General features: G+C 38.2%; 8 protein-coding genes and 2 pseudogenes across 34 annotated transcripts; 4 read left to right on the top strand and 6 right to left on the bottom strand.

Moving 5' to 3' along the window:
• Positions 1-3656: 3656 nt before the first annotated feature.
• On the bottom strand, positions 3657-6438 carry LOC149768151 (MDIS1-interacting receptor like kinase 2-like; annotated as a pseudogene).
• A 32-nt stretch (positions 6439-6470) lies between these two features.
• Positions 6471-7864, bottom strand: LOC149768150 (uncharacterized). The gene has a single exon (XM_089929844.1). The coding sequence runs from the start codon at positions 7812-7814 to the stop codon at positions 6471-6473; it is 1344 nt and encodes a 447-aa protein (XP_089785970.1). The 5' UTR covers positions 7815-7864.
• A 20958-nt stretch (positions 7865-28822) lies between these two features.
• EBS1 (EMS-MUTAGENIZED BRI1 SUPPRESSOR 1) lies at positions 28823-63273 on the top strand. The gene is made up of 37 exons (XM_039116765.3): positions 28823-29271; positions 30200-30637; positions 30761-30914; positions 31939-32110; positions 33526-33599; positions 33693-33789; positions 33917-34029; positions 34123-34238; positions 35426-35483; positions 37341-37493; positions 37633-37731; positions 37872-38036; positions 40202-40270; positions 41247-41329; positions 41427-41589; positions 46506-46640; positions 46719-46824; positions 46916-47010; positions 47106-47218; positions 47360-47570; positions 49152-49220; positions 49514-49659; positions 50552-50653; positions 54874-55021; positions 57086-57142; positions 57220-57350; positions 57475-57563; positions 57638-57987; positions 58068-58163; positions 58862-58926; positions 60000-60102; positions 60193-60351; positions 60493-60633; positions 60765-60808; positions 60903-61017; positions 62289-62441; positions 62530-63273. Exons 1-37 carry the CDS (start codon positions 29024-29026, stop codon positions 62707-62709), a joined length of 5010 nt encoding a protein of 1669 aa, XP_038972693.3. The 5' UTR covers positions 28823-29023; the 3' UTR covers positions 62710-63273.
• A 5758-nt stretch (positions 63274-69031) lies between these two features.
• On the bottom strand, positions 69032-71463 carry LOC103716277 (subtilisin-like protease 4 pseudogene; annotated as a pseudogene). Its single transcript, XR_015976793.2, has one exon. The product of XR_015976793.2 is annotated as a subtilisin-like protease 4 pseudogene (transcript).
• A 1994-nt stretch (positions 71464-73457) lies between these two features.
• LOC103716276 (subtilisin-like protease 4) lies at positions 73458-77046 on the bottom strand. Its single transcript, XM_089929976.1, has 2 exons — positions 75525-77046; positions 73458-75263 (listed from the first exon to the last, which is right to left on the bottom strand). Exons 1-2 carry the CDS (start codon positions 76296-76298, stop codon positions 73737-73739), a joined length of 2301 nt encoding a protein of 766 aa, XP_089786102.1. The 5' UTR covers positions 76299-77046; the 3' UTR covers positions 73458-73736.
• Positions 77047-79294: 2248 nt separating this feature from the next.
• LOC103716266 (RNA-binding protein) lies at positions 79295-82286 on the bottom strand. The gene is made up of 5 exons (XM_008804199.5): positions 82094-82286; positions 81887-81989; positions 81564-81807; positions 80052-80174; positions 79295-79627 (listed from the first exon to the last, which is right to left on the bottom strand). The coding sequence occupies exons 1-5, from the start codon at positions 82165-82167 to the stop codon at positions 79506-79508; spliced, it is 666 nt and encodes a 221-aa protein (XP_008802421.4). The 5' UTR covers positions 82168-82286; the 3' UTR covers positions 79295-79505.
• A 1801-nt stretch (positions 82287-84087) lies between these two features.
• LOC103716265 (uncharacterized) lies at positions 84088-90173 on the bottom strand. Its single transcript, XM_008804198.6, has 3 exons — positions 89944-90173; positions 86012-86166; positions 84088-84505 (listed from the first exon to the last, which is right to left on the bottom strand). Exons 1-3 carry the CDS (start codon positions 90125-90127, stop codon positions 84326-84328), a joined length of 519 nt encoding a protein of 172 aa, XP_008802420.3. The 5' UTR covers positions 90128-90173; the 3' UTR covers positions 84088-84325.
• A 2457-nt stretch (positions 90174-92630) lies between these two features.
• Positions 92631-105071, top strand: LOC103716264 (uncharacterized). Of its 25 annotated transcripts, none has more exons than XR_003387413.4 (7): positions 92643-92888; positions 93396-95383; positions 97702-97954; positions 98709-98778; positions 99881-100335; positions 100456-100509; positions 101696-105071. XR_003387413.4 is itself a non-coding variant. In XM_008804197.6 (2 exons), exon 2 carries the CDS (start codon positions 93619-93621, stop codon positions 95398-95400), a length of 1782 nt encoding a protein of 593 aa, XP_008802419.4. In that variant the 5' UTR covers positions 92631-92888; positions 93396-93618; the 3' UTR covers positions 95401-95514. The 25 variants fall into 25 exon arrangements, 1 of the variants encoding a protein (XP_008802419.4); XR_015976777.2 differs by having other exon boundaries at positions 101688-105071; XR_015976785.2 differs by having other exon boundaries at positions 99881-100509; positions 101696-101767; positions 102576-105071.
• Positions 105072-112956: 7885 nt separating this feature from the next.
• Positions 112957-120346, top strand: LOC103716275 (cytochrome P450 734A1-like). 2 transcript variants are annotated; one of them, XM_039116932.3, is made up of 5 exons: positions 112957-113345; positions 114955-115172; positions 115784-116025; positions 116674-116914; positions 119743-120346. In XM_039116932.3, exons 1-5 carry the CDS (start codon positions 113054-113056, stop codon positions 120166-120168), a joined length of 1419 nt encoding a protein of 472 aa, XP_038972860.2. In that variant the 5' UTR covers positions 112957-113053; the 3' UTR covers positions 120169-120346. The 2 variants fall into 2 exon arrangements, with proteins under 2 accessions (XP_038972860.2, XP_026663977.3); XM_026808176.4 differs by having other exon boundaries at positions 112960-113345; positions 116578-116914.
• Positions 120347-124849: 4503 nt separating this feature from the next.
• LOC103716263 (uncharacterized) lies at positions 124850-140300 on the top strand. Its single transcript, XM_008804196.5, has 18 exons — positions 124850-125583; positions 125890-126000; positions 126124-126180; positions 126272-126348; positions 126433-126532; positions 129184-129257; positions 130839-130939; positions 131220-131323; positions 134434-134487; positions 134581-134636; positions 134729-134767; positions 135048-135189; positions 135447-135631; positions 136413-136480; positions 136660-136732; positions 137010-137071; positions 137270-138551; positions 139773-140300. Exons 1-18 carry the CDS (start codon positions 125503-125505, stop codon positions 140029-140031), a joined length of 2925 nt encoding a protein of 974 aa, XP_008802418.1. The 5' UTR covers positions 124850-125502; the 3' UTR covers positions 140032-140300.
• Positions 140301-141041: the final 741 nt, after the last annotated feature.

The following is a 141041-nucleotide window of genomic DNA, read 5'->3' as shown; positions in this document are numbered from 1 at the left end:
AGCATTAAAGAGGCATTAAAGACCTAATTTTTATTAATGGCATAATAGGAATTATACATAACTTTCCTAGGAAAGTGGATGGTCAACCAAACATAAGCACTTTGGAAATTAGTCACTTTCCCATGGTTAACCAAACATGTCAAAAGTACTTTCCTAGGTATCCTCTTCCTAGGAATCTGATTTCCAGGAATCATATTCCTAGGAGGGAAAATACTTCCCGCGAACCAAACGAGCCCTACATGGCAATGCCTTTTGCAGTGAAATGGCTATCACATTTTGTCAGTTGCTTTCTCTAAAGCTGTGCTTTCTGCCACCAAGGGCCTAATCTTACTTTCAAATGGTCAAGTCATTAGAGAAAACATTACAGTGCATGAGGAATCTTGAATGAGAACATGGGCATATCAATATTGACTGGCCGAAACGATGAGATGGTCACAGGTCCGATATATAACAATTGGGGCTAAATAGGCTTTTTTTAAGGTAGTATAGTCGCAAAAGAATACTACTCCAGTGGAAAAGCTCTATACGACCCTCTTAGACTCACATGATCATGTATTTTGGATGGCTTCCACATTTGCAAAAGGATATGGTAAGCATCTACTTGCTCCTAAGTAACATCTTTAGCAAATTCTTACGGACTTAGGCCCTGTTTGGGGGAGCTTTTGGAGGGCCAGAAAGCACTTTCTGGCCCTCCAAAAGTACTTTTAGATGAAAAACTATGTTTGGTAAATTTTTCAAAAAGCTGTTTCAGCTTTTGCGGGAAGCTGAAAACAGCTTTTGGGAGGAAGCTCCAATTTGGAGCTTTTGGGAGGAAGCTGTTTCAGCTTTTTCGGAAAGCTATATTTTTGACAAAAATGTCCATATTAAAATAACATAATTACATAGTTTATCCCTGTATAAACCTAAAAATCTGCTGGAGCCAAGAACCCAAGCCGTCAGACTCCCTTCCGTAAGAAAAGGTATTTTTCTTTTCAATTTTTGTATGCATCTCTTGAACCACATTTTAGAAGAAAAAAAATTTTAATCCTTTTCTATACCTTCCAAAATCAATCTATTATTTTTTTTTTATCATCAACCTCGCGGCCCACGCTGAGGTCCTCCTCGAGCGTGGACCATGAAGAAGAGCCCCTGGACCGCGAAAAATTATTTTATGAAAAATTATGGAAAATTATTATGAAAAATTATTTTATACTAATAGTATAATATTTTATATCTTTATTTTTGTATTATACTATAAATATAATATAATATTATATTATATCATAATACATTAATATGTTATGTTAAATAATTTAATATTATATTATATTATGGAAAATTAATGTATACTAATAATTATAATATTTTATACCTTTATTTTTGTATTATACTATAAATATAATATCATATTATATTATATCATAATACATTAATATGTTATGTTAAATAATTTAATATTATGTTATATTATGGAAAATTAATTTATACTAATAATTATAATATTTTATACCTTTATTATTGTATTATACTATAAATATTGTATTATATTACATTACATTATAATACATTAATATGCTATTTTAAATAATTTAATATTATGGTATATTATGGAAAATTAATTTATAATATTAATTATAATATTTTATACCTTTATTTTTGTATTAAACTATAAATATAATATCATATTATATTATATCATAATACATTAATATGTTATGTTAAATAATTTAATATTATGTTATATTATAAAAAATTAATTTATACTAATAATTATAATATTTTATACCTTTATTTTTGTATTATACTATAAATATAATATCATATTATATTATATCATAATACATTAATATGGTATGTTAAATAATTTAATATTATGTTATATTATGGAAAATTAATTTATACTAATAATTATAATATTTTATACCTTTATTATTGTATTATACTATAAATATTGTATTATATTAAATTACATTATAATACATTAATATGTTATTTTAAATAATTTAATATTATGTTATATGATGGAAAATTAATTTATAATATTAATTATAATATTTTATACCTTTATTATTGTATTATACTATAAATATTGTATTATATTACATTACATTATAATACATTAATATGTTATTTTAAATAATTTAATATTATGTTATATTATGAGAAATTAATTTATACTAATAATTATAATATTTTATACTTTTATTATTGTATTATATTATAAATATAATATATATTACATTATATCATAATACATTAATATGTTATGTTAAATAATTTAATATTATGTTATATTATCAAATATTAATTTACTCTAATAATTATATTACTATTATGCTATATTAACATAATATTATTTTATATTACAATAATATTATACTATATCGTATATTTATGTATTTATTTATGTTATGTTTTATTATGTTGTGTTGTATAATACTATGCAATGTCCTTTATGGTAATTTTGTCATATAAAAGTACTTTCTCAGTTTGTTTACCAAACACAAAACAAAGTACCACAGCACTTTACGAATGTAGTTACCAAACAGCAAACTGCTTTTTATAACAGCTCTACTTCAGACAGCTCTACTTCCAACAGCTCTACTTCCAACAGCTCTACTGCCAACAGCTCCCCCAAACAGGACCTTAGATATAGTTGCTGAGCTGTCAGTCTCATTTACTGGCTACTCTATTGGCATTATAGTCTCTTAGTCGTAGTAAAATCTATAGCTGCTGGTGCAAAGTCTATTTTGTTTGAGATCATAACCTAATAAATTTCAGCATTTGTGTTCAATTAATTCGCTCTGGATGGGGAGCTCAAAAATTCACTTTTGATGGCTTCATTTTTATGAAACATTTCATTAGAATATTAGCAGGTAAAAGTAATACGAATTTTTTTATTTATAAATGCATTTCTGCCAAGATGCAAGGGTAATATATCAGTTGGTGATTCTCATGGATTGTGAAGTGCTCAGCTCGGAGAATATGCTTTTACTTTGTTTCTCTTCAAACCATGACAAATTTTAATGTATGTTAGTGAACTGAAAAAGCAGATCCCAATCAGCTACCCTCCAACCAGGACTTCAACTTTCAAGATTCTCCTCCGCCTCAAAAGTGAACGTTTACTGGATTTACCAACGTCTTGAAAGGAAACAAGCTATGAAGTGGCTGAGGTTTTCCTGCACTCATCTTTGGTTACTTTTTTCCCTTCTCCTCCCAGTTATATTGGACCTGCTGCAAGAGCTCTCAGGCTTCGTACTCAAATAATACATACCGACCTGTTCTACCCGGGCTATTTCACTGCGACCCAAAATCTTCACAGAGTGAACGTGAACCAACTAGAAAAAGCTCTCTTAGATTTTGATAACTAGCGTTGGAAAAATGAAATGGGCATCAAAATGGATCACTGCTGGCAACTGGCATCTTAATATTAGTAGATTAGGCTTTGTCCCGCCGAGTCCAAGTAAAGCAAAAGACAAGTTTAAGCAAAATGATCCCTCACAGCCTTTTGTTCCCCCCCCCCCCCCCCCCCCCCCCCCCCACCCCTCTTTTTACTACTTATAGATCCATCAAAAAAATCATTCCACTTGAAACTATCACATGGATCACGGCATCATAGGCCATCTATCAACTGATGACACTACATATAAAAAGAAAGCTAAACAAAACAAACTATGTTGGGAAAATGGAGGAAGTGAGACACTGCCCTTTAAATTTGTTGAAAAGAGTAGTGAATGGGAACAATAGAGTGGAGGTTCATATAATGGTTTTCTAGAAGGTAAAAATAGATGCAACATGAAAGAAATACATAAGAATTTTGTGGCTATTAAGCACTGCATCTATGTTAAAAACTCCACTAATTGACATAATTTAATTGAGTTGAACGGCTCGTGAATAGTTGGAATGTTGCCACTTATGAATAAGTGAGATATCCTTTGCATGGTTGGTCGTGCTTGTGGTACAATACGGATGCATGAAAATGCTATAATAGCCAGCAGCAGCACTTCTTTTACCATATAAGTTGCAGAAGGTGAGATGCGTTGATCTAATACATCACTAAATAGCATATGTTGGACGTCTGATGAAGATAGGGAGGAGACAAGATCACCTGGATGTCTTCCCATTATTACTTCTAATATTATTATGCCAAAGCTGTATACATCACATTTCTCATTCGCTCTTGTCATGTACGAAAGCTCTGCAAAAAAATAGAGAAAGGAATAATCTTTTCATTTCCAATTTAAGTAATTTTTCTCAAACTTAACAAAAATACCAAAATCTTGTCTCCAAATTTAATTTATATATTAATTTTTGGAATACTTTGATTTTTGTAAAATAAATATTATTATTGACTAATTAAAGTTTATGCTTAGTAATAGTTTTTATTTGTTTGCTTTCTTTAAATGATTACCAGTTAAATAATATAATCATCATTTAAAAATATTAATTATCTATAGGCACTAGTTTGCTTTTATTTAAATATCTAAGCTCCGGTATCAAGAGATTCACAAATGAAAGATATAATCATGATCATAGGTTTACTGAAATATCTCTATTTGGCAAATATATACTAATCCTATTTTTCAAATGCATGGTAAGCCCCATAAGACATAGAAATAGAAAAATAAAGAAAAGTATAAGAATATATATATATATATATATATATATATATGACAAATAGAATAACTACAATAATAAGGAGGATAAATTGGAAGAATGACTTACCTGGGGCAGCATATCCAAATGTACCTGCTACTGTGCTCCAATTTGATGAATCAGATTTTAGAATTCTTGCAGTGCCAAAGTCCGAAAGATAAGCCTTAAAATCAGAGTCTAATAATATATTATTACTCGAGATGTCTCGATGCACTACATATGGATTGCAATCATGGTGCATGTATGATAAAGCATGGGTCACATCTTTGATAATATGAACTCTTTTCTCCCAATTTAATTCCTCTGCTATTTCTTGATTACAAAGGATGCTGGCTAAACTTCCCTTCTCAATGTACTCATATATAAGAAATTTACAACCTGAACTGGAGCAAAACCCATGAAGTTTTACAATGTTACGATGTCAAATTCTAGTTAATGCTTGAATCTCATTCTGGAAAATTTTCTCATCAAATACTCCTTCTATTGGATGAAGTTTTTTAACAGCTACCACTTGTTCCATTGGAAGTTCTACTTTGTAAACTTTGCCATATGTTCCACTCCCGATGCAATATTTCTCATCAAAATTTTCAGAGGCATTGATGATATAGTCATAAGCAACTCTTCCATCAAAATTCAATATCGAAAATAGATCGCCAATAACAACATCAGTATCCTTTTTCTCTGTAGGGTTTCCTCTCCTACGAAGAGCGGCAATGATGATAGTAGACAAACCTAAAAGAACCAAGCTACCCAATATAGGAGTGATAACAAAGAGTATAATGTGGTTTTTAGTTGAATGATGAGTGCTTACAGTGGTTGACCCACAAGTAGGCAAACTTGGCACCTCATCACATAATCCCTTGTTATGGATAAACCACTCTGCCAGAGCATTTTGAAACAATTTGCTTCTCGGAAGTGGGCCCTCCAAATTGTTGTATGATACATCTATTGATGACAAACTCAACATGCTTCCAAAAGATGAAGGAATGGCACCTGATAGATTATTGTGGGACAAGTTTAAAGATCTTAAATTTGTCAAACTTGCCAGTTGTGATGGTATCTGTCCTCCAAAAAAATTATGGCTCAGATCAAGTAAATCTTGCAATCCTTTTAACTCTCCAAGTTGAGACGAAATGATCCCATCAAAGTTATTTTTGCTCAAATTCAAGATGCGCAGTTTAATACAACCCTCTAATTGTGGTGGTATTGGGCTGCTGATGTTGTTGTTAGATAAATCAAGAATTTTCAGATCAGACAATTTTCCAAACTTCGATGGAATTATTCCAGATATTTTGTTATCACTCAAATTCAAGTTGAACAATAAGCTCATGGAACCTAACTCTCTTGGTATTTCTCCTGCAAGTTGATTTGAAGAAAGGTCCAGGACTTCTAACTGAAGCAACTTCCGAAATTCAAGGGGTATGTTCCCAGTAAGTAGGTTTCCTGAAATCTTGAAGCTTGTCAATTTTCACAATGTGCCCAACTTGGTGAGATCTGGCCATATAATTGGTTGTAGCTCATGTCAATGTAGATTAGATTCGGGTATGTCCCAAAGTCTTCAAAGATATTTCCTTGAAAATTGTTTCCTTCAAGGCAAACTCTAAATAAGCTAGAGCAATTTTTTAAACTTCTTGGGATGGGGCCCTCAAAGTAGTTGTTTGCCACAGCAAGATTTTGAAGCTCACCTCCTTTACAGATCTCTGAAAGTAAGTAACCAGAGAAATTGTTGTCATATACCCCTAGGTCAATCATGGTGAGGTTTCCTAAAGTGGAAGGGATGGAGCCTGATAGTTGATTTTCCATGATTCCTAGATGACGTAAGTTCACTAGGTTGCCTAATCATGAGGGATGGTGCCAGATAAATTATTGTAATAGAGGTACAAGGTGTTAAGCATGGTGAGGTTTCCTAAAGTGCAAGGGATGGAACCTGTTAAATAATTAGATGAGATTCGTAGACCCAAGAGGTTAACTAAATTGCCTAGTTCACGGGGAATATTACCAGAGAACCGATTTATGTTTAGGCGAAGCATTGTTAGGTTGGTCAAGTTACCAAGGATCAAAGGCATGGAGCCTGATAGTTGATTGTCTAAGATAAATAGAACACGTAAGTTTACTAGGTTGCCTAATTCATGAGGGTTGGTGCCTGATAAATAATTGTTGTTGAGGTATAAAGTGTCAAGCATTGTGAGATTTCCTAAAGTGGAAGGGATGGAGCCAAATAGTTGATTTTCTGGGATTTCTAGATCACGTAAGTTCACTAGGTTGCCTAATTCATGAGGGATGGTTCCAGATAGATTATTGGTGAAGAGGCACAAGGTCTTGAGTTTGATGAGATTTCCTAAAGTGGAGGGGATGGAACCTGTTAAATTATTGTTTGAGATATGTAGAATCAAGAGATTAACTAGATTGCCGAAATCCTGGGGAATATTACCATAGAACTGATTTTCGTAAAGGATAAGGAGTCTTAGGTTGGTCAAGTTACCAAGGGTCGAAGGGATGGGACCAGCGAGATTGTTTCCGTATAAATAAAGTGCACGTAAACTCTTGAGCTGGCCAATCTTTGGAGGCAGTGTGCCCCCAAGTAAATTTTGTTGGAATTTGGGGGAGGTTAGCTCGGTCCAGTTGGCAAAGAAACAAGGAGGAATCTCGCCATTGAATTTGTTTGAAGAAAGGTCGATTTCAGTCAGATTAGAGGGGTTGGCGAGAGCGCGGGGCAGATTGCCGGAAAGGCGATTATGCGAGAGATCGAGGGAGGTGAGAGTGAGAAGCGTGCGTATGCTAGGCGGGATTGTTCCAAACAAGTAGTTGCGTCGGAGGTGGAGGCGAGTGAGAGATGGGAGGGCGGAGAAGTTGAGGCCGTCGAGCTTACCTACCAAGCCCGCACGAGGTAGGCTGATGCCTGCGATCACAGCTCGGCCTCGATTCTCCATGCAGGTGATGCCATGCCACATGCAAGCGTTGTTGGAGAGGGACCAAGAACCGAGTTGTTGGGCATGTGAATTTTGAAGGATGGATTTCCAATGGAGCAGAACTCTGGCTTGGGATTCAACGATTGAAGAAGCAGCAGTCGCAGCAACTGTCGTTGCTGATGAGCAGTGAAGAAGGAAGAAGGATAGCAGGAGAAGGCTAATTAATAGATGATTCAGAGGAAGAAGGATTTGCCTACAAGTAGGATCCATAATTAATATGGCTCTCTAGGTGTTCCTTATGTGGCTTTTTAGTTCTGCCGGTTGGTACCGAAATGGGGATTTGAGAGCCCTATTTATAGACCCGGAAGAGCGGGCTTTTGGATTGGAACGGAAGAAGGCCAATTCGATCCTTCTAATCCTGTTTCTATATGGTCATTAGTTATTGTTTAATTTTTCGAGTCTGTGTCGCGATGACTCTTGGGCTGTTCGCAAGTGCCGTTCGTTTTTTGAGCACTAGTGCTGTTTTTTATTTGATTACAGAGCGCTAGTGCCGTGTGAACCAAGAAAAAGGGCTCACCCAAGTTAGTGCTGCATCTTGACTTCGACTTTCAGGATTCTCCTCTGCCTCAAAAGTGAATGCAGTGAGCCTACGCGACGTTCCAAGCCTTCCTATCTAACGGCTTGATTTTCTTTAGGTTGTTCGGAGCGCATGAAGATTAGAAGGCCAGCCATTGAGATTTAGACTGGTGGTTAGAGAAGAGCATATGCCAAGCGTCGATGACAACTCAGTCTGGCTTGGGTGAGCTCTGGGTTTGAGCACTAGTGCTGTTTTTTATTTGATTACAGAACACTAGTGCCGTGTGCACCAAGAAAAAGGGTTTACCCAAGTCAATGCGGCACAACCCAATCGGTTCCCCTCCAACCCAAGTCAAGTGCCCTGTGCATCATGACTTCAACTTTGAGGGTCCTCCTCTGCCTCAAAAGTGAATGTTTACTAGATTTATCCAGGCCGTGCAAAGAAACAACCTATGAAGTGGATGAAATTTTTTTTTTTTTTTTTTGTAAATAATAAGAGGGAGGGGGGAGGGACTAGCCTACCCGCGTAGCAGCCCCACTACGGGTCCTCCTTCCACCAAGGAATGTTCGATACAGGTCGCAGATTTTTGCATGCTTTTTCCGACCCGTGAGCTCACCCCACTGGGCTCACTGCCTCACGTGTGGGTACGTCACCCCAGCGCCACCTCGGTACATATGGAAGGAAAGCATATCCGCCAACAAGCCGTCCGTGCGTGGGGCATCCAGTCCCCTAATTTAATCGACGTCCGTGCATTTCGAACTCGAACAACTCGGATGGAATTATCGCCCCCTTACCACCAGGCTACCACCTTGGTGGCTGGATGAGGTTTTTCTGCCCTCATCTTTTTCCCATTCTCCTCCTGGATGCAGTGAGCCTACGCCAGGTGCACCACATGGCGGTGCACGATGCTAATCACAGCCCGCTCGTTCCTATCTAATGGCTTGATTTTCTTTAGGTTTCCAGAGTGCACGAAGATTAGAAGGCCAGATATTGAGATTTAGACTAGTGGTTAGATGATTTTCTTTAGATGATTAGCCAGTGTGTAATGTCGACACTTTTAACTTTCTCCGATATATTTGAGATGCAAAGAGTAATGGTTGGGACCCCTACCCAAGTTGGTGCCACTGTTCAGTGAGGTAGGCGCTTCAGAAGCCAAAAAAAGCTTTAGATTCCTAGGGATGATGGAAGGATTAAAGTCCCGCATAGGAGTTTCCATAACGATGGCCGGTTAACTTGTGTGGCTGTGAGGGTATGATGTTCCAAAAAAGTGGAAGGAAGGGATAAAGCCTAAAAGACTTCGCAATGTCTCAACGATGCATTGAGAGAAAACCTGCACTTAGAAAGTGAGAGGCTAACCTCCTTCCCCACTTCTTAAAAAACTTAACCTTTCATTGGTGCCTACCCCATTTTTAGATGCTTTAGCCCCATTTGGAGGAGCTTTTGGAGGGCCAAAAAGCACTTTCTAGCCTTCCAAAAGCATTTTTAGATTAAAAAGGATGTTTGGTAAAAATTTTGAAAAGCTGTTTTAGCTTTTTCAGAAAGCTAAAAACAACTTTTTGGAAGAAGCTCCATTTTGAAGCTTTCCGAAAAAGTTGTTTTGAGCTTTGTCGGAAAACTATTTTTTTGATCAAAATACTCATAATAAATATAACAATTACATACTTTGTTCCTTTATAAATCTAAAATTCTGCTGAAGCCCTAACAAAAAACTTTAGCCGTGGGATCAGAATCACTTTCGTGCAAGAAAAAGTATTCTTGTTTTTTATTTTTGTATGCAACTTTTGAATCACATTTCAAGAGAAAAAATTTTAATTACTTTTTCCATTCCTTCTGAAATTCATCCCTTTTTTTTTCATGGACATCACGGTCCACGCTGAGATCCTTCTCGAGCATAGCATAGACCGCGAAGAAGAGCATATGGACCGCGATATCGCGGTCCAGGCTTAGGTGGTCCTCCTAGCCATAGATTTTTTTGTTCCAGAAATCACTCCGTCCCCGGTTTTCCACGTACTTGCTTTTTCGCTTTCATGGAAGCGTCTTCTAAATCGATCTCCTGGCCCGGAGCGGCGTTTACGTGGCGTCCTCCCTCACGACAAAAGAGAAGGAGAGGACGCAACCATGTGCATGCTCTTGGATCGGTTTGCGCCCAGCTGAGACTCAGGATTGGGTCTGACGCGGTGTACGGAGAGGCTCACACGTATAACATGTTCTGAGGTTATCCTGTCCATGCAAACGAGGTTAACTACTCAGTTGTTAACACCGTTTTGATTGGATGTCGATTTGTATTTATGTAGCTAAAGTTGTTCATGATATCAATTCAACTGTGGTTCCTATCCTTTTGTCAGTCAATCTGCGGCTTTATTTTTCAGAGAATTTATTGTGAGTGTGTTTTCCCCTGTATGATGCGATTGAACATTATAATTAAGAAGTTATATCAGCCTGTTTTGGAGAATCTAGTACTTGAAGACAGACAAAATCATTTGATTGATTAGTTTCTGTCTCAATTATCAAGAATTAGATAGCCGTGACTTGTAGCTCCTACTGGTACATGGTAATTAATAAAATATAGTACCGCGATATGTCCTGCACTCATGTGATGATTCTTCTTACAGATTTTTCATATTTTATGGAGTTAAATGCAATGGTTAATAGTTATTTCCTTTCTTTTACTACTATATTTCTTCTCCTTCTTTCCCTTTTTGTTTCTACCTTTTTCTTTTAATACTATATTTCTTCTACTTCTTTTCCTTTTTGTTTCTACCTTCTTTTTCCTTTTTCTTTTTGTTCTCCCGCCTTGCTCCATTTCTTGTGTATTTGCTTGTGGCATTCTGAAATAGTTCTGAAATCCAATTGCATGGAACAAAAATATCTATAGCTCGTTGGCTTATTTTCTTTATAAAATTATTGAGGAACTAGTTATTTTATTTTATATTTGAGCAAACATGAATGTTGCTTTTTGTATTTTTTTTTTTGCTAGTATATCAACAATGTAAAAGTATGAACAAAGTAAAGTTTAGGTAGGATATTAACTGTTGTGCAAGTTTTGATCAACTGTGTGCCAAGATATATTTTGTGTGTACCAGGCTAAATTAACTGTGTTCAATCCTTATTTAACTGTGAACCAAGCTTAACTATGTACCAGAAATACTTAACTATATACCGGGCTATATGAAGTGTATTCCAAGCCTTATTAAACTGTGTACATAGAACATGCTAAACAGTTTCTCATATGTGTGATTCTCATCTGAAAATTTAGTAATTGTTTAATTAATTTTATCACCTAGCTAGATAATTTGTTGGAGAGATAAATGGTTATTAGAAGAATAAAAAATTAATTTACACTAATAATTATAATATTTTATACCTTTATTATTGTATTATACTATAAATATAATATTATATTACATTATATCATAATACATTAATATGTTATGTTAAATAATTTAATATTATGTTATATTATGAAAAATTAATATCGCTAATAATTATAATATTTTGTACCTTTATTATTGTATTATACTATAAATATAATATTATATTACATTATATCATAATACATTAATATGTTATATTAAATAATTTAATATTATAGTAAATTATTATGCTATAGCCTATAATATACAATGTTATATTACTATATTATAATAAAATTATATTACATTACAGTAATATTATACTATATCATATATTTATGTATTAATATATGTTATATTTTATTATGCTTTGTTGTATAATACTATGCAATGTCCTTTATGATAATTTTATCATACAAAAGTACTTTCTTAGTTTGTTTACTAAACACATATTAAAGTGCCACAATACTTTAGAAATGTAGTTACGAAACAACAAACAGCTTTTTTTAAAAGCTCTACTTCAGAAAGTTCTACTTCCAACTGCTCTATTTCTAAAAGCTCTACTGCAACCGCTCTTCCAAACATAGCCTAAGTATCTTCTCTATAGAAATGTTATCATGCATTCATCTCTCTCTCCCGGCCCCTGTCTAATTTCTCCTCTATGGAATCATCTGGGCCTATGGACCTCGGGTAAACATCGGCATGAGGATATCTGGGTCTGGTCCCAGTGGTCCTAAACAACTTTGGAGATCCAATGGATCCCACAAAGTGGATTGTTTGGCCCTCCAACTGTGAAAAGGAGACCATCGTTGTTGATGAATTTATATTAAGAATCAACCGTGAAGCTACCATTCTTTGTACGCTTTCGCACCACTAAATCTGCAATCTTAGAGGGTTTGCTTGGAACAGGAAAGGCCTTGAGGGTTTCAAGACTTCGGTCCAATGCATTTCAGGGCCCAATGCATTTAGATAGGATGCTTGTATTATTTTTTTGTTCCTGATTTGAAGTTTTCTACAAAGTAAAATACATATCATTCTCCATTTAGTGTTTGCTTGTTGTTTTTGCCTAACTCATAATTGGTTTTCACATGCAGAGTTGTAGCTGTTGCAACTCAATTCCAACGGTCTTTTATGAAACTTCTATGTGATGCTCAATTTGAAGAAGTATCAGCACAAGATTTGCTGTTGACATATGCATTGAACAATGACTATCTCTTGACATTGCCAATCTATGTTGATTGGAAAAAGGCTTCGGAGTCCAATGCAATAATATTCAGGTAAAGTCATTGGGCTTAATTCTAACCTATGTTTTGGTTGAACAAGGAAATCACTTAATTGTGACATTGTTGTTGAACATATTGGTTGTGTACATAATTCATTGTTTCGTCCTACTGTTTTGGAAGTATCAATATCATTAAAAGGTTAAATGCAGCATGTATCATTTCCTTTGTACCATTCACATATTCAGATTAAGATACAGGTTTCTTTGCTTATTTCCTGCTATGTCGATGTTACTTTTGTTATTGCTTTTAGTTATCACCCGGTGTATGTTTGTTTCTTTTTCTGGTGAAGCTTCCTAATAAACATCCATTATAAAGAACTACTTAGTAATTGTAGCATACATTGAACATCTCAGTCTAGTTTGCAATATATTTATAAACACAGTTTTAAGTTCCATCCAGGGCTCTGAATCTGAAAAGTTGAACTTCTTGGTTTTGCTTGGAGCCAATCCAAAACCTAGGTTGGCTTTGGAGTTTTGGCTTGTAAGATCATATTTAGTTGTATATATGGGCTATTTGTATTTTTCCCCTTACTCTTCATTTGTTTAAATTCTGAAAAGTACTTCATTATTTTATGAATCTTTAAAGCATTTTACACTTATTAAAATATTTTATCATTTTTTTTAAAAAAAATCTCTCTTAGTGAGTTCGCCTTAGGCCTCCAAATGCATTGGGCCGCCTCTGTTTCAAGTTGACTTGGTTCGAGAGCGGCCCATGCAGTCTGCATCCTAGGTTTCTCCAACTCCAATGTGAGGCAAGCAAAGAATTAGGCTTAACAGCTCGATAGCAAAGATTCTCAAGGAGAGTAGACAGTGGTGCGGACCCCACCCAAGAGCCTTCCTAAAATTGTATGCTATATCCATTACCAGTTTGAAGGAATATAGTTCTATCCATACAATATTCCTCCTCTGCTTGGTTTACATGCATCTCATATGCTAAGTTCCCGCCTCTTAGTTTAAGTTGAAAAGTTTAGCTCATGATTGCATATCTTATAATAGATTCCACATAACTTCTCCAAGGACAAATACTGGATAGAATGAAGTAACACAAGAATTAATATCATTTATACATGCGGCATTGAAGAGCTACATAAGTTTTTTGTAGTTCTTGAATGCTAGATCTATATTCAAAAATCCACCAACATAATCTAATTGAATTGAACGGCTTGTGAATAGTTGAAATGTCGCCACTTATGAATAAGTAAGATATCTGTGGAGTGATTGACTAAAACCCCATTTGATTTTGATGAGCTCAAAGCATTTGAGTATATCTTTTAATTACTAATGAATTCAATTGAGTGTTTCAGTGAAAATCCTGTCTAAGTGTCCCAAGACTTGGTTCATAATTGTTGGATAAGTTAAGGAGTCTGTTTGAACCAATGTCTGAGACTCGAGTCGACTCCCGAGTATCACGAGTCGACTCCAAGCGTATCAAGTTCACTGGCACGAGCTCGAGTCGACTCCAGATGAGTACGAGTCGACTCCGACTGAGAACAGACAGAAGAACAGAAAGGATCAACTCAGAACCTGTCAACGAGTCGACTCCTGAAGTGCGCGAGTCGACTCCAATGTTCACCAAGTCGACTCCAGGGAAGTAAGAGTCGACTCCAAGCAGTCACAGGCAGAAAAGTCAGAGAGCAGTTTTCGGGTCTGAGATTCGAGTCGACTCCAGTGGAACGCGAGTCGACTCCGATGGTTGACAGGTCGACTCCAAAGAAAGCAAGAGTCGACTCTCAGCGGTACACAAAGAAAGTCAGAGACCATTTTATGAACTCTGAGATTCGAGTCGACTCCCGCAATACGCGAGTCGACTCCAAGACACCGCGACCCCAAGACAGACAGAAAACCAAGTTACTGCCTCTGAGATTCGAGTCGACTCCCAGACAGCTCGAGTCGACTCCAAGACAGCTTCACGTCAAAAGGCAGAAGACCATCTTTCGGAAACTGAGAGCCGAGTCGACTCCAAGGAAGTTCGAGTCGACTCCAAGACTGGACGAGCCAAAAGACAGAGGATCGAGAGTTCGGGCTCTGAGATTCGAGTCGACTCCCAGGACAGTCGAGTCGACTCGAGTGGACAAAATTCAAAATTGGATCCACGGACTTCAGTGGATGAGCCGACTCCAAAATTGCCAAGTCAGCTCCAGAAAGTTGACGAGTCGACTCCAGGTCAAGACGAGTCGACTCCCAGTCGTGAAGGCAACTTTAATTCAAATTTGGAACAGTTGCCGAGTCGACTCCGGAAAAGCTTGAGTCGACTCCTGCTACAGCCGAGTCGACTCCTGATCGCGCGAGTCGACTCCAACCCACCAACGGTCATATTGTCAGGCTGCGCAGAGTGTTCAGAACGGGCAGAAAAAGCACTCTAACGGCTAGTTTCCGTGGGGGTTGGCTTAAATAGCCACAGAGGACTGTAGCAAGAGAGAGAACAACTATTTTCACTCCAACTAAGCAAGCATTCAAGCTCCGCAACGTGCTCTTCAACGAAAAAGAGGAAGATCTGCATTTACTGCTTCCAACTACATCTTCCCAGCAATTAAAGCCTCCTTCTCCTGCATTCAAGTCGACTACTCTTTCAAGAGGAGACCAGAAGTTTAAGAAGCCATTCCTCATCTCCAATCTAAAAGCGTTTGAGGCTTCTTAACTTCATTTATTGTTCATATTGTTTTCATCTGCTTTTTGAGAAGCTCATTTTCTGTTTTCTTTTTACAACTTGTATTTACTTGGTTCAATCGGGGATTGAATCAAGGGGATTGAGGTTGGTTGGTGAGCCGAGTTAAAACCAACGTGTGTAAGGGTTCGATTGTGATCCCGGAAAAACAATCGGGGGTGGTTCTAGTCGGTGAGCCTGGAAAAACCGACCGAGTTCGTTGTGAGCTCGTAAAACAACAAGTTTGGTTGTGAGCTTGGAAAACAACCGGCTGTAATCCAAGGGGATTATAGTGAATTCCCAAGTGAGACTTGGGGAGTGGACGTAGGAGCAAGGGTTAGCTCCGAACCACTATAAAACTTGTGTTTGTGATTGATTGTCTCTCCTTCTTCTCATTTCATATTACTCACAGCACATAGTAATTAATTAAATAACTTGCAATAGTTTTTAATTAATCATCCATAACGTCTTAAATTATCTAAATTATTTTAAAACCCAATTCACCCCCCCCCTCTTGGGTTGTCTATCTGGGCAACAAGTGGTATCAGAGCCTAAACTCTTCCACCCAAGAGTAAAAGATCGAAATGACAACCCCATTTGGATCTTCCCACATTGAGGGTCAGTCCACCCAAAGACCCCCATTCTTTAATGGGTCTGACTACTCATATTGGAAGGCTAGGATGAGAATATTCATCCAAGCCCAAGACTATGAGATGTGGACTATTGTAGTAAATGGGCCATACATCCCATCCATATATGTAGATGGTGTCAAGGTACCCAAACTAGAAACGGATTGGGATGAACATGACATGAGGAAGGCACAACTAAACTCTAAAGCTATGAATGTGTTTTATTGTGCCTTAGATAGAAATGAATTCAATAGGGTCTCTACTTGCAACTCTGCAAAAGAGATTTGGGATAGACTTGAAGTGACCCATGAGGGCACAAATCAAGTTAAAGAATCCAAAATAAATATACTGGTTCATAAGTATGAACTATTTAGAATGGATTCTAATGAGACAATCACTAGCATGTTCACTAGGTTTACAGACATTGTCAATGGCCTAAAAAGCCTTGGCAAGAGCTATACTAACAGTGATCTTGTCAGGAAAATCCTTCGGTGTCTACCTAGGTCGTGGGAAGCTAAAGTGACGGCAATCCAAGAAGCCAAGGACTTGAACAAGTTACCACTAGAGGAGCTTCTTGGATCCCTAATGACGCACGAGCTAACCATGAAGCAACACAACGAGGAAGAGTCCTCCCATAAGAAAAAGGTAATAGCTCTAAAATCTACTTCATCTAACAAGGACTTATCTTGCAGTAGCAGCAGTGACGAAGAAGAGGATGAGGAAGATGATGGTGAGGCTCTTCTTGTGCGCAAGTTCAAGAGATTCATCAACCACAAGAAGTCCTATCATCAAAGGAGAGGCCCCTCAAATTTCTACCGCAAGGACAAAGGTAAGGAAAGGGAAAACGAGAGGATTGGGTGTTACGAGTGCAAGAAGCCGGGTCACATAAGAGCTGAATGCCCTTTACTGAAAAAGGGGAGCAAGTACAAAAAGAAGAAGGCTCTTGTCACGACTCTATCCGACTCCGACTCATCATCCTCTTCATCGGATGAGGAACAAGAGGAACATCCGAATCATGGCCAATGAAAGTGAGGTAACATCCGAATCACCTTTAGATTTTACTTTTGATGAGCTTTATGATGCTTTTAATGAATTAATGATAGAATATAAGGCAATAAATCTGAAGAATAAAGAACTAAAAATAGCTAATCAATCATACATACTTAAGTACGATAAATTAGTTAAGGATAAGGACTTAATCACCAAAGAAAATATGGAACTTAAGACAAGCAATAAACTTTTAACTCAAAAGACTAATACCTTAACTAAAGAAAATGAAAGGCTAAATAAAGAAACATTAGAACCCAAAAACCATAAACAAATCCTAAACAAGGATCTCACAAAAGAACTTAATGATCTAAAAGCAGAAAATCAAACACTAACTAAAGAACTTAACAAATACAAACCCTTAGTTGAAAAATTTACCTATAGTTCTGAAAAGTTAAACATGATACTTAATAGTCAACGAGCCGTATTTAATAAAGCGGGGTTAGGATATAAACCAAGAAATAAACAAAAACTTCTTAGTAACTTCTTTGTTAAAGCTGGAAAAACTAAAACTAAGAAAATAACCTGTTTTTGTTGTGGAACTATTGGACATAAGGTAAATGTATGTGACTATAGGAAAAGTAAAACAAAAAGAAAAATAAAAAGGGTATGGGTTCCAAAAGGAACCAACTTGACTAACCATGAAGGACCCAAGAAAACTTGGGTACCTAAGATGACATGATTTGCTTGTGTAGGAGTGTCTTGCAGCCAAGGTCAACAAAAACTGCTGGTATTTGGATAGTGGCTGCTCAAGGCACATGACGGGTGATAAAGATCAATTCTTCACTCTCGAAGCTAAGAAGGGAGGTGCTGTGACTTTTGGAGACAACAACCAAGGTCACATCATTGGTATTGGTAAAGTTCAAATCACCCCTTCTACTTTTATAGATAATGTTAGATATGTTGATGGTCTTAAGCATAACTTGTTAAGCATTAGTCAATTATGTGATAAAGGATATGATGTTATGTTTAAACCATCACTATGCATTATAACAAATCCTAATGATAATAGTTTAGTTTTTAAAGGGATTAGGCGTGGAAATGTATATGTTGTAGACCTAGAAGATCTTGCAAAACATAACCAATGTTTAGTTGTTAATGAAACTAAAGAAAATGATGCTAGTTGGTTATGGCACCGTAAGTTAGGTCATGCAAGCATGGACACAATAACTAAACTAGTTAAAAGAGACTCCGTGATAGGTTTGCCAAAATTAAAATTTGAAAAGAACAAAATATGTGAAGCATGTCAATTTGGCAAACAATCTAGGAACTCATTTAAATTCATAAAATGTGTCTCTACTTCTAGACCTCTAGAATTATTACACATGGATCTATTCGGTCCAACTAGAACAACAAGCCTAGGTGGAAATAAATATGGTCTAGTCATTGTAGATGATTATTCTAGGTACACATGGGTCATGTTCCTAGCACATAAGGATCAAGCATTTTCTGTCTTTAAGAAATTCTATAAAGAAGTAACCAATGCTAGAGATAACTCAGTAATAGCTATTAGAAGTGACCATGGTACCGAATTCGAAAATCAGTCATTTGAGGAGTTTTGTAGTAAAAAGGGGATAACCCATAATTTTTCAGCACCTAGGACACCACACAAAATGGAGTTGTGGAAAGAAAAAATAGAACACTAGAAGAAATGGCTAGAACTATGTTATGTGAAAGTAACCTCCCTAAGTACTTTTGGGGAGAAGCCATTAATACTTCTTGCCATATATTAAATAGAGTTTTGTTAAGACCCATTATAAAGAAAACACCTTATGAACTTTGGAAAAACAGAAAACCAAAAGTTAATTACTTTCATGTTTTTGGATGTAGGTGTTTTGTTCATAATAATGGGAAAGATAATCTAGGTAAATTTGACTCTAAATCGGATGAAGGAATATTCTTAGGTTATTCTACAACTAGTAAAGCCTATAGAGTCTTTAATAAAAGAACCTTAGTTATAGAAGAATCTATACATGTTGTTTTTGATGACTCTAGTGACATCTCGTCTAGTAAGAAGATTAATTTTGATGATGATGTTGAAATACTTGAAGAAAAGATAGATGAGATGGGATTTCAAGATAATAATCAAAAGTTGATTGAAGGAGAATCATCAAGCCAAGAGGATATTGTGGATCATGGGCTAACTAAAGCTTGGAGGTATGCTCATGGGCATCCTAAGGAACTAATTCTAGATGATCCATCTCAACCCGTTAGGACTAGAGCATCCCTTAGGAATTTGAATAACCATCTAGATTTTGTTTCACACTTTGAGCCCAAACATATAGAAGAAGCCGAAAATGATGTAAATTGGATAAATGCAATGCAAGAAGAACTAAACCAATTCACTAGAAACAAAGTGTGGAATCTAGTAGAGAGACCTTCTGAATATCCAATTATAGGTACTAAATGGATATATAAAAATAAGCTAGATGAAAATGGAATTGTTATAAGGAATAAGGCTAGACTAGTAGCAAAGGGTTATAATCAAGAAGAAGGCATAGATTTTGATGAAACCTTTGCTCCCGTAGCTAGACTTGAGGCTATTAGATTATTATTAGCATATGCATGCTCTAAGGACTTCAAACTATATCAAATGGATGTAAAAAGTGCTTTTTTAAATGGGTATATTAATGAGGAGGTATATGTAGAACAACCTCCTGGTTTTGAAAATCATCAATATCCCAATCATGTATATAAACTAAACAAAGCACTTTATGGTTTAAAACAAGCACCTAGAGCATGGTATGAGAGGCTTAGCAAATTCCTATTAGAACATGAATTCTCTAGGGGAAATGCAGATACAACATTATTTCTGAAAAAGCAAAATAAGGATATGTTATTAGTACAGATTTATGTTGATGATATCATTTTCGGTGCTACTAACAATCGCCTCTGCGAAGAGTTTGCTGATTTGATGCAGAGTGAGTTTGAGATGAGCATGATGGGAGAGCTGAACTACTTCCTCGGGCTTCAAATCAAACAGTCTGAAGGAGGCATCTTCATCAATCAAGCTAAATATATCAAGGAGATGCTCAAGAAGTTTGATATGGAGGGAAACAAATCAATCAGCACCCCCATGAGCTCATCATGCAAATTAGACCAAGATGAATCAGGTAAATCTGTAGATCAAAAACTTTATAGAGGTATGATAGGATCTTTACTGTATCTTACTGCAAGTAGACCTGATATTATGTTTAGTGTGTGCATGTATGCTAGATATCAGGCTAATCCTAAAGAAACACACCTAGCTGCAGTTAAGAGAATTTTTAAATACTTAATAGGAACTAAGAACATAGGGCTATGGTACTCTAAAGAATCTAGCCTAAACTTAATAGGATACACAGATTCAGACTTCGCTGGATGTAAGCTTGATAGAAAAAGTACCAGCGGGTCGTGTCAATTTCTAGGAGAAAACCTTATCTCATGGTTTAGCAAGAAACAAAACTCGGTTGCATTATCCACTGCAGAAGCTGAATATGTTGCAGCCGGGAGTTGTTGTGCTCAAATCTTATGGATTAAACAACAGTTAGAAGATTATGGCATTAAACAAGATAAAATTCCCATTAATTGTGATAATACAAGTGCCATAAATCTAACTAAAAATCCAATTCAACATTCAAGAACTAAACACATTGAGATAAGACATCACTTCATAAGAGATCATGTATTGAATGGTGATGTGACACTCCAATTTGTTTGTACTGATAATCAATTAGCAGATATTTTTACAAAACCCCTAAGTGAAGAGAGGTTTAGTGTGCTTAGGAGGGGATTAGGAGTGATTGATCCATCCTAGTGGTAGTTTCCACTAGATTCATTGATTTTGATGATTACAATATGGTTGAAATAGAGTTCCTTTTCAATGATCATCAAATCAGATCTTAATTAGGTGATTTTCCCTCATTTGGCACGATTATAACATGATTTTTATGTGCGTGCCAAGGTTAGAGACGACTCGAGTAAGTTACAGAGCCGGCTCCTAAGGGGGAGTCGACTCGCGCATTGGCGGGAGTCGACTCGCAAAGATGGCAGCAGAGGGGGAGTCGACTCGCATATTGTCGGGAGTCGACTCGAGGCCTACAGGCGCATAAGGAGAGTCGACTCGCGCATATTCTGGAGTCGACTCGAGGTAGAGTCGACTCGCGACTCAGTGGAGTCGACTCGCAGTCGGGATCCGACTTTTTAACCCTAGATTTGTCGTTTCGAAAACACTTTTCTCTCAAGCCGCCACTGTTCAAAAAGCCCTAGAGCCGACTCCTAGGTCGTCCCCGATCGTCTCCAACCCTTTTTCCGTCGATTTTTCACCGGTTCTTAGGGTTTCCGTCCGTTCCTAGGTCGTCTCCGGTCCGTCCCAAGCTTCCTCCGTCGACCCTTCTCCGTCCTTTAGGTTCTTCATTCCATTTTAGGTCAAAATGCCACGTAAGACCGTGGTTAGGAAGAGGTCCCGTCCCGAGGCCGGTCCCGAGCGGCGCTCCAAGGCGCGGCACGATCCCGCGAGGCAACCACCTCCGGCTCGTTCTCCGCCTAGGGCGGTTCCCGCGAGGCCATTGGCCGGGAAGGTCGTCTCCACCGGGAGGTATGTCGATTTCGACTTCCTCTCCTGAGAAGGTTTCACCATAGGTGAAAGACTTAGGGTCCAGGGCTTAGAGTTCTTCCTTACATTGGACCTCCCCACATATCCAGGGCTCGTTAGAGAGTTTTACGGTACCGTCCATCGGGGAGATGGGGGTATCGAGGGCACAGTAGCCGGTGTCCCTGTGTTTGTCACGGAGGATCTTATTGGCCACATCCTCCACCTTCCACTAGTAGGGGTGGCTCCCACACATCCCGAGGACAGAGTTGAGGCCCTTACGGCCGTTCTCGGGCATCCACCCCAGTCACCCGTAGACGAGGTATCCGCCAGCTCACTACCGATTGAGATGCGGATCCTCTTGAGTATACTGTCTAGGTCCATCTTCCCTAAGACAGGGAGATTTGTTTTGTAAATGAGAGGGACCTAGCTCTTATGTTCTATATGCTTCACGACACCCCAATCAACTTCCCTAAACTCATATATCGATACATGTGTGAGCCCCTAGATAGACCTAGGCTCACCCTCCCATATGGCATGATATTCACCCTTCTGTTTAGGGAGTACGAGGTTCCCATTCCTGAGGGGGAGCCCTTTCGCGCTTTGCGATGGACTGATCGCACGCGTGCGGGGACCCTACACAGGATGGGGTTTCGAAAGAGAGAGGGGGTATGGGTTAGGAAGTCTACCCTCACCGCTCAGACCACCAGACCTTCACCCAGTCCTGAGCCCGATTCAGACTACCCAGACCTTCCAGACCATCCAGACCTTCCATCCACTCCTCCTGCTCCTACCACCTCCGCCGGACCTTCCTCCTCGGCACCACCCTCTATGGCGGTCCGGATTGATCCTGAGCAGCTCCGGGAGCTGCGACAGAAGATAGTCAGAGAGGTGAGGGATGAGCTGCTTCGGGAGCTCCGAGGTGCGGTGCCTGCTCCCACTCCTGCACCCGTATCTTCTCAGTTGGTCCCTTCCTTGACAGCCGTGACTGACATGACGGCTCATGTACGGGAAGAGATCTACAATGTCCGGAGTTTGGTCCAGGCCCAGTTCCAGAGCATGAGTGAGGTCACGAGCACCACTCGACAGATGCGAGAGGACATAGGTCGTGACATGCACACCACCACCGAGGGGGCCGAGCGCTTGTCGAATGTACTCATCGACAAGCTGGACGCACTTCAGACGTCAGTGACTGGGCTTCAGACGTCGGTGACTGAGCTCTCCACTACACATAGCAGAGCCACTACGTCTATTATCACGCAGCTCGGACATGTTACAGATGCAGTCACCCTCCTCATGGAGCAGAGCCGATTGAGAGGAGGAGCACCATCCTCGAGAGGAGGAGCCACATCCTCGAGAGGAGGAGCCACCTCATCGAGAGGGGGAGATACATCCTCGAGGGGGGGATCTTCATCCTCGAGGAGACCATAGATGTTCTTTTTGTTTTGTTTTGTATTGTTTTGCTTTACTTATTGTATGCTCAAATGTATTCACATTCATATCAATACAATGAGTAGACATCTTATCTTCATTTCTGTGCCATTTGATGATTGGTTGTGCCATTTGTGCCATTGATTGTGTGTGATTACCTCCTTTTTGATATGATGACAAAAAGGGGAAGAAATATGTATAAAATATGTAAAAGGGGAGAAACATGGATAAAATATGTAAAAGAAATCAATAAAAAGATAAACTCTTAAAAACACACACAAATTTGTTCTAAGTGGATTCGGTACCTCGAGGCTCATTATCTCTCTTTTGGGGCTCCTAATGGAGTAATATCCAGAATCTATTCAAGGGATATTCGGAGATTAGCTGAATCTTACTCATGAACAAATTGACAAATTTTTCCCTCTAAAAACCAAAAAATTCAGTTCAAAAACTTCAAAGCATTAAAAGAAAATTCAGAGAATCAAAACATAGTTGAATGCATATGTTGAGGGGGAGAATCTGAATTTTAATCAAACTAAATCATTAATGACATATAAGCCAAACAATTGATTGCATAATATGAAGGCTTATATAATTCCAAATGCAAGGGGGAGCTTTAACTCCGAAATTTAATGTTTCACTCCTTTCAAGCTTCGATAAATTGAATTACCAGACATTTGAATTCATTTATGGATTTTATTTCATTATTTATTGAGCAATTCATTTTACATATACTCAATGTTTTGTCATCATCAAAAAGGGGGAGATTGTGGAGTGATTGACTAAAACCCCATTTGATTTTGATGAGCTCAAAGCATTTGAGTATATCTTTTAATTACTAATGAATTCAATTGAGTGTTTCAGTGAAAATCCTGTCTAAGTGTCCCAAGACTTGGTTCATAATTGTTGGATAAGTTAAGGAGTCTGTTTGAACCAATGTCTGAGACTCGAGTCGACTCTCGAGTATCACGAGTCGACTCCAAGCGTATCAAGTTCACTGGCACGAGCTCGAGTCGACTCCAGATGAGTACGAGTCGACTCCGACTGAGAACAGACAGAAGAACAGAAAGGATCAACTCAGAACCTGTCAACGAGTCGACTCCTGAAGTGCGCGAGTCGACTCCAATGTTCACCAAGTCGACTCAAGGGAAGTAAGAGTCGACTCCAAGCAGTCACAGGCAGAAAAGTCAGAGAGCAGTTTTCGGGTCTGAGATTCGAGTCGACTCCAGTGGAACGCGAGTCGACTCCGATGGTTGACAGGTCGACTCCAAAGAAAGCAAGAGTCGACTCTCAGCGGTACACAAAGAAAGTCAGAGACCATTTTATGGACTCTGAGATTCGAGTCGACTCCCGCAATACGCGAGTCGACTCCAAGACACCGCGACCCCAAGACAGACAGAAAACCAAGTTACTGCCTCTGAGATTCGAGTCGACTCCCAGACAGCTCGAGTCGACTCCAAGACAGCTTCACGTCAAAAGGCAGAAGACCATCTTTCGGAAACTGAGAGCCGAGTCGACTCCAAGGAAGTTCGAGTCGACTCCAAGACTGGACGAGCCAAAAGACAGAGGATCGGGAGTTCGGGCTCTGAGATTCGAGTCGACTCCCAGGACAGTCGAGTCGACTCGAGTGGACAAAATTCAAAATTGGATCCACGGACTTCAGTGGATGAGCCGACTCCAAAATTGCCAAGTCAGCTCCAGAAAGTTGACGAGTCGACTCCAGGTCAAGACGAGTCGACTCCCAGTCGTGAAGGCAACTTTAATTCAAATTTGGAACAGTTGCCGAGTCGACTCCGGAAAAGCTTGAGTCGACTTCCGCTACAGCCGAGTCGACTCCTGATCGCGCGAGTCGACTCCAACCCACCAACGGTCATATTGTCAGGCTGCGCAGAGTGTTCAGAACGGGCAGAAAAAGCACTCTAACGGCTAGTTTCCATGGGGGTTGGCTTAAATAGCCACAGAGGACTGTAGCAAGAGAGAGAACAACTATTTTCACTCCAACTAAGCAAGCATTCAAGCTCCGCAACGTGCTCTTCAACGAAAAAGAGGAAGATCTGCATTTACTGCTTCCAACTACATCTTCCCAGCAATTAAAGCCTCCTTCTCCTGCATTCAAGTCGACTACTCTTTCAAGAGGAGACCAGAAGTTTAAGAAGCCATTCCTCATCTCCAATCTAAAAGCGTTTGAGGCTTCTTAACTTCATTTATTGTTCATATTGTTTTCATCTGCTTTTTGAGAAGCTCATTTTCTGTTTTCTTTTTACAACTTGTATTTACTTGGTTCAATCGGGGATTGAATCAAGGGGATTGAGGTTGGTTGGTGAGCCGAGTTAAAACCAACGTGTGTAAGGGTTCGATTGTGATCCCGGGAAAACAATCGGGGGTGGTTCTAGTCGGTGAGCCTGGGAAAACCGACCGAGTTCGTTGTGAGCTCGTAAAACAACAAGTTTGGTTGTGAGCTTGGAAAACAACCGGCTGTAATCCAAGGAGATTATAGTGAATTTCCAAGTGAGACTTGGGGAGTGGATGTAGGAGCAAGGGTTAGCTCCGAACCACTATAAAACTTGTGTTTGTGATTGATTATCTCTCCTTCTTCTCATTTCATATTACTCACAGCACATAGTAATTAATTAAATAACTTGCAATAGTTTTTAATTAATCATCCATAACGTCTTAAATTATCTAAATTATTTTAAAACCCAATTCACCCCCCCCCCCCCTCTTGGGTTGTCTATCTGGCAACAATATCCTTTGTATAGTTGGTTGTGCTTATGGTAGAATACTTATGCATGCAAATGCTATCATAGCTAGCAATAATGCATCTTTTATCATAGAAGCTGCGATAGATGGGATACGTTGGTCTAACACATTTCTAAATAACATCTAGTAGACATTTATTGATAGTAAGAAGACAAAATCACCCGAATGCCTTCCTTTTATGACTTCTAATATTACAGTTAAAGCTGCAAATGGGTCGGGTTGACCTATGACCTGACCCGATCCATTTTGGAGGACCCGTAGGGCCGGGTCGGATCCAAAAATTAGACCCGTTCCATTTTCGAGTTAGGTCTAGGTTTACTGAATTCAGACTCGACCCAACCTGACTCACTTAGACCCGACCCAATCCATTTTGGAGGACCAGTGGGGGCGGGTCGGGTCCTAAATTTGGACCCGTTGCATTTTTTGGATTAGGTCTGGATTTACTGAATTCAAACCTGACCCAACCCAGCTCGATCCATTTGAAATTTGGATAATTTTAGATTTTCAATCCTATGACTCGACCCGACCCGTATCTGTAAGATTATTTGAGCCCACAAGCTGCAGTATGTGGGGGTGCAAACACAAGTTCAGAAGCCATGGATGAATTGACCTAAATCGGACCCGACTTGAACCTGAACTGAATCCGAATTTTTTGGGTTGGGTCCGGGTTATACATGGACCTGATCGAATCTGTCCCAAATGACCCATTGGATCAAAAATTATAGTGGTGGACCCGACCCGACCTAATCTTCTATTGGGTCAGGTCTAGGTTCAAAATTAGGATCTAAGTAAGGAACCGAGTTGGGTCGAGGTCACTCATGATCCGACCCGGCCCATTTGCACCTCTAATTACAATGCCAAAGCTAATCGAAGCTATTGTGGCTCGATGCGTTAATTTCGGCCACAAACAAAAAATAAGGGAGAGGAAAAAAAGAGGAGGGTCGGCCTTATATCAACCATTAAGGAGAGAGAGAAAGAGGGAGGCCAATCACACCTTACCATAGGGGAGAAAGGAGAGATAGGCAATAATGATGCTCAATGGTGAGGGAGAAATCAAAGGAGGAGAGAGACACTTTGGCGAGATCTCAAAATAGGATAGAAAGAGGTTGGCGAGGGGCCTCAATGCTAGTTATGCAGTTGTGCCCAAATGTGGCCATGATGCATGCACAGTGACCACATGGCAAGGTACTGAAGGGAGGCAGTCACCATGACACTCAATAGTGAGAGGAAGCTAAGGAAAGGGGTGGGTCAGTGGCTTCAAACTAGAGGAGAAATAGAGGTGCTTCGCCCCTTGTTTACATTGATGCCCAGGTGACAAATCCGTCGGGATGCCATCTCGAAGCCATGGGACTATCAGGGTAGAGTGGTGCCTCAGTTTACACTGTTTGCCTCATTATTGCACGATAGAGCCGATTTGGTTGGACCGGCTTAGACTGGTTTTTTTAGTGCAATATTGTAACAACCCAGGATCTCAATCAAAAAGCTAGTTGGAAGGTATTATTTGAATTTATTGGTGATATATAAATACCCAAAATTTCTTTAGCACATAATCGATGTAGAACTAAGCACATACTTATGCTGTTGCAAGAATCCTCATATACTCTCTTTATTTAGGCTCTAATGTCCTTGCCAGTGTAGGGTCCAAATTCAGTTAAATTCAATCACAAATATCATGATCAACATGTGATCAGTTCTAAAAGGGTCGATGTTGTAGTGTTCATAGTTCATATAGGCTATAGCTTAGTTCCATGCGTATACCGTTTATAACGATCCAGAATCTCATCCAAAAAGTAGCTAAAAAGTGTGATTTGACTTTTTTGGTTCTATGTAAATACTTAAGATCTCTCCAACACATAATCAATGTGGAACTAATCAAATGCTTGCATGGGTCATCATTGGTGCATAATGTAGAGCTTGTACGTACTATGATCTCATCCATGCCAAAGTCTTGTAGGAACCAACAGGAATACTAATTTAGAATACATCAACAATTAGTGAGCAACGAGGTCGGTTTCTCTTTATGGACTAGATATTGGATTTATTTGAAACAAAATTATCCCCATCCATAGTGACTAACTTCTTATAGTTTTATTCAAAAAATAATTATAACTTTAATTTTGTTTTCATTATAAAAAAATCTGGAGTAAACACTTCACTTTCCGCTCCTCTTTCATATAAAAGAGGTTGTATTACATTAATGAAAAGATTGTTGTTGAACAAAAGATGGTCATAAAATTTAGTCATATTTAAGGGCAAAAATTGAGTGAACAAAAGGGGATTGCAGATTGAAGGATAATGACCGACTACACTACTTCATGTGCATCTCATGTGCCAAAGACGGTTATCTAGATATAATCACTGGTTTGATAAAATAATAAGAGGCATGCACATAATCTTGATTTTTTTAGAAAGAATAATTAGAAATATTTATACACACTTAATTGTGCAACTCTGCTCTTGTATTCATAAATTATCATCATCAAACTACATGGCTTCTCCCAGTCATCGCATCTCACTCGTGGCATCGTTTAAACTTCAAAATATTGGCTGTAATTGTTTTAATTTTATAGTGACTGCCTAGCAATTTTGGATTCCTTTTATTACCTCACGTGCCTAATAATAGAAATATAGAAAATAATGACCGTTATGATGGATTATCTAGAAATGGGACGTGTTTGAATGCCGTGGTAAAGAACTCTGCGCTGTTCACCAGGACACGATGCGGTGCCATTCTACGTGCCAACGAGCTACCGTGGCTTTCCATGTATTGTCATGCGACCTTGACCGTTCAGGAAGCATGCGAACCATGTCAACCTTCCGATTGGCTTAAAAGCAAGAAAAGAAAGAGAACCCGAATCGAGGTATCAACATCCAACGGCTCAGATAAACCGGATTGTCTTATCCCGCACCGAATATTCCCTCCAGCGATTAGGGACATGATGAAGCGCATTACCTAAAGCACAGGGTCCGCCGATTGGACGGTCTCGAATTTGTGAAAATAACTTGATTGGTTATATACCCTCGCTGCCCGTACACCGTTCACCTTCGCTGAGGCCGGTCACCGAGTCCACGGCCAAGTCCACCAGAGCGTTGGATCCCCTCTCTCTCACCCTCCGCTCGGTGGAGACGGAAGGATATAAAATCTCTAACCCTAGATTTCGATTGTTTTCTCGCGAAGAAACCTCGATGAGATCTACCTTAAATCGAAGCTGGGGTCGGATTTCTCCACGCGTGTGTGAGCTTTTCTTTCCCAAGATTCATCCGGCCATGGAGCTCCGTCGCCGATCTAGGGTTTCTGTGGCGTTCTTGATCTCTCTCCTCCTCGTCCTGAGCTTCGCCGGAGACTTGTGTTTCGCCGAGAACCGTCGGCCGAAGAACGTCCAGGTTTCGCTCCGGGCTAAGTGGACCGGCACTCCGTTGCTGCTGGAAGCCGGGTAGCCTTCTTCTTGAATCTTTTTTACATTGATGCGTTACTTTTCTGAATTCCTTTTGGATATAATATGCACAATGAAATTTTGTAATTTGGAAAGTGAGGTATGATGTGTAAATCTTGAATGTTACTTTGATCTATTCTTTGTTCCTTTTTCGCTAAATAATTGAATTCATGACATTGTCAAGATCTTGTTGATTTTTTATTTGGAAGAAAGAATTGGAGCTCGCTGGATATGAAGATACTTGATCTTCTTTTATTATTAGGGAGCGATTGACCTGCCCTCCATTATTTAGTTATAAAATTCATATGCTACTTTTATTTGATCCTCTATTGACGTTCCCCCCTCTTAACTGTAAGTTGTGTCGCCAACGGTAAACTCCATCTTGCCTACAAGATGGAGTTTTTTTGATTTTGTAAAGAAATTCAAGGAGTTGGAACTGAACTTATGTATCTCTGCATTGCAAATGGTTTTAGTGAGAAGCTTGCATCAAGAATATGCTGGTACGAGTACAATAGTTAATTTATGAAAAAGACTTGGAAAATCTGCTGGTACGAGTACAATAGTTAACTTATGAAAACGTAGGGACTAAGATTTTCTTTCCCCTTCTTGAACAAATGAAATTCCAAAGAAATTCAAAAGTATGCTTCTCTGATGGAATCTGGATGCTTGCCCTAGCCAAGAACTGTCTGTTGGTGGCGAGTAAAGGTATGAGTAACTGAGAAATCAGCAACTTTGTTGTTCCCTTGCATGATAATTTTTGTGTTTGCTTTCAGTTTATAGTTGCATTGTTGGCACTGGTGTATGACGCAATGTTGGCATTGATGTATTATTTTGCTTATTATTTGTTTTTTAAGTTTATACCTTCTTTGGTTAAGGAGCACTTCAGTTTGATAGGTTACTAAAGAATTGTTACAACATATATCAACAGAGAATTGCTCTCTAAAGAATGGAAAAACCTGTTTTGGGAGTTTACTGATCTCTGGCTAGAACCAGATAAAGGCTCAGATTGCTTGACAGCCAAATGTTGCATTCACCAAGTTGTCCATGATGGGCGCTCGCTTCTAAGTGAACCCTTGGGATCAGTTTTTGAATTTTCTCTTATGCTTCGGTCAGCATCTCCCAGACTAGTGCTCTACCGGCAGTTGGCGGAGGATTCTTTATCTTCTTATCCTTCTGACGACGAAACCAACTCAGAACATGTTATGGGAGACTTGTCTGAGCCAATTTCAAGAGTCAAGGCAGAGCCTTTTCTCATAAACAAAAACCCGAGAAGTCCTGGAGGAAGTTGTTGCTGGGTCGATACTGGTAGTGCACTACTGTTCAATGTTACTGAACTTCTTTCATGGCTCGACACTTCAGCCAAACTGTAAGTCATATCCACCTTTTCTGTGGCTTTGTTGTATTTCTATTTCTGTCATTGCAACTCTTGTTGATCTTTTCTGCTTCCTTGTTATATAGTGAGGTTATATGTTTATTTGAATTTTGCCAGAGATGTGGGATCTGCTGAGCAGCCTGAGCTTTTTGATTTTGATCACATATATTTTGGTTCAAGTATTGCCAGTCCAGTTGCTATTCTATATGGAGCTCTTGGAACAGAATGCTTTAAAAAGTTTCATGTTACCTTGGTGGAAGCATCCAAAAAGGTAATAATTAATGAGCCATTATTTATTTTATATGAGGAACAGTGAACACATTCCTGTCTCTCGGTTAGAATAGCATGGCATATTGCAATTAAATGTTGGCACATAGCCACATAGATATTGTTGAGAAAAAACTGCAAAACCAATCTCTTTCCTTGCATGAGATGTGATTACTCAATAAAATTTAAACTCACTGCTTGTTCCATTTGATGTGTCCTTAACAAGCTCATTAGTTTTTCTGCTTCAAATTTTAATGAAATGTAGCACACCTAGTGTTATCATGGAAGATTTACAATTACTTGATTGATGAAACTTTTGATGTTTGTTTGGTTGGAGTGACTGCATAGGATGACTAACTCACAGAAATTTATGGGAAATAGAGAGGGAAAGAAGTACTGACGAGGAAGAGATAGGGGTGGAGGGAAGCTTTTGTTGCATGTTTGATCAAGGACATGAAATCAATGTTTGAGCTGAAATGGGTAGTCAAAGCCTGGACCAAGGAAGCAAGCCAGGATTCCTGGATTGGACCAGTGAGGTACCAGTACCCCTGGGATGCCCTTGGTACCTGGGTCTTTGCGAACAAGTTGCAACCTGGTTGGTACGATTCTATGCTGACCAATACTAACCAGGACAGGACCAGCACCTGCTGGTTCTGCCCGTTACTGGGCTGTACTGACTCGAAATGCTCTTTTTTGCTTTCGATTGATCTCCTTTTGTTTACTCATAGACATCATATATCATGTCTTGCAATGACTTTTTAGTATAATAATTACGACATTCTTATCTATTAATTTGAGGCCCGACCTTCAGATTTGCCATTATGTGGACTTGAAACTTATTTTTTATTAGTCATTTCATTCTTACTAAATGAAAACAACTCAAGATACAGTATCCTTTATTATGTTGGTAACTTTTTTCAGTTTTCTGCTCTTAGCCATTATATTCACTCTCTTTCTAGATTCACTGTCAGAACTTTGCTGCCCTGTTCTTTTTATTTTTTGTTTAAAGTGTTTTCTGTTGTTCTTAGGGAAAAATTAAATACGTAGTGAGACCTGTGTTGCCTTCTGGATGTCAAGCAGCGAGCAGCTATTGTAGTGCTGTTGGTTCTTCAGATGTAGTAAATTTGGGTGGCTATGGTGTGGAACTTGCTTTGAAGAACATGGAGTACAAAGCTATGGATGATAGCACAGTAAAGAAAGGTCATTGCAGGACTTTCACTAAAATGCTATATGCGTAATTTTCAAATGTTGTCTTTTTTCCTTCCTTATCAGTGTTATCCAAAATTCGCAACAACTGATATGGCATTGAAGTTTCATAGGTGTTTTCTTGTACATTTGTTTGCTCACTTGATGATAGATATACTTTAATTTGTACTCTTTTATGCACCAGTTCAACCTGCTACTCCAACTGATTTGCCACTTTAGACCAATTATTTTTTTGGTTAGGCTTTCATTTGGATTGCATTTTAGCTGATATTGTTGGATTGCTCACCTCTTGTATATGTTGTGCTTAAGTTTTTGTAAAACTCTCCAGAAACAGTGCCTTGACCTTGTTGCTTATCACATTTGTACTCTATCATTTCTTTACTCTATTTAGAATGGTTTTGTTACTTTTGTTAAATATACTTTTCAATTCACCCGCAAGTTACAGTAGAATTTTGATTTTTACAAACTAGCCAAAATGCTGTACTTCCATTGAAGTCATAATATATATATTGTCAATATGAATTAGTGTATGTGAAGCTTTAATTTGACAAACTGATGACAATTTCAGAGATATCACTAGAAATTTAAATTCTGTAGCACCTTTTAGTAAAATCTGCTCATTGTCTATGTTAAATTGTTATTGTTTAAGCCTAAAACTGCCATTAACAAAGCTACAGAATAAACAGTCTCTAATCAAATGGTTTCCCCTAGCTGTTTAAGTCTGTTTTAGTTTGCTTAAATATGCTGAAATGATCTAATAGCCTAGAAGTTGCAGGTGTGTGGTAGGTGATTAACTTTTGAGATTTATTTTTCAAAAAGTTAATTTTATCTTATAGAATGAAGAAAATATATTTAGAAGAATTCAGGAATGCCACTTTTACTCTTCAGTTTATTACTTAAAAATTGTTAGCAGTCTTGATTTTTGGTCAGCCAAACACCATTGACAGCTCACTGTAACCCACTGTCTTGCAGTGAGAATTAGGCAAAGCTCTGTCCAGTGGGAAGTGGTGTCTTCATCACCAGACTGATCAGCTTGAGACTATGAATCCTGTGCCATGCAACTAATGCATTTGAAAGAGCTCCATGCATGAATGTATTATTTGATACATGTGCTTATACCTGTGTACGCAGATATGTACATACATAAGTGTGTATGTATGTATATATGTACATATATATGTATTTGTCTGTATGTACGTATTGTGTATATTCCATATAGACAACATGCACAGACACGTGCCTTAGCGCATGCATGCACACTCGTCTGTATGTGTGTATGGACAACCCTGACTATTATCATGCCAGCCATTGAGAAATGGAGCCTTTTCTTGTGTATTTTTATTATTTTTGAAAATATTTATTCCTTTATGTATCAAGAAAAGATTCATATAATTATATCTGTATTGCAGGTGTTACTCTAGAAGATCCTAGGACTGAGGATCTGAGTCAAGAAGTTAGAGGATTTATATTTTCCAAACTCTTGGTTTGTTCCCAAAGCTTCGCGCGTAGATGAGATCTTAACCAAGTAATTTAATGTATTCTTACATTCTGTTTTGCTTTATCTTTGCAACTGCAGGAACGCAAGCCAGAGCTGACTACTGAGGTAATGGCTTTCAGGGATTATTTATTATCATCAACAATATCAGACACACTGGAAGTTTGGGAATTGAAGGGTATTGGTTGTCATGATTGGTGCATGATGATAGCTGTATACAGCATCTCATCTGTGCTTGGTTGATTTTATTTTATTTGAAGATCTTTTATGCGCACTTTTGACCCGTTTGGTTATCTTTTCTGCAGATTTAGGACATCAAACAGCACAAAGGATAGTGCATGCATCAGACCCTCTACAGTCAATGCAAGAAATCAATCAAAATTTTCCTAGTATAGTTTCTTCATTATCTCGAATGAAGGTACAAGCTTCTGTTAGACACTCGTTAAATTTATAGGCATATATGATATCTTTGTTATTTATGTCAGCTAACATATGCTTAAGCTATATGCAGCTTAATGATTCTGTTAAGGATGAAATACTTGCAAATCAGCGAATGGTTCCTCCTGGCAAGTCTTTAATGGCTTTGAATGGTGCTTTAATCAATATTGAAGATATTGATCTTTACCTGTAATGTTTTCTTCCTCCACCATTAGCTCTGATATCTCATCTTATTCTTAGAGAACAACTGGGTTATATTAACTGTTGGATTTGAGTGGTTGTACCTTATACCTTGGTTTCTCATTTCTACAACCTTTCTTGCTTTTTGTTGTGCCTTTATTTGACACTCTTTTGCATTAAACACCGATGATCAAAGCTTAGCAAAATAAATAATATTTTAGTTCTTTACCTATTGGTCCTAACTGTTCTTTTTTGGAGTACCACTTCTACTTCGTGATTCTAGACTTATAAGATGTCATATGACAAATAATCAGTCAAAACATGCTGTCTTTTTGTTTTTGAGGTCATCATAGTCACTTGCACATGTGCATAGTACATAAGTTCTTACTCAAACACAATCTTTGAATCTGACGTGGAAAAACATGTTTAGCCTTATTGATTTACTTGCATGTATAATTCATGTTTTTTGGCAGCCAATGGTCTTCCCAATTTATATTGGGATGCAAATGAGCCAAGTAGCTCGTGAACTGCTCGAGCTCGACTCAAGTCCAAGCTCGACTCGACTTGACTATTACCGATCTCGAGTCGAGCTCGAGTAGCAAAATACTCGACTTGAAGGCTCGCGAGCCTAATCGAGTATATATATATATATATATATATATATATATATATTTTAATAATATTATATTTTATTTATAATATATATTATTAATTTAATATTTTAAAGTATAATATTTATATATTTTTAATCTGACCTAACTCCTAACTTTTAACAATATTTTTTTAATTATGGCTAAGGCTTAAATTTGAGCCCGAACTCAAGCTCGAGTATGGCTCGGTTGATATTCGAGTCAAGTCGATCTCAACTACTTTTTTTTTTTGATCGAGTTGATTTCGAGCTTTGGATATTAAGGCTCGATCGATGTCGAGTTGAGTTTCGAGCCCGAGTATTTTAAATCTAGTCGAGCTTGATTCTCTAGCTACTCGACTTAGCTTAGCTCGATTGCGCCCCTAATTTATGTTTTGTTTTTACCTTTATCTAGACTGATATGGTGCTAGATATCACATTTGGCAATTATTTCAGTAATATATGTTTGATTATATTATGCTATGTGGACCATATGTTCTGGTATCTGATGCTATGGTACAGTATTACTGTTTTTAAATGTTTTAACCATCTATTTTGGGTCTTATAGGTTGATGGATCTGGTTAGTGAAGAGTTATCCTTGGCCGATCAATTTTCAGAACTTAAGGTGATTTATGCTTATTGACATCTTTCTTTATGGCATATGCATCATAGCCAATTTCCTGGTAAATTGTTTGCTGGTTAATTGATTGTGCACCCTTCTTCTTATTTCTTTTTCACTTTCTTTCTTTTCCTTTCCCTTTTCCTTGCAAGTCTGTTAAGTTTCAGTAATCTGTCCCAAAATTGTAACACCCAAGGAGAAATAAGGTAATAGACTAACAAATAGCAGGGTTAAGGCATTCAAGTTTCAACTATGTAAATAAATGTAGGATTGAACATGATCTAACTGCTATTCTGCCGTAACCTAAAGCCATATGAGTGTGGTAGATCTTGAGAAGACTAGGTCTGTAATAATTTAAGCAGAGCTTTATGAAATTGTCTTCTATGAACATTTTGGCTAAATAAATTATAAAATTGAATTATTGCTATCAACGATGCTTCCACCATTCAGTTTTTTTTTTTTGTTTCTTATCGCATTTTTAAGAGACTGCTTTTAGTGCTTCTCTGCTTCATCTTAAATTATTTGAAATTATTTTTTTCAAGATCTCTCTCTGGAGAACCCTGACATGATCATCCAGTTCTACTGACTCTTTATATAAACAACACCTCTCTATTTCAATTTTTCCTTTCTATGATAATTATTTGTTATGGGTTGTAATGCTGCCTTTCCTTTTGTATGTCCTGGAATTTTTGTAATATTTTTATTTCATCCATCCATTTATGTAGCTATGTAATGTACTTGGTAATGTTTATCATGATGTTTTTTTTTCCTTCTTGTATAATATACCTTTATAAATTCTTTTGTATATTGGCTAAGGCCTATTCATGATGTTTTTTATTCAGTATGATTAAGATAAGACTAGAAATGCCAAAATGTACATTTCCTTGATTACAATCATTTAGCAGTCATATCAGTTTATTTAGAAATATAACCGGACATGAGCTGCTCGAACTTTGATCAAGATTTTCACCTCTAGATGGTAAGAATAGTTTTGTTTTGGATCCTATAAATCCAACAGATCAAACTTCAATTTGGACACGGAACTTGTTATTGAAGGTTACACATTTAAAAGAACACTCTACTATCAATCTTAAAGAACTTTCCTTTGTGTTTGATGATTCTTTAACTCCTTATTGTTAGTCTTGGCTGGGTATTTTTTCCCCACTATAACAAGTATAGGCTAAACACTGATGCTAATTCTTCTTAGTATTTTGAACATTTTGTTTGCATTCTTTGCTTGCCAAACAGCATCTAAAACTGAGCCCTGTATAGTGCTTACTTCTGTCCTTCTTTACAGAGGCGTCTCAATGCATTTGTTTTTGTAAATTCATTTTGCCTTCTTTCTCATCTGAGCCTTCAGATGACCTATATAAATAATTTTAGCTTCAGTTTTACTGTCAAAGAGGCACCCTAATGCCTGTTCCAGTCTCTGTCATCCACCAGGTCCACCGAAGTTGCTTAATCCCCTACCCTCATGTTTAACCATAGCCATCCACCCAACCAACCGTCCCTTTTCCGGATTCAGAAACTGCTATACAGTCCCCTGCATCTCATGCAAAGTTGCAGCTCTCTGCTCAACGTGCTATCACTGCCTTGGCTTAAATTATCTTACAAATTTGCTGCATGTTAGCTCGAATTCATGTTTAAGGTTAGACATGTCAGAATCTTGCTCTGTACTAGTCAATTATTAAATTTATATATGACTCAGGCTGCTAAACTAACCCTAATTGTGTTCTTTAAGTTGAACTTCCAAGTTCTTCTGACTTCTTATCAAGTGACGCATGTGCATTCTACTTTTTCCTTATATATTCAGTTTTCTTGAAACAATGTCTTTGCAATTGATCAATGCTAAAACTGTTTCAGCTTCCTCAAAATGCAATTAGGAAGCTGTTGACAGCACCACCACCTTTGGAAATTAATGCCTTTCGTGTTGACTTCCGTTCTGCTCATGTTCATTATCTGAATGACTTGGAGAAAGATGTCATGTACAGACGATGGCGAAGCAATATCAATGAGGTATCCTTTTCATTCTTTTCCTTGAGTTTGTGAACACAAAAGCAAAAGGTCAAATGTTTGTATCAAGTTTTTTTGTACACGAATAGAATTTCTCTTATATGATTTATTTATTTGACATTACCTATTTCTGTTTCTGTAGATATTAATGCCGGTCTTCCCCGGTCAGCTTCGCTACATACGTAAAAATTTGTTTTATGCTGTTTATGTACTTGACCCTGCTACAGCTTGTGGAGCCGAGGCATGTTCCTTTGTTTAGTTTGTCAGTCATTCCTGAATTTAACTTCTCTAACTTTCTCTTTGTTTGGTTTCTTAATGTGAAATTTTGCTCTCTCTGATATATCTGACATGAATATTTTTTGATTTCCTGGGGCTTTACAGACCATCGACATGATTCTCTCTCTCTATCAGAATAGCGTCCCAATGAGATTCGGGGTGATACTATATTCTTCAAAACTTATTAAGAGTCTTAAAGAAAAGGACAGCAGTCTTCCCATGTCTTCAGTTGACAATGACACAAAAAATGGGGAAGATATTTCAAGTTTGGTAATTTGTTCTTTCCTATTGTAGTCTTCTACACTGAAGATGGAACTCCTGCTCGATATTTATTAGAAGTTAAATACATGTTGGATGCTAGCAGTATTTGCATTCAAATATGATGACATTTATTGTGCTTTGTCCTTATTCAGTCTTAGAAAATCTTAGGGAAATCCTATAGTCCTGTAATATATTACCTTAATGTACTGATTATTTGCTATAATGTATTTGGAATTTTTTAAATGCTTAATTAAATTAACTAGGTTTTCATTTTTCCATGGCTGGTAATCTACTTGGTGATTACCTTCATTATTTGATGTTATATTGTTTGTCAAATATTCGTATTAACTTCATTCAAGGATATAGAATGGGCTCGTATTTTGTGCTTTTGCTTTTTTTTTTTTGATGGTTTCTAGTTAATGAACAGCATCTTTATACTTGTCAAGTAACCAATTGAACCTAAAAGTCTAAGCTGATAAGAAAAGGTTTAACAATGAATAGCATGCATAACACCCCACTTCATGCCCAGTCTGGAGCACACATGTGGAGATGATCGAGGGCAAGATAACAGCCAGGGGAATTAAGTAAATAATTGGCATGGAGGTGATTCGAACTTGTCACCTCTTGCATATCTAAGCTCTGATACCATATTAGCTCACAAATTGACCCAAAAGCTGCGAGGGAAAGGGTCAACAATGTATAGCAGGCCTAAGTCCTACCAATACTATCTGTTTTTTATTTCAGTGAACTAGTCAGATCATCCACTCGATACCCCAGCCTTCCAACCACCCCAAAAGATAGTTCAAACCTGACCTATCTGGGCTCCTTAGGCCTAGGTAGGCTTTTCAGGTGCCTATTGTTACCGCTGTGCTGCCTAGACCTGCTTGGTTGGGGCAGTATGGAGCAACATTGCTTCCACTTATTCATTTATGCCTGTTATTAAGCTTTTGTGGTAGTGAAAATGTAATAGGAGACCATCTCAGAACACAGTAAAAACTAGATCCTTGATCTTCTTGTTATGCATGACCACTGTATCATCCGCATATTAAAGATGCGACACAGTTGCCAAGACCACCTTTTATAAATTTTGGACCCCCCCCTCTCTATGAATAGCATGACTTGTGCCAAATGTAAATTATGTTGTCAGCTAATTCGCATTCTCATTGCCTCATTGCCCACTTGTTGATAATTAGAATTGGAAATGCATTTTGAGTAAAAATATGTTAAGAGTTACCTTCTCATATGCCTTCCAGAAAGCCCGAGTTTTTGAGTTTTCCATCTTTTGCATGCGATCATCATTTCGAAAAAGGTAAATTGCTGTCGATGAAAGTATCCTAAATATCTCCTTTTGGGATGTTCATTGCAGGAGTTCCAGTTTGACCAGAAGACGGTACTCTATTTTCTTATACTATTTCTTTGTGTTATGACTATTTCATCTGTATTATCTTGTAAGAGTTGAAATTCTTAACATGTAATCATTTCTATTGAGGGATGCCTTTCTTCCTTATGTTTTTTAAGCTAACGTTTTCATGAAACATCTGAGCTTTAAGACAAGCTTTTATCTTGTCATCCCTACCTAGTCAGGTCCTAGCTCTTCTGAGTGATTCTTATATTAAATTCATGAGCAGTTTGATGTGTAGTCTGGCTCATTTGATGTCTTTCGATGGATTTTATTTCCTGCAAGTGAGCCCCTCTTCTTTGTTGACTAATAATATGGTGTTCCATAGTCATTAACTCTCCTTAACCATCATACAAAGCTTACTGCCATTGGTTGCATGGATGTCATGCATATTTGTCTCTGGAATATTTGAAAATCTGATAGTCAATGATGTTTACCGTGATGATTGAGCCATGCTAAACTTATTACAAACTTAAGAGTTTTAACAGATGGCAGCTTTTCACCATAATGAAGCTCTAGCACAATTGTTAGTGAATTTCTATGATTTCAGCTATTTTGGTTCCAGATTTTGTTATGGCTTCTGTATCTTTCTTATTGACTTTGATACGGCTTATTGATCATATGCTCTGCTCTTTTTTGCATGATGTCATAGTATAACTTACAGCTGTTTATTTCTATGTACAGGCAACTTCTTTCTCTCTCCCCCTCCCTCTGCTTGTTTCCATCTCTCCTCTTCTGCTGCTGCTGATTAATCATATTCTTGTTTTTTCTGCAGATTATACAACTTTTCCTATACATTGAGGAGAACTACAGCCCTCAATTGGCCTTCCAGTTTCTCAGCAATGTATGCAATATTAGTGCTTTAAACAATTTTGATCCCGCTGTTATTGTTGAAATAACACCCAGATGGACTTTTTCCTTACATTTTTGATAGTCTTTGAACTGACACTTATCTTGTAATTCATTATAGTTCAGTACTTGTACCTTAATTTACATAATGCACTGGTGACTAGCTCGAATGATTTGGCTTGCATGTGACAGATACCAAAAGGACGTTTTAGCATGTGTGAGTCCTGCACAATGTAGCATTAGTGTCTTATCATCTTTTAGATATTTTATTTTAAAATTAACATATTCGCATCATCTGAACATATCAACATGTGGGCCGTTTCAGGACTGACGTGCTAGTGCTGATAGCCTGGTATACAACACAGTAGTATACATGTAATACTAAGATGTTTATGGACAAATAGAATATTACTATTGTATAATCATGTTGCATGAGAAGTTTATTGCAAATTGGAGATGGGCCAGCATCATTGTCATCTAAAATGAATTTGAGTATGATATGCAGCATGTTGTTCACGGTGGATCACATTTTCTTTGAAGCAATATTCACTCGCTTTTTTCCAATAATACATGTAGTACCAAGTTTTGTTTGTCCAGGACAGTCTCTAGCAGAGCATGCTTGACAAACTGTTGTCCTCCTTTATGGATTCCATACATTTGTCAAGGACTTAGGTAGTCACATACATGAAGGCACAATTGTTGATGCTAATCATTGTCTTCCTTTCCTCTGAAAATTTCAGAGGAAAACACACACACATGTCAGTGTGCATATAAAATGCAGATACATACCTATACATATACTGATAAACATACATACAATATATGTGGGGTATGGTATGGGTGCTATGCTCTAACATTGTACCATGTGTCGGTACAGGAGCGTACCATACCATACTGGTATAGTGACAATTGGGGGCTTGGTGTTGACGGTCAAGTCTTAGAACACTGATTTCACCTTTAATTTGTGACAGGTAAGGAGGAGTGGTGCAGACGATCTTAGTGAAGAGACCCTTGAGGCACATCACATTGAAGGGGCATTTGTTGATTCTATATTGTACGTTTGCTTAATAATTTGACTTTATTGTTCAGAAAAAAAGTATTGCTTTCATAACAGATCAAGCAATTCCTTTATTCCCTTCATTATTTCACAGATCCAAGTCTAAATCTCCTCCTCAAGAAGTGTTATTAAAACTCGAAAAAGAATCAAAATTTAAGGAGGCGGCTTGGGAAAGCTCTATTTTTGTGTTTAAACTAGGGCTATCGAACCTTCGGTGTTCTCTGTTAATGAATGGCCTTGTTTATGAATCAAGTGAGGTAAGTAGTTGGTAACCTACATAACTCTTTTTCCTATAAATTGGGAAATATGCAAAAGTTAAGTTCTTATGCTGCTTCTAAAATTTTTAATTGTTTTGTCTCTTGTATTAAGGGTTCATAGACTTTAGAAGTTGGGCATTCAGATTCAAAGTTTTGGGTACAACCATAGTAGGGTGGAGGAAGATAAAGTGAGATGGATGAGTGATAAGTCAGGCATCTTCTATTCTCCATGTACATGTGAGCAAGGATGTGACTGATAAAGTAGGAAGTTGGTTAGAAGGGTATGATGCAAGGGCTATGTGATTAGGTACCATTTATTTGCAATGTTGGAGTGGTGTACATAAACAGTACATCAAAATTATCGAGGAAATGTATGCAGGAGAAATGGCAAGTGTTAAAAATAATTAAGATACAGTAAATTTATTTTTGGTTATGGTGCCTTGGACCAAGGGTCAAAACTAAACCCGTATCTTTTATGGTAAGCATAAGCATATCAATTGCTTGAGAAGAGATGCCATTGCTTGTGATACCTATAGATGATGTAGCATTAATGATGAGAAAAGTACATGGGTAAATGCTAAGCTATATTTTAACAGGAACACCTTAGAAAATCAGAAAAAAAAAAACAGAATATCTAGATTGCAACTTCATCAAAATCAGAAATAAAAATGAGGTGTTATTTAAAGATTGATAGAATTTGTTGTCTAGGATAACTATAAAAAAGAAAGGAGCAATTTATTAAATATGAAGACATGTAAGAGGATTCGACTTGGATGTATGAAGCAAAGAGGCCCTTCTGGGATGCTGTTCTACAGAAACATATCTTGGTGACTCGATAGAAGACACTACAAAATGGCAGCAAGACCCACAATGTTGTGTGCCCATAATCATGGGCAATAAAGAAGGTTCAAGAAAACAACATGAATGAAATATAAATGATAATGTTGAAATAGATGTGAGATGTTGCCCATTTTAGGTGGATGAATGATATAGTCTTGAATATATGGAAAAATATGAGTTAGTTCACTTATTTATGTCCATTTTATGTTGTCAAATCATTTACCTGGTGAGAGCCTTTGTTACTTAAATATATTTATTTTCTTGAAGAGAAAGTCGGTTAGAAAGAGAGCATGACCATTTTCTTGTTGTATCTCAGTGGAGTCTGTTCAGATGCCTTTACGAGTGTCTGGAGTCTGTTATCATCCATTCTTGCAACATATAGCTTTCAGTAAGTGGTATATGTAAACAATGAAAGTTGGTAAACTGCATCATTAGTTGATAAGATGGTGGAATGATGAGCATAAGAGAAGCAAGAATTTAACACATGCATTGTTTGTCTACTTATAGAGTATTGGATATTTTGATAGATCATAGATGTACCTGGTAGTTCAGTTCTTATTCTAGTAGTAATCATATAAATAAACCGTACTAAATTAATTAAATTGCTTCATGAAAATACATAACTAGCTGTTGATTTCAAAAATTAGCAATAAATACTAGCTCAGACACTCTTGCTAATTTTCATTATTGATTTTTTATGTCATATTACCACTCTTTTATGGGTTACTGACCAATCAGTATATGGAATGAAACTTTTGCCTTATAAAAACAAATGAATATATAATCTTTTCTTTTTGAAACTTCTCAAATACCAATCATGAGCATCAAAGGAGTTGCAAAAATTTAGTTAACTGGAAATTTAAGGAAAATTGTGATCATAAACATTTTAGAAAGGGAGGATGTTAGAGTTATATGTAAATTCAGCGTTGAGCTTGACTTAAAAGTCTTTTCTTTGAAAAGTGTGATTTTCCTGTATGTTACTAAATATTTTGATACACACACATGCATGCATGCATACATACATACATCGCTGAGAAATATGTAGCTATGTAATTAGATTCTGTAACTTTGATCCTATTGTTCCTATACAAGGAAAACATTTTAGGAATAACACAAGATTGAGGATTTTACACGAACTTGTCCAAACATGAGGACACATCATGTGATCTAGGGATCCTGTTAAGGAGTTTGGTGGAGTGGTATATGAGGAAGAAAATGTTAGAATGAAGAGATTTGGATCTATAATGGTTTACCACAAACTTGTACTCATATGTGAAGGTTGCAATGAATTTCAGGAAACTATCTAAATGCTCATTAGAGGAGTGAACTTATAAAGCAAAATCTATGAGCCAAGATACGTTGTCTTGGCACCGGGCCCCGTATCGGTACCACCCTGTTACTGTATCGGTACATCCGGTATAGGGATTGGTTCGAAGTACCAAGTGTTGGTACGCCCTCCGTACTATGTACTAGTACTGAACCAGTATTGCACGTCCTGTACCATCCAGTTCGGTATTTTTTGGCGTACCTTGCTATGAGCTATGCTGCAAAAAAATGGTGTGGCATTGGACATGCCCACTAGTGGATTGAATGCTTGTGCCATTGGTTTCAAATGATGGTTCATTCTGAATGTGGATGCTTGTGAGGCCACAGATCGTCACAATTCTGTTGTTGCATTTTCGGGAAACTATGCAATAAATCTTAGCATCAGTATGTTGCTATTTTCTCTCTACCTATCAGGTGGAAGAATCTAACAATCATAGTATTCATGCATTATCTGTCAACTGCAAGTTATGTTGCTATTTTCTCTCTACCTATTTGATGCAATGAAATAATGAATCAACAGGTGACGTCTAATATCTGATAGAGTGAGGAATCATGTTATATGGGGCAACTCACTGCAAGAAGCAACTATTAAAAAATTCTGTGCACACTATTAGCTGCTCAAATAGTTTTATTTTTATTCTTTTTTCTATGAAGTTTTACTAAACCAGCAATTCTTAAGAAAAGAAAGGTGTTATATAGATGCGACAGTTTTGAGGAAACCTAAGTTATGCAAACTTCTTGAGAGAATCAAATCATGCAAAATTATTGCTGAGGATAGAAGGATAATAGGGAAACATGTACATTGCAAATATCTAGAGAAGTAGAGACTGTTTTAGAAAGTTCTATTTCCTTTTCCAATTTTCTGTATTTTGTGATGCGCCTGTATATTTTAATTAGCTAAAATTGATCATGACTTGCAAACTCTTAGGCATGTACTTTAATACATGTTCAATGTTTTTGCGAGTAATATGACTATATGTTGGTTTTACTATTCCTTTTTAATTCAATTTAAAAGAATCTAAGATAATTCTTCCAGAATTACTCATATATTTTAATCTTTAGAAAACACAAACCCGCTTTCCCACCATGGGCTTTTAAAATTGGGCTGTCCTAAATGATTGACCATGAAAACTCATGGTTATTACCCAAATATTGTTGCTTATACTGGAGCCTGCACCTAGGCACATGGCGCTTCACACCTGATATTGGTTCCAAGGCATATATCTGTATCATAAGAGATTTGACCATGTAACTCAATTTACCCCAAAATGATGAGATGGATTTGGATAAAGTAGTCCTATGAAACCCTATGAAACAAGGTTTAGAGTCTTTAGACTTGAGTCTTGGTATTGGTATTCATAATGGTGCCTTGCGATATTAACACATAGTACACTTGTTGTTGCAGGCATAACAAAAGTGAGAATACAAGATGTGATACCATGTGTTGGTATAGTATGGTAATGAAGGCTGTATATGTACTGCTACCTGAACATATGGTATCATACTTGCATGCTCTGAAATGCTAAACATGTGAGAATGTTGATTGAATTATATGTGGGTTGTCCTAGGTATGGAGGTTGTTTGCTGATTTTATGTTATGTACTTGAAAGAGGGGTATGCTATAGGATCTGTCATGTTGACATTTTCCATTGCCTTCCTTATTTGGTGACAGTGCTTCTACCCTTTCAAACTCAACACAATGTTCCAACTTGCTCAAAACAAGGAATGCGGAACTGTCTCGAACCAGATGGTTCCATCTGTACCGAACTGTACCAGTGATCTACCGGTAGGTTCCGGCTTTGAAACCGGTTTGCTACCGGAGCCGGAGAAGACGAAGAGAAAGAGAGAGCGAGCGGGGGAGGGAGGGAGGGAGAAGGCAAGCAATTTGCCGACTTCATTTAAAAATTTTTAAATTTTTTCCGCGGCCGCGGCCTCGGCGTCTGCTGTCCCCCCGCGGCCCTCCGCTGTCGTCCGCGGCCTATCCTTTTCCCTCCCTCCCCTACTCGCTCTCTCTTTCTCTTCTCCGTCTCCGACTGCGGCTGAATTTCTCTCGTTACGGGCCCGATACGGAACCGGTACCGAACCGGACTGGGCGCCGACCGGTATGGCACCTGGTACTAGTTCGGCAATCCTTGGTTCAAAATCTTGTAGATGGATTCTAGTAAGGCTATAGTATGAAACACTGATATGCTGAATATGACATTAAATAAATTGTAATGTCTAGGGCGACATGGTTTCGAGAGTTACATTTACATGCTTATTACATGGTTAAATCCTCCAATAGGGATAAACAATGAAGTTTCCTCTCTGCTTGTGCTGGTATCTCAGTGTAAAAGTATCTAATAGGCATGGTATCCAGCATGCCCATTGAAGTTCGTGTTAATATGGTCTATACTCTGTACTAAGAAAGCAAGAACCAACTAGTTAACAATATACCGAGTTGGTCAAGATAAACCGGAGGGAGAAAGAATAAAAGATGAGGGGGCCATATAGAATGCCTAACTAGGAGCGGGAGAGGCATTATATTTGGAAACTCCACTAACGGTAGAATAAACATCTGTCCTGCATGTGCATTAGAAGTTCCTTGTTAGTTTGAGGAGCAAAAATGAAGCTAACCCTCTTAACTCTCTTGTAGAGAAGTGGTTGGGTATTATGATAATTGCAATCTATAGTTTTGCATTCTGGGTGGATACTTTTGCTCTTAACTGATGTATTTATATTGTATATTTGCTGTTTAATGAACTGTTCAGGAAACCACTATAAATGCTATGAATGCAGAGCTCCCCAGAATTCAAGAACAAGTATATTATGGGCATATACACTCAAATACAGATGTTTTAGATAAGTTTCTTTCAGAGAGTGGTTATCACCGCTATAACCCACAGGTAAGTTAGTATTTTTTCCTGCAAACCTTTGTACCTTATTTTTTTTTAAGTCAATAACATAACCATTTGATCGCACAGATTATTGGTGATGGAAAGGGAAAGAATAAGTTCACCTCACTGTTCACATCATATCTAGGGATGGAATCCATACTTCATGATATTAGCTACTTACATTCTAGAGGAAGTAAGCTTTGTTGATGAAGAAATTGCTGTGCTGCCGGTGGTATTAGCTTCTTTAATGAAATTTGACCTTTTTGTATACGATCTATTTTCAGGTGTAGATGATCTAAAGCCAGTGACTCATCTTCTTGCTGTTAACGCTACTTCAAGGATAGTAATAAAATTGCTGCGTGAAGGAATACATTACCTGGTTTTTACTTGTCACTATAATAAACGTTTATTTAAATTGATGTTAACAGCCCTAGAGTAGTGCATTATTTTTATTAGTTGCCTTTTTTGATGCAGATGGAAGGGTCTAAAAGAGCCCGTGTTGGTATACTGTTTTATGCTAGTGGTGGGGCTTCTTCACCTGCTTTACTTTTAGCAAAGATTTTTGAAAGAACTGCATCCTCATTCAGGTTAGCTAGGACTCCATCTTGCCCCCCTGACCAGGGTATCAAGCATTCAGCTGCTTGTTTTATAGTTTAACGTTCATACTGATTGAAAATGTACTTGGATTTTTTTTTCTTTGTTCTGATCACTCTTTTTATTGTATTAAGTAACAAGGAGAAGGTCTTGGACTTCTTGGATGAACTGTGCTCACTCTATGAAAGCCAATATATGACTTCATCTTTGTTGGATTCCGAAAGCTTACACACATTTACTGAGCAAGTTTGCGAACTAGCCGGGGCAAATGACTTGCCATCTGATGATTATAGAGCATTGCTTTCGAGCTTTTCTGTGGATATGATTAAGAAACAAATGGATAAGGTATGCATATCATTTTTTGCATGGACAAATAATGACTGATGTAAAACCATTTCTTTGTTTACTAAATGAAGATGAAGATTTGATGCTATGCAGTTGGTATTTAACAAAAAACTGAAATTTACATGGCAGGGTGTTAAATTAAGTGATCACTTGTGTGTAAACCCTATGCAATGATGCATATCCAATAGAAACAAGTGCCATAATAAATTGGCAGAGAATATGATAGTAACTTATACAAAGTTAATGCAAATAGTAACTTATACAAAGTTAATGCAAAAAGGTTTCGAAGCAATCTATACCACATGCAACCAGGTCAGCTAAGTTGGTACTTGACTGTGCATCTCATCTACATCCCACGACCTGCTATCCTTTTAGTGTTGATATAAGCTCTTAAATTTCGTGGAGTAGAGCACATTTATCCTGTTTTCATACAGATTCTTCTCCTTAAGCTCAATTTTAGATTTTTGAACTTGAAACTAATGACTTGTGAGGATAATCTTGGGGAACCAGTGAGCTGAATTCAGCCTCTCACCAAGTTTCTCCATCAGAGCTACAGAGAAATCACTCCACCTACCAATAGAATTCTTTAAGGACAATGAAAATTAACCTATCTTTCACTCTATTTCCCAACTTGTTGTAAGAATAAATAGCTGTTTCTTAGACTTCGCTAAAGACAGAGTACTCTTAAGTCCAAACCAAGTCATTTTCATACCTTTGCTAGATCCTAAAAGAAATATACCTGAAGGATTTCGAAAAATACATAATTTGAATTCCTGTGGAAACTATATCAGAATATTAACAGAAACTATTTCAAATTACAATTATAACATTTTGAAAACACTTGTAGTCCAACGTATACCTCAAATAAGACATAGACAATAATTCTACTCACAACAGGACTTTTAGAACCCATCGAATAATACAGCAAAGCATACATGAAATATGCGATAATATATCCAACCACTTAGTTTCTCAATGTTAGGGCCCTCTTACTTGAACTTAACCCTCCATTGGGTGGTCCATTTGTAGTACCACGTTCGATCTTTATTAATATATCAACTTGTGGTCTTTAAATAAGAATTTTCCCTTTGTTAGGTGAGTTACTGCCTCCTTGGATATCAGCATTGCATTATCCCTCAATCTTCGTAGAAGTTTAATGCGAATGAGGGAATAGTTGAGCAAATTTTTTGCAATTTGCTGCTCTCTGGTTGCAGAGCTCACAGTGACTCCAATATTTAGTGTTGGACTATATAGTAATATTTTTTTATACTAACTTGAACTTAATTAGCAATAGTATCCCAGTTTATAGCGGGAACAGTGGATGGAATGAAGACATACAACAGAGATCCTAAAAAAGAAATATGAGGTGGACGATGTTTGCATGAGAAATTTATTTTGACTTCATCGTCTTAGTTCCACCCAATTTGCTTGTGTTGGAAATCTTAAATTAACTGACCATTTAAACCAACTTAAAAATACAAATGACTATGGATGCTGGTATAAGTAATTCAGTATTGACAATGACTTTTTTTTCTCTATCAATAGAAACATGACATCTTCATTTTCGTTCTTATCTTGCAGGTTGCAAATTTTCTGTACAGACAACTTGGACATGACTTTGGTTCCAATGCTGTCATTACCAATGGAAGGGTGAGTTGTGTGGTTAACTGCATCCCCCTCTTCCTTTTTGTGAGTGCACATGGTGTTTTTTAATGTTGGCTCTTAACTATTGCCATCCTTTTCTTTTGTGCTGAGGCGTATATGCACATTTCTCATAGAAATGGACCAATACTCTCTATATCTATCTATCTATCTGCACACACACATATATATAATGTATACGCAATCAGATATATAAGATATGCATGTTCATACGTATGCATGCATGCATGCATGTGTGTATAATTTCTAGCTCATGTCCTTCTAAGTTGTTTTCTTTGCAGGTCTTTATCTTGAATGATGAGAACTCTTTTCTAAGTGATGATTTCAGTCTTCTGGAGTCTTTGGAGTATGAGATGAGAATTAAACATATTTTAGAAATTATTGAAGGAGTGGAATGGCAAGATGTGGACCCTGATGATCGAACAAGGTAATCTCATCATTGTTCTTATGTATAATTTAATCTATTTCAACACATTCATTGCTAAGAGCTTGTTAGGTCATTAGTTTCTTTGTGTCCTTTGCAAATTCGTGTCTTAAGTAAGTGTTATCTTTGTATGAATGCACATCATCACTTTTTAAGCACATCATCACTTTTTAAGCACATGACAAGCTGCATTTTATGGGAAGAAAGATCAAACTTATTAATACAAGATATTGGAGTTGTTGGTACGGATGCTGAAATTACTCTTGATCCTTATTTTTCAATACTTTCATAAGTTCTTGTATGTTACACGCCATGGTCGATTGTCAATGGTGCAATGCAACCATAACTGTAACCCTCCACCTTTATCCCAGCTATTAGGGGTTGGCTTTCTGGATCCTTACTCGCCAATTATTCCAATTTAGGGTTATGGATCCTTACTTGCCAAGTATTCCAATTTAGGGTCTTGTACCATAGAGAAACTATACTGTTAGAGTTAGAACTAAATTGTTCTGATAGATAAACTGCTGTCTTATTCCATAGGTACCACAAAACATTAAATATCACTAAGGATCTCATTAATTCTATTTTTATCAGGTAACAATTTAAACAGGATTGTATGTCAAAAGCATAATTGATATTAAAGAACATGGCTTCCTAAAGGTCTGATGGGGTTCTAAGGTTGCAATATTTAAAAATGTGCTGGAGCATCTGTTTTGATCTGCAACTTTCAGGGATTAAATCTGTAGCGACAAAAAAAATCAAAAGAATGTAATCTTGATAATCGATTTGGTTATTGTATCATTTCTTTACAACTAAATATCTTTGACATTTAATGTTACATTTATGACTACTATATAGACTTGTTTTTGACCTTCTCACTGTATTTTGTTTGCAGCAAATTTTATAGTGACATCATAATGCTGGTTACTTCATCACTGTCTACCCGTGAAAGGAGTTCTGATCAAGCCCATTTTGAAATTTTGAATGCAAAATACAGGTGTTTGTCCATTCTTTACTGCAAAAGAACTAACTATTCGTACCAAAATCATGCTCTTTGCTTTGCTATGTTACTAGTTTCTGGTATGATGATGAATTTTATAAAGTGCTTGCTTGTTTTAGTCTGTTGTTGCAATGATAAATAGAAGCTTAGATTTATTTCACGATTGTTTGTCCATGAAAAAAGTAGTTCATGAGACCTCGAATTCCCATGTTCCAGCATGCATTATGCCAGCTGGTCCCAGCCCTAATTGATTGGCCCGAAAATCCCACCTCCGCCCCGCCGGCTAGAAGAAATGAAGTGCCGTATAGAAAGGGTCATATGATGTGGCTCATTCCAAAGGAATTCTAGCTCATATATCACTACTCCAATCATCGCCTTTTCCAAGTCTTGTTTCGGAGCTATGATCTGTTGAGTCTGCTGAGCCAAGACCTGACTTGCTAAGCTAGGTTTTTCTTTGCTCTATCTATTTGTTCGTACTCTCTTACGAGTTCTTCTCCTTATGATCTAACCTATTTGCACTCCTTATTTAAACACACGATGTTGTCAAGTTAATTAATCATGCCTTCCATAAGTATATTTAGATATTGTGCTTGCTTATTTATTTGCTTTATAGTTTATATAGATATGATTCAGAATGTTTTGAATATAAGGATTCAAGAAGCTAATGTTGCTGTCTATAGGGGTTGGCAAGAATTTGATTGTTCTTTAGAATAGGCTTGAAAATAGATAGCTGGGGTGGATTCCTCCTGCGCCAGAATTGGAAATTTCTATACCATATAGTCCTTTAAGTCCAAGATAAGTGGTCAAAGGAATTTCAAGGTGAATCCTAAGTGAGCAGTTCAATGCGAGCTCCTCCTATTACTTCTTTTGGTTGGAAGGACAATATCTAAGAGTGTACAAAGGAATGATTATTATCATTAAGAACTTACAATATTTAAGAGTGCATAAAGAAAAAATAATTGTGTTTAATGAATCTAGTTCCACTACATTAACACTCCAAAATCAGAATTGCATGTAAAGGTTAAATTGAAAGAGAGCTAAACCATTATACCATCAATTGATAATCACACAATTATAATTGAAACCAAAACTAATTATCAATATCATTTAATGCATTAAGCAACTTGATTTGTAGGTCATAGTAAGCAATTTTACCAGAACATTGTGCAATAGAGAGAGTTGAATAAAACAAATTAATTGTTGTAGGAACAAGAATAAGGTTCGTAATCTTGGTACGTACCCCATACCAAGTGGATATAGTGTCGGTACACCCCTGCATACTAAGTCTCGGTTTAATACCAGTATGATACAATACGTCCGGTATTGTGGCAAAATTTTGAGGTGAGTCCGGCAAAATTTGAGAGGATAGAATCCAGAAATGAGTATATGATAGGGTTGAAAAATTGAGAGATGAGAGTTTTTTTTTTTTTTAAAAAAGAAAACCATTAGTTACTGGCATCAATTAGCTAGTGGATGTGTAGACCGCCACTTGAAAAACCTTGGTTGCCTGCTCTTTGATTTTGAACCTAGTTATGGTCCACTTAGGTAATCGGCCATTTATAGGAGCTCTAAATGGTTCAGCCGAACAGCCTAGATGTCTTGGTGATTGATTGTGATTCTGCGAGAACATTGCTTTACAACTATTTGCATGTTGAAGCAGATTTTTGTTAAGCATTCTTTGTTGAGTATGATGTCAATCCTCGTTGATAGAAGATGATGAAGTTCAAATCTTGCGGTTGGATCTGATGATCTAAGAGTAGATAATCGGATTAAATTGGATGTAAAGATGAGAAAAACAGGCGGTGAATTTGAAACAATTGATTTGACCATTGAACAAGCCAGACAAGTCTTGGAGGGTAGGTATAATGCTTGGCAGCCACCATGCATTAGAAAAGAGGACACATCTTTCTATGTCTCAACAGTGTCATTAGCGGCGTGAAAAGTTGAATCTGAAGACCTTCAAAACCCCAATGGCCTACATTTTCCTTATAATTATTGAAGTAGATTTTATATAGTTGAACATTTCCTCCCTAAAAATTGCCATGAGGCATGATTTCCTCTCAAATTTTACCTCCATATCCTCTTTCTTTTTTGCAATGGCCATGTCCTTTCTTGCCCACATGTTCGATTATTATCTCTAGCTGTAGCCTTGCTCTCTTGTTTCTGCAAAAAAAAAAACTTTTTTTAAAAAAATAAAACTTAAGAAAGGTATCTAATGCCTCTGACTAATGTCAAAAGAAATTAGTGTATGCTCTTTTCTAATACATAAAAAATAAGTATATCAAGGCATTTCTTCCAGAACAGATATTTCTCCCTATGATACAAGAAAGTCCTTGCATTCTAGAGATTGTAAGTTGGCAATGTTTTTCATGTAGGGAGCAAGGTTCAAACAAGGGTTTCAACACTGGCACCAAGCTCCATAAAAGTTGTATCTTGGAATGGTTGGGATTGGTACAGTCGGTATGGATTGAAACAATTAGGATCAACAAGAATAGAAAGGAACAAGTGCGGTCGGTACAAGCTTGTCGGTACACAACTGGTAGACCGATAAAGAGAACTGGTGTCCCGCACCTATAACAGTACCCTTTTTCTGTTGGAATGGTACAACACCGCTGATGATGTTTAAGTTCTTGGTTCAGATTGCCTAGGCAAGGCCAAGTTGTGGACCCCCTGTGTGGCCTAAGTGGGCAGCGAAATACCTCAGTGTTTGCTTAGGGAAGAAAGGCCTCCAATCCTCAAATATGCGTGCCTTTTATGATATTACATAAATAAGCATGTGCATATCATATATATACTCTTTTTCACCACATATGGCATCATTAAAATTATTTTCACATACAAAAAAGTCCAAAGGTCGAAATTCACAAGGAGAGCAACCATAACAGTGCCACCATTGCAATAGCCAGCAGGAAATAGGAGGACCAGGGAGGCAGCAACCAACAGGCTATAATGTTGCAGCCATAATTCATTGGCAAGTAGTATAGATGCTAACAAGCCAAACAAAGAGGAAGAAATATAAAAACAAGGGAAGCATAACCATATGAAACAGTAGCAGAAGAAAAAGAGGGGAAATAAAAACAGAGGATGAAGATGGCAGAGATTGGACTGATCTGAAGAAGGGGGGAGGGTTGGGTAAAAAATAATTTATGGATACCTGGCACCAGCGCTAGCTACTGCTTCTTCTCATCGCCACCAGTGGATCCATCGCCAACTGTTGATCACCCAACCGGCCACCAAATTAGGTAGGTACGAGTTGCTGGTTCCAAAATACTGGTGGTAGTTTCTGCTGCCCTCCCGATGTCCTTCCATATGAGGCTCCAGAAAGGGGAAGAGAACCTCGAAGAGGTAGGGTTTAGGCAGGCTTGGCCTAGGCAGTCTGACCCAAGTGCCGCCTTCAATAACACGGCCATACATATATTGATCTCCCTATAATATGCATATCCATCTTGCAGTATCATATGTTAACGGCATGGCTATGCACGCATTAACTCAGAAATGTAGACTCTGTACATGCCAGGTTTCTAGTTCGAGATAAATGTAAAGGTGCTATTTAAAGACTCTTAAGTTTTCTCTTCTAAAATTGTTCCTTTAAACAAGTAATATTTGACTCGTTCAGATTCAGCATACACTTATGTCATTATACCCTGTATATTGAGCTAATCTTACCCCTTCAAATAAACTATATGCAATATAGAACTTTTAGAGTTAGCCCGGATTTTTGTACTCCAAAATCTTTGGATTGGTTACACTACAGCTCTTGTATGTGTTAGATTATTTGAGGAAATAACTGGCTGAAAGCTGTCATTTAAACATTTTCTGTTTATTCACTAAATGGAGCAGTGTTCTCCAACATATGATTTAATGCTGATGCTGATGAGTGACCAAAATGCTGATATGTTTTGCGTTGCATTTACCTGCTTCTTTACTTACATAAATACATAATAGCATGCAAATGTATGCCATGTATATGTTTGCACGCATGTATATCTGTGCATGTATGTGTGGATGCATGATGCATATTTACACACATATCTATATATACACACAAACAGAGATGTTTGTATGCCATGTGTTCATGTATATGCTATTCATATATTTGCTTAATGCATTGTTTGGAGCTTGGGTTATTTAGTTTGATTGGTTTCTGCATTTGAATACTGTTACAAGATCTGGATTACTGCTTTTCTGATATCTCTTTTACTTATATCTCTTTTCAGTGCTGTTATTCTGAATAATCAGAATTCAAGTATACATATTGATGCTGTAGTCGATCCACTAAGTCCCTCAGGGCAAAAGCTTGCTCCACTCCTTCGTATACTCTGGAAATGCATTCAGCCCAGCATGAGAATTGTACTTAACCCAATTGTGAGTTCTGACTGTGATCTTAATGCAATGGTTTGTCTCATCTATAATTTATAAAAAAAGGGTCCATCTAAGCTTGGAATTACCTAGTTTTAAAATGTTGTTTCACATGCTTGATAGAGTCTCACGACCCATTTATTTGCTTTTGGCACAGTTTAAACCTTATAACCGACATTTCCATTTTTTTCTTACGCTCATATTTCTTCTTGCAATTCACATGCAAAGATTATCTGAAACACTAGCCTAGATTTTTTCCCCTTTCTGACACTTTATGAAAGTCTCCTCCTACAATTGTGATTCTACATGATAGGGAAGTTGCCACTCATGGTCATTTTAATTGGCACCCGAATGAATCTTAGTTGACCATGTTCTTGTAATTAAAAGCAAATATCTGAATCAATTCACATCTTAAAAAGTTTCAGATTGATGCTTTTTCTGCTTTCCTAATCAGGCCTATGTGGATTGCTGCCAAAACTCAAAACTAATAAATATTAGCATAATTTATTTCGTTTCATCCACGATCTGCATTCAGCATGCTTTGTCTGATAAAAAGGCTTTCTGTATGTCAACTATGCTTTTGTGATGTCTGATCATTTTTCCAATGCCAGGACTAGAATTAGATAGGACTAGTGAAAAAGGATTGTGGTTTCTTTTGTTTTGGAAGATTTGACATTTTATCAGACTGAGAGAAACGACTACATAAATTAGAGAGCAAATGTATGTGATAAAACTTGTTTATAATCGTTATGTCTATATTGACACTAATTATGTACTTGAAGACCTTATTGACATTGTTTTCCCCTGGATGGAAAATAATGATACATAACTTGTTTAACAAACAAATAGGTAAGCATCTATACATAAGGATTCTTAAAAACTTGAAATTCGTTCTACTCCATTGGTCATGAAATGATGGCAAGGATCTAGCTGATTCGAAAAGGGCTGGTCATTGGAGAAATAATGGTGGTATAGTTGGTGGAAGACAGAGAAGGAGAGGGTTTCAGAGTAGGCAAAGTCCTTTCTTCTACCACCATAGTGAAGGCGTTGGCAGGAGCTGGGAAGATGTAGTTAAGGAGAGCAGGGGGGTATACAAGAAAGTGTCATTCCTTCTTCTTCCCAAAAAAGCTTTCTCCATGTTCCTAAACCATTTCCTAGTGGTTCCTGCTATCAATGTGGTGAAGCTGGCCATTTTAGGTGAGAGTGCAGAAACTCTGTTGTCTGCGTTGTTTGTGGAGGGTTAGGCTATTCTGTTAGGAGATGTAAGAAGGCATCTTTCAACAAGGAAGGTATGGATCTGGGTGGAGGAATTGAGAAGCTCCATACCTTTATTCTAGTTAATGTGGAAGTTAGAAATAACAATCCTCATTGGCATTTGGAGGCGATGATTAGGGTGGAGGCCATGCAGGCAGTGCCCAGGTCACGGACTTGATGCTCAAATATGCTTTGGAGAAAACTTTGGGTTTTATCTACATAACTGGATTATAGTTTTCTTTTAGAAAATCACATCCAGTAAGATAGTGCAATAGCCTCATATAGTTGTGGGGAATATCTGAATGATAAAAGTATGTGCAAATTACATCTTAGCGCTGCATTTGGAAGGAAAAAGTTGAAATTCAACTATATAACCGATTATGAAACAGTTTTAAGACAGAAAGACTATCAAAACTATGGAAATATAAATTTCATTCCATTACATTATTTGTAATCACTCTCATTCTTGAAGATTTGGTATTATGGTTTACCTTTTAGCTAAACATTATTCAAAGTTTTATAATTAGTAGATGTTTTCCAGTATGAGTTCATATATTCATCTTTTGAATGCTGTCAGCTTAGATCTTTCTCACATTTGTTTGAATAAGGCTTTTGTATTATTCAATTGTTGTACGTCTGTCAACAGAATTGCTATAGCTTCTGAATTTTAAATTTAAATATCTTTAATGAGCATATTAGTTACCAATGATTGAAGAGCAGCTTATATTTATGTAGTTATTTTTCATAAATTTCACTCTATATATTTATGGTCTTATAGGAACTGACATGTTTCTTTTTTTTTCAAAAAAATTGCAGAGTTCTCTTGTGGATCTCCCTTTGAAAAACTACTATAGATTTGTGGTCCCTACAATGGTATTGTCAAAGTACCTGCATCAATTATTGTTCTCCACTTTCTATATTTTTATTCTTACACTAACATGCATATGTAGGATGACTTCAGTGCTGTTGATTATTCTGTAAATGGCCCTAAAGCATTTTTTTCAAATATGCCGTTGTCAAAAACCCTCACTATGAACCTTGATGTCCCTGAGCCATGGCTTGTTGAGCCAGTTGTTGCCATGTATGTTGTTCGCTGGACCTAATATATAGTATTTAATTTTACTTATTTTTGTGCTGTTTTTGGCATCAAACTAGTTGCCGCTTCGCATTCTAATATTTGATATGGTGATTTTCCATTTCCTCAGCCATGACTTGGACAATATTCTGCTAGAGCACTTGGGTGATGTGAAGACTTTGCAAGCGGTGTTTGAACTTGAAGCGCTTCTCTTGACAGGTAAACAGTTATATTCTAAATCATACTTTGATTGTATTGGGGGGTTTATATTGAATGAAAATTCTGTCTTGCAGGTCATTGTTCTGAAAAGAATCATGATCCACCTCGAGGACTTCAGTTGATCCTTGGTTCCAGGCACATTCCTCACTTGGTTGATACACTTGTCATGGCTAACTTGGGTTACTGGCAAATGAAAGTTTCCCCTGGGGTATGGTACCTACAGCTTGCTCCTGGTCGAAGTGCAGATCTTTATGTACTGAAAGAAAGCGAAGACGGAAGGCCGTTCCACCCATCTTCCAAACTCATAACAATAAATGATTTGAGGGGCAAACTTGTACGCTTAGAAGTAGCAAAGAAAAGGGGAAAGGAACATGAAGATTTACTGAATGCTTCTGATGATATCCAACTGCAGGAAAAGAAGAAAGTATGCCATTTTCTATATCCCATTTCAATCTAATTTTATTATTTGGAGTGCATATTTTTTCATGGTAATTCTCTCTGCAGGGAAATCAAAATATTTGGAATACAAATATATTGAAATGGGCAAGTGGATTGATCAGTGGTAATGAGCTGTCGAGAAAGGGAGATGAGTCTCCACTGGTAAATATCAGTTTTGTTTGCCTTTTCTAATTCTCAATTTCTGTTGATTATTGAAAATCTGCCGGTACTGATGTGTTAATATCATTTTGTCTTGTACCATCTGTCTGGCATGCCACATCATGTGTGATCGCTATTTTAAATGCTCCTACAGCCATTAGATGCCTGAGTGGATTCATGGTGAAACAACTTTATGAAAGGCTTCATTTAATCTCAGTCTGATAATCTGATCTGTAATGGGGATACAGTTCTCTCATAAATCTTGAAACATTCCATGTTTCAACAACATTTTTTTGTTCTACCCATCTTGACCATGTGTCATGTAGTAATCAGCAACTCTCTCCCTCCCTTTCTCTGTGTCTATTTCTTGTCTATATGCACTTTGCTAAAATTCATATGTTCAGAGTGTGATTTCATTATTGCATAGAGTTATACATGTAATAGCAACAATAGAACTGAGAGTTCATGATAGCAAAGAAATCAATCGAACTCATAGTGTATATATAATGTCCTATCACTTTATTATCAAATTACACAACATACTGTTATGCAAAAGGGAAAATTCAGATATAGGATTGAAGCCTCGAAGGGTTTCACTCATAAGCCACTTTCAGTTACACTGTTACAATACATAATTCATTATTTCTGATTACGAGTTATCTATATGGCATTGCTATTGATGTTATGGATTTGCATCCTAGGGCCATGAGAAGGGTGGAAGACATGGAGAAACAATAAACATATTTTCAATTGCTTCTGGACACTTGTAAGTACATGATCTTGTTTCTCTTGTTTTCAAATGAATGGTAAATAGGAAAGCATCTTTTTATTGGGTTTTCCCTATTTCGAGCTTATATCAAGTGTGTTTTATTGTGAATGTTAAAACTCAAGTATCTGACTTCACATGTTATTTACAAGGGCAATCAAATGAAGGATTGCCTAGCTTGGAGAGCTTGCAAGTTAGAATGCTGAGTTTTGATCTACTAACTTCCCTGGGGATTGTGATGCAAAGCTTCAGTTGTAAGTGGACGGGGCTTGCCCCCTCTTGGCTACCAAACAGAAAACAAACATCTGGCTTCACTAGTGGAACATATTGTAACTTATGAAATAATTACATTATATGCATCATAGCGGTGTGTAATTACATTCTTTGTGATTTTGCACAAGCTTTATAAGCCAATCATAAGTTTGTGGTATCCTAAAAGAAATCATCAATAAACAAGCTTTGTCCCATCAAGATAAGGTTGCCCCATCAAGATAAGGTTGCTGTAAGTCTTTTGACCCGCCCCACATTCTTGCTGTCATTTTTCCTGAACCTTATCCTGAATGCAAGACCATGAGAGTATGAATGTTATATGAATACATCTAGGCTCTGGGAATTGGAAGACTCATTTTAGATGATCTATGTCAGCGAATGAGAGTATGAATGTTATATGAATGCAAGCATTTCGGTCGTAAACTGTTTGGTGCTGACGCCATAAACTAAAAGGCTTATACTTGATATTTGAAGACAAATGTTAATTTTATTTTTCTGCCTGCTTTATTGACGCTTTTGAACGAAACTAACATATACAATCCTAGTGATAGAATTCTATTCTTCTCCTTCAGATTATTGTTGCCAAATTTTGTTTTTTCTGGATATCTAGCCAAAAATATGTTGCTGGGGTTCATACATTTGACAAACTACCTTATAAAGTTGTTTCAATTACCACTTCAGCAAAGAAATATGAAAACACTACTAATCAGCCATTGGCATTTTATACTCTTTCAATGATTTAAATGGAAGAATGTTGACAATTTTGGTTTCTTCTCTTTCTTTGTTTTTTTCCCTTTATGCAGGTATGAGCGCTTCCTCAAAATCATGATTCTGAGTGTTCTTAAGAACACTCAGAGACCAGCAAAATTTTGGTTCATAAAAAACTATCTTTCACCTCAGTTTAAAGTATGCTTGTTATTTTTCTATATGTAGACTTACTGTGACGTCTAAAATTTTCTGTCATGTTGACATACCATCTTTCAATTCTTTGTGCAGGATGTTATACCTTACATGGCACAAGAATATGGATTCGAGTATGAGCTCATCACCTACAAATGGCCTACATGGTTGCATAAGCAGAAAGAGAAGCAGCGGATCATCTGGGCTTATAAAATCTTATTTCTTGATGTTATTTTCCCTCTCTCCCTTAAAAAGGTATCTTGAAAGTTTTCATTTCTAGAACACAAAAGTTGGTTTTTCCTTGCTAATCCTTTCATCTTGTTAGTTTCACAATCCTCAGGTCAGGACTTAAAAAGTTCTGAGTTCTTCACATCCTACTATGGCATTCCTATGCAGGTAATTTTCGTTGATGCAGATCAAGTTGTAAGGGCAGACATGGGGGAGCTTTATGACATGGATCTAAAAGGAAGGCCACTTGCATACACGCCTTTTTGTGATAACAATAAGGAGATGGATGGCTATCGATTTTGGAGACAAGTTAGTGATCTTTATTATTCATTGTCCTTGTTAATTTTTGCCTGAGAAGTGATTTGAGGAAACTATATTTTCTCTACATCTCTGCCATAACTTCATACTTAATATTTTTTTGCTTTCTTGTTACGGAAAAGGGATTCTGGAAGGACCATTTACGAGGGAAGCCATATCATATAAGGTATGTGACTACTGCATCCATCTTATGTTTGATGTCAATCTCTTAGGAAATGCAATGATAAAATTTCTGATATATTTATGAAACATTTATACAGTGCTTTGTATGTTGTTGATTTGGTGAAATTTCGGCAAACCGCATCTGGCGATACACTAAGAGTGTTTTATGAGACTCTTAGCAAAGACCCTAATAGTCTTTCCAATCTTGATCAGGTAATATTCCTAAGACCACATCATTATTTTTGTTGTTGTAAAAGAGACCTGTTTAATCTCTTTTGAGGCTCTAGTTGAGGGTTAAAATAAATGAATAGATTATTGATAGAACTACATTGGTCCTGGCAATACTTGTTAGTAGGCCAAGATTTGACCTGAACGCAACCCAATTTGGTCACGTTTGTGTTGCATATTTCATATGATTTTGCAATTATGAATCAACCCAATTAACCAGTTCAATAGTTGGGTTGGCTCATGTTTGGGTAGATTTGACCTGCATCATTTTATATAATAATGTTATATATAATGCATCTGCTATCTGTACATTCTTGCGATTGTGGAAACCCTCGGTCTCCTAAAGCTCTCCTCTCCCACAACCAATCCCTCTATAGTCTACCTATAGTCCTCATTATCTGCTGGTAGCTCCTGAAGGCACCAACTGCGATGGCCATGGGCAGCCATGAAGGTCAAATGCACACCTGCCTAGCCCCCTCCCCCAACACATACGCAAATCCTTTCCTCCCTCTTCCTTTATGTGGCTAAACCCTCTCTCTCTCTCTCTCTCTCTCTCTCTCTCTCTCTCGCGCGCGCGCGCGCGCGCGCGCGCGCGCGCGCGCGCGCGCGCGCTCTGTGTGTGTGTGTATGCGCATATTTGTCTATTGGTGTGCTAGCCCACCAACCCATCCCCTCACTCTCCACCTATCATTGGCCTCATTCCACACTCTTGTAGCCCCTATGTCCACCCAACTCCAACTGGCAATCCTTGTTGCCCCATGTTTAACCACTTGACCTCTCTAGCCCTTAATCCTAACCCAAACCTATAAATTAAGGCCATGTTTGGTTCCCAGGAATAGAAATATTGAGTTTCTTTGCGCCAAACCGACTGGGGTGTATCAATACTATACTAGCATGGTACCGGTATAGGATCCAGTACCAAGATTATGAATCTTGTCAAAATCCTTTGCAATCCTTTTTGCTGCTTCTTTCCTCCATTCACCTAAATCGAAGGCTTCAGGCACCTCCTTTCTCAAATAGGTTGAAGCAATCATAACAAATGTAACATCGGAATAAAAAATGGAAGCAAGTCACACAACTATGTAAAATTGCTAAAGTTGAATGCACAGATATTTGTTTTTATAAGAAAGATTCCTGAAATGGCAGACATATAGACTGCATATTGCATGTAAGTTTTCCACATTTTCAGGTATACTAATTTTTCAAATTAACAATATTTTCAATGTTAACTGAGACAATACCTATGTTATCCCCAGGATCTTCCAAATTATGCTCAACATACAGTACCTATATTCTCTCTTCCCCAAGAATGGCTCTGGTGTGAGTCATGGTGTGGGAATATGACAAAGTCGAAGGCAAAAACTATTGATCTCTGTAACAATCCCATGACCAAGGAGCCCAAACTTCAGGTAATTTACTACAACAAACTTCGATTTTTTTTTCATTTTTTTGATATTATAAAAAGTTGTCTCTTAGCATTTCATTCTTTTCATTTAGGGTGCTAGAAGAATAGTACCTGAGTGGGTTGATCTTGATGCGGAGGCAAGAAAGGTGACTGCAAGAATCTTAGGGGAGGAGATTGAATCCAAAGAACCAACCCCTTCCACATTACCACAGCCTACTAGTTCAAACAGTAAAGGTCAGGAAGAAGATGCAGAATCTCGGTCAGAGTTGTAACTCTTGCTATACTTTTGTTCAAGTTTTATAGTCTTGATTGAAATTCCACCCCTTAGCACATTCAAGATCGAAACAACTTGGTGCGTCAGCTGGCTAAGGGGACCCAAAGAGCCAAACTGCAGGTTTATTCAATAGGCCCCGAGTATTACTTGCCATGCGTGCATGACACATTCCTTTGGCAGAATGTGCTCATCTTCATCATTTTCACTTGTGAAGTAGCTGTATAAGAAAATTGCCTGTGGTTTATCAAGAAAAATTTTGATTTGCTACATGAAGTTGACATCCCAAGATTGAGGAACTGCGGGAAGTTATTATTTGATGCAAGAAATACAGGTAGAGAAGTTGTTGGCAGAATTTTGTGAAAGAGTTAGTTTTGGTACAATGATAAATATATCATTTGCATTTTAGGTAAATCTTCTTAGCCTTAATTAATTATTAAGGGCTTCAGAATTCAGATGGTTTATTTTGAAGCAGTAAGGTATCATTTCAAATTAAAATGTTGATCCTAATTTGTTGGATGAAGCCTTTCTATGATTAATTCTATAGTACAGCCTATTGGTTAAATCTTTGGATGGCTAGGTTTTTATATCAAAAGGCCTGCCTTGTTGATTGGAGAGGCCTTAATGAACATTATTCCGTTCTGGATGTTGCGGATCTTGTCTCTGATCTTTCGAGCTGTCACAGTTTTTAGAAGTATGCTGTCATATTCTGTCATCTGTTAAACAAGGGGATTCAACCATTAACAGTTCGTTGTGTACAGGGGCGGCTCAATACATTCTGAGGCTTAAGGCGAATCCAATGGACGGGGCCTCTTTTTTTAATAATAATTTTTTTAATAAATATAAAATACGTAAAAATATATATAAAAATAGATAGTTATCAAGTACATTATTTTAACAAAGATACATGAATCTAACAAAGATAGACAATAAGCTTTTTCAATTTAATATAATTCTTGAATGGAAGCCCATAAAAGTAATTATTCTAAATGAAGAGCCATGAAACTAATTAAATAACTGACATAATGCTTGGCAATATTGTTTACCATGTCAAGCAAGAGTCGAATAGGAAAAGGTCATCCCATGGCACTTCATGGTCAAGATAAAGAAAAGAATTTGTCCATAAAGAAACCTTTCTATAAGAGAAAGTAGGGTCATTATGGGAAATTCACTCCATCTAATTGATAAAAGTTCCATCCCACCATCTCCCCTTCAAATGAGTACCCAAGCGGCAACTGCAACACAGCAGCCATTCAACCCCCTCCCTCCTTTTCTCTCTCTACCACCCAAGAGGGGAGAAGAAACCGAGAGGAGAAAACTAAAAGAATCTCCACCCTCCAAGAAGTCCATCTCCAATCCCCCTATCTTTCTTCCGGATGGCCCAGCTGGATCAAGAGTAATGTGAGGGAAGGAAAACCAAGACCAAAACCAAAAAAGAGAAGGGATGAAAAGATAAGAGTGGCTTCAGGCGTCTATCAAGCCAACCAAATCCTTCCTCTCTCTCTCTCTCCCCACCCAAAACAAAACTATTGTCCCCAACTTTCCAAATTGCCCCTCTGCAGGCCAGGAAACTCTCCACCTCCCTTCCATCAAGGGGGAAGACTCGTAGCCAGCTCCAGATCCCGTTTTATATGGGGCCTTTGCTTCCTTTTGGTCAGCCTCCCGGGGGCTATCCATTGGCCCGGGGCCTTAGGCAACCGCCTCGGTCGCTTAGGGCTCGGGCTGGCCCTGGTTGTGTACTTCAAGGTTTAATTCTTTATGAGCCGGCTTGATAGACATTTCTGGGATCCTATGTTGCAGGTTGCTTCCAATTCTCTAATCTTGCTGACTGGTGTCAGAGTATCTAGCTTATGTCAATTTCTAGTCACCGCCTATTTATAAAGAGAGCTGGTGATGGTAATCTGAATCATCTGTTTTCGACTCTTAGAACTAGTATCAAGCCCAAATTACGTGACCCGTCCGCTTTTTGCTCTAGATATAGAACAATTTTTTCTGCATTTATAATGTAGAGCACATGTAAGCTACAAATGGATTAGGTTGGATTGGAGCAATGCTTGACCTTGCTCTTATACGATTCTATAATCTGGTGATGATTTTGGGCTGAATATAACAAATTAGCTAATCAATTGGGTCCATGAAAGGGATTTGAGATCCAATGGGGTTAGTACGATCTGAACTTGCTTGAAATGTTTTGGTTGTTGTGATTGGATTAGGTCGAGTTTGCAATTTGAGTCAAATATTTAATTATTTTTTATAACTAAAATATAACTATAAAATACTAAAAAATGAATAAAATTAAAAAGATCTGATTGGATCTTGAATTTTTATTCAAATACTTTGATTTCATCCAACTAAATGATTGTTCTAAAATTTATAGACAATGAAATGTAAATGGAGAGGTGATGGTCGTCCACTGTTTAGAAATATTTGTAGGATAATGAAAGATTGTGACTTATTTCATGCTGCTCATGTATATCGGAAAATGAATAAAGCTGTAGATTGAGTCGCCTCTTTCGTCGCTCATCACTCAGGAGATGTCTTTTAGATGTGTTTTGTAGCCGCCTCCTCACTCTTACATCATCTTTTTTCCATCGACTCTGTTGGTTGCACTCATTCTATAGCAGAGTGAGCAGCCGTTGTACAAAAAAAAAAAAAAGTAAATGGTTAAGTATAATAAAAAGAAATAAATGAGAGGTGTAGTTGTTGAGATGAAAAGAAAAAATTAGTTTAAATAAGAGCTCATTTAAATGAAGTCGTCAGTGAAGGTGGAGGTTTATATGATTCGAATTTATAAGTTGGATTGGATTGAGTTAGGGATGGGTCAAGCTTATTTTTACCGATCCAAACTATTTTTATCAATCCAAACTAGACCTATATGATACATTGACCATGCTGTGTTGAAAAATGCAAGAGCTTAATCTAAAATGTAGATTAGGTCCAATTTTTTAACCTGACTCGGTCTATGAATCTTCGGGTACGGATCAGAACCAGGTACGGTTAGTTGCATAATGAAGTCGGTTTGACCCATTTGCAGCCCTGGGCTCGTAGCTTCGTGGCCCTTAAAAACGTCCCCACGGGGGGGCCTATTGGCGGTATACGACAACAGTTTTCACCATCAAAATTCGTGCAACCGAACTTGCAACCATCATTATGCAACTATGCGCGGGCCATAAGCCTTTCAACAATGATAGGCACCTCTATGTGGTTGCCAATTATCCTACTGCTGATTAGTAACAGTCACCGAGTTGGCTGCAAGGATTTTCTTAAGGTACAAATCGGGCATTAAAAAAAAAAGAATTAGGGATTTTGTTGTTTTGCTCTCTCCAACGCCAAGCTAGCCCCTCTTCTAAAAATAGAGATAGCTTAGTATTGAAAACATACCAAACCTGAATTTTTTTTTGGATACCCACGTCGACAAGACAAAAGGCTTACAAAATTTTTAAGCCTTCATCCAAAAAAATTCTATACAAGCCATGATGTTACATTTTTTTGAATAATATTTTCCATTTCATAATCAAAACTTGCTCCATCATCCCAATCATACTACCATTCCATTTGCAATACCCGATCTCGAAATTTCATATCCACCATCTCCTCCTTTATGACCTTTCACTCCCTCCACATTAGACTTAAATTCTCCCTCTTTGGCACCTTCCCCACCAACACAAGATAATGCTCTTTTCTATAGTGCTTCAAATACATTTTGGGTATTGAAGTCTCTCTCTCTCTCTCTCTCTCTCTCTCTCTCTCTCTCTCTCTCTCCACAAAGCGTTTATTTGAGTCGGAAATATATTGTGGACATTCTTGAAGACACTGGCTAGACCACTGTAACTTGCCCATCCTTCTTTCTCGTGGAATAAAAACTTAAACTCACGAATCAAGATGATGATCTCCTTACAAAGCCCTCTACCTATAGATGCCTGATTGGAAAGATATGGCACAAATCCTAACAAAATTCATATCTCAAGTTAGTTTATGCGCCAACTGTGGAAGCCTCATAAGGATGATGCTATTTGACTACTACATTATTTAAAGGCCACTCCTTGTCAAAGTATCCGTCTCTCAGCTACCCGGGACTTAAATCTCACAAATTATTGTGACAGGGCTAGTTGTCCAATGACTCGCGGCTCTACCTTCGGCTATTGCATATTTCTTGGCTCTAATTCCATAACTTGGAAGACAAAGAAGTAGAACACTATATTTCGTTCATCATCAGAAGTAATATATCGTGACATAGCTATTGCTACTTCTGAGATCACATGGCTAAACTATTTGCTCTATGACCTTGGTTGTAAGACTTTTCTACCTATCATATTATTTTTTGGCAATCAAACGTGGTTAAACTATTGCGGCCAACCCTATTTTTCATGAATGCACCAAGCATATCGAAATCAGCTACCATGTTGTCCGTGAGAAAATTCAAAAAATGGTCTTATTCATACATCTTATGTGTCTACCTCTAAGCAGTTGGCCGATCTCTTTACTAAGTCATTGGGCAAGAAATAATTTTATTTTATTCATACATCTTAGGTGTTTGAAACTTCCACGTACCAACTTGAGGAGGGGTGTTAAAAATTTACCAAACTTGGGCATAAGTTCTTTTCATTAGATCGTATGCCCAAATTTGATAATTTCGAATGAAATCATGTGCCCGCATTTGGTAAGTTTTTAATAGTTAGGATGCTATTTAGTGAGAAGGACAAGACTTGTATTGGCCCTTTGCTAGCCATAAACACCGTTGGCCTCCTTTCTTTAAAGTGGCGATCGTCCCCTTCAATCATGGACTCTAATGGACTTTAGCCTCCTTCCTCAGGCGGGTTCGGGTTGTATCTTTCGCGGTAACCGTACTGCTCTCAAAACACTTCGAACTCTTTCGGTCATCCACCTGCACAGCTCTGGAGGTAACCGTAGCGCAATCCAACAGTGCACCATTCTTTCGTGCGAAAGGTACAACCCTTGTCCTCTCCAGGCTTCTCACTCGACTTCTCTCTCGCTCGCTTTTGTTCTCTCTGTTCTTTTCACTCCATCGATCGCCTACCATCCATCCGCCCTCACGGATTTCTACCATGCCAGAATCAAGAACACCTGCCCTCACCCCCATACCATCCTTCTTGAGGGCCGCAATGCATCCATTATCCTCAAGCGACATCTTGTAGGACTGCAGAACCCGTATGTCAGGATTCTTATAACCTTCCACTTTAGCCAGACCCACTTCTGACGACAAATGGTTATGAACTATGTGAGACTGTCATGTATCCAGCGAAAGTATCTATACATGATGCAGTTAGTGATTTGTAGCCTTAAATTAGTAGCAGTTACGAGAGATTTTAAGAATGGAGGCTCCAAATGTGCATCTAAAGACTGTCCTTCCCATGGGAAAGGTCTGATATGTGCTCATGGTGTCATGCAAAGAAGTGCGGTAGTGGAAGATTTATTACCTTCTTGACAATTGCCGATCGTTGTTTGGGCACTTGAACATTTGATGCCATCTTTTGGATGGGAAAATAGCTAAAATATGTTCCAGAATACTCATAAAAAACATCAATATTGAACTGACTGAAATGGTGCATATCAAACCAAAACTTAATATAAATCTCACCCCATATCAAGCTACATATCAAGAATTCCTGATTCTAGAAATTTTAAATTTTGAATTTCAAATAGCATAAATTTAGAATTGATTTTAGAGATCATTTATTATTTTTTCCTTTTTTTGTATCATTCTAGCTTCAATCTTTCGTACATTTTTAACTACAAATATACATGATGACTAACTCACAGGAAGAGGTGGGAAAAATTTCTCACAATATTCTTTGCTATATATTCTTCTCTCCACAATAATAAATGAGGGAAAATAGCAGTTGATTAGAAGAACATGGATACTCTATTGCAATCAACGCAAGGCAAACCTTCAAACCGGAACGGATGGGGGTTGTGGTGGATTTTCTTAATTCCCGGCACGGCGGAGCGGGCGTGAGGGCAAACAGAGTGGAGAGAAGGAAACAAGATGGAGTAAAAGGACTCTCATGTCACGATTGAATGGAATTAGGCTTTTAAAAAGGATCAATAAATCAAAAGAGTTAAAAGAAAGAAACATGTAAAGAACCAAAACTTTCTCTAATTACACTAAAAAACGCACGCTGAAAAGGTCAGTGATGCAACTAATTCAGGATAATTCTTATTTTTTCTTTGGCCGACTAAATATCAGAAAGTTCTTGATTTTTCTTTTTCTTTATTTATTTTCTTTTTTTCATCTCCCATACAAATCCCAAATGTTGGCCAGAAAGCTTCACTCGAAACTGCATATATCTTTATAACTCATATTTATTTTCACATAGCTAAGACCATACATTCTGCCGCCAAAAAAACCAAATGGCTGTTGATAAGTGTATCAGCCAATCAATAAGCCCAGCCCAAGAATAGGCTATATATGTTCAAGCGAACATAACAGTGATAGGACTCCTTACCACATACTTGTTAGATACCCACTTCAGATGTCCTTCAGAGATGTGGCCTTGTCTTCCACTTGTGTCCCTAGTGCTAAAATACACATTGAAACTCTTGTTTTGATTCAGCTCCATGAAGCTTAGCTTCTCAGGATAAACCTTCACCTCCACCCCTTCTGGTGCACTCACTCGCACTGCATAAACCGATTCGTCATCTCCTACATTCCTCACCGTCCGCGTGATGGTCTTCTCCGCGTTCGATCCCATGGACACCAACATGGAAGGGTAGTTCAACTCCACAGCTGTTACAGTGTCAGTGAGAGAACACTCCGTTCGTCGGCGGGTGACCGTCGAAACTTGCTTGTCGGTGTATCCCAAGCCACAGAGGTAGGGGATGTAATCGCTAGGTTGGAGGTCGTAGATTAACCCCGGATCATTGGCCTTCAATGGATTCACATGTCCTGCTCCCATGGCGAAGAACCTGGCGGCATTCAGTGTCTCATCGGTTATCGGCCTGCCGTCGCGGTCGAGCATGTCGGAGGATGTCATCATTGCCGATTTGATCGCTGCAGGAGACCAATCGGGATGCGAGAGTTTGAGCAGGGTGGCGATCCCGGCTAGCAGAGGAGCCGACATGGACGTGCCGGAGATCATGTTGAATGATGCAGTGAAATTGTTGGCAGGGTCGAGAGACGGCGGACCGACGGAAAATGGCCATGCAGCGAGGATGTTCACGCCTGGTCCGATGATATCAGGCTTCAGGATGCCTTCGTTGACTAGGCTCGGGCCTCTCGAAGAGAATGATGCAACTGCGGGAGATGGAGAAGCTCCATACAATGTGCCTTTGAAATCGATCGTCGCGGTTGGATTCGATGATGACTTGATGTAGGCCATGATCTTCAATCCATCGGAGTAGCTTACGTGGGATGTCGGAAGGACGTGAGCTCTGGCCTCGGTCGTGAAGCTCTGTTTCTCATTGTTCGTCAGTATCATCGCGACGCCGCCGGCCTTCTTGACGACCACGCCCTTCTCGATGCTGGTATTGGTGCCGCCGGTGTGGCAGAGCACCACCTTCCCCTTGACGTTGATGCGGTTCAAGGATCCGTCGCTGCAAGTCTTGGCTCGAAAGCCGCCACTCATGCCAGGGTATACCACAGGCAACAGGATGGATGTGAATCCAGTGGGTTGGTACGCCGACTCGCCGTCGAGCTCCTCTCCATTCCCGAGCTTGACGACCGCCCTTATAGCTCTATCCATGGTGCTTGCTCCGACCGTCAGGACCCAGGGGGCGTCATTCTCTACGGTGCCTTTAGATGGCCCAGAGTTGCCGGCAGAGCAGCTGACGAAGATCCCCTTCTCGATCGCAGCCAGTGCGCCGATTGCTATGCTATCATCGTAGAAAGGCGCTGCTTGCCCACCTAGGGAGATCGAGAGCACGTCGACTCCGTCGCCAATGGCTTGGTCTATGCCCGCCAATACATCGCTCGCGAGGCAACCACCGCTGTGGCAAACCTTGTAGATGGCCAAGTGAGCATTCGGCGCCACCCCAGAGGCAGTTCCCCTTGCGTTGCCGAGAACGTCGGCATTCTTGACGAAGTTTCCGGCTGCGATGCTGGCGGTGTGAGTCCCATGCCCAACCGCATCAAATGGAAGGTCCTTGCACCCGTTCCTGAATGACCTCGCACCAACTATCTTGTTATTGCACAGCGTTGGCTTGAAGTCGCAGTGCCCCTTCCACTTGGTTGGCGCATGAAGCATGCCTTCATCCTTGAATGAAGGATGGGCAGGGAAAATGCCGGTGTCGAGGAGGCCAATGACCATCCCCTTCCCCAAGTTGGTGTCCCTCAAGAAGCAATTCCCTTGGTTCATCCACAGGAAGTCCGATACGTGCGTCGTGTGGAGACTGAGCATTCGGTCAGGGTGGGCATGCACAAAGCCATGGATCCTCTCCATGACTACTACTTCTTCATGCGATAGTTTCGCGGCGAATCCGCTGATAGCATTTTGGTATGAGTAGACCATCCGTGGCTCGCCCGATGCCAGGGTCTTGGATGGCAGGAAGGATTGATACCACTTCTGACGTTCTGCAGCACTGAGGAGCTTCGTGCTGTTGGGTCTCTGTACATGAACAATGTAGGTCTGCTGGTCCTTCGCATGGCCATCTTGAATAGGTATGGGCAAGAGCTGGCAATGAGTTAGTAGAAAGGAGGAATAAAAGAAGACCAGAAAACCAAAGAGCAATAGAAATGTCTTGTGGCTCCTCATTGGGAATCAATGGAGAGAGAGAGGAGAAGGAATGGAAGGAGTGGTGGGGTGGTGGCTGGAGCCAGGAGTCGAAGATATATATAGATGAATTTTGAGAGGAGCAAAGAATGTTGAAATGCTGAAATCGTGCACATAGACACCTAAAATATTCTCTCTAAGGACATGACCTCTAATATTAGTAGGAAACTTCCATTCTAACCCAATGAGCACATGCAGTAGTCTTCACTACTCAGATAGCATCCAATTTTCCGGAATGTTGATCATTCTAATTTTGTCCTCGGAACAAGCTGAATTCTTAGCTGTTACCAAGGACGAGAACCAAGTGATACCTGTCATCCAGTAAAATTGTCCTTCCACCTACATCAACCTATACTAAGTGATTGTTTTGCTAGCAAAATCATTGTAAGTGTTAGATGAAACAGCTCCATATATATTAGCATATTTGCGGTTGATTAAATAAGAAGCCGCCTAGCAACTGAAGGAATTGATGGAAGGTTTGCTCTGCAACAGCAGTGCCGCAGATCGGAAATTAGCTTGTTTTAGAGACTGGTATCTGTAGCAGGTACTGGGTGGAGATGGTAATAGGACGCAGATATTAAGGGTTTCTCTGCAATGGATTTTGGTTTCATATCTAGGATACTAGGGTTACAAAATGTACATAATTTGTGACCCTGGAATATACAAATAAGGTAGAATGTGGCTTGGTTGCAGCCATCTGATGCCTGAGATATGTAAGCAGTACAACAATTTTAAAGACTCCCAACCTCTCTCTCCCCAGATGCCAGAGCTATGTAACTGGTACAGCAGTTCTAGCAATATCAGAGATTTTCATATTTAATGATTCTGAAGTTCGTTATAAAATAGTTAAAAAAGAAGAAGAAGAAGAAGTTTGGTACAAATTGATCAAAGGCAACATATGGAAGTCAAAAGGAGTGGAATCTCATCAGACAAACCTTTTAAATGGTCATACATGCTAAAATTCAATACCTACGGTATTATATATATTAAGTTAGCACCATTAAAGCAGAAAAATTTTGGAAGAGTGCCCTCAAACTTTCAGGAAACTATTGTTCAGAATTGTTAATTAATTTGCATACCCTGTACAGGGTAATATTTATAGGGTTGCGAGGCCTAAATAGACTAAAGATGCATATCAAACATTTTGGAATTGCACAGAACTGAAAGACGTCAAGAAAGTCTGCAGTAATCTACTGAATGTCAATCTTAGGCAACTTGGCCAGATGCTCCAAATAATAGTGTCATAAGAGAAGTTTTACTTTGCAGTCTGATACATTAGTGACCAACTTTTCTAATTTCAATTATTGAATTAGATAGGTATTCATGAATCTGACACCATGACCCATTGTGAGAGATCCTACAAATTGCATTCCGATTAGCATTAAGAACTGATTAAGACCAGCTTTTGATGACCGCCTATCTAATGAAGGTGAAAAATCTGAAATGGTGTCAGAAATCCATATGGACAAGATGTTGAATTGACTACTTTGGAAGCTATTTAGATCGACGATCAATAGTATCAAATTTCGTTTTATGCCTTCCCAACTATTTCAGTTGTTTCTTGGTCTTCCAGGCCTTGTCTTGATTCACTTTGATTGTTATTGGACAGAGGTAATGTTCCTACTCCTGCGTTACTCTATTCATTTTCACATAATATGCATCAGACCATTCATTCTTTTGAAGATTATGCATTAATCTATTCACAAAACATACATTTATAGAACACTGAAAAAGTTAAATCTGCATCACTAATCCTCTTAATGTACATACTCAAGAATGATTCAGTTGCATAGATCGACACTGATAAAATCATCCGCGATCACACTTTACCTCAGAGATTGTCTGAACTCTATTTTAAGACCAATTTTTATTTCACATTTTTGTGTTCTGGATAATTATAGGTATATATCAAGTGACATCAATCATCATACTAATCTTTTATTGAGTTAATATTCTTAAATAAAGAAAAACATATGTCTGATAATAGACATAGGACCAGCCATACGGACAAATATCAGACTGATTGAACACCATCATGATTGGGTATTATTGATTTTTAATTATATTATAAAACAAGATGCTCTCTCTCTTTTCCCAATCTTTTCTTAAGAAAAACAGGGCAGGCTTTCTTGATATGAATTTATTTCCACCTTGATAAGATGGTGATATTACAAAATGCCCCAAAAGTTGACCATATCAACAACAATTTTGAAACATTCATCATGGAGAAGGACCCTGAATATATACAGGGTCCTAATCCAAGGTGAATTAACAAACCCCAAAGCATAACTCTAGTAGCTCAACTAAGAAATCTCAGATGAAGGTGGCCGAGATAGGACTTCTCACAACATGCTTGCTTGAAATCCACCGTAGTTGCCCCTGACACCATGCCTACATTGTCATTGGTGTCGCCGGTGGTGAAGTACACAGCATAGACCGCCGTCTGATTGATCGCCGAGAACACTAGCTCATCAGGATACACGATCACCTCCACCCCCTCCAACGCATCGACCTGCACCGAGTACGCTTCATTGGCCTCTTCGACATTCCTCACCGTCCGAGTGACGGTCTTCTGCGAGTCCGGCCCGATTGACACCATGAACGTCGGGTAGTTCAGCTCCTCTGCTGTGATTGGCATCAAGCTTAAACAATCTATCTGGCTGCGAGCAATCGCCGACACTTGTCGGTCGGCGTACCCCAGGCCGCAGAGGTATGCGTTGTAGTCGTCGGCGGTGAGGTCGTAGATGAGGCCCGGGTCGTTAGCCTTAGATGGGTTGACGTGCCCTGCGCCTGTTGCAAAGTAGTTTGTCGGATTCAAGGTCTCGTCGGCGATGAGCTTCCCGTCGCTGTTAAGAGTGCCGGAAGATGTCATGATGGCGGATTTGATCGCCGTAGGGGACCAGTCGGGGTGCGAGGCCTTCAACAGCGCGGCGATGCCGGCGAGATGCGGAGCCGCCATCGATGTGCCGGAGAGGATGTTGAACGTGGAAATGGAGTCGTTTCTGGGGTTGGGCCCGACGGCCGAAGGCCATGCAGCAACGATGTTCACACCAGGCCCGATGATGTCCGGCTTCAAGATGCCGTTGTTGATCGTGCTTGGGCCTCGTCCGGAGAAGGCCGCGACGGTGGGTGACGGGGGAGTCCCGTACCATGTGCCCTTGAAGAGGATCGCCGCCGTGGGGGTTCGCGAGGACTTGACGTAGGATTTGATCTTGGTGGCGGCGGCGTAGCTCACATGGGCCGCCGGGATGACATGGGCACTCGCCCCCGGGGTGAACATCTCCCGCGCCCGGTTCATGAGGATCATCGCGACCCCGCCAGCCTTCTTGACGACCGCACCCTTCTCGATGCTGGTGTTCGATCCGCCGGTCTCGCACAAAACTATCTTTCCCCGGACGTTGATCCCATCCAGCGAGCCTTCGCTGCACGTCTTAGCCCGAGATATCCCCCTCTCCCCAGGGTACACCAGCGGCAATTGGATTGCCGGAAAATTTTCCGGCTGATACATGGTTTCTCCGTTGATTTCTACTCCACTTCCGAGCTTGACCGTCGCTCGGACTGTCCGATCCATGGTGCTTGCCCCGACGGTGAGCACCCACGGTGCATCGTTCTCCACGGAGCTCTCGCGAGGCCCTTCGTTGCCTGCCGAGGAGCTCACGAAGATTCCCTTCGCTACCGCAGCCAACGTGCCGATGGCCATGCTGTCGTCATAGAAGGGCTCCGGTGGGGATCCAATGGAGATGCAGAGCACATCAACTCCGTCGGCGATGGCTTGGTCGATTCCGGCCAATATATTGCTCCCCAGGCATATCAGAGCCGAGGACGGCTCTTGTCCGATGGTGGGAAAGGTGTGAGGCCCAATAGTCCCACATCGGAAAGACTCGTTCCAGAGCCTGGGCATATGAGGCGGGTGACTCCAAATCCTGCAGACGCGTTTTGGGTGGAAAACAAAACCGGGGAGGGGTGAAGGACGCTTGCGTGAAGCCCCAGAACCGGACAATATCTGGCAGGGGAGCCCCGTGTTCCCCTCTCATGTGGCCCCCACGTAGGCACTAGGTACCTCACGTGCCAGAGGCGGGGGCGTGACAAGGCACGTGTTGTAGCACACCTTGTAGATGGCCAGGTGAGATTTCGGCGCCATCCCGGCCGAAGTGCCCTCGGCATGGCCAAGGACAGCAGCACCGTGGACGAAGCTCCCCGCAGCTATGCTGGCCGTGTGCGTGCCGTGCCCGTCATGGTCCGCCGGAGAGGCCCGGCACCCCGTGCTGAACCCCCTCGCGCCGATCAGCTTGTTGTTGCAGACGTTCACGTCGAAGTCGCAGACCCCCTTCCACTTGTACGGCGGGAGCGGCATGCCGGAGTCCATGAAGGAAGGATGGGACGGGATGATGCCGGTGTCGAGCACACCGATGATAACCCCTTGGCCTAAGTTTGAGTCCTTCCAAAAGCAGCGGTCTGGGTGGAGCCCAAGGAAGTCCGGCGAGTGTGTCGTGTGGAGGCCGAACTCCCGATCGCGGTACGCATGCACGAACCCTTCCATCGATTCCATGGCCTTCACTTCGTCTTCGGAGAGCCTGGCGGCGAAGCCGCTAATGGCATGGTTGTATGAGTACACAAGCCGGTGCTGGCCAGGGGCAGTGGGGGGTGGCAGTAAGGATTTGTAGTACTTCTCTCGGGCTTTGGGGCCGAGCAATCTGCTGTTATCGGGCATTTTGACATGAACGATGTAGATATCACGGTCGCCAGAATTTGTGCAGCGACTGACGACGGGAAGGAGCTGGCCGTGGGTGACGAGAAGAGATGGGTGGGAGAAGATCAGGAAGAGAGCGGAGAGGAGGAGGAGGAGGCGCCTATCCTCCATTGGGAAAAAGAGAGAGGGAAGGATAATTCGGGTTAGGGGTTAGGCTTTGCGGCTTGAAGTGTTGAAGAGCGCGTATAAATATACGTGCATGGGACTTAAAAACAGGACAAGGGAAAAGGACCCATGCACACCTCGTTGCCCCCAACACAACAGGTTTAACTAAATTCACATAATTCAAGTTAGGCTTTCAACAGGGTCTTTCCATGTCAGCCAATGCAACAAATGACAGGTACGCATTTCTGGTGGGACCCATACGATTAACCATCGTTTTGATGCACTGATAAGAAATTTGCTATCAAGAGCTTAAGAGAGAGCATTTCAAGCATACATGTGGCTGGGCCTCAGGAAGTTATTCAAATACTAGAGTATACCAATACGAAGCCAGAGCTCGCTCAACTCTTAGGTGGTTGAGACGGTCGCCTAAAGACTTCGACTCCCAAATGTATTTATTATAGTGAGTTGCAAGGTGAGCGTCCAAATGCATTGAGAGTCCCCAATATACTTAGAGGCCTCAAATGTTACGTATCTTTATAGCTATAAATGTATTGAGGCCTCTAAATGCATTTATGTTAGAACGTATCTATTACCTAAAGAAATGTATTATCTCTTTGCTTATTTATGCATTAAGGCCCCCAAATGCATTTATATTGGCGCCTTTGAGTTTGCCTTAAGCCCCCAAACGCATTGAGCCGCTCCTGTATATATGAAGCCCTTACATGGTGCCTGGAGTCATCAAAGATCGGCTTGCACCCTATGCTGCTATTTACTATCCTTGCTATATATCCTTCATGATAAAGATGCAAAGTTTAGGAACTACTTGCTGTTTTTACTGATAAAAGTGGTCAAGAAAAGGAAGACATGGTATCTTGAGTACTTGGAAGATAAAAGACGTATGGAAGGTGGCAATATGCTCAAGTGGCCGGCAGGCTAGCTAATCATCATGGCCATTGCAAGATATAATCATACTGATGATGGTTGTCTCACAGTGTCTACACAGAGAAGTGCAATTAAGCTGGATGTACTGCAAGATGTAGCTCAATTATCTCATCTCACATGGCAAACCAACCTTCCATGTGAACTTGTGGAGCTGTAATTGGTACACAAGTTGGATCATGCATTCTCAAATTGTTATTTAATGTGTTCCATCAACATGATAGAGTTAGGGATTGTACGGTATCGTTCAACCAGGCTAGATACATCAACATATAATATCGGTTGCTAATCTGAATGAGATAGCTAAATAGCATCCAAAATAATTGTATGAAAGCATAGAATTGTTTTCGTACGTTGAAATAATGTATATAATATATCATAATCTTTTTGAGAAAAAATATCATAAAAAGTTGTGGAGCAAAGAGGATAACCCCCTTCTGCATCCTTGATTAACAACGGTCATAAAATCCAATCCCAATATTTGTGTCACCTAATTTATTTCGACATACGCCAACCCCCTTCTCTCTTTTCTTTTTCTTTCCCTTTTTTTTTGTAGAACCCCTTTCTCCTTTTCAGCCAAAAACTTTGCATTTCCTAATTATTCACAAATTAATTTTTCTTCTTTAAAATATGAAAATGAGAAATTAATGGGAGTTTGCACATGCCCACGGACTAGTTTGATGGAAAGAATATTTAGTGGGTGGAAGAACACTCAGTTTACTTGCTCTCCTCTCTCTTAAGAGTATGTAATAGCAAATGGAGACCCAATATTGACAACATCGTTGCACCCTAGATCCGTACGGTTAGCTACTCACTTGACCTTTGGCTTAGAACCCTCATAGTAACAGAATTCGTATATTAGGGTGCAGGAGAATGTTAGATGCTCAATAGAGTCACGTATACAAAATCCTTTTCCGTACCATTATCAGGTTGTTTTGTTTAGTACTACCGTAAGCAGGCAAAATGAAATGTTCAAATCCATTAATATAGCTACCATGACACATGGAGCGCTTGGCAATGACAAAAAGCCAGATCATAGACCTTATCTTGAAGGGATACACAGCCAATGATAGTTCATGAATCCAAGGAAAATCAAGCAATGCAGGTAAGAATGCAGTATCCTCTAAGATGCGTGGTTTACACTACAGAATACTGTGTAGCGCTCGATAGCTACTACAAGAAAATATACGGCTATCAACAGCAATAACAACAATGCACCATGTCTGATATATAAAACTACATTATTTGATAGCCATCCATCTTTTGATAGGCCTAAATACTCGATAGATGTCCCTTTTGCATTATTGAATAGGTTCAAGAAATGCTTGTAGACCTGTTGCCCATTCCACTACTTCAAAGAAACTACCCAATTATTGGTCTGGATCAAGAAGCCTCCATTGCTGCCAATCTGTCTCCAAGAGGAGATAGCTGACCGTCCATCAACATTGTCACTGCTCTCAGCTCCATTTTGCTCCTCTCTCTCTCTCTCTCTTGATGAAATGATACTATCTCTTTTTTATTTAAAAAAAAGAAGAAAAAGAAATGAACAGTGCAGGCATGTTTTTATTTATGTTTTAATTGAATGTGCTCAAATATTCAGTTCGTATTATTTGGTTGCTTATTTCATCCACTTAAATCTCTATGTGATGGGCTTCTTCCTAAACCTATGAGCTCCATTTAGATGGCTTCCAATATCCAACACAGGGGATCTCAAGGACCACCATAATCAAGGAAGGCAATTCAATGTTGGCTTGAGGGGTCTTAGAGGCTCTCGTATTTGGTGTTCTGTAAGAAGGCCATTTGTGAGATGGAGTGACAACACTAATGAGATAGTATGTAAACAGTGTAGATCACAGCAGAACTCGTATTCTTCACAATCTTGTTTCACTTAACAAATTAACAAATTACTGGACATATAACAAATTACAAGAAATGAGTGTGTAAAGAAACTGAACAAAGTTAGAGCTGTTTATGATAGCGAACTATTTCTGCTTGAATTAGTGCTTAAGAAAAATAGTTTCTCTGTAATTTGAAACAATAAAAATCTTCAAAAGATATAGGGGTGATATGCATCCAAATGGTGAGAAAAGCATAGATAGTAACGTCTTGTTCTTTCAATATCAACATTCCTAGAAAAAAGTATGTTGTTGATAGAAAAGATCAAAATACCGCGTATTCCTGTGACAGCAGGTAAGATATTTATAGAATACAATTTCTAACTCAGAAATCAAGGCGACTTGTATGAATTAGCTTTGAGCATAGCTTCAAATTCAGTTAATGCCATTGCAGGCCCCCCAAGGTGGTAGATCCCATTGCTTCCCATACTTCATTGCAGCCAACCTCTTCACTGTCTACTCCTTCCTTGTCACCATCCCACCATCCACATCCATTTGCATCTGAAAACACAAACGCACAAATTAAGGAAATATTTATTCCAAAAGTAAATAATATATAACACACTGGCCTCAGTGAAAGCACAAATTAGGCACAGGCACTAGATAGTCACGCAGGCATAGCCTCTCAAATTAAGATGATACCAGGTCCACAAGATGTGGACTCAAAAGGAGTCCAAACAAACAAATTTAATAAGCTGTGCCTCAGCCAAATCTTCTAGTTGTTTCATCTCCACACCAAAGTTCATCCAGGAATCTGTAGAAATTTCTGTTCCAAGTAAATGCATTCGATGCTATTTCATTTGATACACCAACAAAAGTGGTGGGCACAATTTTCTCTGTCAATGTGTTTTGGGGACAGTCACAGAACATGCAGGTGTTTGCTCGCAAGCACTTAACCTAATTGATTAAAATTAGCACTACTCACAGTGATTATAAAGGGGTTTGGATCCCTGGTCTATGAACCTCTTCTCTCTTTTCTTTGGTCGGGGCTTTGGATCATCTCCAAGAATGACTAAATACTTTGGGGTAGAATCCCTCTCATCATCACCTGACAAACCAAAGATGACAGATTAAGCTTCATGTTGTCAGCTTCTAAAACAGGTCGGCGAAAACTGATAAGCCAATTTATTAAGTGAACTATCTGATAATTTAAAGAGTACATGTCTGCATCATCTTAAGGGCAAAGTCAATGAGTTAACCTATCTTTGCATAATGAAGAAAGAACTTGGACGACTATTGAGCCAAAGATTTTTTGAGAGAATTTATCAAGCTGATGATAAGTGCATAAGCATGAAATCAAATTTATAGCTTATTTGGCACCATGTAGAAATAATAAGAGAAATGTCCTAAATTTCTTGCTTTACCGTCTCTAGCTTTCATATTTGATTTCTATAATTGGACTATAACAACAATTTTTGTCCATTTATATTAGTCTATCAGATCATCAAGGTTCAATAAATCAATGTTTTCAATTGCTTCTTCTCCGAGAAAAAAAGTTCACGACCCGTGGGTCTTGTACCTCCACACGGCATTGCTCCGTCAGGCTTTCGCCCATTGCAGAAAATATCCTACTGCTGCCTCCCGTAGGAGTCTGAGCCGTGTCTTAGTTCCAGTGTGGCTGATCATCCTCTCGGACCAGCTACTAGGACTAGTTCAAAAAAATATAATAATAACATAGCAAATGATGATGATTCATTGCAAAGGAGGATAACACGATCTAGTTCTCGATACCAACAAGAAATATTTACTATTTAAAATGGTACAACGACATAAAAAAAGAGCCCTACTTTAGTTGATACATACATGCACAAATACAAATGTACATGTATGTGTGTGTGCACGTGCGTGTAGGAAATTTTTTGATCTACCTTCTGAAACCAAAATAAATAGCTATAAGCAGGTCTTCAACGGGGAAAAAGAAAAAGGGATAGCAGAAGTTCATTTCCTTGGTGAAATAGTGATGAGTTGCCCACCATTTGGCTCAAGGGTGGGAAAGACCAGAACTCTTAATTCCAGAAGGAACTTGGTGAGAGTAATAGCAATATGCTCAATATTAGTAAGCATATTGTTCTTAAGAAGTCCAAAACCCCATTTCAATTAATTTAATTCTCACAATGCTAACAATTGTGAGAAGAAAATAGTTCAATAAGCTAAACCATGAAATTCTAACCTTTATATTTAGGATAGACTTTAACATTAGATTATAAAGAAGAAAAGGATGCAGAAAGGCCCCCAGCTATTAGCATAGTTGGTTGGTATCTCACTCCCATGGGCTTGCCCCAAAAAGGGGGCGCCATGATCCCAGAAATCCCTTCATCCAATGATGCACCAAAATGATTAAAAAAAATCACAAACTTTTTTTAAAAAAAGCCAGCAATTTTTAACTAATAAATCAAAATTGGGAACATATAGGTCACATCCAAAATCCAGCACAAACCTGAAGGAACTCCACATGGGTCCTTTCTTTTCCTTGAATCCTGGTTAACTCCAGTAGATTCCGACTCAAATCCTCCAACTCCACTAACCCCGCTTGTTCCAATGCTGCATTCATCTTTTGCCGGCCGATTGAATCGCCGGAAACTAGCTTCATCAAGAACTAAACCCCCACCGGCCGCATCATCTCTTTGACGCCCCAAATCCTTGTTGCCGGACCCAATTGATGCAAAGGTGCTCTGCTTCACCTGCGATGGAAGGAATCATCCCATTCAGCAAGCTTTTCAGGACGGAAAGCCATAAAAAAGATTCAATCCATGGCGATACCTTAATCGATCTGCTGGTAGTTTTTGCGATCTTTCGATTCAAAAACTCGGATAGCGACACCGATTGCTTCGATGGCTTTGATCGTGCGTCTTCATTGGGATGCCTGGAAATCATAGAAACAAAACCCTAATAAAATTTATCCGATGGGACAGATAGAATAGAAAAATATAACAGCAATCGAGAAACTGGAGGGGAAAAAGTTAGCACCTTGATGCGGAGACGAAAGAGGAGAGAAGGGTAGTCTGGCCAAACGGCCTCACACCTGACCGATTTGCCTTCATTTTTTTCCCCACTTCCTTTTTACCTTCTTCTATTCCTCAAGAAATCGCGTTGGTTTTTTTAGCGACCTCCGGCTTCTTCTCGCCTTCTCCGAGGGGAGTTTGGGATTCTCTCGGCGCCAGATTTGAAACTTTTTGGCCTCCCCCTCTCTTCCCGCCCGTCGCCAGAATCTGCGAGACGAAAAGGTTGCACTTGGATCTGGGCTAACAAACCGGTCAATTGATCGGGTCAGATCCAAGCTAGAGCTGTTTTGTGATCAGGACCATAACTCTGGACTGATTGCTGCAGGAGGCGATGCACTTTCAAAGTATTAGCTTTTGGTGCGGAGCTTAGGGCAGCATGGGAGGAAATCTTCTATGCGAGACGGGTGTTAGAGGCTGGGAGCATTATCCTCGAGAGGACTCGGCCATGGTGATCGAGTGGATACGAAAGAAGAGACGAAGGGAGGTAGAACACGCACTGCTATGCAACATCTATTGACTAGCGAGGGAGTGTAGTGCCTTCCCGATCGTGCATATGTACCGAGAGGTAAATAAGGCAGTTGACTGGGTCTCCCCTTTTGTTGCCCAACACTTCAGAGAGGTCCTCCAGACTTGCCATGTATTTGTTCCCCTACTTCTGAGTCGTTTTCTTTCTCTTGACTTTGTTGGCTGTGTTCATGCGGGATGTGCGTGAGCAGCCAGTGTACCCAAAAAAGAAAGAAAGAAAAAAAGCCAATTCAGAAAGAATCCGGGCCAAGGAAGCACTCAGAACCCCCACTACTGAGTTCAGAACTTCAGATCCTCTCCTGCTTGCGCTTCTATCGATCCAGACCTGTCCTGCTATGGGTTCCACTCTATTCTACTGAAAAAAAAGAATGGCACCCTGGCATCTTAATAGATTTACCCACCTCAAGATTTGGCAAGAGATTGGAGATCTAAGGAGGAGTTTCTTCCATGCTAACTTGAACACTCTCAGGGCTCGTTTGGTTCGCAGGAAAAGGAGGGGGGAAAGTGTGGTCAACGGAAAAGTAATAAAATGCCTCTTGTTTGGTTGGAGTTTTCAAAGGAGAGAGATGGGAAAGTTGTATTCCCATGGGAATATGATTCCCACATTTTATGGGAAAGTCTTTCCCATGAGAAACATGGGAAAGTTACTTTCCCATGAGGTGGGAATCACTCCTTTTTTATTTTTTTCCCAAAAAGACCCTTCAGCATTAAAAAAGCATTAAAGAGGCATTAAAGACCTAATTTTTATTAAGGGCATAATAGGAATTATACATAACTTTCCTAGGAAAGTGAATGGTCAACCAAACATAAGCACTTTGGAAATTTGTCACTTTCCCATGGTTAACCAAACATGCCAAAAGTACTTTCCTAGGTATCCTTTTCCTAGGAATTTGATTCCCAGGAACCATATTCCTAGGAGGGAAAATACTTCCCGTGAACCAAACGAGCCCTCAGTAGCATCAATTGAGATTCAGAAAGGTTAGGAGTTGAGTCGAGCTTATTAAGTCGATGCTAAAAGCTTGACTGATATTGACGATAACAGAGGATAGAGCACTCCATTTGAAGGCAAATAGTCTCTTAAAATTATTAAATTTTGAACTGAGATATGTCAAAAATATTTTCTCAAAGAAGAGATAATGTTAAAAATAATTAGGCAGCATCCGAGCTCATCATCTATGCAAACTGACTTCCCACTATATACATACAAATGAATTCTGGCTCTGCAAGCTGCACAATACTTTATAACCTTTGTTTTTCTAGAAAAAAAATTCTTGAACCTTCAGTCGAGTTACTTAAAATAAGTCGGCAACATCTAAGCTCTTCTGTCATGTTGACCTACCAATGTGTATATAACATCTTGCACAGCCCTATGTTTCAACATCCCTCAGCGGAACTACGACTAACTATTACAAAATAGCTAGAGATTCAGCTTGATTTGGATAACAATGCATGTGCTGCTGTATTCCATATTCATGCCACAAAAAAGTTAGCCATCAATAGTCTAAGAATCAAGCACAACCGCATGGTTTGCTGGCTTAAGGCAAGCTTTTGCTCCGAAACACCTGTTTCATGGATCACTGTATGCTGAAGACAGCCTAGATTCTAATACAGCATCAAGATGTTAAAAAAATATTAGTTTTCTGTATCGCAAGCCAAAGAGGGCAAGAGCAAGCTAATCCTTCAACATCTCTTGGAAAGGATCCTCTGTTTTAGGACCAGGAGATGGAGATGAATCAGCTGGAGTTGCAGTATCTGAAGGTGCTCTCAGAGACTTTGAGATGACACCTTGTTCTTCCATCACCTCCAGTGAAGCTTTCTCCTTGGCTTTTTTCGCTCTCTCTATTACTTCTTCCTGCATTGATTAGCCTTGTCAAAGCAATCTTATAATGTGCAAAATGGAATTCACAGAATACTTAATCATAGATTAGCAATTAAAAGAGTGCAGGTAGTTAAAAAAATATCAGGAATATTGAATATTTCGTAATAAACACTACGGCATAAAAGAAGTGCTGACTGGTCTTGTCAACCTTTACTTCAATCAGCGGAAGGCAGCATGGAGTAACAGCATCTAGAGGAATGATATATTGACAGCTTTCTTGGAGTCATAGGCCCTATTTGGAACATTCTACAAGTTGAAGTCAAACATGCCTACTAGGCTTCTTCCGTCATTGTTCAACTCTTATTAACATGTTCCCATGTTCTTGAAATTCCAGGATAAGTCCCCAACTTATTCTATTGCTTTATAATCGCCACTGATCATGGAGATTTACGATTTATATTTTAGTTCAATATATCTGCTTAATCTGTTGTTCTGATACAGTATGTTTTTGCGTACCCTCAGTTATCGAAGCTGAAGGCAATAAATATCTCTGGATTATCTACACTATCTCTTTGACTATCATGAATTCATTTATTTTGTCTCTAATTATTTTAAATTCTTCATTACAAGTTTAGAATAGTTGAAGACAGGCCTTGGTGCAATAGTAAGATGGCTCCACTATGAGCTGAGTATCACAGATTCGGAACATAAAAATAGCCTCTTCACACCCAAAGATAAGGCTATGTACCTTTGATCCTCCCTAAACCCCAAAGTGGCAGTAGCTTTGTGCACTAGAACACCCTTTTTTGTAAGTTTAAAATAATTAAGCTCTTTAAATTTTCAGAATTATAAAATACTTGAATCCCTCTTTAGTTTGTCTCATGCTATAAAGCTTCTCTACTATTTGGCCATGTCAATTTCAACCCTCTTACTTTTCTCATGCACAATGCAGTGTTCCTTAGTTCTATCATAAAGATAATTATATAAAGGACTTATACCTAGAGCAGGTACAGGATGAAGCTGTATACAGAATATACATAACATAAACCAGATTGAAATACGAAAGAATGTCCATGCCACAAAAAGACTGTGCAATAAAACATGTAAATGCTGTTTTATATACACTATTATCCTACTAATGCACTTAGTGGTAGCAATCTTTGCTCATAGACGTCTCACATAGCAAAAAAAATTCATAGTATTTAATTTGGCGTTATCAAAAAAATGGAAATCTAGACACAAACTATCAAGCATAATACATATAGCTTTAGAGCATGTGAGCAATTCCCAGCCAAATTGTTAGAGAAGCTACTCAAGTTTATTCCCAAAGTAAGCACATATGGTTTCAATTTCTAACAACAAACAAGACTGTTACTTTCCAATGTATCGATATTGAGTGAGCCCGATCAGACTTGCAATTTCCCTAGTACCGAAATATCACATAAGCAATAGGTAATTTGACCATCAAAAGTAGAAACCTTCAAAAATATAAAACTCACATATGATTACTTCATTAACTACAAAATCTTGGACTCTCACCTGGAAATCTTGGACTTGCTTTTGTTGCTCAGCTTGCCATTGACCAATTACACTCAAGATCTCCCCCACTGAAGATTCTATTCTTTCATTTAGTGCTTCTGCGAAAGCTTTTCCCAAGAAAAATGCATCAAGAATAACTTTGCTATCATTTTCACCTATCCAATAGTCAGAACTCATTAGCCAAAAGAAATATGTTGATAGATATGTAACTTTGTACAGGGCCATTTGTTCTAGTAAATCTGGAATCACATCACTTGAGACGATCATGCACATGCTAACTTGATTTACAGTTTACAGCAATTTAAGTAAACAGTATGTTGTCTGGTGCTCGAAAGTTGCAAGATCTTTTTTTTAAAAAAAGGAAATTCATTAAAGTTCATAAACTGAATGTAGCAACAAAAGAAAAGTGCATAAACTGAATCACTCAAACCAAATGCTTCCAACATAAGATGGTTAAGATAATGGTTTCAACAAGTTGAGTGGATGACAATTGAAAAAATAACTTTCTGAAGCCCATATTAGCAATTTGGGTACCAGGAACCCACATGTTTCCTTCACAGAGAACTGCAAAAATCCCCTGGATAGCTTGCAAAAACATGGTCCTCTGGCTAACCTATATATCTATCCCATTCACACCAAACATTCCTGAAAGTATAGGGTGCACTTTCCCAATGAAAAGTTCAGATTTGCATCAAAGCACCTGCATAAGTTGAATGAGCAAAAATGGCATAATCAAGCTTATTCTGCAAAAAGCTAAGATACCTGGATAGATTTTCCAAATTATCCATAAGAAACCTATTTAAGATTATATATGGCCCCATAAAGAGAGCAGAGATAATTTATGGAACGACAAAGGGCACATTATGTTAGATTCATGCTGTCTAGTGCCAACCCTAAGTATGAGAAAGTCATGAAAGAAATCACTTTCCAATACTGGCACATTTTTTTGGGGTGCATGTATGTGTGTGGAATCAAGCATCATCAGAAGAAATCAAGCTGAAAAGCTGAAAATTGCACCCACAGACCTCACAATAAGCAAGGTAAAACATAAAGTAGGATTCAAACCACTAGCCAAGAAGAGCTACTTAGGCTTTCTACTTGAAGACATCCCCCCCCCCCTTCCCCTCTTCCTTCAGGTATACAAACAGCCAAAGACTTTGTATCATGTGTTCGCTAAAACACTTCAACTGTAAAATCAGTTAAAACTCCAAAAATATAAGGCTCAATGTGCATTAGCAAAGCTCTACTCGTAATTCATTTAAGGATCTATTGGGCACACTTCTTGATACCGATCTAAGAGATAATATCTATCTCAAAACCACCAAAACGAAATAGAAGCCCATCTCACTTCCTCTTCTCATTCTCCTCTGCTTTCTCTTGACTGGAAGGGAAATGCAAATGTCGGTGTAGAAGAATGAGTACCCCTGACATTGCAAGAGGACTTTGAATGAGTACCCCTGACATTGCAAGAGGACTTTTGTGTACCCTGCTGCCACTCTGCTACTTCCTCTAAATCAACAATGACTCATAAATTCCGGTGTTAGTTTGATTTGTATTATGATCAATGGGCCATTTAGATATTATGTTTTTTTATTTTTCTAGTAAAATTCCTACTAAAGGTAGCATTCCTACTAAACTCAGTAAATCCTACTAAAAGGAGTCCTAGGTGAGCTGAAAGTGAAAGGAATTTCCATTAATTCTAGATAACTTCGAGCTGACATGAAATTTAACATCCTTGAAATTTTCATATTAATTCTGAAAGCTAATTTAAAGGTAGATCTATAGTCCTAGTTTGAGATATATCAAAGCCAAGGAATCATATGTGACATACAAGCTGCGTTAGAATAGTTTATCTTACTAGGACTGTTTCAGATGCCAAATGTTTATGAGCTTTATGCAAACAGATAATCAGAAAACCCTTTTTTCAAAAAAAAAAAAGACAGCAAAAGTGAGGATTCCAGGTTTTAAGAATTATCACTTTAACAAAAAGTGATATCCAAATAAATCTGAACACTGCAAACAAATATAAAACATCATTGTTCTGAAAGTACTCTTAACTTTAGGAGGAAAAAATAGAATGAAAGTGTGCTGAAGTTTAATACTATTAGCACATATCCTCCTGGATAAAATGTCAAAAAAGATGTATATTCCACAGGTACAAGTTTATACATGAAGTCAATGGTCAAAGTGCTATTGGCACTGAGCATGCGCTATGGCTGGCATGGCAGTTGCCATGCTGATGCACATGCCATACCATGGCAAAACAAAATAAATACAACTATATGAAAACATCATAGACATTACTTCAATTAAAAGAAATTTTTTAAAAAAAGACTTAATAGGTGCCATGACAACCCAGTGCTAGGTGCCGATACTGGCCGAGCACAGTGCGTGCCAACCGACATGGACTGATACAAGACAGCACTTGAAATATGCATCAAATAGACGTTCTTGTTATATGAAAAAAAAGAATAATTTGAATTTGAGAATTTGACCATCAAGCAATCTAAGTTGTTTAATTGTTTGCTTGATCTCAATACTCATTCATGTGATTCTCTGAATCTGAAATCCAATCTTGTGTACCTTTCATTCAATCCTATAATCCATATTTATTCTACAACAGTGGAAGAAAGCATGTTTTGTACTAATTTGCTTGATGCAACTTTTACTGAAAATTAGGCTCTACTTTACACAATGATTCTTCAATCAACATCCATGTGTAGTTCTTGCGGGACAACATCATCATGAAAATCGCAGGTCTTTCTCTTCTTTAATCTAGCACCGCTATAGGATCCCTGACGTTGATGGTATCTTCCTTTATTTCCTTTCAAAAAATTAAATTCCAATAAAACCTGGTATCTAAACACATATGAATAACCCTGAAGTGCAAACCAAAAAAACTGTAGGACTTTCCCAGCCCAAACCTGGAACCAAAATGTCGCTTCCAGAACCTGAACTAGATTCATTTAAAAGATCGATCATAATATATATTCACATAATATTGTAAATGGCACATTTAGATATTACAAACTACCCTTGAATACTGTAAAGAACTTTGTTTTATTCATTGGAAAATAGCACGATTTCACCTTGATCAGACAGCATGGAGAGTCTCTATATGATCAAATACTCAATATGTCAAGCTGATGCACCCTTGATTGAATTACAAAAAAAAATCCCATTCCTAATCATCAAATTGAAATTGTAACCGGAATGGCCATGGAAATCATAAGCTGCAACATCAAGGAGGAACCTTGTTACTCTAACAATCTCCTTTTGAGGACACTGGGACTTCAGAAAGCCTATACTACCATCTTAATCAATCTCATTGAGATAATTCAATCAAAATGAAGTCTGGTGAAAAGTGAGCATCAATTGCAAGATGGACCCCCAAACACAAAGATTGATTTGGGGACTTACTGTGGCAGCTACCAGAGTCAGGCCTCTATTTCCCTTACCTAGAGTCGAGGGCAGCTCGCGAAGGGGATAAAGATGGCCATCAGGAATTCTGATGCTTCTATTTGTGAATAGAAATTTACCATTCTTCCTATATATGTCTTAGACCTACTTGTTGCCCTATATATTTCTTTGATGCCTGATACCATATTCTCGCCGAAAACTAGACTGATATTTCGAAATAATTTGTTCAGATCCTTAAACTTCCTCAGATGTCCATCGTCCTGGGAACATCGGATACCAAATCTTTATATTGGGATTACGAATTATGCCGCTTGAAATAACCTTGGCACGGAATCAATTTCTCAAAACCCTTAACGAAGGAGAAAAAGAAACCCATCACCGACAAGCAAAAGCATATGAGATTCGATAAACATGATAAAACAACACATCAGCTGCTAAAATTAGTAAAAGAGAGGGCACTGAGACGGAGATGGAGGAGGAGGAGAGTGAAAAGGAAGTAGTTTGCGCATTACCTGAACCGGGGCTTGGTGGTCCGCTGCTGCTGCACCGTACGCCTCGTCTCCCACCGGATCCCGCGAGGCTCGTCCTGAGCTTTAGGTTCGGAGGGGGTCGAGTTCTGGGAGATGGGAGGGGGAGGAGAAGAGCGGAATGACAACGGCTAGTTTCTACCGTCGGAGAAGCGGAGATCCCTATCATTATTCACGAAGGTCTCCGTGCGACCGAAACCCAACTTGGATCCTCTACCTTTTTCGCATTTTATAATCTCTTTCTTTTCACCAAAATTTCAGCATGATGTGGAAGTAATTGGGCCGTCAAATAGGAAGCTGTGCTCCATCGTTTGGGCGATGGTGATTAGAGATGATGGTCGACCTGAAGCAAGATTTGCTATTATGTTCATCACTCAATCAGCACAAGATTTGATGATCTCTATTTATCTATTTTTTATTACAAATCCTTGATCATGTCCGTAACTCTAACAATCTCTCTCCCTTACCTAGAATGATCATGGCCGGAGGTCGACGCACTTTTGATGAATCTATTCCTGTAGCGGAGCTGCACGCGGCATGGAAGGATCTTAGATATGCTAGAGTATACCTTGGTATTTGACGGATACTCCTAGAGGGCGTCTCATCCATAATGGTTGACTGGATTCGGTGCCGGCGGGCTAGGCCGGACCTACACCTGCTACTCTAAAACATTTGGAGTATAGGGGAGGAATTGAATGTATCTCAGGCTTCGCATGTATTTCGGAAGGCGAACAGTGCTGCGGATTGGATCGCCTCTTATGCAGCCCATCATTCTGAGTCTGTATTTTGGGGTACTTATGATCATATACTGCAGGCATTAAATCGTGTTTTGTCTTGTGATTGCTTTGGGCTCTCTCACCGATGAGTGTAGTGAGAAGCTGGTTCACCAAAAAAAAACTCTCTTATAAATATCTTTAAATAATTATATCCTAACAAATTAGAAGACAATGTTATTTCTGCTATTTATGTAAGAACTCATACGGACATGCGTTTAGTCTCATATTGGTTATTTACTGGATAGATTTTAAATATTTATATAGGATCAAAAAATCTAAATAATACATTCCAGCTAGCTTTTTGGATGAGATCTGATTGTTACAAATAGTATCAGAACCGATCCGGCCCATAATCTATGCGAACTAGACTACATTATAGCACGAATTTATTGAGTTGACCACGGATCGATTGTGAATAAAAAAAGAAAAAAAAGATATTTTAGGACTGATAATCAGAAAAACGACATGATTTGTTCTCAGAGAAAAGTATTTTTAGGACGGTGGAATGTATTAAATGATATTTTAGGACTGATAATCAGAAAAAGGATAAAACATGGTTTGTTCCCAAAGGAAAGTATTTTTAGGACAGTGTAATGTATTATAAAATTAACTTAATGGTATTTTGGTTTGAAATGTTGACAAATTAAAATCTTACAGAAAAATTATTTCCAAACTCAAAACTCCCTTTCATTAATATAGCATAAAACAAGATTAAATGAATTTCTTCCGATTTTTACAAATATGATATTATATTATAATATAATTATAGATTATATTATAATAAATTATTATATTATCATTGATAGCGTGTGTGAGAACGTGGATAAAGAAGACATGGACATCTTTAAGAGCATTGTCGGCTCCAAAGTTCAGCGTGAGAAGAACTTTGGTCACGTGCCCAATCCTAATTCGGCAACGTAAATATATGCTGCTCACAAGGGTATTTTCGCGAACCAACTACGCAGTACGAATCCATGCCCCATCTCTGCCGCTTGGGTGGTTCTATATACACCCCCCCTATTGCTCAGGACACCCCCCAAAAATTAAAAAAAAATTAAATACTCTCTACACCCCCCCCATTTGCTAAGGACACCCCTAAAAAATTAAAAATTCCTAAATTACCCCCCACCCTCCCCACCCCCTCACCTAAATTGCTCTCTACACCCCCCAAACCCCCCCCACCCCGCTCTTCCCCTCCAAAACACCTGCCGGCTTCTCCCTTCCGCCCAAAAAACCTCGCCTCAAGCACCTCGCCGGCGGCCAAACCCCCTCCGTCTCCCTTTGAACTGTTCCGCCCAAAGCACCTCGCCAACGCCCAAAACCCCCCCGTTCCCCCTTCTCCCTCTCGTCGCCGGCATTCTGTTCGGCTGCACAGAGCCGGACAGAACCCTTCTGTTCGGCTGCACAGTGCCGGACAGAAGCCTTCTGTTCGGCACTGTGCAGCCGAACAGAAGAGTTCAGTTGAGGGTTGCCGAACAGAAGGCTTCTGTTCGGCACAGTTCAGCCGAACAGAAGCCTTTTGTTCGGCGATCCAGTGCCGAACGGAGCACGAACCGTGAAAAAAAAAAATCGAAACAAGGTGGAACACGTACCTTTGCGTCCGATTCTTCGTCCCAAATCACTAGTTGCTTGTCCATGCTTCGAATGGGGCTTAAATCTCCTTCAAAGATCGCCTAAACGATGTAAATGGATCGAGGGGTTTAAGGGGGGTTTTTTTTTTCTTTTCAAAACGAAACGGAGGGGGGGGGGTGTATGAGAAAATTTCAAGGGTAATATGGTAATTACACTAAAGGTTAGTTTGGGTATTTTTTTTTTGGTTTTTTTTTTTGGGGGGGGGGGGGGGGGGGGGGGTGTCCTGAGCAATAGGGGGGGTGTATATAGAACTACCCCTGCCGCTTCCCCCTTTTTTTCCCCTTCACCCCCCTTCTTCCCCAAAACACCCCCCGGCCGGCCCCCTCTGCTTCGCTCGTCGACAGCCCTGAAACCCCCCAAGAATCGAAGTAGATCGAAGATTCTCTCGTCGATTCCATCGCCAATTCGGTCCTCGTAGGGTTTTAATCCATCGATCTCACTCTATTGCGGTTTACCAATCCTTCTTGCACTTCTTGGAGCTCGATCTTGGATCTTCTCTCCTTGGGTGCTCTTGCCCCATCGGTATGGATTCGTTCTTCTTCTCAGCGCTATAATTTGTTGTCATTTTCTGACAGGATGATGTTATTGTCCTGGTTGGGGGAGTGGATCGTAGCTGCAAGCTAGGGTCCATGCTTGCCTGAAAGATTTGCTGGGATTTCCGGTCCTAAATTTCTGGATTTGTCCGGATTTGAGCTGGATTAGGTAGTGCCTTGTAGGAAAATGGAAGTTTGCTCTCGTAATGTATTTTGTGAGACCGGGCTTGCTGGAATTTACACTCAGTTAGGGCCTGTTTTTCGCCTTTCTTTTCGTTCTGGCTGTGTTTCTTGCTGCAGAGCCCTGATTTTTCAGATAATTATTTTGGATTTCGTGTTTCTTTTACCCACCCACTTCGCTGCTAGCTCAGTCTAGCATAGGCAATTGCATGGACAAGGAATATATTTAGATCTGATCGTAAATTTTCAACATAAAAATTATAATTGTATTTTTTGATGGGTAGATTAAAAGGCTATTTTTCCCCATTATGTTCAGGTCTAACTTGCTATCAGTTGTTAGATACCAGATGATTGCCACTAATGGGTCCAAGTGTGGTAATGTTCTGATATAAGATGCCTTGGATGAATTGGGTTAGCTGTCATTATGCAATTACTGTTGAGATAATGCGGTGATATGGCAGTTGTGCAATCTATTTTAGTGCACTTAATTGCTTGATTAGTTCATTCTGAGGAAAAAAAAGGATAGCTATAGTTGTTTCATGGCTGGCCACTCATTAGCCCATCAGGATCATAATCTAGTTGTTCCAGACCATTCTCTTGTCATTGGCCAAGAGTTCCCAGATGTGGAAACCTGCAGAAGGACACTTAAAGATATTGCTATTGCTTTACATTTTGATCTTCGGATAGTGAAATCTGATAGGAGCCGATTCATAGCCAAGTGCTCCAAGGAAGGATGCCCCTGGCGAGTTCATGTAGCAAAGTGTCCTGGTGTCCCTACTTTCTCAATCAGGACCTTGCATGGGGAGCATACATGTGAAGGAGTTCGCGGTCTTCATCACCAGCAAGCCACTGTGGGTTGGGTTGCCAGATCCGTGGAGGCCCGACTAAGAGATAATCCACAATACAAACCAAAGGAGATATTGCAAGATATCCGTGAACAGCATGGGGTTGCTGTGTCTTATATGCAAGCTTGGCGTGGGAAAGAGCGAAGCATGGCTGCAGTCCATGGCACTCTTGAGGATGGATATCGCCTTCTTCCAGCATACTGTGAACAAATAAAGAGAACAAATCCTGGGAGCATTGCATTAGTTTATGCAACCGGTCCAGAAAACTGCTTCCATCGTGTGTTTATTTCCTACCGTGCATCAATATATGGTTTTCTGCATGCTTGCCGGCCACTATTGGAACTTGATAGGGTACAACTTAAAGGAAAATACCTTGGAGGTTTGCTTTGTGCCTCAGCTGTTGATGCTGATGACACACTATATCCGCTGGCATTTGCTATTGTGGACACAGAGAGCGACGAAAATTGGATGTGGTTTCTATCAGAATTGCGAAAGCTCCTTGGAGTTAATACAGACAAGATGCCTGTATTAACAATTTTGTCCGAGAGACAGAATGGCATCGTAGAAGCAGTTGAAACCCATTTCCCCACTGCTTTTCATGGATTCTGCCTGCGTTATGTAAGCGAGAGCTTCCGTGATGAGTTCAAAAATTCAAAATTAGTCAACCTCTTTTGGAATGCTGTGTATGCTCTCACTGCAGCTGAATTTGAGGCAAAGGTAACTGAGATGATGGAAGTTCAAGATGTTATGCCTTGGTTCCGTCTTTTTCCACCTAACCTCTGGGCTGTTGCATACTTTGAGGGGGTACGTTATGGTCACTTCACTCTGGGAATCACGGAGATATTGTATACTTGGGCCCTTGATGGCCATGAGCTTCCTATCGTGCAAATGATGGAACACATACGCCATCAATTAACTGCTTGGTTTAATGATCGTCGCAATATGGGAATGTCATGTTCCTCAGTTCTTGTTCCCTCTGCTGAGAAGCTTATTTCAGAAGCTATTGCTGATTCACGTTGTTATCAAGTCCTCCGTGCAAATAAAGTGGAGTTTGAGATTGTATCATCTGAGAGAACAAATATTGTTGATATACAGAGCTGGTGTTGCTCATGTCGTCGGTGGCAAATCTATGGTATCCCATGTGCACACGCGGCTGCTGCACTTCTATCTTGTGGTGAAGATGTCCGGCTCTATGCTCAAGAGTGTTTCAGCATTAGGAAATACAGAGAAGCCTATTCACAAATGATATATCCCATTCCAGATAGAAATCTTTGGAAGGAATCAGGTGAGGGAACAGAAGGTGGAGGTAACAAAGCAGATATTATTGTACGCCCTCCTAAGACTCGTCGGCCACCTGGCCGCCCCAAAAAGAAGGTTCTTCGGATAGAAAGTTTAAAGCGCCCAAAGCGAGTTGTTCAATGCGGCCGATGTCATCTATTAGGGCATTCTCAAAAGAAATGTACATTGCAAATCTGACACTTTTGGACATTTTCTTCTTCAATTAAAATCTTTGTTATATTCTTATATGTGCAAGGAAGTAGAATTAGTGTTGTATCATGCAATAGAAGTTTGTTCTAATTTTTCTTTTCATCGCTATATGCTCTTTATTTGATTAAAGCTGAGGATGCTGCTCTTTTATGAAAGCCTGTTATGGATTTGCTTTATAAAGATTCATTGAAAGCTCAAATCCATGCTTTCTTGTATTTCTTTATGTTACAATTCCTTTTGCTAAACTAGAGTCAAAGAAGTATGCGATCAGAGGCATGGACAAGAAAGCAGGTCATATGCGCTCTTTAGGTGCAGGCTGAGGCTTGGCAAATTTTGGTGGCGGTTAGTTTCTTCAGTGTTCCTGTATAATTTTATATTTCTTTATTCAGTAAACTTTGTCTAATTAAAATGAATTATTTACTTTAAATGCTGAATACTTTCTTCTTTCTATGTGACTAATAATAGTATATTTACCAAAAAAATACTTTTATATGAGGCCATATATATACTTATGTTATAAGGAGTATCAAAGAAAATCACACAACTAGGATGATCTGCAAGGATTTTGAGGAGAACTTCGTCCTGAAACTTTATATAAGAGAGGTCATTAATTGTTGAATGTTGGACATTCTTGGTTCCATGTTACAAGGGAAAGGATATTGGAATTTGCAATAGATGATGGTGTGAGAACCTGTGCAGGCGTGTGTTTAGTCCCACATCGGTTATTCGCTGGGTAGATCTTGGGTACATATACAGGATCAAGGAACCCAAATAATAACTTCCGGCCAGCCATTTTGGGTGAGGTCCTGGGTTGTTACTAATGGTATCAGAGCGGACCCGGCCCATAACTTACGTGGACTAGGGGACACTGCAGCATGGATCCATTGGGGCTGACCACGAGCCAATCGTGGTGTTTGTGATTAGATTTGAATAGATATAAACCCTTAGCTTGACGAGGACGTCAGGGCTTGAATGGGGGGAGTATGTGAGAACCTGTGCAAGCGTGTGTTTAGTCCCACATCGGTTATTCGCTGGGTAGATCTTGGGTACTTATACAGGATCAAGGAACCCAAATAATAACTTCCGGCTAGCCATTTTGGGTGAGATCCTGAGTTGTTACAGATGGTTCTGGCAAATGATGGCTATCACAGTAGCAAAATACTACCTAATAAGCTTTATAGTTTCTTGGATTATAACTTTTCAGTTCCTGGGATTGGGAGGATTTGCAGTTCTGTGATGCCCTCAATCAAATAAGTGTATTCTTCTGTCTAATTATTGAACTGATTTAGATGACTATTTGCATCAGTCAGCTGTCCTTGATGTGAACTGTAGGTTGGGTCATTGATGAGGACAAAGTTCTTTGAAATATGAAGTGAAAATCTCATCCCAAGTTTCAGATCTTTAGAATAATTGGGTTGATCACTTTCTGAGAGTGATGGCAGAGTGAAAAGGCATCCTTATCCCAAAAGAAAGAGCTTTTGAGTATCCTTTGATTGCCTGTGCACTGGCTTTTCATTATCCAATTCCACCCTACTTTATAGGCAAGAGTATTGTCTTCCATCAAGGAAGTCAGAGTAAGGTCTAGAGGTGGCAGGTCTAGAGAATTTGAATGGAAACCAACTTCTATGCATGTCTTTGCTCAAATACTCCTAAGTATGCTTGCTCCAAGTCTTTAAAATCACCTTTAAATGCTTCACCTTGAATAGAAGGACGGTTAAATGTTCAGTTAGCATTCCAAATATGATGAGGAATTATGGTAGGATGTGCGACCTAATTAATGCAGAGTCTGAAAGGTGAGGCTGGAAGTCATTGATATTGAATGGCCCCAACAGGAAGAAGTTAAATTGCTGGCAGGCATGCAGTGAAAATACAAATTAAGGAAATATTGCAATGTTTGTAGATTTACAAGGTCCCATCCAGGTTAGCCCGTGATTTTCTACCTAGGATACTTTTTTCTGCATGTCAAGAATGAAGAAGGTGGTGTGACACACACACTGCTTTTTGCTGCATTTTAAGAATGATAATGGCGGTACTGACACACACAGAGATACTATTCATGAAAGCACATATTTGAAAGGGTAAAAAAAACATTTTTATTTTTCTGTTTCATCATGGAAATCATATCGTTATGATCCAAAAACTTTGCAGAATCACCTTTTCACTGTTTTTCTTATTTCTTGCTTTTTCTCAAGATTATCTTAGAAATTGAGCTGAGATCCAAAAAACTTTGTCGAACACCTTTCTCACTGTATTTTCTCTTTTTGCATTTTCTCTTAATTATCAACCAAGGGACTGGCTTGTTTGTGGTCATTGTATGAGAGAAGAGAGAGTGACTGATGGAGATAAGGGAGAAACCCATCTTAACTGGAATTTGATTCCCTGAGCAGTATATATCTATCTGGACTGACAAAGCACATAAGATGATTTATGGCTATGGGCTCCAAAACAGTTATTTTGATTACCTTCTGGCGTATCCAAGGCAAAATGAGTCCACTTTCCTTCAAGGAACATGATCTTACTTGAAACCAAACAGACTTGAAAGGTATGTACAACACCAAAACCCAGTTATGAACTTATGTCAAACTGATCTAAAGTGATAGGATGTTAGTTGTCATACATAATTCCAAGTTTTTGCAGATATTGTTGCTTAATTTATTTCATACTTTTGTGATGTAACAAGCATCACAAGATCATAAAAAATCTTTATCATTAATTTGTTGTATGATCACTTTCCATAATGTACATATTGATAAAAGTATATCGAGAAGTTTGTTGCATGCGATTGTATTTAAACTCATGTTAGACATTGTTTGATTATTTTTTATGTTTTCTCATTTGCACTTTAAAGGTGAATTACTACGGCTGCTAATTTCAATCCACTTTAACCATCAATAGCTTACAAAGTGGACTAATAACTTACCTTAGCCTAAGCCAGAGTGTGTTTATAGCCAAAACTTTATGGTGTCTGTTTGGCTGTCTGGGTGCTCTGCTTTAGGTTGTCATTGCTTAGGACCCATTGGTGGTTGGACAACCTTGACATCAGCATTATCATGCAACATCACTGTCTTGCTGGAATTTTATTTATATGCATGGAGAAAAAGAAGATATAATGAAGAGGTTTATGAGTTTATATGTCAATAAGAAAGAGAATTTTGAAGTTGATGGTGTTGGACCACCGAGAAAGTTCTTAAGTTTCAAAATAATTAGTAATGGTGAAAGCAATTAATGAATTTGATAAATTTTAGCCTTATTGATATTTTATTTTTAAGATGATGTCTACAAGTATTATTTTTTAGGTGAGAGGGAAAGAAGCTGAACCATGGGTATGACATCTGGAGAGCTTTATACCTGAGTAAAGCAATTCAGGTGAGTTCTCGAGATTGGGCAAGTCCGTGACTCTTTTTATTTATTTTTCATTCTCTTTTTATTAACAAATCAACTTCTTTTTCTGTCTGTATTTTCTTCTTTGTTCTCTTTTCTCTTTCTTGTCGATTTCTTGCTGCATCACTCTATTCTGAATTTTGAATTTAATTTTATTATTGACGTTGTTGGCTTGTTGCTTGCATGATAATAACAAGAAATTTTGCCATGCATATGTTAAACATGTCTGTGTCTAAGGCTTTTTTTTTGGTGTTTGTGCACGTGCGCCAGGGAAAGTAGTCACAGCCTTCTTTTTCATATTGAGTCTGGGTAAAATATCCTGAATCTTGTAGCAACATGGGATTACTTGAAAGTACCTCAGAACTGGGAACTCTGTCCAACTGCATGTTCTTAAATGATTGGCATGGTGGTCTATCCTTTTGCTGGGATTTGAGTATAAAGATGAGAACTAGAGGAATATAAGGGAAAATGAGACTCTAATTACTTGTTAATTGGGTCAGGTGAAGGGAAACCTAAAAGATTGGTATGCTATACAGTATTCTTAATTTTGGTTTTGTTGATGTTTGAGTTGGTCGATGGTGTAACTTCAGTCATAGGGTTTGGCATGAGTGCTTTTTTAATTGAACTTGGATGGTTTGTTGTCATTCCTGCAATATTTTTTCCATTTTGCTTTATCCACTAGAGCTCATTTTAAATATCAGCAAAGTAACTTCATTGGCAGAGAAAACCTCCACCCAAGTTTCTTCAAAACATTCTTATGGAAGATAACAAACAATTTTATATTCTATGAGAATGAATTAGACCTTCTTAGAATCTTTTTCAAAACATGCATTTCACATATCTTAAGCTTATAAAGAATGAGAATGCCTTCATATTTTTTATGGTTAGATTTAAAGGTTTAAGGAAAAAACTTGCCTCCATACATCTGATGTATCTGCGGCTATTGTTGGGGGAAGTTGAAACCATTAGTCTTTATGAAGTAGTGGTTGTTGGCATGGAAGAAATTGTCTGCAGTCATACTTGAATTGGTCAGTGTTCCTAGTTTGATGCTTCAAACCGTAAGATGATTTTATTGTTTCTCCTGCAGGATGCACTTTCCCATGTTTATGTGTTCCTGCTTGCATAGGTGCGGGTGTTGGGATTAGCGGTTCTGGTGTCCCACAGCTATTAAGGATGTGTGATATTTCACATATAGCATATCAATGAAAGTTTATTTGGATTCTGATAAAGTAGCATATTTTTATTTTCACTATGCAATGGTTCTTTCCTATTATCTTTTAATAATGATTCCCTCTCTATTACTGCATACTACAAGCTCTCCTTTATCATTCGCCAGATTTTCTTAGTCAATGAATGATGGTGAACATGCTTGTTATTGGTTAGTCTTGCATCTCCTCAGAATTCTGCAACCAGATGTTACTGTCATGTTTCATGAACCAAATGAACTGAGCTTCCACTTTCTTGAAGTCACCATCGATGATTATCAGGAACCGTTGAGCTCTCAATTTATTTTATTTAAATAATGCTTTGATTTAGAAAGAGGTACTCTATATTTTGGGTTTTTTCAATTGCAAAATTGTAGGCTGCCTTTCTGTTGTTCTGTAAGTTAAATTTCAGGATGAGCTAGCTGTAGTTAAATCTCTTTGTCTCTGTTTCTTTCAGTTATTAATCGTGTCATCTCAAACATCCAAACTGGTGACAGGCTTTGGCGCAAAGGTAAGATTGGTCCATTATAACCTGAGTGTGATAGGCTCAAAGCCACACCGGATCTCATAGTGGCTGGAGTCTCGATGCCCCTGTTTATTTCAGACATCCAAACTCTATTTTACGTGATAGGAATTGTAAGCTTTTTGTGAGTAATTTTTAGAATATGTATCACAAATTTACCTTAAGTATCCTATTTTATAAAATCAAAAATGTTTTGACACATCTGGATCCGATGTAGTCTAATATTGTGGAAGGACTTACTTAATTTATTATATACTTATGTTTGCTAATATTTTAATGGTAAATGTTTTTTTTATTAAAAAAAAAGATGGTCTCTCATCAGCTTCATTAAAAAAACTAAATTGTTACATCTAGTCCCAGATAGGGATGAAAACACAAAATAAAAATACAATAAGAGATGAAGAAGGGAGTGAAGAGGGGATAGATATAAGAGTGACTAGAGCTGTCAAATTCCTTATCTGAAAGGTTATTAGAACCTGGAGTTTCACCTCTTCTCTTACTTGGCTACATAGATCCAGTTCGAAATAAATGCCCATCACCATACCCTTCCATGTTGCACTTATCCTGTCTAAAAACCAAGCTTTTCCCGTGAAATTAATGGTAAATAGTCAATTCTTGGAATTTATAATGTTGATATTACTATATGACTATAAGTTGTGGTCTATAATTTATGATTAAATGCTAGAACTTTTAGATATTGATGCTCTTTTGTATAGTATGGCTCATGTGGTAACCTGATATGCTTAGTGTTTTTTTTTTTTTTTTAACATATACTAGCGAACAAAACAAGTAGAATTTTTGAATAAGTAGATAAAAATTATGTGTAAACTTTTCTAAATTTTAAAAATTTATATTAAGAATCATATTATACACAAATGGAAATTTTTAAAAAAAAAGGAACAAGATTGAACAAGATTGCATTTTAAGTTTTTGATTTCAAAATGACAATATTATTCCTTGATGCAGAACTTATGCATTTCCAAAGTTAAGATATTTTAGAAGAATGTAAAAAGTGGACAAAAGCACTAAGAGATCTTGGTGGGTGTACGTGGAAGGCTTTACATAATTAGTAGCTTGTTTCATCTTTCATATGTAATTAGGAATTCAGGAGAAATTGTTTATGACTTGAAAAATGCTTTTGGGAACTCATTTGTATATATGAAAAGTTTTGCAGGCCCGCATATTGGTGGACTGGGCACTTGGCATTCAAACATCTATCGCATTGCACCAATTTCCTTGCGTTATGGTAATACCTTCGTGCCATGGGGTATAAGAAGCTTTTCATATGGTTATGGTAATACCTTGTTTTATGGTAACATCTATTGACATTAGAGAATTCTAGGATTGTCACGCTTTTATGTAAAAGAAAAACAATCGGAAAAGTTATTATACGCTTTGGAATTAAAGGAAAAGGAACTGAAATACGACTGAATAGGATAAAGAGTTAGGGAAAAAATTGGATAAAAATGTTATAAAGTTTTAAATAAATATATCAAAAATTAAAAATTCTTATTTTAATATAGATATGAATAATGTATTTGTAACGTATCCTATTTGTAAGATTCACTGTCTTGGTGTATCTTTATTGCATTATGTTAAAAGTTCATATTTAAAAATTCATGTTAACAAATAGGGTGGGTAATTTAAAGATTCATATTATAATTTATCAGACAAGAGGTTGATGGGTGAGTTGATGGGAAAAAAGAATCTCTGTATCAATTGGACGTTCTAACTAGATAATGAAGAGGCTCCCATTATGTGCATATGAATTTATCCCTCGTGCATATGATTTATAGAATTTGTTACCAAATATAAAAGATTAGTCGATTATAGAATTGTCGAATCAGTGGTAATAAGCTTTATGAATTTTTCATGTCCGCATAACAGGTGCTTAGAAGTATTTTCTTTTCATTGTACTGTAGATGCTAGAAACTAGTGATAAATTTAGCATTACAAAGATATAAAAAATATTTAATTTCATAGTTACTGAGAAAATTAAATTTTGGAGCGACTGATCTTATGACTTCCCACTCACGCAATCCGTTCTTATCTAGACGCTTTGGTGTTGAATATGTCTGGAGTGCGAACACTACTGAATTCTTGGAGACGGCAAGACTCAACACAATACTATTGGACACCCCAAGAATGGGCAAGTTTCTTGATGAGCCTTCCATGTGATGAATCAACATTGTAAGTTTTAAAACCTTAAACTCTCGACCAATTCAAGTTAAAATGTTAGCCTAAAAGTTAGACACTTCTATTATACTTTCTAGAATTTAAGTGTAGAGCACTTCAAGAAACTTATGATGCTTGGACATATGAAAGTCATTGAGATCTAAAAACAAGCCTGACAAGTTGGAAGTAGGTAAGTTTATTGGAGATAACTAGTTTTATAACAATGCTCTGAAAATAGCAACCCCAGCTTCCACTTGCTTCAACAGGATATAGGGTTAGGAGGGTAGGCACAAGCCTCTTTGATTTGCCGTTAAGTGCTGGATCCATTGAATGAGTTTAGTAGAGAATTCTGCCTCCAAAAAAGAAAGCCAAATGAGGTATGGGGACGTAGATGATCAAAAAGAAAAAAAAATCTTAATTGAAAACATTGTAGATTAGATTTTCCTCGATGCTTCAAACAAAAGATTGTCCTCTGGTATAGCGCGGGTCCTTTAAGTTCCGACCGCAATAGAATTATGGCTGCAATCTACAATAAAAGCATTCAAGTTTATTAGCTGTTCATAAAAGCAATGACATTCGATTTCGTGTTGGATTCATGGAATGAACGGTTTATTTGGATTAGCTTGTATTAACCCAATACTGCTACAACCCAAATCCTGTTGGAGAGAGAAAAAATTTATTCATGAACCTTTGTTTCTTTCTATAGACCAAGAAGCCCACAAATAAAATTTACGCTGAGACTAGAACAGGTCTCTAGAAAAATACCATAGAAAATTCAGTCCAATTCTACTGAATTACTTAAAATTATAATTTTCTATTTTAACTAGACATCCCAATAGAAACAAACATATAAGATTAGTTGCTCCATCTAGAAGAGGCATTGGAAAGAGAGAGTTCAAGGCTCCCAGGAGACTTGGGTTGGCCCCTTTCTACATCAGCTTCAGGAGCATCATGGCCATGGAGCGAGAGGAGCTTGTCAAGCTCGCTCTGGTATCGCCTCATCGACAGCAGTCATTGATTCCTATGGGTCGTGCGGCTAAAAGGGAGCGGAGAGGAGGGGAGGGGAGGAGAGGACCGATGGTGGTGGGGTGCTCATGTGGCATCCAAAATTAAAAAATATAGGATTCTCTGCAGTGTGACTTCTGCATCCATAGTGCAGTTCCGTCGTATCATCCATCTACAAGACGGACAGTTCACAGTTCTTCGTCACTGCGACAAGCTGTGTAGTGTACTAATGGTGCCTTGTTGTATTCGAAGAATGAGAACCATCCATCTTCAAAATGGATGATATGGTAGCTATCTATAATGGTACTGCACTCATCAATCCAAGAGCTCAAAATCAAAAAGTAGGCTGGTAGCCTGATTTCAGCCTTGGCTTTAGTTGCATATATAATCCCATCCACCATTTAGCATCCAAGGAAAGAAACTTGCGTGGCAGTGTTTTTTTTATCTGCGGGACATACCAAACCAGCGAGATACGCGCTATCAAGTTGCAAGGACAAGAAAGGCTCGTTTGGTTCGCGGAAAAAGGAGGAAAAGTGTGGTCAACGAGAAAGTAATGAGATGCCTTTTGTTTGGTTGGAGTTTTCAAAGAAGAGAGATGAGAAAGTTGTATTCCCATGGGAATATTATTCCCACATTTCATGGGAAAGTCTTTTCCATGAGAAACATAGGAAAGTTACTTTCCCATGAGGCGGGAATCACTCTTTTTTATTTTTTTCCAAAAAAGCCTTTCAGTATTAAAGAAGCATTAAAGATGCATTAAAGATCTAATTTTTATTAAGGGCATAATAGGAATTATACATAACTTTTCCAGGAAAGTGAATGGCCAACCAAACATAAGCACTTTGAAAATTTATCACTTTCTCATGGTCAACCAAACATGCCAAAAGTACTTTTCTAGGCATCCTTTTTCTAGGAATTTGTTTTCCAAAAATCATATTTCTAGGAGGAAAAATGCTTCCCGCGAACCAAATGAGCCCGAAGTGCCCATTGACGTGTCATTGCAACCAAGATTAATCCACAAGTGACATGCTTTCCGGCTCGTCAATACTTGGTCCAAAATGCAATTAATCCTTTTAACCTTTAAACTTTTTAGTCCATTCAGCAAAAGAAGGGACAAAGGAGGGGGCGAAAGGCACAATATAACTTTAAGGACGTCCTCGGTCGTGCTATCCACGTACACCATGCCGGGGGATCTTGCATGTTCGAGACCATTACCTTTGGGAAGCCAATGTTTGTTATTGCTTGATTAGCTACAAAGCCCGACTAGTTTCTCAGGTGGTTGAAATTGATTGGCTTCCTGATAGGTCGATGCATGGCATGTCAGTTTTGATCATCTTTGGGTAGGAGAGAAAACAGTATAAAATGTTTAATCATGCAAAATTTCTTCCATAAAAGGTGACTAAGAACATATGAGATGTATGCTATGACTGAGTTCATGTCCTCCCTAATGGCCCTCATGATGCACCGCCACCTTGCTACCATGGGATCTGGTGGACTGCACATAGATTTTGCCTACCCTGTGGAAACCATTTCCCCTCACATTTTCATTTATTTAGTTTTTATATGAAAAGGTTAAAACTAAAACCAATCGTAACATTGAGGTTTGAAGGCCATGAATTTTGATGAATTTTGATGGCGGTATGGCGATGGATAGAGCTTCTGGAGGAGTTGGATTTGTTATAAGGGAGCAATATAGCAGATTGATTGCAGCTGGAGGTCGGAGCACTTCAGGATTGACTGTTGTTGGGGCGGAGCTACGAGCTGCTTGGGAGGGCATCCGGTATGCGAGATATGTGCTGGGTGTCGATAGATTGTGCATTGAGGGAGACTCTGCCACGGTGATTGACTGGATATGGGAAGTGGATAGATATGGTGACGGCCACCTATTGATTCGGGATACCCGCAGATTGGTTCAGGAAATGCTAGTTGTCCAGATTGGTCATATGTATCGTGAGGTGAATAGAGCTGCGGATTGGGTCGCCTCATATGTGGCTTATCACTCTGGGGACGTCATTTGGACGAGTCTAGCTAGTGTTTCCCACTTGTTACACTGCTTATTTTCCTTTGACCTGGCAGGATGTACTTGCTTTTGATTTAGTGAAAATGAATTCCGTTTTAACCAAAAAAAAAAAAAAAAAAGGCCATGACCTCTTGGACCCACTTGTTTTTTTTTTAGTGCCGTCCAAGCGGTGAATGATTGGTCTAATAATGCATGCCAAAGTGAATGCCCCGCTGAGAAAAGGTTGTCCAAGTATTTAACGCTAATTGGGCAATCAGTTTATGAATGCTAAACGTACATATTTCAACTAACGCCAAGAATAAAGAAAAACAACAGCAACAACGACGACTTATACACCGATGATACAAAAGATTTATCCATATCAAAAAATTGCATGTTTCTGCTTGATGAACCAATTTTAATAGCAGTGCAAGCATAACAATTGGTAAGCATCACATCAAGGCATTACTCTAATATATATATATATTTTTAAATAGAGAGAAACTATATACTCATCTTGAAAGTGATAAAAAGAGTAAATTTGATTCTTTCATGAATTATTTAGAGCAAAATTAGCATGCTGTCATTGGAAAACTCCCCGAACCCACTAATAAATTGCTCAAAAAACTGGGTTTGCTTCATAACAAGTATTTTGTCACCGTTCTTATGCCGATACAGGGATAAATAGGGTAATCCAATATATATGGGCCTTCTCAAGGGATTAAGTGCGATATAGCAAGTTTAACAGCTAAAGATTAATATTTTTTTTTAAAAAAAAGGATCTTCTCGACCCTCTCTCCCCATAAAATAGATAGATTTATAAAAACATAGCATACATAGCTATACATATTATACTCATTTTATGTTTACAAGAAAAGTTATTCATTCATTTTTTGTACTCATTCATTTTTTCTATAACTAAATTCAAACTACTTGCTTGGGAAAAAAAAAAAGAAAGAAAGAAAGAGAGAAAGCTTAGTCCAGCAGTCAAAGCAGCATGTCGGCCATTTTTCCGGTGCACGAGAATTTTGAGAACATTTTCCTTTGCCAACGTCCGCGTAGTCTTCTCTCTACTATTAATTTCTAAAAAGTTTTTCGGTGAGTAATCCCAATGATTGATAATGCTGCGATGCACATTGGGCATAGCTCGAATACAACCAGTCATGAACTCACGTTTTAAAAGCTTACATTGTTAGGTGGCCAACCGGCCTTTTTATTTGTGGATGTGGGACTATGTTTCCATCAATCTCTATTCTAGATCACTCAAAGAGATAGTGTCATTAATGTCTATTCCAGACCACCTTTATCACCATCTTTGACATCTTCGTCACTGCACCCTTGGCCATCTACCTCGTCGTCAAATACGTTTTCACTCAACTTGAATCTCGAAGATACTACCATAAGTATTGGTGAGAAGATGGTCGAGTCCCACCTGAACCATTTATGGAGCATGGGAAGGGTGATGATCTATGGAGTTGGAGGGCCATCCTTTCAACCACTTGGCTTTGACCGGTGTCTCCCTACCTCCATAGCTGAGCCACACTTCAGGAAGGCCTGTAGAGGTTCCTACGCTTGTGTTCTCTTTTCAAGCTCTCTTTTTTTTGATTATTCTTCGAGGAGGTGCAGCTTCCTTGGTAGATGAAAGGACAAGTTAAATATCCCAGCAGATGAGGAAAGTGGAGGCGATGTTGGGATGTCATCAAAATAAAAGATTGCAAGTGATCAAGTGCCCTTCCTGCATGAGAAGGTTGAGCAAAGAGATTCTTGTCTTACAAAGCAAAAAAAAAAAAAATATATTTTCTGATTTACTAATATTTATACTTAGAATTGTTTTTATGTGTTCAAATATTTGAAGAAGAAGAAAAAATTAAAAAAAAAGAGAAAAAAATATTTCTCTATTCCATCATATTCAGTACACTTCAGAGTTCAGAAGTCAAATATACTCGTATATAGGCTTCCTGCAAAAAAAATAATATAGAATGATATAAAATTATGCTAATAAATAAAAAAAATATAATTTTTTTAATTTACTGTTATTTATACTTTGAATTATCTTTATGAAATCCATGTGTTTTTTTGTTTATTAATATGATTAAGAACTGCTTAATTGTTCTATGCCTCTGGTATAGCATGGACCGTTTAAGTTCAGACAGAAGTAGATTTATGACTGCAATCTACAATAAAAGCATTCAAGTTTATTGGCAAGTTCATAAAAGCAAAGATTTTCGAAGGTGGAATCCAGCTCCTGCTGATATAGACCACGTCAAAAGATGGAGAAGTCAAATGGTAGATCAACCTATAATTAAAGCTTCCAATTGACTAATCAATGAGGAGATTAATAGGTACTTGACATTGATAAATACTTTAATAATTTAGGACCATGTTCATTGTTGAATAAATAATTCTTTCGAGAAAAAATTTAATGAATAAACAGCTTACTAAATAGTGCAAAACTAATGCAGGTTCTATCTCGAGAAGAAAAAGAAAAAGTTTATGCAGATTAGACATTGTTGGCATTTGTTAAGTGTGCAAAAAAAAAAGAAAAGCATGCCAAGCCTAAGTGGTTGTATCTTTCCCACCAAAGAAGTATTTTCTTCTTTCACGTGAATTCATCATTGGATCATCCACTCATTACTTCGAAATCTATGCAAGTAGATGAATGTAGTCCGGATTGCTTCGAGATTTGTGTGACTAGTGATCCAATGATGGACTCGAGTGGATGAAAGGAGCTTCTTTTGCGCAAAAGATGCAAACCTCTTCCAGGAGGCTCATAAATGTTGATTTGGTGGTCAGAAGTTCTATCTTTCACGCGAAAGAAGAATTCACCTTCGCAGAAATCCACGGATTGTACTATAGGCCTTTCGAGATCTATGCAAACGAATAAACAAAAAATTTAGAGTGCTTTGAAATCTGTGCATAGTTTGAACCAAAAAGTCCTAAAATAACATCGACAGTTCACAACATAAAACAACATAGACTATTTCTTTGCGCGGAAGATGCAACCCGAACTCTAATTTGGTATTATACTAATCAAACAAACTTCTGTGCAGGACACCAAATCCCTAACAGCTGTAATAGAAATTATTTTCTTTTTAATCTGTGCTTTCAACTTTTTTTTGACATTAAAATAATAATCATCATAGCTGCCATTGTACATTATAAGTATAAAATAGGAAACAATATCAGAAAAATAACATTACTTTCCGCATTTCTATCCATTTAATTAAAATATTATATTCTTCAGACTGTTTGATAATTTTTGAAAGAAAACTGATAGACAAGAAATAATATTTTATTCAGAGAAATGGTACAAACAAAAATGATAGTTGCTAATTGTAGCATGATGGGCTTATATAATATAAACAACTTGTTATAATGTTTTTGTTTTCTTTTTATGTTTCAGACCAGTTATTTTCTATCCATTATAATATATATAGCTTTCCGTTGTATGATAAGGGAGACTCAGAACTGTTATAATGATGATTATAATATTATAACAGCTTTCATTTAAACCTTGCTCAGCGACCTCACCAACTCTCGAGACCACGTTGTCCAAGTCTCCATCCGGGCTGCTGTCGTTGTGCCGCCCAAATTGTGACTGTGATGGGTGATTGGAAGGGGAACGGAAGAAATACTTGGCCTGAAAAGCCTTTTCATCCTTCATCCTTATCTAGATATTTCGGAGCAAAGGATGGATGCAACCGTTGCTCCTTGAACTCTTCGGATCCAGCTGATGACCGTGGCCGAATCTCTCTTCAGAAAATGAAATCCCTTTTAAAGGGATGGCTAATCATACTAAGCATATTTTTAGAGGAATAAATGAAGTTATAAATTGGATTGTTTTGTATGTTGCTAATTATCTCGGAGACATTCTCCATATTGGAGAAGAAGAGTTACGAGCGCTAAATTTATTATTTTCTAATTTTATTAAATATATTTATATTAAAATTATATAAATTATTTATTTTAATTAAAAATGGCTAATTGGACAGCATCGTGACGGCCGTGATGAAAAAAGTAGAGAGAGAATGTCGTGGCAACCGTTGATCCAAAATCACCCATAGATTTCACGAAATAAATATGTCATAACTTTCAGCAAGTACTTCACCCGTTGATATCCAAAGTCACTTCATTAGGCAAATAAATGATTAGAATCATTAGATTAAAGTGACTGAAAAATTAAAACAAATCTTTAGCTCACACTTTCATTTCTTGCTTGGCTCCCCACCAATATTGCTATTAGAATAGTTCTTGATGGTTGCAATCCATATCCATCGACAATTAATGATTTCTCTTAAAACTCCTTGGTCCCATCATTCCTAGCATTGGGTGATCTTTCTTTTTGGTTTACTCGGTCACCTAAAACTCCGGCCTCCAAATACATTTATTATAGTAAGTTTCAAGATGAGTGTCCAAATGCATTGAGGCCCCAATACATTTGGAGGACTCAAATTATCTTTATAGCATTGGGATGTATCTTTACTATTTTTTTACTTATGTATGCATTGAGGCCCCCAAATATATTTATGTTGGGGCCTTTGAGTTTACCTTAGGCCCCTAAATACATTGAAACGCTCTTGGATATTAGTGAACAAGAATACCAACATTTCCAATGAAACTGTTTTATCAAAAAAAATTGGCCAGTGAAACTCCCCAGAAAAAATAATATATATATCAAAAAGCTTTGCAGGTTGGTGCTTAAAAGGAATTCATACTCATTCATCTAAATAAATTCACTAATTGATTTCTAATTCTATGCAGTATTACTTCTCTGATGCCAAACTCTTCTCAAAAAAAAAATGTTGAGAAATAGTTGGAGATCAATACCCTTAAAACAATCATGGACCTATAGTTAGACAAAAGGATGAGCATGAAGGGAGATTTTTTTTCTTCTAAATAATAGAAATAAAAAAGGTGACGTAGTTCAGGTCATGATTCTTTTTGCTGGTTTCATTACAAACTCCTGCAGCAGCTTTAGCCATCTTTCTTCTCGAAGGCTGTTCTAAAACACTTGAACATGGAAGGGTGAAATACTTAATTACCCTCGTCGACATTACTTGGGAGGTTCTGAAATTGAGCTACTACTTTTGGTGCTCTAAAATTTCCGAGAGATCTTTAAGATTCAAAGTCGAAAGCTTCCTCAAAACATATTTTAGAGGAAATAAGAAGTGATAAGAGCTTTTTACAGGAAAAGCACCTTGCCAGAATGCAAGAAAATGAATTCACTGAAAGTGTAATGAAACTACCCTAAAGCCACAAGAACTCCGGAATATTAACTAATAATTTGGTTATACCGCGAATTTGACAAAGTTTAGTCTTGGTAAAGGTCATCAATGAGTTGAGCAATGTCATTACCTCCCCTCGAAAGAAAAAAGCTAAGAGTTACCTAATTCATATATAGGACCCGGCAATATATTCTGTATTAGGTTTCTTGGTGAAAAGTCGATGTAAACTGACCTGATATTGCTTGCAATTAAATATTTTGGTTATGGTATGTGATTCCAAGAGGAACCACTGTCTTTGCTATCCTTGCAGCAGTCTCACTTTCTTCAAAGATCCTAAGCATTTTGATCCCTGGAGATATTTTGGCGATCGAGTTTCTCCATCGTGCATTTGTTGCATGCAATAAAATGCATGCAATGATTATTATAGCAAATGCTAATTCAGATATCAAAACAAGGAGATTTTGCCTATCCACGCTGCAAGAAGGCGGTCATGATTGGGTGTGTAGCTACTTCATTTTTCTGATATCCTGGTTCGTAATATAAAGTTGAAACATCCAATCTAGAAGCCAACAGGACTATAGCCTTGTGGTTGCAGCATCTGTTTCCATTTTTTAAAATTTCTTAAAGAAACAGATGAAGAGAGAGAGAGAGAGAGAGAGAGAGAGAGAGATCAAATCTCAGCAAAAAGAGGAAGAGAGACCTAGGAGATTTTGGAGAAGCCATTTGTTCTGCAAGCCAAAGAGGTTCACATACATTCAAATTTGCTATTACATGAATGCAAAATCATGTATTTAGATCTCTTAAATAAACTATATATTTTTTTTTATTATAAAAGAATGGACTAAATGCATTGTAGTATGAAACACTAACCAGCGTGAGGGGCACACTTCATGTGAGAACATGTGCGGGTATATGTTTAGACCCAGATCGGCTGTATAATAGACAAATCTTAAGTACTTGTATGAGACCAAAAAACTTAAATAATATATTTTGACTAGTCTTTTTGGATGTAGGATCTTGGATTGTCACAATTCAGTTTGTTGGAATATGTGGAAATAGAGGAATAAAGTAAAGCACTAAAGGAGCTCTTGGACAAGGGCATTCCAATAGCAATTGGGTTTCTGTTCTTTCTATTCTACTTCAACTTTGCGTCTCCATATTCTTTTTTCCAAGTATAGGTGAAGTCTAAGATGGGACCTGAAGCCTTAACACTATATTAGTCAGTTTGGTAGGAATGCAGCGTATAGGGATTTTCACTCAGATGAATAACCATCATATTCTTTAAAAAGAAAAAAAGAAAAGGCTTTAAGTAATTATGGGAGTCTTTTAAGTCGTCATGGGTTCTATGGGAGCCTTCTATCGTAGGCGGAAGCTGCGCTACTACCTTCTTAGAGGAAGAAGAGGAACGACTGATTCACTTTGCGAGCTCTAAAAAAACGAGCATGCCGGCAGGGGTGGCTAGATTCAAAACTCATCAACTCATGATCAAAAATTCAGACATGAATCTAACCTGCTTATTATACAGATAATCCAACCCGAGACACATAACCTATTTATCGAACAGGCCAAGTCAAGCTAAACATAATAAACATATTAAAAAGTTTTTTTAATAAATTAAATAGATTTAAATAAGTTAAGCGAGTTAGATTAAATAAGACATAAATAAGTTAAACAGGTTTAGATAGATTAAATAGCTCATCCGAGTCAATTATTAAATAGATCAAAATAGATCAAATAAATCAAAAATTTTAATCAAATCCATATCATTTAATATCATTAGATAGATAGAACTAAACAGTTAGTTCATTTATGATTAAAATTTATTTATATCAAATTCAAACCATATCATAAATTGCCCCGTCTACGTGCGAGAGGCAGCTGGCTGGTGGAGCGAGCGTTGGCTCCATCCAAAATTCCAATTGCTGTGCAAACAAACAAAAGAAGGGCAAGACTATCACAGCCCGGGACAGGGGGCCCTATTTAATAAATGAGGCACTCCGCTATCCTCTTCCGTTGTGACGGCTTATGAGTGGGGTTGAACTAGAATTTCCTCTTGCAAAGGATTCCTACAAATACGGGGTCTCCGTGGACGGGGCTCCCTACCCTGAACTAGTTTAGGAGTGGAAGCATGGACTTGGTTAGCTTGGTCTATCTTTCCTTGGGCATCTTTACGTTATGCATGCTCTCCAAGGCTCTCACTGTCGTCTGGTGGAATCCTTTGAGGATCCAAAAGCATTTCCTTGACCAGGGAATCAAAGGCCCCGGTTACAGGCTCCTCTTTGGGAACCTAAAGGATATTGCTCAAATCCATCGCCAGCTTCAGCGTGCACCACCTCTGCCATCGCCAAGTGAGAGCAAATCACACCACTACATGGCTGAACGCATCTTCCCTCACGTTCCCTTTTGGACTACAAAGTATGGTAAGCACTCTAATTTCGAAACTCATCAACCAAGTTGCATGTCAAAAATTTAACAAGGGTGAGTCTTAATGCAAAGATAAAGTTGTTTCGTTGCTTCTCCATATGTAAGTTTGTTTGGCCCTCACTACATATCGCATTTGCGAGCATATCGTACACTCAGTAGCTCTTTTTTTTATCGATACTAAATATTTAGAAAAATTAAAACAAATTTATAAGAAAGATGATGGAAGTCAAGAGGTCTTTTTTAGCTTTTTGATGGAAGGGACCCTACGTAATGGGTTATCATTTATCAATTAGAGAAAGTATATCTACCGATAAGTTTGTTGGCATGCGTATACCGAGCAAATCCAATTACAATCCAAAGAAGAACATCAAGCTAGCAAGAGTTTAGATATTTTTATCTTATTTATTTTATTTATAAATTAGGAGGCATGTGCCAACAAATAAGTTTTTTTATCCAATAAAAAGTGAAGAGAAAGGTAGCACCTTAAGCTCTTATCGCACGTTATGTTTCATTGTGATATGGTTGCATTAGCCACTGTAACATATTATTTTAATTAAGAGGGAGAAGTCACTTTCTTAGATAAATAATGGCCTTGACAACCATTATAATGGTCAATAATTGTTTCAGCAGCAATATATTAGAGCGGCATAATGCATTATTAAGCCTTAAATTTTTGTTGTCAAATTTTATTTTTGCTTTTGATCCATAATCAAGCATACAATAATTCTACAATATATAGTTTCTTTATATTTACTCCTAATATATTTTCTAGAGAGAGAGGGAGATTCACACAAATTTCCAGCATGCAACTAGTGCCATTACCTTAGCCAACACAAACAACTTCAGCATCTTATATAAACTAAATTAATATTTTAATTTATCTTAATTATTGAGGTTAACTAGTTCTAAACTAAAATTATATGCCAGTAGTGCAAGTCCACCAATTAGGAGTTGGTTGAATTACATGACACATGGCCTGGATCCAGTGGGGGAGCTTCCAATCTCGGTAAGAAGACGGACAACTGACAATATATAATTTTTTTGATAAAAATAATATATTAATATTACTCTATCATATAATATTATATTAGTTTATATAATAAACCAATATAATTATATATATTAATATTATTTGATGTCGTGGAGTTTTTGATGTCAACAAGAACCGAGCTTCCATAGGGTGCTAGGGCAAAAGATGGATGTCAAACTTGGTTACATCCATCTCTCTATTCAACATCTTAGTTTCACTGGGTTGTGGAGAGCCCTTGGATCTCACACTCGCTGACATGGCACCGATCCGGATGGGTAACATCCTCCACTACAACTAGTGCAATGGAGAGAATCCAAACCAAATCTCTATTATACGAAAAGTTATTGGTTGGATCAGGTCCACTAGCTCAGCGGGGATCAGTCCAACCACAAATTAACACTCACGTACACGGATGAAAAAGACTGGTCCATTACTGAGCTGCTGGACATGGTCCAACCAATAATTTCACCTATTATGCACCTTGATTATTACTGTGTGATATGACATGTATTCAAAATAGTAATACATGGTTTCATTACATGTTGGAATTAATTTTTACTTGTGAATGGTTGCAGGAAAGAACTTCTTATTGTGGATTGGCCCTAGCCCTTTTCTAGTAGTCACAGATCCTGAGCTTATAAAAAGAATGTTTAATGAGCCGCACCACTACTTCATAACAGAAAACCCTCCACTTCGTCGGGTACTAGGTCAAAGTTTACCCGTGAGTGTAGGTGATGAATGGGCCAACAAAAGAAGAATTCTCAGTCCGCTGTTTAATATGGAAGCCCTCAAGGTGAGATTAAAAGCAACATATTATTCTTAATTTTATAAATTTATCGATCCACCTACCCTTTGATTTAGACATATCGAAGCATGATTACACACACATATATGCATACGTACGTGCATTTTATATATACTTATACGTATATACATACATACATGTATATGTGTATAAAAAAATATGAGATGGACTTTGCTCCTCTTAAGAGGAGAGGATATCTATTGCTCTTGAGTCCAAAGTCAACAATGGAGTACATATCCATACTTTTGATCATGATTCATATCATTAAAAATACCTAGAATTCAAAAATCACATATTTTAGTAATCTCTAATCTGTGCATCAAGTGGGTGCAAAATTGAATGCTAAATATGATATGGTGCTATGTTTTGCTATAATCCAAGTATTAAAATCTATTGATAGTCAATCTATATATATGTTTCAACATGCGTAAATTATGATCAATAAAGTGGATTCTCTCGATTTTATGTGTGCAAGCCAATGTAATCATCTTAATGATCGTTCATCATCTTCCATAAAATTTAGTTCTTGTATTTCTTTTTAATCCATGAAGAATACAAATCTTATTTGTCTAGCTCATTTTTACAATGATGTTATCCAGGATATGTCACAGATTATTGCAAAAGCAACAAACAAGATGGTAGACAGGTGGTCTAAATTCATCAAATTAAATGATTGGGAAGTTGACGTGCAGCATGAATTCGAAGACCTCGCAGAAAATATTGCAGCCATTATTGTATTTGGAAAGAATGCTGAGCTAGGCAAGCAAATAGGCCATTTGCAGTTGAAACTCCAAGATGTGACCTCTAAAGTATTGAGGATTGCTTATGTCCCTGGCTCAAGGTAACAAAATATATTGAGATCATGCGCCTTTTGCTTGCATTTGCGCACTAATTAACATCTATATATGCAAGTGTATCTTGTATTCTTTTGGGAGGGTAAAGATGACGATTAGCCCCTCAAAATCTGAAAAAAGAAAAATTTCTTATCAGACATTCCATATATTAAATAAAATATTATAAATGTATATTTGTTGGCGTAGAATTCTTTTTTCTTAAAAATGATTTGATACACATGCACATATACATATATGTATAGCTATATAAGTATAAATATATCTATGTATGTAATGATATAACGGTCGTGTGCTAATTCAGAATAATGATTTGAGAAGTCCACCATTGTTTGCATGTTCTCTTGTTTTAGGGGATCTCTAGTCTGAGACTTTCCTTCTTCAAACTTCTGAAAAAAATGCAGAAATGAAAAAATATATTCAGTGATGCATGAAAAGTATAAGATAACTTGAATGATGCAGAACGCACACAAGAGTTTTGTCTATTGTAGAAGAACATAGAACTCCAAGACTAGTAAATTTTTAATGGTTTATGAACACAGGTTTATCCCTAATCCCTTAAATTACAAGTGCGTTTGGTTGAAAAAAGAGGTGGACAAATTAATCAAAGAGCTGATCAAGAGCCGCTATTTGAGCAGAGATGAGCAAGAGAATGACTTTCTTGGGTTTTTACTTTCGTCAACCCTGACTCAAGAGCAGATTGAGGATGAATGCCGAGTCTTCTCCACTGCTGGTTATGACACCATATCCATGGCCTTGTCTTGGGCTTTCATACTCTTGGGCACACATACTGAATGGCAAGACAAAGCGCGAGAGGAAATTGATGAAGTGCTCAAAGGGAATCAACCCTCCTTCGAAATTCTTGGCCGGCTTAAAATAGTAAGTCTCTTAGCATTCAAGGGCTTTCAAATGAGAAATTATATCTTACACCATATGTACAGCGTGATGATGCACCACGCTAATCATGCATCTCAGTTCCAATGAGCTTCGCTCATCATGCGCTTGTCTCGGATTGCCGCCCTGTTCACCTCGTCATGATTTGTTCCTTTGGTGTACCACTGAAGTGGTGCACATGGTGTAGGGTATAATTTCTTTTTTTTTACCTTTAAGGGTGGTCTTGCTTTACCCCATCCATTAAGTCATGAATTTAAATTGTAAAGTTGGATTTCTTTACCCCTTCACTGAATAAATTAATGATATATAATGATATTTTTGTGATTAGAGAAAAAGACGGTTTATTTAGAATGACAATTTTGGGAGGTAAGAGAAAAGAGTTAAGCCCCTAACATAGCCTCCTCTCTTTTAATGGAAACTCGCCACCCTAAGCCGTATTCTCTCCGTTCTCTCTTCTCCGGGCCATTCCCCTACAACATTTTTCCTATTTTCTCTTCTTTCTCTCTTCTCTTCAACATGTTTGGGCCAAATCGGGTTTTAACACTACCACAAGTATAGCTCAAAAAACTCGACCATCAGAATGCACTTCAAACGCCTAAATATATTAAATTACATAAATATATCATTTATAAATTTAGTTATTTTAAGCAGATTGTGATATTTCTTAGAAACTGAAAAAAAAGAAATATACATCATTTTATTCATTTGATGTTTTGAAACTTTACTATTTAGAGTAACTAAAGATATCAATAAACTCTCTATATTTTTTTATATATAATTTTTAGAAAATTAGATATATAATTATTGTTATTTATATTGCAACTAAAGAGTACTTTGGAATGTAGATCAATATGATTTAAAGAGTAGTGTCGAAAAATTAAAAATTCATCATTACTAAGCATATTATTTTCTTTATTATATATCTTTTTTATTTATTTTATTTATGAGGATTTTTATAAAAATAACTTGGTCCGATCAATTGATCTGACAGTTGCAATAATGATCTAATGACCCGATAGCTTAGCCAAGTTGGTCTCCTATCTAAGTTTAATGAGTATGATAGGTAGGATAGGGTTGCAAATAGGTCGAGTCATAGTTGACTCCTCACTTGACTCGGTCTCATGATTGTGTCTTAATTTTGGATCCAACTCCCACCTATTTGCTAATTGGTCAGTTAGGGTGAGCCCATGAAAAATATTTTAGACTCGATGAGTCATTCAGGTTAGGCCAGAGTCATGCATGACTTGGACCCAACTCAAAATGTTTGCATTCAGGTTAGTTCTATAATTTGAGTCAAGCATTAAATGGTCTCTTTATAACTAAAACTATAATAATTTGTGGCTAATATAAAATTATTATACTTTTAAATAACATTAAGAGAATGTCAACGGAACATGAGTTTCGTTCAAAAAAAAAAATAATTTTATTTCAGATAATAATCATTATCAATCTAACAAATTTTAATTTTACAGAATAAATATTTATATATTTAAGAACATCATAAGTATATAAAATTTTGCTATAAAAATTTGGACGATTTGCATAGGGGCCATGTTAAATTTTTCAGTATTATTTCAATTTTTTCAAATATCTCTGAGTAACAACATATCTTTTTCATGAATTTTTTTTTTCCAATTATTCCATGATGATAAGTAAGAATCTTCTTTTTTTTGTCATTTCTTGATTTATTTTAAGATGGCTTCCTATCAAGGAATATCATCTATATATCTATTTCAATTTTTAAATTAAAAAAATACTACTTTATGAAGTCCTTAAATTAATATATATATATATATATATATATATATATATATATATATATATATATATATATGTATATATATATATATATATATATATCTGATATTCTATCAAAGGAAATAAAACTGGGCATGGAAATATCCCAATCTACAATAAACAAATACATTTATTATATTTATAAGATCTATAACCAATGGCTGCATTGAAATTATTTTTCAATGGTTAAGTGGGGAATTTGTGTGGGAAAAATGCTCGGGTAACTTAAGAAAATCATGCAGCTAGTGTGGTTTTGTTATTGCTCCCTTTGGATTGGCACCGTGAAGTGCGCCATTAAATGAAGCAAATGCGAGGCACCTAAATGTTTTTTCATGAGTTTTCTTAGTTACCATAGCATTGCCCTTAGTGTTGCGATGATTCCATGGCTCAATTATGTTTCTGACATGCCACTTCTAAGAACTTTTTAGGATTTTAAAAATGGAATCGGGTAGGTTACAAGAGCGGTTTTCTAAATTTTATGACGTTACTTATTTATCCATAATTAGAAAAAAAAGTAAATAAATATGTTAAAAATACTTCTTTATTCTCAATAGACCTGACCCATATGTGTATGTGTATATATATATATATATTCCCATATTTTTCTTACATAAAAAAACAATTTATATCTAGACTTAGCTCAACTTATATAATCCAATTCATTAAGCATCAACCTTATATAGAATGAAATTTTTGTATTTGGACTTAGCCGAGCCAAACTATCGAACATCCATTCGATAAATCGAATCGAATCGAACTGAATTTCTTGGATCGGTTTTTGACGATTTTTATAGATGGTTGGAAGAGGTTCGGGTAAACCTCCAAACCCGACCTAATCCGACCCATGCACACCGCTACTCACAATCCTTTCAAGGCAGTATGCACATCCCTACTCACAATCCTCTCAAGGCTGCTGCTTCTTTTTCTTCTTTTTCATGCTTTCTTTGTATGTTCAGCAAGAAGCTCACGAACAATCATGGAATTTCCAATAACCATGCTTTGGGATAAATTGGCAGCTCAACATGGTAGTCAACGAAACGCTGCGACTGTATCCACCGGTGCCCCTCGCAGCCAGAGAAGCAAAGAAGGATGTCAGACTTGAAGGTCTGGATATCCCAGGCGGGACAACCTTCGCGATACCCATTATAGCAATCCACTATGACAAGGAGGTATGGGGGGACAACGCCGCCGAGTTCGATCCAAGCCGCTTCGCACAGGGAGCCTCCAAGTCGGCCAAACACCCCAAGGCTTTCATGCCTTTCACCCATGGGCCCAGGATGTGCCTCGGGATGAACTTTGCTCTCCTGGAGATCAGGTTGGTTCTTGCCATGATCTTGCAGAGTTTCACCTTCGTCACCTCGCCTACCTACAAGCATGACCCCGTGCATGCTCTCACCATGAAGCCTGGGAAAGGGGCGCAAATCATATTCAAAAAAATATGATGGTAGTATGTCCATCTGGAATAATCATCCTATGTGATGTGGAATGCATGGAATGGTATAAAAAGATTAGTGTTATCTATTTCTGCTTTGCTTCTGTAGCTATGTATTGCAGGACCTGTGTTGTAAGTTCTTGGGTGTATTTATCCTATTCCAAGGCTTAAGTACTGCATTCACAAGATTAAGTGGGTTGAATTCTTTTCTTTTTTGGAATGAAAAGGTGAGGAGATCCATCCATGATTTGGGTGGATCCTGTTGCATGGAGGCAGAAATTAGATTTCTTTTCTTTTTTGGAATGAAGAGTATGTGTGTGTGTAGCCTTTTAAAAATAATTTCTAAATTTTAAAGTCCTATTCATAATAGAGACTTGACTTTCTCCCAACGAATGCAGTTAGGTTGCGTGAAGATTGCTAGTTTCGAAAATCCAGCAGGCACGGACTGGATTTCGTGCTGGATTCATGGAAAAATGTCCAAGAATCTTTTTTTCTTCCTATAGACCAACCGGCCCCCAAATAGAATTTAGACTAAGACGGGAACAAATCTCTAGAAAAATACAGGTTGGGTAGGCCAACAAATTTGATTCTTATAGAAAATTCAGTCCAATCCTACTGAATTTTCTAAAGTTATAATTTTCTATTTTAACTAGACATTCCATTAAAAACAAAAATATAAGATTAGGTGTTTCATCTTGAAGAGCTATTGGGAAGAGAAAGACTTCAAGGCTCCTAGGAGATATGGGTCGGCTCGTCTCTACATCAGCTTCAAGAGCATCATGGCCATGAAGCCAAAGGAGCTTGTCAAGCTCGCTCTGGTACCGCCTCATCGACATCGGTCATTGATTCCTATGGGTCGTGTGGCTAAAAGAGAGAGAAAAGGAGGGGAGGACTGCAAGTTGAGCCCCGCGTAGCATATTGCATTCAAAGTAGAGCACTATATATAGTATCATCCATCTCGAAGACAGACAGTTCTTTGTCACTGGACATGCTATGTATTGCACTAATGGTGCCTTATTGTATCCGAGAAATGAGAGTCACTTATCTTCGAAATAGATGATATGGTAGCTACCTATAATGGCACCGCACTCTACGGGATCGAAGCTTTCAGAACCAAAAAGTAGGCTAGTAGCCTGATCTCAGCCTTGGAAAGAAACAGGCGTGGCAGTGTTTTTTTTGTATAATGGGGCAACATGCGGGTCATACCAAACCAGCGAGATACGCGCTATCAAGTTGCATGGACAAGAAGTGGCCATCGACGTGTCATTGCAACGAAAATTAATGCAAAAGTGACATGCTTTCTTGCTCGTTAATACGTGGTCCAAAATGCAATCAATCCTTTTAACCTTTAAACTTTTTAGTCCATTCAGCAAAAGGAGGGAAAAAAGAGGGGGGAAAGTTACAATATAACTTTAAGGACGTCCTCGGTCGTGCTATCCACGTATACCATGCCGGGGCATCCTGCATGTTCGAGACCATTACCTTTGGGAACCTAATGTTTGTTAGCCTTTATGACCTATATATAGAGCCTGAGTAGTTTCTCAGGTGCATGCCATGCTGCATAGGTGGTTGAAAATGATTGGCTTCATGATAGGTCGATGCATGGCATGTCATGTGACACAGTTTTGATCATCTTTGGGTGGGAGGAAAAACAGTATAAAATGTTTAATCATACAAAATTTCTTCCATAAAAGGTCACTAAGAACATATGAGATGTATGCTATGATTGAGTTCATGTCCTCCTTAATGGCCCTCATGATGCACCACCACCTTTCTACCATGGAATCTGGTGGACTACACCTAGATCTTATCTACTTTGGACTCGTTTGGTATGCAGAAAGGGAATGTTTTTTCCAAAAAGATAATTTTTGAGAATATGATGCTTAGAAAAATGGCTTTGGCATGCATGAAAAAGTGACACATTCTAGAGTGGCTTATATTTGGTTGAGCATCTATTTTCTCGAAAAAGTTGTATAAAATACCTACTATATTTTTAATAAAGGAATAGACGTTATCCATAAATTTTGATGGCTGGAATATTTTTTATAAAATATAAATTTTTTTATTTTCATGAGAATGTTATTTTTCTATTTCTTTTTTTTGAAAACTCTAACGAAATAAGAGACATATTTTTATTTTCCTGTTGACTATACATTTTCCTTTCTTTTATCGCTTTCCCCTCACATGTTTCTATTTATTTATATCAAAAAGTTAAAACTAAAACCAATCGTAATGTTGAGGCATGAAGGCCATGACCTCTTGGACCCACTTGTTTTTTTAGCGCCGTCCAAGTGGTGAATGATTGGTCTAATAATGCATGCCAAAGTGAATGCCCTGCTAAGAAAAGGTTGTCCAAGTATTTAACACTAATTGGGCAATCAGTTTATGAATGCTAAACGTACATATTTCAACTAACACCAAGAATAAAGAAAAACAACAACAATGACAGATGATCGTCATGGAGCCTACTTATGCAGCTATGATACAAAAAAGTTTATATTGAAAATTGAATATATATATATATATATATATATCGGGTCACTGTTGGATATGTATCAAAAAAAGTTTATTCAAATAATTACATGTTTCTACCTGATGAACCAATTTTAATAGCATTGTTTGCATAACAATTGGTAAGCACCACATCAAGGCATTACTCTGATTTTTTTTTAAAAAAAAACATAGAGAGAAACTACATATATACTCATCTTGAAAATTATAAAAAGAGTAAATTTGATTCTTTAGTAAATTATTTAGAGCAAAATTAGCATGCTTTCGTCGGAAACTCCGTGAACCCTTTAATAAATTGCGCAAAAAAAAGTAGGTTTGCTTCATGACTAGTATTTTGTCACCGTCCTTGTGCCTATAGAGGAATAAATAGGGCAACCCAATATATATGGCCTTCTCAATAGATTAGGTGCGTGTAATAGCAAGTTTAACAACTAAAGATTAGTAATTTCTTTTAAAAAATGGATCCTCTCAACCCTCTCTCCCCATAAAATAGATAGTTTTATAAAAAACACAGCATACATAGCTATACATATTATACTCATTTTATGTTCACAAGAAAAGTTATTCATTCATGTTTTTTATTCATTCACTTTTTTTATAACTAAATTCAAACTACTTGCTTGGAAAAAAGAAGAAGGAAAGAGTGAGAGAGAAAGCTCAGTTCGGCAGTCAAAGCAGCATACCGCCCATTTTTCCCTTTGCGGACGTCCGCATAGTCTTCTCTCCACAATTCGCATTTTTTGACTCACCGGTACTATTTTCCTTCTCGAAGCGCTCCTCTGCCCTCTGGTGTCCGTAACGCCGGCCTCCCACTCCCTTCCTCTCCCGCAACATTTCCACCCGGTCACCATCGTATTCCACCGGCGCATTGGACCAAATACCATTCAAACAGGATATCCCATTTGTTAATTAATTATAAATAAAAGTTCTATAACGCATGCTATAATTCTATATTACTAGATATATATCATCTGACTATATAGTGTATATTGATGAACATCATATTTTAAAACTATATATCGATTTATCTGAAAGTATGTTTGAGATATTGAATGACTATTTTGCTCGATGTATATCATCTGACAATGTACTACCTATATATATTAGGTCACTGTTGCATATGTATCAAAAAAATTTATATTATATATTAGGAAGCTGACGAATGTGTATTATTCGCCCACATATCGTGTACTAGTGAATGCTATATTTTAGAAATTGTATATCAATTTATCTAGAGGTAGGTATTAGAATGTTAGATGCATATTTTGCTAGATATGTCTTATCTGACTATATTGCATTAATTAGTGAACATTATGTTTTGTAAATTATGTATCGATTTATCTAGAGATATGCATTGGGATGCTACATGACAATTTTGCTATGTGTGTATCATCTGCTCATATAGTATATATGGTGAAGATCAGATTTTGAAAATTATATATCGATTTACATGAAGATGTATATCGTTTATTATTTTATTATTTTTTATTTCTTTATTAAGTTCTATTCTGATTTAATTTTAGAATTTTAGTTCGTCTATAAGAAATTTTTTTGTGTGGTAAGCCTATTAATGGAGGTTGTTAGCTGTCCAATCCAGCAAATCCGTGTCTTCGACGGCGAGGTTAGAAGATAAAGATGTTACGAGCCGTCTGATCAAGGAATCATTTGAGAACTTTGAAAGGGAATTGCATCATGCCCGACCAAAGCTAAATGAGTGCAATGATCATGCCCATCATTCGAAAGGCAACAAATTTTCTTTTTGAATGAATGCAACAAAGAAAGATGAGGTCAATCCGATCTGCCACCGTCCATCGAGTAATAAGCGTGTCAAGATCCGATCTCTCACGCACATCTTATTCAACCCTTGATGCCGGCAGTTTTCGTGGAGAAATTAGTGGGGCATAATAGAACTAGGCGGCGAATCAATTCACCGACGCGCGCGACGTCTTGGTGCTCGACAGCCGTCCACGTCGAAGCCGGGCGTAAAAGTCCAAAAACTAGATTGGAAAACTGCGTTGAGACCTGAGAGTACGGATTCCGTTACGTTGTGACGTGGGTGCACCGGAAGCTGCCGCGTTCCACAAGTTCGAGTTATGCGTCCTATCGGAACCGAACCGGATTCCCGGGCCTCTTCGCGTAGGAACCCGACCGATCGGTATATAAAATAGAAGGACGCAGACTGGGGAGTTAAAAAGAACGAGACCGACCTTATTCGTTCCGTGGAAGGGCGGCATCGGGCCGCGTCGTTTTCTCCGTCGCCCCCATAAAGAACCAGGCGGGGGAGATCTAGGGTTTCGGCGCGACTTGGAATGATCTGGGGGCTTCCGAGGCGGTAGAGGGCACCTGGATCGGTTTTGCGTTTCCCTTGGTATTTGGAGCAGGATCAGGGCGTTTTCTCTGATATTTTTCTTTTTTGCGTTTGATCGGCGGTTCTTTCTCGGGATTTCGTGCTTCCAGGAGGATCCTGGCGATCTGACGACCTCGAGGAGTCCAACGATTTTTGTAGAGTTTCGTAGGTGATTTCATGGTTTGGATGGTTGAAAGAGTTCGGTCCGTTGTGAATTTGCCGAAATTTCGTCTTTGCTCGAGGCCGTAGGCCGTTGATGGATTGGAGAAGAAGGTTTGGCGATGAGTTGGCTGGAGATTTTGTAGTATTCGATGCGTCTGGTTAAGTTCTTTGATCCGTTTTGATGATTTGACAACTGGATCCATCCGAGCCTGGGGGAATTTTTGCCAATTTGGAGAGCTTTGTTTTTGTTTTTCTTCGTGGCGTTTTGTACTCGTGGTCTCGGTGGAAAATTTTGCCCTTTGTCTCGATTTTAAAGTGGTAAGGATGGTGAGCGGACACCTTTTTCTCTGTCGAAAACACTCGTGGCCTGCAGAGGAGTATGTTAGCAGAACTACGTTGCAGTTGGTGAGTCCCTTTCTTTGGTATCTGAATTATAGAAAGATCTTAGTGAATGAAAAACCTTGTGCTTCAGTTCAGTTCCTTTGGATCAGTCATGCCTTGATTAAATGATCAATGGACTTGTAACTGTTTTATTTTGACAATGCTATTAGTTTTTCAGAATTTCATAGTATAGTCACTTATGCTGGTTAATGTATTACTTGGGATTTTGTACTCTGTTGTTTGTGAGCTGGGTAGATGGTGTGAATTCTTTTTGGTTCTATCCAACTATATTGATGCTTTATTATATTTTTATTCTATACATGATTGTAGCTGGACTTTGATGGAGGTGCACCACCACAACATGCATGGAGGAGGTGGCTAAATAGTCATGCTAACATACTGAAGGAATTCAGTGTGACATTTATGGAGGCAATTAGAATGGTATGGTGGTTGGCTATTACCTATATATAGTGTTTGGTGAACCTGCTGTGCTCACAGATTGTTAATTGTTCATGAACTTTTTTGTTGCATCGATTAATTTGTTGATGGGTTATTGGGCCTTAGATGCGCCTTGGTGTTCGCCTTTGGTCATATGTCAGAGAAGAAGCTTCTCAAGGAAGGGTAATCCTGTGAATTTTTTTCCCCTTATAACAAATATTGATCCGGAAATATTTTTTAGGGGTAATAGCTTGATGCATTTTAAGCTTCGCAGAAAGCACCCATTGATCCATTTACGCGAGAAAGATGTAAGCCCTCAGCTTCCCAAGGGGTACCACTTGGAGGAATGGGGTGGGTGATATTACTGGCTATTGCAACAGACAATTTCTCTTTTAGATTTTTACTTTCATTGATTTATACAAACCACATCTGCAGAAGCGGAAGCATTTCAAGAGGTTTCAGAGGGGAGTTTAAACATTGGCAGATAATTCCTGGTTCATGTGAATCATCACCTGTCATGACAAATCAGTTCTCTGTAAGGCTTGGCTCTTTCCTTTCTCTTGGACCTTGTATTTATGTTTTGCTTATACTATCGTTTCTGATCATGGATTTGTGTTGCATTCTTGAACAAAATCATTTATCATTATTCTTCATTGACATAATTATGGGTTTTCCATATTGTTCTTTTCTGATTGTATCAATTATTAGATTTCATTAGTAGGATTTCCCCCCTTTCAAGGGGTTAAACTACAGAATGGAGGACTTCAGCATAGTACAATTCATCCGAAAACCTAAATGAAAGTTAAAATTAAACTACAAGCCCACAATATATCTAGATTGTGGCACTATAAACTCTTCTTTTCTTTACTAACCTATCAAGCATAAAGGAAATTCTGAATGTGGATCATTCCATTGTTTGACCTTTTTCTGTGCAATTTTTTGCTACCTCACCAATGGATGGATTGTTGCATATGATTGTTTACCTTTTTATTGCTGCAAACAAACATTAGTATGCATACATTAATTTACACCTGATTATTAAATGTTTTATCATCACCGTGTTTTTAATTTTTTGGTGCACCTGGAGTTCTAACATAAAAAATATGGTTATTAAACATGTATGAATGATCTTGGCGAAACATAAATTATTTTAGAAGTTTTTTAAAGGTTATTTGCTTTGAAATGGGTGGGTTATAGCAAGTATTGCTGAGGTTGCATCCTTGAAAGCTGAAGAATAGTGTTTTGTAAACAGGTATTATTTAAATTTGGCGTCAAACTAGTTTTGCTAACTTGTGCTCGTGCTTTCATTCATATCCTTTGCACTACCTTGATCTTAACATAAATATATCATTTTGTTGAACTCTTTCGTACCCAATAGCCATTCCCAGTCTTGTTATTCTTTTTAGCTTCTAAGACTAGGAATGAGGTATAGAAGGAGAGTGATAGAGAGGAGAGGTGCCTTGTTGAGAAAATTGCAAGTGCATTGGACTGGTTTTGCCATGAGTTATCGGACAAGGTAGTTGAAATTTTTGTTGCTTTGATATCTGTAAATGCCTCATTTACGTCTCTATGAATGGGTTTTGTATTTTAAAGGATTTGGAGGAAAGATCGGGGTTTTGACAATAGATGGGAAGCTTGCTATTGTTCACAAGGTATGAGAACGATGAACTCGTGAAGAGGGATTAATTTTGCAAGCTTTGGGGGGTACCATCCAGATCAATACATAGATCACTTGTTCTAGTTTATTCACTTAAATCAGTGCTTAAGAGCTAACAAAGTTGATTCATCTTCTCTCTTATAATATTCTTGATCTATGTTCAGTGGTGGTGAGAGGTGGCCTTTTTAAGAAACCAAACATGTAGTTGGTGGTGAGAGATGGTCATTTTTGATGCCTGTTTGAAGATCCTTAAGATTTTTATAGTAGTGGTTTTGATTTTCTAGGTGGTGCTGATGATAATGAGAAGATTAGGACTTTAGCAGTGGATTGGAAATTTTGTGCTATTGCAATTCCTTTTGATGATAATGAGAGGATTAGGACTTTTAACAGTGGATTGGAAATTTTGTGCTATTGCAATTTCTTTTACCCTTTTCTTCTCCCTTTGTTGGGAGGGGGTGTGGATGGGTGTTGCATGCCTGTTGAGCTGGGCAGGGCAAAGGGCATTGAAGGAGATGTGTGAAAAAGGAATGCAATTTCGCAAGCTCTGGGGGCATGTGTAATGAACCAAATTTTATTTAGATGTTCTTCTTGATGACTGACCACAATATCATATTATGAGATGAGAAAAAATGTTAACAGCCTTTTGACACATACACTTAGTTTTCCTCAGCCTTGTAAAATTTTCATTTTCTCATGCCCAACCAATTTTATTAGACACTTGCCAAATGTGGTGACGGGTGAGGAATGCATTATGATGTAAGAAAAAGAAGCCAAATACAAGGAATTTTATATCTTCTCTAGTGCTGGGAAAAGGATCCTTCTAGTGACTGCGTTTTGTTAGAACGGATGGTGGATATGCTGTATATCAGGGAGACGGTGTGTATAATTGGTATGCTACGTGGTGTGTCAAAGCTTCTTTGGTGTTCAAGTATGCACCATGTTGTTGGTGGTGTTTGAACCAATATTTTGAAGGGGTCTTCATTATATAATTTATTTTTTTTAATTCTTTTGTTCCAGACAGGAGTTATTATGGTTAATGTAATTCGTATCAGCATCTTTCCAACTTCCCTGTATGATAGTTTATTCAATATCTATTATTTGATCATATGACTTTATGAACTCTTTTGTCGATGTTATTGTCAATAATCATTTTATATTATTAAGTTCATCTTCTCAAATATAAAGGTAATGTTTAAAGTTGAGTATGTGAGGCCGGGCTGCACATAGCTGAAGCCTCCAAAGCCACCATGGTAAGGGATTGGGGCATTAATAAGAAAACTTTCTCTGGAAGCCTACACCATGAGGGAGGGAGAGTCTTTCCAGTAATGCACTGTGAGAAAAGATAGTGCCATTAAAGTCTCTCCTGATCTCTGGAGATATAGCAGCTGTCATGTGCATTTCCTATGACAACTACAAGTTTGTTAATCAGCGTGGTCATGATATGCTGATGGATTGTGCTATGCAAACATTAACTTGTTCTTTTGTAAGTCAGTGTATTATTTGTTGATTTTCATGCTTCTGGATTGCAGATTTTTATATCTAGAGATGGAGGAAATAAAAAGTACTCTTCAGTTTTAGCTCCTGGCCGTCATGAAGGGATAAAGTAAGATAATCTCCAACTTTTTTTACCCATAGGTCTGCAATTACCTGCCTCTACACACACACACCCCATATGTCTATTTGAAAATCTCTGGCAAGCATTTCCTATTCAACATGTTTTTTTTAAATTGCAATCATGATTTATGATTATCCAAGATGGTGTTTCTGTTTGTTTAAAATGGCAGTCAAATTCTGCAGTAAATGTTTGGACCCTGCCTGGAGTATTTTAATTTTCAGATGATTGATTTTTTTTTCTTTTGATCTAGAATTGCCCATTTGTTTTGCTAGCTGCTATTCTTCTCATTGCTCCATCTGTTTATTGATTGCTGCTTTAGAATCTCAGATAATAATGACCAGCTTAACATTTTCATAGTAGCTTGAATAAAATGTGTGGCACATGTCTTGTTCATATCATCTGCTGCATAGCAGGGCCTGCAAGTGTTAGAAAGAGATGAAGTTTCAATTAAAAATAAGACCTATGTGCTGTTCTTCGTTTAAAGTAACTAGCATTTGTGAAAATATTCCTTGCTGAAAATATTTTTCAGGTATGCTGAAATTTGTGTCATAAATCATCTGTGATGTTATAGAACAATTACTTAGCCTGACCTGAAGAACTTCCCCTGAAGAAAGAGGAGCAGAATGTTCTTGCTGCAATAGATAGTGGCCCCTATTAATGAGCCTTTTTGAACTTTGCACTTATAATGAAAAATGACTTTTTTATGTTTTCCTAAAGAAAAGGAGCCGCTACTTGCTAATGTTTGTGTTTATTCTGGGATAGGTCCTTATGTAATTGCTGCCTACTCCAGGACCATCAAGTATCCTTCCTCTTTTTACTACGGCTGCATTTAACCTTTCTGTCCTAGAGACTGATGGTTCTTTTGAGTGACCCATAATTCTAAATCAGTTCGACTTTATCAAGAGTCTCTCTGTCTCATATAAATTCTGCAGAAATCTTACATAAAAAGAAGAGAGATGAAAGAGAAAGATAGGTTTCCCTGGTTTGTTCCTCTTCTAGAAAAGCCAAATGGAAGAACGATACGCATATTGTTCCCTTTAAAGTGTCAAAAGTATCACAATGCCATCAGTAAAAGTGTCCACCCCAGGAGCCCATTATTGTATCTGACCAAAGGAGTTATAGTGAGACTGTTTAATAAACCCAAAAAAGAGAAGAACACTAGTTTTGTTCCTGATACACTAAGTAAGAATAAATCGTAGTGTTCATCAGTTGATGTGCATTTAATGCGGATAAGGTCTTGAGACTCTTGCTTCTTCTGACTTTCTTAATGATCAGTGCGAGGATTCACATATTTCACACCTTTTCTGGTTATTAATTACCATTTCTGTTGATGTTTTATATCTCCTTACTCTTTCTGCCTTCATATATCAAGATATTAATATTTCCCTCTACATAATAATAAAATGAATATCGATCATGGTTGTTGCTTTTTATGAAAGAATGTCGTATAGTACAACTCTAGTTATCGCTTTTACATCTGAATTAGCTTGTTTGGTTGTTTGCTTTCTTACATTTTGATTTTTCTTTGAAAGAAGCACAAGTTGGCTCATTTTCTGCATTCTTTTTCAGGAAATTTGGTGATCAGGGCATTTCATCATGGGACTGGAATCTAAGTGGTCAGCATTCCACATACCATGCTTTATTCCCTAGGGCATGGACTGTTTATGATGGTATATTTTTTGAAATTCTGTCATTATCTACGATAAAGTAAGGGCTTTCATATTTTCTTTCAGCTATTCTAATTTGGACACTTTTTTTATTTGTGAGACCAAGGGGTCTGGCACTTACCTTTACCAATGTATTCTATAGGAAGATAATGTGCACAGTTCTTTTATAACATGTCATTCTTTGAATCATATGTTTTTTGGATATACAGTTTGAGGACGGTCTGTCATTTTGAAAGTCTGCAGAAAGTTTTGTAGTTATTGTAATTGGCTTCTCTTTTAACAGGTGAACCAGATCCCGACCTCAAAATCTCATGTCGCCAAATATCACCATTTATACCACATAATTATCGTGAGAGCAGTCTACCAACATCTGTGTTTGTGTACACCGTAAGTACATTTAATATGATTTTTTGGCTGCACATTTAATCAAGTTTGCGTTTTTACCTTTTTCATTTGTATGTGTTTATGCTTATGACTTAATTAATAGAGCTTGGAAAGGCCCAGTTAACTAAACAGAATTGTGGCTTGATGCTCGGGCTTTAGGTATGGTAACTATTTTCTTTCTTGCAGGGGGTTGTTTTTAAAATTTTCTTTTTAACTTTTTTTTTACTATATTTCAATGAGCCTGCAAAATGCAAACCATTGGCTGCCTATGCATTATATATGTTTCTACTGAGTTTGTCATGTTCATGTAAGTAGGCGCGCATACAAAACATATATAGATACACATGCACTTGAATTGTGGTAAAAAGTTTCAGAACATTAGATCCCTTTTGTATTCTTCCACAACCCTTTTGCATAATCATCCTTTTCCACTCTAGTAGCCCGGGTCCTCAATTCACTACATTGTCCTTCCTTGTGTTACCTAGACTCCCACATCCACTAGGATGAATCTGTGTTGAATATGCATCCGCAAGTTAGATGCCTGCTAGACATTTATGCACTTATAAGTTTCTTTATTTGCTAATTTTAGAGATTGATGGAGAATTGGCTTATCTAGCAATGTGTTCGACACACCATAGTGACACTGCAAATAGGCTTTTATTTTTATGTTAGCTAGAAAAGGATGTCCATAACTTTATGAAATATCATGTTGCTTTTATTTCTAGGTTAATTTTGGGAGGGGATTTGTAGGTTGCGCGGAGATCTGTGTTATTGATTGGCGACAGGGCAAAAGCAAGGTTTGCCCAACCGGTACTAGAGGTTGTACTAGTCGGTAGCTAGTTTGGTACGATATGGGCATGTACCATGCTATTTTGGGGCATAGTGAAAATAGGAAGAGGGAAGGGGTGGGAGAAAAGGAGAGAGGAAGAGAGAGAGAGAGGGAGAGGGGCATATTGAAAACATTCCCGGCTGTCATGATGAGATTGGGGATCGAACCGATCCACCTCTTGGGAGACCATTTAGACTCGAGATTGTCAGCTTGGATGGGGAGATCTGGGCAGTGAAGTCTGCTTGCGAATGGGTGATGAACCCGATGGCACAGTTCTTGATCCCAGCTCTAGGGTTCTGAATACAAAGAGCAAAACAAAAGAGAGGCGAAGGGTTTGGGAGAGAGACAGAGAGAGGAGATGGTCACATACCTGGTAGAGGAGGGATTACCGAATTGGGCTGGTTTTATAAGGTTTTGTAAACGAATCGAAGCGAACCCCATTATTGTTCTGACTTAGCATCAGTTCAGTATGGGCCGAATCATCCAGTTTGGGTCCATTTGGCAATCAATGGGCAAAAGAGTTGGCTGTTGAAGATGGGATAAATAGAATGGGAGAAGGGATTGGGATGGATGGTTACACGGATTGTTTTCAATTCAACTAAACTAGTATTATCTCTTGTTTGAACTTTTTTCGTTTGTTTCCTCTGAACAATCCTTGCTTCAATTGCTTTATTTTCCTATTCAACTTTCATTCGCTCTTTCATTCGCTCCTGTTTTGCTGTAAAACAAATGGAATAGCCCTAGAAAATTTCAGATGCTTAGAAATGTTATAAGTAGCCTCACACAGCCTTTGAGCAACCCTATCCATTTTAAGTCCATTTATTTCTCTTTAAATGTGAATTACAAACCCAAAAAAGAGCAGCCAGCCTAGTGCATGAGGCTCTTGTCACTTGGGAATCTGGAGAGGGCCAAATATATGCAGTCTTACCCCACTTGCAGTGAGGCTATTTCCATGTTTTGAACCTGTGACACCTAAGTCACAACCCTCTGCGAACTACGAACCCTAGACACTTAAAATTCTGGATACCAGAGACTCTTTCCTCTTCCCTTGCCTAGATTAATAGGGATCTTGTACCTAGGTTCGTGGATCTGGTGATTGAGCTGATGATTGATAAATAGGAATTGGGAACCAGTCTTATCAAAAGGGTACTAGCTTGTGTGTGCACAATCGCTTGTGTGGACAAATAGCTTCACATATTGCAAGATGCAGAAAAAATCAAGGTGATTGAATCTGCAATTTTGTATGATCTGAAATGAGTTTTCGATATGAATTCTTATATTTAACAATGAAGTGTTCTAGATTTTGCTCCAAAAAAATGTGTTGTAATTATCCATGATGACAAAAATCTCTGGTTTGGAGGCGAATCCTCAACTCTTGATGTAGAGAAATAGAACAAAAGGGCAGAAGGCATGAAAAAAGAAAGAACCAGGATTTGCTATGATTTCATCATCTAAATTTTGGGACTCAGCCCTACATGTATAGGTCGTAATGACTTAAAAATGTTAGAGACCAAAACTTATTCTAAAGACTCATTTGATCCTAAAGTATTGACTAATTGTGCACTATACTGTTGGAGGCTATTTTTTGTGTACTGCCAACTGTTTTACTGATTATGTGTACACTTATACTCGAAACTGCAAACTACTGTTTATGCTGTATAACTTTTACTTCTGGTAGGATACTAGTTCCATGCAGAGATCAATTTCTCGGGGAGAATTATTTTGACAAGTTGCATTTTGATTTTGATAGAATGCATCATCTCTTAGTTTCCTAAATTCAAAAGTAGTTTGCTGCTTAAAAATGTAGGCCTGTCACTCCTACATTCAGCTGTTAAGAGAACAAAGGTTGTAACTTTAATTTGGGGCTTTATTCTTTTATTGCCATGACGTGAAATAAATTCTGCTCTCTTTTTTTTTTAAGTAGAAAACAATATTTTCAGTTTAATCTCGATTATTATTAGGTTTTAAACTACATTATTGTTTGTATGAAGTCTTAGAACTTGAAAATGCGGTAGTGCTGTCAGAGTTCTTGCTATGCATATGTTCCATATATTAGCATTATATTATGAGTGTATTGATTGAACAAACAGAATGTAATTTCATAACCAGTTTTCCTAATGGCTGACCACATGATACCAACTAATCTGTCTTTAATTTGGGTCAAGGATTTGATTAATTGCAAAGCTATAATTGTTAATAATTTTAATATATCAATATTATTATAAGATTTTTTTGCCCAATTGTGATGTATCAGGAACTGAGGTACTTTTTTTCTCTGTTGTAGCTAGTAAATACTGGAAGGGAAAGGGCAAAAGTCAGTTTGCTGATGACCTGGGCGGTAGATGAAATTTTTCTGTTGATTCTTATTCCAAATTATATTTATCTGCACTGAATTCCTCTATAATGCTTTTTTTTTTTTGTATTCTCGCAGAATTCCATTGGAGGAGTTTCTCATCACTCTGGAGGCCACATCAACGAGCCATTCATGTCAGTAGTACCCTATTGTGGAGGTTTTGCAATTACTTTTATCACCATATGTATTGATATTGATGCAAATCTTGCTTTTGTTCTACATGCAGAGGAGAAGATGGAGTATCTGGGGTGCTTCTAAATCACAAGCAAGTTGCCAACCCTTGATTGCTCTATTATGATGGCTGGTTAGCAGATTTCCCTTAGGTTGTTTATGCCATTGTGGAAACACCAGTGCCCCCATAGTTCATCTTATCGTCCCAATATTTGTTAATCAAGCATAGAACTCCAGTATTGCCTTTGGTCCTCTGTTTGCATAACTAGCTGAGTCATTTTAAGTCACGTCAAAGCTAATTTATATTTGTTTTATCACTGCCCTATTGCTGTCTTTTCCTAGGTGCTTTATCTAAATATTTGAAAATGATGCAGGACTGCAAAAGATAACCCTCCTGTAACTTTTGCTATTGCTGCTTGTGAAACTCAGAATGTGAATGTGACTGTCTTGCCAAATTTTGGGCTTTCTGGAGAAAATTGCGTTACAGCTAGAGACATGTGGGGCACCATGGTGCAGGTAGTTATTCTTTTTGCAATCAGTAGTTTTTGTAATAGAAATTTTAATCAACCACCTTGTTTTGATGCTTATTCTAGCCATTCAGATGTCTTTGATAGTTTAATGTTCTGAAGTTTGGCTTACGCTTTGATCATTTTGGTTCCAACATGGATCCATAATTTGTCTGCTAAAGGGAATCAACTTTTGCACTTGTTAATCCATTGAAATGTTAGTGTTTGGGGACCTGTTCTTTTGCTGACATACTGTCAGTTCTATAGGATGGGCAGTTTGATCGTGAATATTTCAATGCTGGCCCTAGTATGCCATCTTCTCCAGGAAGTACACCTTGTGCAGCAGTTTCAGCCTCTACATGGGTAGAACCACATGGAAGATGCACCGTTGCATTCGCTTTGGCCTGGTCATCTCCTAAAGTAAAGTTTCAGAAGGGATGTACATATCACAGGTAGTGCTTTGTTGGTATATTTTTGTAGAACTAAATTTCTTGTCATGTATTGCTTGTTGTTCTTTCACAATGTAATCCATGTGTGTGCACGCTTGCATGCCTGTGTATGTTAAAGGTAACTTCTCTCTCTCTCTCATGCACGCTGCACGTGTAAAAGCTGGACTTGAATTTAAGGGGCCTGATGCTCAACCTTCATCCTGTCTATATGGCAAGCTTTCATGAAATGATTTATGTTCTGTTGATTTATGATGGAATTTAATTGTCTTTATCTCAACATAACATACACCCTTTAAGAAGTAGTACCACAACGTTCACTTTCGGCAAGAGAAGGGCAGACTGTGATACATGAAAAAATATAACTTATGGGCTGTATGACCCTTGCTTATGCAAATAATTAGCGCTGTCCACGGACCCCTTGACATAGAATCTACATTAGAAGGTGGAAAAGTTACGGTTTGATATAGTTAAGAATATTCATCTTTGGGGCACTAATGAAAAACATGTGTTCGTTCTTTTACCAGCCTGTCATCTACGTGCCAAATTTTGTGCGCAATAACCTCTCTTTTACATACGTCAAGTTGAGGCACATTCAAGCCTGCACTTCCTTCTTCTCCAGTGCTTTTAGGTGATCTGAGCTGACCCTTTTTGGGAGTTCAGATACTTTTTATTGAGATTATATCTGACTGCCATTTAGTTTGCTTATAAAAATATTAAAAATGTGCAAGTTTGTTTTCTTTATATTTTAGTAGGTGAGTTATGTTTTACCCCCTTCTTTTCACAGGAGATACACAAAATTTTATGGAACTTCAGAAAGATCAGCCATCAATTTGGTTCATGATGCGTTAATGAGTATGTACATATATGACCATTTATCCATTGTAAATTTTTCCCATTTACTGGTTGCATCAATATCTAAAATCATCAATATGATGATCTGTTATGACATTGCTCTTTTCTATTTTTTATTCCTTGTGTTGGATTTTATTGTGGCATTCATGTGTTTGTTGCTGTTTTGAGCTGACCATCAGGATATAAGTGGTGGGAGGAAGAGATTGAGAAATGGCAAAATCCTATACTCAAGGATGAAAAGCTTCCAGAGTGGTAATTTTGATGATCTTAGACCCTAGTTTCTTTGGACTCTATTGAGCTACATTTTAGCTATAGCAAATATGTTTTTGATTCTGCTGGTTTTGTACAAAATTTCACTGCTTTGTATTGGTCTTGGTATATCTATTCATCCTAGCATATTATCAACTTTTTATATTATGGAAATCATTGCATTAAATATAACGACTATGTTTAAGATTGTATACTGTTATCTGCAAGAATGACTTCAATTCTAACATCATCTTATTTAAATATGTTTTGATGTTTCCAGGTACAAATTCACTCTTTTTAATGAGCTTTATTTTCTGGTTGCTGGGGGAACAGTTTGGACAGGTACTTTTCTTTGTGTGCTTGCTTTTCCAGTTTTCCTTATACTATACCCTCCATCAATTTGAACTATTTTTACAGAAGTTCTGTTTGCATGTCAAATAAGGAAGCCATTATTTTTAAGACAGTTTATTGGTGATTATTTTTTAAAAAGTAGGAGGTAATTCTCGGGGAAATAATAGCCTGATTACTTATGCTGTGCAGATGGTGAAGCTCCTGTCATTAATGAGAAACAAAGTTCTGGTTCCAACCGCCAAAAATCCACAAAAATGGCAAAAGAAGATGCCAAAGCTGTGTCTACAAAAAGAAGCCATGTGAAATTGGCTATGGATCAGATTTCTTTTGACACTGAACTAAACAATGGTGATGAGAAAATGGTCCCAATGTCTTCAGCAGGAGAGGATTTGGAAGATGGTGACAACTTATATAGCCCTGAATCTCTACAGGCTGGACCCCTTCTGCACCTGCATGATGGTCCTGAAAATGTTGGGAGGTTTCTGTACTTGGAAGGAGTAGAGTACATCATGTGGTGTACATATGATGTGCACTTCTATGCTTCTTTTGCTCTTCTGGATCTCTTTCCAAAAATTGAGTTGAGTATTCAACGAGATTTTGCCCAAGCTGTTTTGTATGAAGACAGGAGAAAAGTCAAATTTCTGGCTGATGGTAACTGGGGAATCCGTAAGGTTAAAGGTGCCGTTCCCCATGATCTAGGAACACATGACCCATGGCATGAAATGAATGCTTACAACATACATGATACAAGCAAATGGAAAGATCTCAACCCAAAGTTCGTACTCCAGGTGTATAGGGATTTTGCTGCAACTGGTGACATGTCATTTGGAAGGGACGTCTGGCCAGCTGTTCGAGCTGCTATTGATTATATGGAGCAATTTGATCGTGACGATGATGGCCTCATCGAGAATGATGGTTTCCCTGATCAAACCTATGATGCTTGGACAGTTCATGGCATCAGTGCGTACTGTGGATGTCTTTGGCTAGCTGCACTCCAAGCTGCAGCAGCTATGGCTCATCGCCTTGGGGATCATGCTTTTTCTGAAAAATGTAAGATTAAATTTTTGAAAGCTAAACCTGTGTTTGAAGCTAAATTGTGGAATGGGTCATACTTTAATTATGACAGTGGTACGAGTAGCAACAGCTGGTCTATACAGGCAGATCAACTTGCAGGGGAATGGTATACTGCTTCGTCAGGATTGCCCATACTTTTTGATGATAATAAAATAAGAAGCACTCTTCAGAAAATATTTGAATTCAATGTAATGAAGGTGAGAGGAGGACGAATGGGGGCTGTCAATGGAATGCATCCTAATGGAAAGGTTGATGAATCTTGCATGCAGTCACGTGAAATTTGGACTGGGGTTACCTATAGTGTGGCTGCAACCATGCTGCTCCATGGGATGGAGCATCAAGCATTTACTACTGCAGAAGGTATTTTTAATGCGGGCTGGTCAGAGGAAGGATATGGGTAAGCATCTCCTCTTCTTCTTTTACTTTAATCTTGTATATATAATTTCTTTTAGATAATAAAGTTTTTTATATCTACATGGTTTATTATGCATGATGGGGGAAGAGTTGTGTGCGGGGTGCGAGTATCATGTAATGTCGATATATCATGAAGAATATATTTCCTTATGTGAAGTTGATATATTATGAGGAATATCGTTATTTCCCATACCGAGATTCCCCGGCTTTCCTTGCTTGACTGGGATAGAACCAGCGCTTAGGCTGTGGCTAGGCGCTCCAGTTGGAGCTCCACTGTTCCCCTCTCCTGCCCTAATTAATAACCTTATAAAAACCTTAAACCTTTCCATTTATTTTATTTATTTAGAATTTATAAATTTATAATTTATAAATATTAGAATTTAATTCTAAGTATTTATCATTGACGAGCCATAGTAACTGTACCTATCAAGGAAACTAAAAGAATTATGGAAATGAGTTCAAACGGAAGATAAAAATCTGTTGATAAATGAATCTCAATTTGTTAAATGTTACTTATTAGGTCCTGTTCTATAATCTGGCTTGATTTTATAGTCCAAAAAATTCCGTAGCATGGCATATCTGGGATAATAGTAATTAGCGAAAAATATCTTTATCCTATAAAAATTGGTTTCTTTTGATAATTCAAGATTTTAAATACTGCGGGACAGAGCAGTCTTTCTTCGTCGAATGGAACATCCAGTGCACATCCTTTGGAACTTGGGATGGTGGCCCATCCCATCCCGGTCCATTTTTCGACTCGTCCCATCCTGATATTTGGGATGGTGGAGCACCCTGCTACCCCACTGGTATTTAAAATCTTGGATTCTGCAAATATATATTTTTTTCTATAATTATGCAGACTGGCCTAATCATATGCATATGAACATTTTGCCATCGGATTGAGCTGAGATCTAGTTTCACCTGCATGTATGTTGTAATTTGATAAATATGCATGAGAACGACACGATGATATTCCAGATTGTTCACATGGTTTTATCCAGCTCAGTTGTAAACTTGTGTAATGGATGATGCAGTTTCTAATTTATGTATGCTTTTGTGCTAGAAAGTTAAAAAAGGCTATCTTGCTTGTTGGGCGCTTGTTTAAATTCCAACTAGATATTTGGCATATTGGTGTTAGTTTATTCCCTTTGGTATTCGATTCTTGTAGAACTTATGGGTGATGTTAATTTTTGCTTAAATGCAGGTATTGGTTTCAGACCCCCGAAGCATGGACTACTGATGGACACTACCGCTCCCTGATATACATGCGCCCACTTGCAATCTGGGCGATGCAATGGGCCTTGTCTCCACCAAAGGCAATCATTGAGGCTCCCAAAATAAATATGATGGACAGGGTCTATATCTCTCCCCTCAACATGAGAGCTCTCCATGAGGCAGGTGTGAGAAAAATTGCACCTAAAAGTAGTTGTTTTGGCAATACCGTCTTTCACTGTGAATGCTGATCAGATAGAACGTAGAGTCGGTGAATTCACTTTGTATATTAGAGTGGTCAGGTTCTTGGCTCTCCCAACCCTTTACTAGGGAAAGAGAAGGGTTGGGATTTTTTTTCTCTAGAAATTTAAATAAAACATGTAATTTATTTATCCCAGGGGAATCGATAATCATAAAATCTAGTGGTTCATCAAGAGCAACCTCAATGCATAACATTGTACAGTGAGGATTTTTCATTTTTTCAGTTTTCTTTATATAATGCCCCTATTTTTCTCGTGCATTATGCCTTTCCTATTCTACTGCATTATTTATAAAATTGTGGTGGATTTGGTGGCTGGAAATTTGACCAGTAGCTGTGTAGCTTACTGGCTGCGTCCTGGTTAGCTGTTGAAAAAAATGATGTGGGTGCTTAGTGATCTGTTATCGATAAAAATTAGGGGTTTCTTTTCAACAATCGATCTTATTGCACTGAGTGCAATTTATCTCAAAAATTGAGTTTCAACACCGGCCGAGAACCTTGCCAGAGCCCAGGCTTGGACTCGGTACCTATTTCATCAAGTTGCCGAACCGAGGTCGCTTTCAATTCTCGCGCATTGTTTCATTAAGCTTACTTTATTGGCTTGGTCTATGGTCACAACAACGTGGCTCCACCAGCTTATATGTAATCGTTCTAAGAGTTATCGACGCATTATCATCATCATTTCAAGACTCATATCTAGGATCGTCACCATCGGCTTTGATGCCCTTTTGGTGGAGAGATGGCGAGTTCGAACTCAAGGGACTTTGACATACATGTTGGAACTGAGTTGATCCAAAAGCTGAGGGCATTGAGTTTTGGTTTTAACTGGTACATCAACTCCTTCACCGTTCTTTTGTTATCCAACTGGGATGGTCATTTCGCTCTTTGATTTCCAACAACCGTTCCACTACCACCGACTCCCTAGTTTCTAGAATGTCCATATCTGCAGCCTTTATGAGGTCCCAGTATGTGGATCCCACATGTCATGAGGAGCACAGTGAT

The sequence above is a fragment of the Phoenix dactylifera genome, chromosome 3 (genome assembly GCF_051530095.1).
Source record: "Phoenix dactylifera cultivar Ajwa chromosome 3, Ajwa_hap1_PhDact_Kaust_v1.1, whole genome shotgun sequence".
Lineage (NCBI taxonomy): Eukaryota > Viridiplantae > Streptophyta > Magnoliopsida > Arecales > Arecaceae > Phoenix > Phoenix dactylifera.
Note: the sequence above shows the minus strand (reverse complement) of the source record. Positions and strands in the feature narration are given on the sequence as shown.

Coding starts and splice junctions, on each gene's coding strand:
- LOC149768150 (XM_089929844.1), bottom strand. CDS start 7,814: ATGGATCCTACTTGTAGGCAAATCCTTCTTCCTCTGAATCATCTATTA.
- EBS1 (XM_039116765.3), top strand. CDS start 29,024: ATGAGATCTACCTTAAATCGAAGCTGGGGTCGGATTTCTCCACGCGTG. Junction 37,732..37,871: donor CTACAGCTTGTGGAGCCGAG/GCATGTTCCTTT, acceptor GGGGCTTTACAG/ACCATCGACATGATTCTCTC. Junction 57,351..57,474: donor GTTGAGCCAGTTGTTGCCAT/GTATGTTGTTCG, acceptor CCATTTCCTCAG/CCATGACTTGGACAATATTC.
- LOC103716276 (XM_089929976.1), bottom strand. CDS start 76,298: ATGGAGGATAGGCGCCTCCTCCTCCTCCTCTCCGCTCTCTTCCTGATC. Junction 75,264..75,524: donor TGTGCTACAACACGTGCCTT/GTCACGCCCCCG, acceptor ATCGGACAAGAG/CCGTCCTCGGCTCTGATATG.
- LOC103716266 (XM_008804199.5), bottom strand. CDS start 82,167: ATGAAGGCAAATCGGTCAGGTGTGAGGCCGTTTGGCCAGACTACCCTT. Junction 81,808..81,886: donor CTACCAGCAGATCGATTAAG/GTATCGCCATGG, acceptor CTTCCATCGCAG/GTGAAGCAGAGCACCTTTGC. Junction 79,628..80,051: donor CAAACCCCTTTATAATCACT/GTGAGTAGTGCT, acceptor TTGTGTTTTCAG/ATGCAAATGGATGTGGATGG.
- LOC103716265 (XM_008804198.6), bottom strand. CDS start 90,127: ATGATAGGGATCTCCGCTTCTCCGACGGTAGAAACTAGCCGTTGTCAT. Junction 86,167..89,943: donor ACCACCAAGCCCCGGTTCAG/GTAATGCGCAAA, acceptor ACTATTGGATAG/GTGAAAATGATAGCAAAGTT. Junction 84,506..86,011: donor AGCAAGTCCAAGATTTCCAG/GTGAGAGTCCAA, acceptor TAATCAATGCAG/GAAGAAGTAATAGAGAGAGC.
- LOC103716264 (XM_008804197.6), top strand. CDS start 93,619: ATGGCTGGCCACTCATTAGCCCATCAGGATCATAATCTAGTTGTTCCA.
- LOC103716275 (XM_026808176.4), top strand. CDS start 113,054: ATGGACTTGGTTAGCTTGGTCTATCTTTCCTTGGGCATCTTTACGTTA. Junction 115,173..115,783: donor TTAATATGGAAGCCCTCAAG/GTGAGATTAAAA, acceptor GATGTTATCCAG/GATATGTCACAGATTATTGC. Junction 116,915..119,742: donor TTCTTGGCCGGCTTAAAATA/GTAAGTCTCTTA, acceptor ATAAATTGGCAG/CTCAACATGGTAGTCAACGA.
- LOC103716263 (XM_008804196.5), top strand. CDS start 125,503: ATGGTGAGCGGACACCTTTTTCTCTGTCGAAAACACTCGTGGCCTGCA. Junction 134,488..134,580: donor GTTTGCTGATGACCTGGGCG/GTAGATGAAATT, acceptor GTATTCTCGCAG/AATTCCATTGGAGGAGTTTC. Junction 135,190..135,446: donor TGTGGGGCACCATGGTGCAG/GTAGTTATTCTT, acceptor TCAGTTCTATAG/GATGGGCAGTTTGATCGTGA.